This window comes from Adelges cooleyi, unplaced genomic scaffold (genome assembly GCF_023614345.1).
Source record: "Adelges cooleyi isolate 19-005CV unplaced genomic scaffold, UGA_ACOO_1.1 ACOO_flye_CR_arks_rails_tigmint_CR_PRNA_2, whole genome shotgun sequence".
NCBI classification, from domain to species: Eukaryota; Metazoa; Arthropoda; class Insecta; order Hemiptera; family Adelgidae; genus Adelges; species Adelges cooleyi.
The window spans coordinates 7,586,746-7,706,822 of NW_026095860.1; the positions used below are offsets into that span (position 1 = coordinate 7,586,746).

Below are 120,077 nucleotides of genomic sequence, written 5' to 3' on the forward strand. Positions count from 1 at the left end.
AAAAATATTTTTTCAGTAAATTTTGTAAGTTATACAATTTAATGTTAAGGGGTTCTACGCATGCGTAATTTTGTTCAAAAACAACTCATTCTAATTTTAACTTTACCTACTCTAAAACTCTTGATCCAACAATAATTTTGAATTTGGAAAACAGATATAGATTCTTCAATACTCACTTGCTTGATAAATCGATCAAAGTAAATTTTTAATATTCGTTATTTATGTTGTATTAAAAATTACATTTTTTCACATAGAAATTATAAATTAACTAAAAATTATTTTTAAATGGTGTCATGATCGATACTTCGTAAATATAATGAAGAAAAACCAAATGTTTTATCAAAACAAATGGGATTATTTTTGAGGACGTACCTATGTTCAAAGTAGAAACTTATTTTTTGGTATAAAAGTAGAGATTGTAACTATGTGTTGTAGAAATTGGAAAAACAAATTAAAAATCAAAATAGATCCTCTTTCTTATAGTAATATGTACGTTTAAAAATGTTAGCTTAATGTTAAGTTTTAGTGAAAAATTGCCTAACAATGCGCCATAATAAAGGATAGTGTAAAGGCCCCTTTAAGTTTAAAATTTAATGTCCATTGGTATTTATTTACTGTAAAACTCACTCAACTCAATTTGAATAATTTTTTTTGATAACAAATTTGTATATTAAAAATTCCCAAAATACCTTAATTAAATGATTTCATTAAATAATTACTGCATTTGTAATAGGAAAAAAAACTACAGTTCTGGCGCTTCTGATTTTTGTATCGCTTGGGGCTTGGCTTTTACTTTTTAAAACTGTATAACTTTAAAATTGATCACCTTAAAGCGTAGTTTGTTAGCTATTGAATTTTGGTAAATAGATCGGCATTTTAATTATTTTAATTAAATTGTAATTTCTTTTCGTGTATTTCTTTACGCTTATTAAATAAACGTATAATAATATCAACTTCTACCATGTGTTCATTTTTTACATGTTCATGGTATATATACTGATGTTGTAGTATCTACTGGCCAGGGGGCGCGATGGTAGCAAGCATCAAACTAGCCATAAGGCTTACAGCGTTGATTCGAACTCCCGACGAGAATCGGTCGTTCAACGTTACTTAATTCTCATAAAAATTATAAAAAAAACAATTGCCGATTGAATTCTCCTTCGAGTATGTCAATATAAATCCACATTAGTTTGCGGATAATATATGAGACATACGGGGAGCAGAGTTTGTCGACGAAAGACGTTTGCTGCCGACTTTAAGCCCCCCAAAAATTTTTTTATGTTATACTAACTTGAATTATTCTTTTTACACATTTTTTGCAAATTTTGTACAAAAATTGTATTGTATTAAACATTTGGGCATTAATGATTTTTAATTAATGTGCGTTACATCTATGACCAGAGTAATTGTGAGTCGATGGTAAAATGATCGAGTTTTTAAACGTTATATTTTGTATTGACAAAATTGATAAAATTAGGGATTAAAAATTGTAATTATTTGCTAACGTTTAAATTACCTATTTGTTATAACTAAAAATGTTGTTGACCAAAATTATTAATAGTAGATATTATGATATTGTGATAGCTAAACTAATTTTGAACTTGTAAAAAGTCATTAAAAACATTTTACCGTTAAGGAACTTCGTTCCAAGGATATTATATTATTAATTATTATTTTAATAAACATTTTTTGCAGCTATAAAGTTAAGACAATTTACACTTCGTAAGTTGTACGTCTAGCACATGAACTTATTATATACCTATGTATTAATTGTATTAAGAAAACATTAAACATGAGTGATTATCTTAGTTTAGCCTGATGTATGATTGATATACGTAGATAAATAGTTTATGGTATAGATAGCGCTGCATGTTACAAATTCATAAATTAAAATCGATTTAGGTAACTTATTCTAATTTATTTTATGTGTTTTTATACTAGTTTCCTTTACTTTCAGACCGATTTTTAAAAATATTTTCTTCGTCGGAAACAGAGAAAAGAAAGGACTATTTGTTTTTGTTATCAGGTGTTCCTTGGCTTTAGTGGTTCGCCCCGAAGGGATCCCTACGACCGCGAACCGAAGTTTTTGGTATAACCTCCAAATTAGTAAAAATCAAGGTACGACTTTCTTCGCTGCAGCAGTCGATATTACCTTTTAGTTTTTATTATAACGTTTTTATGAACTCACAATCTTGTTTGTCGTTCCGGGTGGAATCTTGCAATTTAAAAAGACTTATTTCTCACCCGCCAGCAAAAATTATGCGTGGTGCGTTTGGGCGTGAACGGTGCTCAGATATGAGCGGTACCAGGTTCAAACCCGTTCCCATCATTACACTTTTTTGCATTTTCTTACAACTTTTATGGTAATTTATACAGTTATAAATCTAAAATTATAAGCTTTTAAATTGATTACAGATTCTTATGATAATCCTTCTGACCATGCAGCATTTTTTATAACATGTTATAAACCTTTTATAACATTGTACATTTAAATACATAGATACGTACATACGAAAACGTAAAAGAACAAAATAACTAAAGTAGATTAAAAAATGAATCTAAAAATAACGTTTTTATGTGTCTTAAAAAGTATAATTAACCTTCCGGGGGTCTTGATAACCAAATAGGACAGGTAAACTAGAAAAACGAGGGGCGCATCTTTACTACTTCACACGTCTGTTTATATAATAACGTTATCTTCTCATTAACCCAACTCATAACCTTAACTCATAATTCATGCACAATCATCTTTTCTCTTCTAAATAAAATAATACTTAATGACATGTCATGTAAAATTGAGCACCACATTACTTTAAATGTTAAGCAAGTAGGTAGTTAACAAAAATATTGAAGCAACCTACTTAAAACAAACTTTGAAGAGAATAGCAATTAAGTCTTTTCAATTTGTAATGAAATTTAAGGCAAGTGGCACGGAAATCCATTAAATTTCATTTTAGATAGTCATACTATCACTTTCTGATCCGTTCGGTTAGACAGCATTATGAGAGATAACTTAATGCATTACATAGGCGGAAATTTCATTAATTTTTTGGGGGGGCTAGCATTTTTCTACCTAAAATGACCCGCAAGGGATTTACACTCCTAAATTATTAATATATAATACTATATAACATTACAAATGTATAAATAAAAATCATAATAATTATAATATAATATTTGTATATTATTTAAGTAAATACATATTATTTTAAGGCAATGTACCTATTCTTAGATCCAAATATATCAATTATTTTTTTTCATCAATATTTAAATCGTTTTCAATGTACAATATGGATGAATTATTAAACCTGTCTTGCAACATACTAGTACGTAACTATGTCTTAATTTTGCGCATAGCTGAAAAGCTGCGTTCGCATGTAGGTGAACTAATTGGCAAAGGCGACTTGAAATAATTTGAATAAGCTGGGAAATACATTTTGGGTTAGAGCCTTTTGAATTTTATCAATATTTATTGCGTTTTTTGAAAAATGTATAACTTTATTTAGCACTTGAATTAAAATTAAATGATAACATTATCAAAAACATTGTTATAATGTTTTGCCGTTTTGGAACTGAAATAATTTTCTTAATTTATTCTTATTAATAATTTTAGTTTTTACTCCATTAATTAAGGAATTTATTACTTTGATGAGTGATCAAATAATTGGGGGGGCTATTGATAATTTTGGGGGTGCTAAGACCCCCCAATCTCCGCCTATGATGCATTAGCATGAAAGCTTAGGTTTTAATATCTAAGTAGAAAGATGCGCCCCTCGTTTTTCTAGTTCACCTGTCCTATTTGCTTACCAAGACCTCCGGAAGGTTATTTTATGCTTTTTAAGACGCATAAAAACGTTATTTTTTACAATATACACTGTGTTGCGGACTGTAAATAATGAATATGGTAGACATATTCAGTTAAATATTATAAAAAAAAAATTCCTTTCATAAATATTATTAATTTTTGAACATCGTACATATTATGTCTTTACTTTTACTTACCTACTGCTTGTGTATACAAATTAAATAAATCTATAATACAGCATAAATTATTTGTACGTTATAATATTTAATTTATGTTTGATACAAACAATTACTTTACTAAAAACATTTCGACAATAATGTCTTTTCAAAATTTTTTTATAAGTTTATAATGGTAAATTAAAATTTGTATACAATAAAAATATATTATACATACTACACAGTTTTGTAAAATACTCGTAAATCACAGCAGGTATTGAATAAATATACATAGTTATCAGTGTAAAATAAAAATAAATATAGACAAATAATTTAATAGCGATAGTAAAGGATATTGTGATATCATTAAATTCGAGGAGGATTTGGGAACATCATTGTATTGATTCAAAAGAAGTAGATGGGTTTCGTATTCTGGTATAATTGGTACTTGATGTTCACTTAATTGACTAACAGTCTCTAACTTCTCTGTATCGACCTGTAAATAAAAATATATAAAATATATTAACCATGTTAATTGTTTAATTTATAACATTGTGTTGTAATTTATTTATTATAAAATAAATAAACTTTACCGGGAATAATGGATCAGCTACATTGTCATGCGGTCCATACATCAAGAATACTGGTGGTAATGTATCAGCGAATTCGCTTTTTCGTCCAAAAGTCGCATCCATTGTTAATAAAACTGATATAATTTCGTATTCGACCAAAGGTGACAAATTCGGGTTCACAATGATCTACAACAAATATTATCATTACAAAAATTATTTATTTTTCTAATAAATTTGTACATGGTTCAGCGAACATCGTATATCGCGCCTTACTTGGCCAAAGTGTGACCATGATAATGGACAGTCCACCGGAGAACGACTATAATTTGAACCACACACAGTTGTAAAGTTCAAAGCACTGAAATTATCTTGCAAATTCATCGGTGTCTTTAATATGCCTGAATAAAAAAATAATGTTAACACAATTTATTAGGTTATGTAAACAGTAACATAAAGAATCACCTAAATAGTTATCGATATGATGAGTATTTACGAATGCTACATCTCCTCCGCCTTCAATTATGCATCTGAGTGCTAACGTTTCCCATAGTAATCCTTTTTTGTTACTTTCCTCGGGAAAAATATCTATAATTACCATAATTTGTTAGGCGCCATTTTCTTATGTATATATTTATTAATAAAAACAATGTAAAATCGTTTGTGAATTACCATCGTATTGGCACGAAGGAACTGCATTTTGATCTGAACTTATTATCGCGCAGCTATTACTAAAGAAATGTTTAATAGTACTATTATTTGGGGATAAATCTAATTTTTCTAGTTTTGATGTTATCAGAAACGAATTCCAAACTATAAAATAAATCAAATAATACTTGGTTCAGTACAATAATAAAGCAATGCACTATTTAGGTAAAAAATAAAAATGTACCAAATCCGTCAAACAAAGGAAAGCATCCAATTTTCCCTCTGAGCTGTTCAAGACTTTTTACAGCTTTTTTCTTAAGCATTACTGCACTGACCTTACGATACATGCGATGATATAACGATGTAGCGTAAAGTACTGTTTTTTTTGTATGGTACATTCTGAAATTAGAACAGAGTTCGTTAGTTTTTACGCAGAAATTATAAGGCATTGGGGTTTTATCATTGGAGCAAATAAGAAAGATCGCATGAGGGGCTTAAACACTTCGGGTATATAATCTATAAAAAATTTAGGCTGCATTTTGCGTTACATGGTTACATGTTGGATTTGAAATATTTACAATTTAGAGAGATTTATCTATAAGACTTAATAAAGAACTCTACATCAAAAAGCATATAGATTTTCTAAAAGTATGATGCAAAATATTAAGATTAAGTTTGAAGCTACTAAAAAATCATATTTTTTAAACGGTATTTAATAGGAAGGAAAAATTGTCAATATTTTCAATAATTTAAAAAGAAAAATCGGTTTGTAATTGAAGCGGAAATCGAAGCAAAGTGATCCAAGTGCCAAAAAAAATTATGGGAAAATGAGAAAAACTATTGAACTATAGCCCAGGTTGTCGATGCCAGCGCAATCCGCTTTTAAATTACATTTAACAGTCGTAAGAAAGCAGATAAGAGTGCACTGAATTAGTAATTGTTTCTAGATCACGGAGCGTAGGAAAAAGTCTACTGAATTTTTTGGCACTTGGTTAAGTTTTTTCGTTCCCTTTAGTTCATGTCTACTTACAGATTTAAAATCGGACTATCATATGTAGTCGAAATTTTGTAATGTTTTTTGGTTTAAAGCGTCAAAATAATAAAGCGCTTTAATAACTTTATAATAGAAATTATATTAATTAATTTCACATTTGCAACCTAGATTATTCATGTAAATTAAACTATACCCACCCGCATTTAATTGTATTGTTTTTTATATTGTATGTAAGGTTAAAATAAATTATAACGTTTATAGTTTGTAACCTGACCACTGTTCTTACACTTTGTCATGAGACAATTATAAATGTAGCTATTAATACTATAATATCTATTAACTCAATGAAAAAAACGGGTTCATACTAGTACTTACGGTCTTATCTTTTTATTCTTTATAATTAAATTGCTGTTTTACCGTTTATAGGAAGCCATCCTGTCTGCGTCCAGTATCATGACGTCTGACTCTCCATTTTCTAATTCTTGTCCGCATTCTGAGGCCTGTCTACAGTTCATATTTGGTTCTATTCCGTAAGTCACGGCTATATCAGAAAGGGTTTGACATTTTTTGAAAGCATCGCTATTCTCGGTGCACATCGAAAACGTACGGCTTGTGCATTTATTATTTTCACTTTCGGAATTAAAATAACCTGGAAATTCCGAAAGATATTCCTTAGGGCTCTTGATTACATTCGACGTAATTGGTTCAAAATAATGTATCAGTAGATTGTTCAGAGACCATTGCCAGGACGAGGTATTTTTCAATTCTTTGGCGTTATTGGAGTAGTTAATCATTTTCTGAATACTCGTAGCCGCCGACCTGTAAAACGTTCGTTAAACTATTATGCTTATAATGACTTCTGTCAGGATTCAGACTTATTAGGACACGAGAGACCTACTTTCTTGCAACTATGGCGGGCCACGGTCGCGATATCCAAGTGCACGGATTAGTGGCGTTCAAAGGTTGCAGCGATCCATCTGGACATAAAAAGCTAATCTGGCTACACGTGTTAATGCCATCTCCCTTCAAAAATAATTAACGGTCATTATTTTATATTTTGTAGCCGTTTAGTTATTACTTCGCCAGTCCAAATTAGGTATGGCTAGTTTCAAATACGTACGTTAAAATGTAATCTGACATCGGATAATCTAGCCCAACTGATATCTCCAAAACAATCACTTAAACACAATAAAGCTCCTTGTCTGCCCCAAAACCGATCGTTGGAACTGCACGCCAATGGATTCTTGCATAGAGCACATAACTTTGGATATTTGGTTTCTATTAGATACACCGCATAGTTCAGTATAGATACGCATACAAGTATCGTATAACCCGCCCAGTATATCTTGAGCCCGGCGACTATTACGTTTATAAGGCCTTCCGGGCTAGGAATCAAGGTGTACTAGACGGGTTACACACTAATTATTATTATAATAATTAAAAACTAGAATTTATATTTACTTAGTGTATAGTCTACATCGGGATTCGGATCCCATTGACCAGCTTTGCACGATTCACCGAAGAACTCCGAAAGGGATTGTACTTGATTTTCTATAATACTCATCTCGCTATTACATTTTTGGGGTACGATGGTCTTCTCAAAGTACTTAAGTAACAATTACATAAAAATCTATATATAATATCAATCAATAATATGAATAGTGTGTATGATATGGCGTTTAGTAAGTATTGTGTTTTTGTTTATTGCATTTACTAAAAACGACTATATCCCGGTTGAATAATATGTTATATGTTCGAAATTAGTAATATAATAGTTATTTCATAATGTATACACTGTACTATACTATTTTATATTACGATATGATTATTATTAAATTTAAATGAAATTATACAATTACAGAAAACTATACAGAGTGATCCAACTGATGTAAGACACTCGGGGATCCTAAAAAGTCTATTGTTTAAATATTTTCCGCCACCTAAATGGATTTAAAATTTTCTGTCTGAAACCACACGGGGTAACCACCGTATTTTATTCGCCGATTTGAATGATATTTTAAGGTTTTAAATTAAGCCAGATAAAATTACATTGAAATTTCATCTAATTAACGTTTTTTTTAAACGTTTTATCCAACTTATTTTGTTTTATCTTACTTATTTTGTTTTATCTTACTTATTTTGTGTAAATATAAATACCTGCAAAATTGAATTGGACCGTCCATTTCCAGCTACACCTTCAGCAAATCCAGGATGGCATAAACGTTTACCACGTAAATCATTTAAGCTCCTAATGTTAGATTCTTCATTAACTAACACGACCATGCTGTAGTCGAAATCCTCTATACAAAACAAGTATATTATAAATACTCTATACAAAACAAGTATATTTTAACGTTTATTCTTAATGATTAATGCTTTATTGGTATCGAATCATTCAATGTCTATTTCATAGTACATTTTAGTTGTTACAAATAATTGTTTTTAGTGTGCGTTATTCTAATTGTACTCTTTGAGTAGGTAACTTATAATGAAACCAATTATTTGTTTCGTAAAAAAATTAAATATTTATATGCAGGTTTGTTAGAAAATAAATTTAAATTAGTTATGTTTAAAACTACGAGTAACTATAAAAACTAAAATTATCATTTAATTTTTAAAAACATATTATCAAACAATTTTACTTGATTTAATCGTTTTTAATTTGTTTTTCGAGTTACGATATTTTTGCTTAGGAGGGCAGAATAGTCATTGACTATTGTCTTTATAAAATATAGCTGCCCTAGTATCGCCGGACGTTTTTAAATGATTTAATTTGACATTTTAAGTTTAATTAGAAATCGTCTAGGAATAAGGAGCTGCAACCGCCAACCACCTTCTACAGCGCGGCGATGGACGATGAATAATGACTGATGTCCCTTCCCAAAAGCAAATTCGTCAAGAAACCATTTTTATATAATTTAAGTAAAAACCTTGTATACTGACGACACTATTATATTTATATTGTCTTAACACATTATATTAGGCATATTTTATTTTTGTAATTGTTTCAAGCAGGGACGCAATTATGTTTAAAAAAATGAGAGGGCTTAATTACCGAATATATGTTACTCCCCATTAACTTTATTTCAAAAAAGGTAAATATTTTTGGGAGAATTAAGCACACCCTAAATTGCGCCTTTGGATACAAGAAATTTAATATTTTTATACAATTTGTATATTATATACGCGTGTCTCTAATAAAACATGTAATGAATTATACAATAATAATAACATAATATTTCACATTACATAATATGTGGAAAACATATGTGCGGTAGATATAATTATTTTTTATGTAAATCATTCAAACAAACAACATGTGTCGTTTAATTTTTCTCCACAATGATCATTATTATCTGATGTTATTATAGTTTAAGTATAATTGCCTTTTACAATTATTCCTATTTAATTATAGTATTTTTTTTACTTGACTGCTTATTATATAGATAATTTTATATTTATTCAATATGTATTTAAAGTTCTTGTTTGCAGTTAAAATGGCTAGAACTAGCATGAATTAACATCAATATAACTTGAAAACAGTTTTTTAGTCAGTTGTGTGAAGTATTTAGTTGGAATTTTTAGTAGATTTATTTTTTATTTTTTTTGTTATAGCTTTATTTAGCCAGATAGTAGTAGATTTTTGTTTGTGTATTAAAATGTTAAATACATTCAAACGATTTAGTCCATATTTTTTTTGTTACGTTAATTATAAACTACAAACCATTTTCAGATAAACGTATTTCGTTTGTGACGCTTAGGAAATCGTTCCATTGGGACGCATACGATATTTCTTCAGGTTGAAAAACTCCAAAATCCGCGTCCCCAGCGAGCATTTTCCTTATGCAATGCGTTCTTGTGAGAAACAACGATTAATTAAAATTCAATAATTTTAACTCTCCATAAAAATAAAAGCATCTTATAATATTTTATACAACCAACGGTATATACTAAGAGTAATTGAAGGGTACAAGGAAAAAACCATGAAAAACATGTTCAAGTAATGCTAAAAAATGTTAAAAATATGTTTAATTTTTGTTTATAATCATGCTTAAAAATAAAGCACAGATTCGTTTTGTATCGAAGCGAATTTTATAACAAAATTGTCATTTTTAAAAAGTGCCTTTCCTGTATTTTCCCCTGTACCCTTAATTTATGTTTTCTGTAGTTTAACAATAGGCATTATTTTTAGAATCGATTATATTGATGTTTTCTTGTAAATTACAAACCTATCGTTTGCGAACTCGCATTCGACCTCACTGTTTATTTGTCGGGATAAAGCGGGACAATGTGTTTTAGTTTTATCATTTCCGTTGTAATTCGATACTACGCAAATTTTATCTGAAAATAAAACGATGTGGAAAGTTTTAGTATCATACACATGTTTTATAGTGTAAAAATCACTTAAAATGTAATCAGTGCTACTTTGCCGAGTACAAAAAAAAAAAGGAATATGCAAAAATAAAATATTTTAAATTATTGTAAACTTACATTTCTCGTCGGCTTGTGTTAAAAATGGCAATACGGTTACATGATATAATATGAAGATAAAAAACAACGAATACATCTCTGGTCACTAAAAACTCGTTTTTCGTTTACTATAATGTATTGCGTACGCTAATATTAAATTTATAATCACATGTTTGTTAAAAGGAAAAACCTTCAATTCGGTATTTAAAAAAAGAAAGTATTCTTTGTTAATACCAAAAGGTTTCTACGGTGTACGCAGAAACAATACTCTCGCTACCGTGGCCGAGTAATTACTAAACGAAAACAAAGTGCTAACACAGATAAAAGCCGGGTGGTCAGTGCGAGCTCATTATCAAAAAGATTATACACAATACACGTCTGGCGTTTCCAATGCTAAATGTAACATGAGCTATGGGATGGGTAATGGATATTGGGCACCGAGATACTGTTATTCAGTTAAACAAGTAATTTCTGGTTTACCTTGAATGAACACATGACACATCAGCTGAACGTGTTTCGTACTAGTTTGTCGAACCAGGTTGCTTATCCTAGGTACGTTAAAAAAAAAACAAGACCAGGTAGGATTTTCCGTATATTTCCAGTTTACGGCTTTTAAATTATTGTTACATATTATAAATCTAAATGGAATAGGCCATACGAAAATTACTATTTCTGCCGCTGCGCTACATCAAAATTACTGATCGCAAATGTTTAATATCAAAGTCAAAACTTTTTATTGTTTTTTAATAGCGTCGAAATTCAAATCATACACACAAACCAGATGTTTTGTTGATTTATGCTCGAGAAAAATATCCAATTATTAAATATGTACAAACCTACTATTTCAATTATAACAAACAGTATTTCAACCATTTTTTCTATATTATATAATTTCAAATTATTACATTTATATTGATATATTTTTATCAGTTGGACTAGCACATTTTATATTTTTTAACCTGTATAATATTGAATTTGTATACTTATTTAGTATACAGTGTAACTTAACAGTATATTATTATTAGTAGTTATTTAACATATACATAGGTAGTTACAACTAAAATACCTACCTACATAGGTAGGTACAACTAAAAAGGCAGAAATTAAATATTTGTAAGACGAATCATTATCTTTTATTTTATGAGATAACATTATGGAATTAGAACGACTAAAGCTGTAATATTTGTTGATTAGGTAAAACGTACATTTTATATTTTTTTTTATCAAAGTGTGTTCGGATTTCGGAACCATAATAATACTATAAGTAGGACTGTCATTTAATTTTTTTTAGATAGCACGTAAAAAAATACATAGTTGGATCATAAATGTATAGTTGGAACTTAAATTAACTAAATAATTAGTTTTTATTTAGTTATTCTAACTATAAATGTATTGTCTCCCTATTTACCATAATTTTAGTTGATCCAACGTTCATTTTTTTTCCGCGAGGGAGGCAAACTTTTGAAACGGGCTATACGATATTATCATTAATTTTACGGTTGTACTACCATGCTTCATCACTAAGCTAGGATGTGGGTCTAACTCATATATTTTAAAAGTTGAAATTAACATATACTACAAGTACATATTGTGTACATTTCTCATGTGAAGGCCAGTAGTAAACTGTACAGGTGATGTAGTGCCGATAGTAGTCCGTTTACACATTCGAAAACAACTATAGCATCGGAACTAAAAATATTGGCGCACTTTCTATACTGTCAGTATTTTTTTTTAAATTAGGTATTTTTCGTACTTTGATATTTTTCTTTAATGCTTTTAATTTTTAGAGTTCGTTAACGTTAAAAGAACTTTTATAATAATTTATTTTTTAATTGTTATACTTTAGTATAAAAGTAAAACACAATTAGATATACACGTATAAGTAAATATGACTCACAGACTTTTATTATGAAACCCAAATTAAGTGAATGCATTGTTGTGCCGGTGTAGCTCTTCGCGTGTGGTGGAAAATCCGCACCATATTATCACAATCGAAATAATTGGTGTATTAGAAAAACAGTTAAGGAAAGAGGTTTTGTAATACTACTAATCTGTAATACTACCAAAATATATTACATGTTTTTGTGAAAATTATATATACTCATAAAAGGTTTGATTCTACTATGCTTTTTTCTTGTATAGTACAGTTTTAACGGTAAAATTTCAAAAATTAGAAACTTGCGTCTATCAATGAGTTTAACTGATACGAATGGGAATCGGAGAAGTTAGAAAGTTATTTTAACTTATACACGCTTCGAAGTAATAACTAAATAAAACGATTTGCAGTCCTCGCACCTCGGGCAATATTATACTATAAAGCGGGAATCTCTCTCGAAAAAAAACAACTTTTGGGCAAACTAAAGAACACGAGAAACACATTATTGCAAACCCTTTTAACTATTAAGTACCGCATCGAGCCATAGTCAGTTAAACTAGTTGTGTCACTTCTAAAATATAATATTTTTTCTAGATTATTTTATAAATCAGTGACAGTATAAAGTAATATAGTGTATTAATTAAATAAATTACACTGATTCTTAACTATTTATACATTTAAAGTTTAGGCAGTACGAACGAAATATAATGATTGTTTTACTTTCGTTGGCTTTTATATATAGCAAAATATATAGAATTCGCTTTGTCAAGTACAAATTGTAAAAATGTTGTTCGTTATAGTTATTTATTATTTAAAAATTCAGACGGTACAATACAAATAAGCAAAAACAGTTTTAAATACTTTAGCTTAACTTATAGGCTATAACCAATTTTTTTAATATGATTGTTTTTCATTCTTTATATTCATGGATTTACTAATTTACTAAATAAGTCAGTGAATCGTTAGATAGGTATCTCAGGAAAAGTGCGGTTGACCGATGTGTTAAAGTGAATGGTTTAAGATGCAAGTGTATATTCAGGTGTGTCGTCCTAATTTATTAGTGTGTCAACATTATCCTTCGGAACACGAAAATATATAAGTTATTGTTAAATTTGAAATAACTTAAAAAAAACTGCATATATATTATTAAGTGGGAATTCCATTAAACATGTTCGGAAATCCCGGTAGGTGTGGTTCAAATCTGGTTTACTACGATTATAATTTATTATGCTATATACATTTTGGAATAAATGCAAATTTTAATTATGATACACATATACAAGAACACATATTGTTACAAAATGTATAGGCATTGTTTTACTTTTCGATCATTTAAGTATAATTTATAATGGTAAAATAGACTTAACACGTTACTAATACATACATCAGGTAATTAAGATCATAAGCAAAATTGCAATTCTTAAATTATCGGTTTTAATATGTAATACAAATTAGAAGAACAGTAACTACACTGCACTGTACAATGAAGTTAGTTTACGTTTACACACTTTCTATATACAATGTAGGTAATGTATTTTACAACAATATACAATATATTATATTATATTATTAGGTATATATTGTATTAACCAAGAAATAAAAATAAAAGAACAAAGAAGTTTGTACGTTTCAGTGTTAAAATATGATGAAACACATAATATATTATTGAGTTGGAGCAAAATTGCATTTAACACTTTAAATAAATATAATATAAATATTAGACTTAAGTCCATTTTATAGACTACTCTGGTAAATGTTGGACAATAATAAAATATGTAATCCTCCACTATCCAGTGGTGATGGTTTCTTACACAATTTTTTTTTTATAGTACGAATTCTGAGTTGACGTGTCCGTTTATAGAACAGCAAGGTTTGATATGGTGGCAGTCCGCGTTTGGATTGTATTGTTGTGGCGTAATTGGGCCAGCGTGAAACACAGCCGACGTGGGTTGCGGAACGAGCCGTATCCACTTGTTGTGCTCCTTTCTGTCAACCCTTTCTGAAACCGATTAATTAAAATTCCAGATTGATCATTTAAATTGTATAAACTATTAATATTCAATGGCACAATACATCAATACAGGCGTTTTGGTAGTATTGGCTTCGCGTAATTTTCGGGGAAGGTTTCAACCCCCTACACCTACTCCGCCGAACACCCTTAAAATCCATTTAGTAAACTGTAATGCATATGTCGCCAAATTCAATGTTATTATTTTATGAATATTGTAATATGTATTAAGTTGTATTGTTTAATTATTGAAAGCGTTATTTTGAGCGAACAGCGACGCGTTTCTTTGTTATTTTAAATCAGTTTAGAACTAACGTTAAACGACACATTAATCGAAACCGCTGTACGCAATAACATGATTTACAGTACAGTTGATATTACAATTAATTTGATTAGTCTTACGTTTGTACACGTTTACAGTTTGTGAGGTCATAATGAAGCCCACACATAAAATATACATCTGGATAGGTATCGTACTCCCAAATAAGTAGAGTTTATGCGATGTACCTCTATTAAGTGTTCGAACAAATCCCAATCAAAAATCTATTATACCAAGTTAGAAGCCTTGTACCCATTGTGTCACGTAAGTTAACGATAATGCCGATTAAAGTAGAATTCTTAAATAGGTGTACATAAATTATAGATTTGTAGTATAATTTCTTTGGGAAGTTGCAGACTATCAACTTACTTTGCACCGATTCCTCCTCCTGGGTTTAGCAATACCCGTATTGAATACAAATCCTTTGATAGTTCTACGAAAATTTCTGGTCATAAAGCAGTATAGCAAAGGATTGATTGCTGAATTAGCATGACCGAGTAGTAGGGTAAATGGGTACCATTTCATTAAACACTCCTAAAAACCAAAACCAATACTATTGAGTAAATAAATACGATTCAGTATTATTTTATATATTCGTTCTTATTATTTTGATTTTTAAACAATCATATTTCACAGGTACATATTTACAATATGTAATATATTATATAGATATATGTTCCATTATAACATTATTTATATAATATCGACTATACAGTTTAAGACTGCAACTACTCAAACAAATTGAAAAATTAGTTATTTACGTCATAACTTTCTTTTTTTAAAACAATTACAATAGACGCAATAAAAATATTATTTTTTTTTGAGCTGTTGCAGTCTTGAACTGGATGGTGAATGTTTATGTTCCATTCGTAAACTTAAAAATAATTGTTGAATTGTAAAAGAGTTAAATCTTAAATTCGTTGATTTATTTACATTTCTGTATTGTGCAGAAATAGCAAAAATCTCAGTAACTAAAAACAAAATAATCTATCAGTATTAAGTATACTTTAGAATTATTGTTAGAATTGATTAATTTACTATTAATACATATATTATGTTAACTTAGAAAACAGGCTCCAATAAATACCTGGTCCAAACCGATCTGACTTAGACTGAGATCTAAATCTAAAAAAAGTGTCAACAGATTATATGGAAGCCAACACAGCGCAAATATGACTGCTAGAAAAAATAGGATTCTTGCTACTCTGCGTCTTTCGCGAACCATTCTGACCTGAAAAATAATAAAACAGCAATACAAAATTAGGATTGTAAATTAAAGTGTAAATAGCGTAAAAAAAATCAATTAACCTGCTGAACACTTATCATTCCCTGTTGGTCATCGAATGGTGGGCGAACTGCCCAGAGTCTACGGCCCATCAACGTGTAGGCTCCAGTTACTAGTAACCCTGGTGTTGCGTAAACCAATACAAAACATAGAACACCTAAAAAGAAAAAAAAAAATTAACAAATGATGTATCGATCAAAAATCTTCAACTAGAGTTTTAAGTATATCTATGAATCGGTACGTTTGTATACAGTCAAAGATAAATGTATATTATACATTGTGTAACTAATTTACCATAAGCGTGTTTTGATAAGGTACTAGACTTGGTGTGTGCGGTGCCCCAATCTTCAATGCACCACGCGAGTCCATACCTGTGGATAGCATCAATCAAAATTGGGTCGTCTCCCAACTCTACAGATTCCGTTTGGCGGACCCACAAAACTGGGCCGAATATTATCATAGATACGAGCCATAACGCTAGTATTACCTGAAAAAAAACTTTTTTTTTTAGTCAAAACCCCAAAGAATAGCGATTTTAATTAGGTCGAATATAGCCTATTAGCACTTATTATACATTATATTGATTACATTTTTAATTTAGTATTAACAGAAACGAACACAATACCCAAATAGAGGGTGTTTAAAATACAAAATACTGTATGATAAATTGTATTAAAATAATAAATCAAATAATTCTTTAATTCGCTAAGTCCGAAATAGGTCATCATAAATTACATAGTGTGATGTGAAATATCTACAACAAAAATTAGATTTATTTAAAGTTTACTACATATATAAAATATATTTTAAGCACTTCCCTGGTTTGTTCTTTAAGCGATTTAAATAATAAGGCACCTTCTTTTGGAACATTTTATTTTTGCTACCTTGTATGAACTACAATAGTATTGGCTTCTATGGAAACGAATCAGAACAACGCAATGTTGAAAAATTATTGAAACTTAAGTGGGGTATTTTATTTACACTATTTACATAATTGCGGTTACTTCCACTTGAACAGATTTACTGGTCTGCCAACGTTTCGGAATACTTGCACGTTGGCAGACCAGTCAATCTGTTCAAGTGGGAGTAATCGCAAAATATGTGAATAGAGTAAACGCAATGTTGGTCCAAAGTATAAACGGTTTGTTGAAAATTGGTATAAAATGGCATTCAATTAAGTATTTAAATACTTGAATAAAATTATAATGTAAGCAAATTTATTAGGTACTCACATATATTGTTGATTTTCGATTAAGTACTTTTCTGAATGACATGGAATGCTCGATTGCTAAGTACCGATCAATACTCATGGCAGCTATAGTAAACACACTTGCACCAACAGATACACCTGTAAAACATGAATATATGTTTAATATTGTTTAACTATGTAACATTGTTATGCTATTCAATGCAAAAATACCCAAGGAAATGAATTTATTAATTTATTAATCATTCTTTGGAGTTGAGATACTCTAAATCAAATATATTATTTATAAATATATGTTTTGTAAACAATATGTTATGGTTTTATTTACATAAAATAAATAATTTATAAATATAAATTACTTGTATAGTGTATACATTAAAAAATAATAATGTAAATTTGTTTACTTTGGGTATATGTTAAAAGTGACTTAACATATTTTATTGTAGTTGCTCTTCTTAACGAAGAAAACGAAACATAAACAATATAAATGTTCTAGAAAATGTCTGTTTTCATAAATGCATACTATATTTGTCGAATGAACATTTTCTGCTCTGAAGTTCAAAGAAATATATCAAATCTAATTTTAATGTATACAATTATTTTTCTCATAAAACCAAATTAACGGAAGCTGTTTACTTTAAAATATTCATAAAATAGACATGTATATAATTTGATGTATTTTTAAAATTGTCGTATTAAAATGTAAATATTAATTAGGTAGTGTTGTAATTAATAAAAAACAATTTGTTCTTCAGTCATAGTTTGTGCTCGTTGTTTGTTATAAATTTGTTTTATACCTGTTTGCATTAAGAATTAGTTTATAGAAATAATTTTTTTTCTTAAGTGAATGTTATTTCGAAACTAGGAACTATAATATATCTTATAATATATAATTTATCTTCGACTTACAATTGTATATTTTGTTCAAATAATAAATAGGTATTAAATGTAAAGTTATTAGGATCGAGTGGAATGCAATAAAACCATAAGAAATGTAAGTGTAAGTTTTTTCTTTTAACACAAGGAATGCATATTAACTCATATATTTTCTAAACAATAGTCTAAAGATCAATTATATAGGTATTACTCTTCCAACTCAAAGAAGTAAATATTAGTCGCGTTTTAAATTAAAGCAAGTTTAAAAAGTAAAAACTTAAAATAGCAAGAAAAATATTTTTTTAGCGAGTTAGACATACTGTGTTAGAGAAATGCCTTCGAAAATATTTGAACAATATAGCATGTAATTTCTGTTGTTATAAAGTTGTTGAAAGGTTCATAAATTATTAAAGTCAGAAATCCAGAATTTAGATTTAGAATGTAGCCAGTAGCAGGACTGATTATTAAGAACGAGTATGGAGAAATGATGGTGAGAGGCATATAACAATGTAATTTATTATTATTCTAAATAAATATTATTCATGAATAATGATCGTTCATAAGTAACAAAGTGTGCCTTTGTTTTATACAATATGATGGAAATGATGGTATAAAGGTTTGTAATTATTTATTATTAATTAGGTACATGAAGTAAGCTTGATACATTTTTTAACTATCTGATCAAATATTAATGGCATTAAATCTTTTAAAAAAAATACTTAATATGACGTACCTAATATAGGTACCAACATATTTTTTTACGTTTATACGGAGTCATTAATTCGCATAAGTATGTACTTGAGTTTATATGCATAAGGTTGAATATATTTCTCATATTTCTATGAGTATAGCATCCACATTGTTAACTTGTGTACATATTTTTTAATAATTGTATACATAGGGCTTTTGCGCGAGCAACACAATGTATATCAATAGTAATAGATTTGTTCTATATTTGAAAATGAGGCTTAATATCATAGCTTTGAAGATTTTTTATTTATTTAATTTTGTTAAGATCTTAACGTGAGGGTTTTCCGCTTTAGAGTTTTTTTGTTAAACGTATCCGGACACGTGTACCCTAGAACTTATTTTATGTATACACGTCTTGACCGCTGTTCTTCAACTTTTGATAAAATAATAAAGTTTCAATCGTTTCAAGAATAATCGTCAATCGCTATGCTTTACGAGTCGTGTAGGAGATGTTTAATCGTTAAGTATGACAATTATTTTTACTCGGCGAGTCACTTGTCGTTTCCCGATGGTTGTCGCCTGTCGTTAAATATGACCATGTCAAAGAGATAACGAATATTCGTATAAACAATAATGTTGTGTCTCCTAGACGACTCGGAGTTCATATAAATATCGGCGAATAATTCGGCAGCATCCGCGATGATGATGATCGTCAAGTACACGAGTGTGTGGGACCGGCTTTAGAATGTACGTGATGACGTCTGGTTCTTGAATAATTTATAGGCAAGTTTTAAAATTTTGTTTAATGTCACACTACCTTTTTATTACTAGTATTCTTAAGAATTCAAAAATGTTTGATTAACGAACATCTAACGATAAAAACTACATTACGAAATAGCATTTATATTAATGTTAGTATTAAGTTGGTTCAATATTCGGTGTGCTTAATTATTATATTGTACTATCTATACCTAATAGTTTGACTGCCGTCGACTATCTTTTGGTAACTAAAAAAGTACAAAAACTGTATTTATACTTAATGCATGTAAAATAGTGTACATATTTAAATACATTTTTGTTGTTGTATAAGTATTTGTTAAATATTTTTTGTTCCAATTCTGGAAATATTGTTTTTGCACAGGTCCGTTTTTTGTTAGTGTACGCAAATAAAATCATTCAAATGCTTGGAGAATTTCATTTGGTTTCGATTTTCCTGGTATTCTTGGTATTTTGTTTGTTATATTATTGACTGCAAATGATCCGCCTCGTATGCATACAAATGTTTTTGTTCCACTTTTATGTATCCACGCGTTAATCGTATGTGCTCCAAGGCCTTAACAGTATCACGAGGTAAATGTTTTCCCCTTTTTTAATTATATCCGAATTGTGTCGTTATTGGAGTATTATGTTCGCTTATTTAGTTTTATACTCGTACATTCCAGTGTTCTTTACTGGCGCATATTTATAATCTAAACGAAACAAGCCTATAATTAATAAATACGTTCGGTAGAATATAATATAAATATTTACAATAAGCAAACAATGGTAACAACAATGTTTCAAACGAAATGAAAAATAATAAATGTTTTTACGAATTAATAAATTTGCTCAACAGAGACATCAGTCTTGTATACATTAGACAATTGAGTGGCGAATTTTAAAGGTAGTAATTTATACATAATAATATTGTGTTCGATTTTAATCGATAGTAATATTTTATACTTTAAATAACTTGTCCGTTGTTTAACTCGTTAATAAATAATAATAGTTTTAGTAAGAAGTGTGTTATTTGTTATTTAATATGTGTTTTAAATGTTTATTTTTCACTTGAGCATACGATTTTAATGCCTATTATCGTTTATGGCCATCTAGGCTAACACAATCGAAAGTTGTTAATGAAAAGTCGATTTACTTTTAGAGGTAGGTATTTAATTGGATTGACGTTTTTACATGTTCGATTTTTTTTGTACATACACGTGCATAGACGTTGTTGTTAAATAAGTTCTTGTTAATTATACCACAAACGCCGTGAAGAATATTATTTATGGCCTATTTAGTTAATTGCACACGTGTGTCTTGTTGTGTAATTTAAACAAAGATTATCCGTTAAAACACCTATGATTACTTCTAATTAAATGGTAATTTTAATTTAATTTAAAATTATTGTTCTTTTACTATGATGTTCATGTACAGGTAATCATAAATTATTTTTTAAATAAACACACACAAATTACGATATAAAAATAGTAAGCATACATTTTTTACAATAATTATGAGTTATAAAGTTCATATTTCTTACACGTTGAGGTTTGGAAATTATTTGCTTCGCCCGTGTTAATAAATACAATTGTAACAAAGTACCCACAAATTTACACACCTTAACCTTCCTCGTTAAACATTCTATCCAATAGTGAAATTATATATATTTTGTTGTATGTACTTTATAAGCCATGACTTAATGTTAGGCAATCCAATAATAAACAATGACTAATAATGTATTTATATGTATCTTCATTCTTCAAACCATTGTTTCTATCAATAACAATTAACATGCTTAAATGTCTAGTAAAGCATTTTAAAGGTGAAAGTATCAGCTTTCAGAATCTTTTTTTAAATTTAAGAATGTTTATAAGTTTTGAAGTTATGAAAAATACATTTTTTACATGTTAATCAAATGGGAATATATGGCTCTATAGGAACCACTTAGAGTTGTCCTAGAATGCTGACACTTTAAACATTTCTTCATTTATTTATTTATTTAAACATTTGAAAATAAAATAGTATTTGATACTGACAAGAGTATGTCAATACGCCTTACTAGTATACCTTATAACATTTTTATGTGAAACAAGTAATGGGGATAGTAAAACTGAAATTAAACTTTGACCTAACATAATAATCGGGAAATAGTTCCCTGCAGTACAGCGCGCGTTCTTTCTCGATAAAATCAATAGTAGTTATCTAACTTATTTTACAACGGCAATCAACCGGTTTTTTTCTCTCGTCCGCGGCACCACTGCACCAATTGACTGAACCTAGTATTATTATACTTTCGCATACAGAAAGATTGGGATTAAAAAAAAAACAGTGAACATTAAACCAACTGCTACTGCATGCTAATCATAACATTGTGTATCAGTCTCGGCTTGTCATTGAGCATGCGCGTACGTGTGTGTTCGCCGCTTGTATGCTAATCGGTAGACAGTAAACATTAAACCATATTGTTTTTAGATAACATAGTACGTGATTCGTTCGTTTTGTGTCGATTAAATAATTGTCAATACATAATAATATTATAATATATAATTAGTGTTTCGAAATAGTGACTGTTGTCGTCAGTATTATAAAGACGAATGCAACTGACTCAGAGTTTCTGAGCCCGTGACCGCCTCAGTCTGCTGCCATTTTCGAGGACTCGAGTCAATCGAGTAGTTTTTTTTTATACAACTTTAGGAATTAGCACAGCTGTCTGTCGATAACAGCTATTATGGGAGTGTTCCGTTGGTTGTGTCAGCAGAGAGGTTTGACGAACCGGACGTACTGTCAGGCCGTCGGAACCGGAAGCAAGTCACGTCCCCTGGAAGGCATCCGGGTGTTGGACATGACCAGGATAGCGGCGGGACCTTATTGTACGATGATCCTGGCCGACATGGGTGCGGACGTGATTAAGGTGGAAAGGCCCGGGATCGGCGACGAGAGCCGCAGGTTCGGACCGCCTTTCGCCCAGGTGCCGGATCACGGACCCCTGAGTTGGTACTTTATGGCGTTGAACAGGAACAAGAGGAGCGTGACATTGGACTTCCGGACACCTTCCGGTAAAAAGTTACTCCGCCGAATGGTCGAGTCGTCGCACGTCCTCGTCGAAAACTACGTCCCCGGCACATTGGACAGGTGAGCGATGCGTTTAACTCTTACGGTGGTGCAATACTTCTTTTCTTTCCTATCGCTGTCTGCTTGTATTGAGCTTTTTGATTTTATTGTTATTGGCCCAGTGTTTTTGCTTAGTGCTATACTGTTTAATATTTTTTAATGCTCAAGGATTAGAAAACTGTAATCAGTGGACCTACCTACAGTCGAAACACTCCTGAAAGAAACGGGCTATTTTAGTGAACAATAGCGTCCCGTTTTTATGAGCCGAAAAATGTGTATCCTACTTTTATCAGTAGATATGTGTTACCGTATTAAATTTACTCTATTCGGTCACCTTAAAATTGTTCAAAAACGTTTTTCCTTTTTAATACATCCTAAATCAGAAAAAATATAAACGGTAATTGTCAGAACACGGCCAGTAAAGTTAGATTTGGCTTCTTTTATACATCAGTACACGTGTAGTAAAATGTAAAAACGATTCTCGTAAAATTAAATTTCTGACGATAAACAATTTTCAAAACTTGGATACGCGAGATAATATATTCCTCTAGTTGAAGTAGTTTAAATTTAAATTCTGGTAGTAACTTTTATAATTATTATTTAAAAACAAATAATTTTCGTTATTAACTTTGACATTTATGTTATCTGTATTTTAAAAATTTGAATTGCGTAATTCATGGAGTTAGACAGTTAACTAATAACTTAAAACAAAAACGAGTTTTGTAAACTAACGCTTTTGGATACAACATCATGGCCGGGCTGTTGACCTCGAAAATGGTTGCAAAATCTCGTATAGAGAAATCCAAAAGGGGAAAATTTTAAAGTTTTGTTGTTAATATTTTTTTTATAGATTCAAAGTTTTGACAGTAGACTAAGTGTTTGTATAGCTGTGAGAACTTCTTCGTCGGGTAAAAGTTTATTGCTTAACGCCATATATATATAGTGCTATTATATTAACTGTTCGGGAACTCTGAGGAAATTCACATTTGTATTTTTCCACAATTTATCATGGTCGATCGACAAATAATTGCATTTGCAACCGCCGATCCGTACTTGTTTATATAGCTTATATATTTTTATTGTTTGCCTTTATAATATATTGACTTTTATTTCAAGACTCGACAATCATCGAAAACAAAATAGGATGGTTTTAGGTACCTATAGAAAATAATTATGAAAAGAAAAATAGCGAAACACTTTGAAAATATCAATAAGAGACTTAAGTTTACGGGACATGCATGTCGCAAGGTAGAGTTATTTCTGAAGAGGGTACGGTAATAGGCTCCACATGGAGTAAGGCCGAGTTTAAGGTGCGATGAATAAAGGTAGCCGTAAAAAAGAGAAGGCCGGATAGAGTGGAGAGCGTTGTTAATGAACAGAGAGGGATGGGGGCAAATGTGTTTGGTGGGTGGTCCTAAAGACCGATACCACGAAAGAAGAGGAAGGAAGAAGATAACTGTTGTAGTAGTTGTACATTATATTTATCGGTTATTAATGGCTTTTTAATTTTGTCTAACTGAAGTTATGTTATGTTACATGGACTATACATGACTTCTGGTCGATTTTTGAACCTGGACAGGTTATTTGGGACAGAATAAAATGGTAAAAAGCGTGACGGTGTTTTAAGATAAAAAAAAAATGTATCCTGTGCTGCTTTGTCCTATTCTATCCTATCCTAATTCAACCTATCGTCGCCAAAACAATTTTTTCAGGCTAGAACTGAAGCTATTTTTATTTTTTATTTTTTACTGTCGGGTTAGACACGGATTGGGCTACGAGGACATGCGTAAAGTCAACGAGAAATTAGTGTACTGTTCGATATCCGGTTACGGATCAAAGGGACCTTGGCATAAGAAACCAGGATACGACGTCATCGCTGCCTCTATCGGTGGTTTCCTTAACGCCACCGGTCACGCCGAACCGGCTAAAGCAGCAGTGCCTGTCACAGACTTGATGACAGGAATGTATGCCCACGGGGCTATTTTGGCAGCCCTGCACCGCGGGACAGGCGATAAAATCGACTGTGACCTGTTGTCCACGCAACTGTCCATGATGATTAATTTGGCTTCCAACTATTTGAACGCAGGTAAAGTTTCTAATGTTATCCGAAATAGCTGGTTTCATTTGGTTAAGTGGTTATACTTAAAGTTAAAAAACATGTTAGGACAGAAAAAACAGAAAAAATTAGAAATTTCAGCATTTCCAAGCGTTTTGGTTTGAGATTTTAAAAATGTTGAACACCCATATTTTGCCAGCGGTTGTTTACTTCCAACCATATATCTAATTCGAATATTGATTATTGTATAACAGAGAAATTACGAACTTAATTTTGTTTATTTAAGTCTAAAAAAAACTAGGCTCAACTGACAGAATTCGTCCATATTATCGTACAATAGTCTCATTTTTAACAAGGATTGATGGTCACATTGGACCCAGATTAGTTAAGTACTTTCGTTTATAGTTTTAATTTTTTTTAAAAAGATTTTTTAGTGTCGGATCAAAAAGTGGGATCACTAAAAAAAATAGCGCTACTTCATTTACTCCTCTTTCTATACTCCTTTATTTATATTTCTAATACAATTATGGAAGAACTTAGAACTGACTGATAATTTAAAACTAAACTCTAAAGTGATAGTGCAGTATAATGTTATACTTATTATTATTTTTATACTGTACTTAAAATTATTATTCTTTATAATACAGTTATTATTATTATAGTTTGTTAATTTGAATAGTCTTTATTTGAAGTTTGTGTATGCATTAAAAATACGTATCTTGAAAATGCATAACGAGTCAAATATTCGTAAAACAACTATAATGCTTCTTTTCTGTGTTTATCTAGTGGGAGAGATAAAAACATTGTTCATTTTTATCTGTTTGCTAACAGATTTTTTTATGCCCATCTAATATTATAATGTATGAAGCGCATCGGCTGTCTTCAAGTTCGTAAAATTGTTTAATCGGTGTAGTATTTTTTTTTTGTATTTAATTATTACTGTGAAATGAACACTAATTACCAGTAATTATTGTAAGTGCTTAGCCGTCTAATATAGAATATAAATTATAAATATTTTATTATGGAGAAAACGCGCTTAACTATGTATATCTACTAAAAAATATACCAATGCTATAATCCGTAACCGTGGACGAATTTTTCTAATGATTGCAATTGAATTCGCAAAGAACTATAAAATTAGATAACGTCATTAAGAAAGTTTTACGTCGGAGCAGAAACGGGACCGGATTAATTGCTGCTTTTAATCAATAATTATTTCTCAGAAACTGTGCTCGAGAAATAAACGTATTGCGGTTGACACTTCCATCCATAGCCCGAGTAGAGTAACTGAAGGTTTTATTTTTACTACCAACTTAATTTATTAGTTTTACTTAAATAATATAGTTTTTGTAACAGGGAGGGTGTATTATAATTAATCAATTTGGTCCCTTTCTTTCCTTTTTTGAATTTTCAAGTGTCTTATAGTGTGCATGCCCACTATTCGTCAATCATAGTCTGTCATGTGCATTGTTACTTGAAATGCGTCGGTAATGGGAGTTTACATTGGTCACAGTTCGACATACGGGCAATAACACGTATCGTTACATCCATTGTAAATTAACTAAGTTATTTACCTTTAGTACTCCTTATTATTCACTACTGTTATCACATAATATATTATTGGCTCGACCTACTTTATTAATCAATAAAGTAACCACTACTTTGTTATCTGCCAATTTCCCCTTATTTCGGATCAACTTTGATGGGTTTGTAATGGCAACAATTTATAAAATGTATGAGAGCGGAAAGGATTGCATCAATTTGCGTTTCTTGTCTCACGTGCGGGGTGTAAAAGAATTAACGACAATGTGTAAAGTCTTTATAAAACCATACACGTGGAAAATGTTTTTAATTTTGTATGTTTAAGGTATTCAAACTAAACGATGGGGCACCGAACATGAGAGTGTTGTGCCTTACAAAGCGTTCAAGACTAATGACGGTTTCTTCACGTTTGGTGCGGCTAGCAATGCTCAGTTCCTGTCGTTTTGCCAAAAGATATGCTTGCCGGAATTGGCTGTAGACGAACGGTTCGCCAGCAACGCAGCTCGAGTGGAGCACAGGCAACAACTGTACGAAATCATTGAACCGATTTTAGCTTCCAAAACCAATTCCGAATGGGTTGAAGTTTTTGACGGAGTGCCTTTCCCATTTGGACCGGTTAACGACATGACACAAGTACGAGTACATAACAAGTATATACTTTTAACTATTTCAAAAGTCGACATTTATTCCGAATTAATCTTCAGTGTTGTCTTTGCTTCTTTTGACTTCCATAATAATATTAACTGTTGACATTAATTAATATCCAAGGAAAAAATATTTAGGCTTGACAAGTGGTCGATTAATATTATTATTATTATTATTAACTTAATTAAGGTCAAGTTAAATTATTAAGATATAAGCTTACGTTTAATTTAAATTCCAATTACCTTAACAGGGTAGAAAAAGATGGAAAGTTATTAAATGGCGCGCCTTACAGTGGTATAGAATTCATAAATGAACATTTTATAAATTTTAGGCTATGAAATAGGTCAATTAATACGATTTCGAAGTCGCTGAATTCAAATATGATCAATCATATATTTAAAAGGGTTTGAGAGTTGGGTGTTTAAAACATTTAATGGACACTATTACCTACATTATTTGCTGTAATTAGCGGCTACTTTGTTTTGACTTGCGATAATGACTTCGAGTAGTAGATATTTATATATATTTAGTACTAAAAATGGCTTTAGTTAATTGCTAATAATATAATTTTAATAAGTCTTGGCCTATATTATTATATGTATATGTATTAAATCTTTATACTTTTTATCATTACATTTTTTTTAAAAATATATAATAAAAAGTGTATAATAAATGTAAGTGACCTCACGAGTAAAAAAAGTGTAATTTTTGTTTTAAAGCTGTACTTATAGTTTAACTAGTAAAAAATTAACCAGTAAAAAAATCAGTTTTCTTCGACCAATATTTATAATAATAGACCACTGCCCATCGGTTTTAATATCAAATTAACTATTATAACTGCATTAATAAAATAAGTAAAATTATAATTTATTCATCTTTAATTTAAGTTGGTGTAAATTAGACCAAGTGCATTCTTTATCAATTTTATAGGAGCAGTGTTTGATAATAATATTACTATAAAACCATATCCATTATAAAATTATAAGTCTCACTCATACATAATTCATTTCTCCTGAAATATACACTTATGATATTCTGACACTACGCCATCGATTTAGCAGAAAGCTAATTTCAATAACTTTCCTTTATCTTTCATAGGCTTTTAACAACGAACACGTCAAGGACATCGGACTCGTGCAAGAGCTAGACTGTTCTTATGGCGTTAAAGTGAAAATGGTGGGACCAGCGGTAACTTTTAAGGACACCAGCAACGCAGTCACGAAAGAACCTCCGTTGTTGGGCCAGCACACGGATGAAGTGTTGATTTCACTGGGATACGATACAAACGAAATCGATCAATGGCGTTCCGAAGGAGTAGTGTGATAAATGATAATAATATCATTATTGTATTGCCGTGGACGCCGCGTCGATTATTTTTTAAATGCATACCATTTTTATTGAGCAATAGACAAACAAATAGTACATCCAAATTACCTTGCAAGTACGATGTCAATTTGCACATAGGTTCGCCGTACAGCCACAAACCGGTGATTGACTGGCAAACGGCCATGGGCATACATATGAACGTTACCAGAAGGTCAGCGATTGAGAGGTTCACCAAAAAATAGTTTGTTACGCTGTAAAAGAAAAAAAATAATTAAACAAATCGTTTATATATTTTAATAAGTATTGGTTTTTTTTTAATACATTTTAATCGGTTTGTTTGTATTGTTGGAATCAACAGGGTGGATTAAGCCGTTACGGTCAATAGGCATTTTTAGGCGTTGTGAGACAAATTTTTAGAATTCCAAAAACTTCATCATCTTTTCCAAACAATTATTTTATTTTTCCTTTCATTTTAAAATAAAAACTTTTTTTACTTAGTCACACTAATTTACGGTTAATAGTTGACAGTTACCATCGTTGGTTTTAATTTTCCCCCTCAGTTTAGGTGCTGGGGCCTGGTATCAATAGGTAGTTTTTTTATTGCAAACATTCCCGTTACTTATAAAAAGTGTGGGGAGAGTAAAACCCGGATTCGGTCTAATAATTTATTGTCGTATTTGGTCTATTAGATAAGTTTATAGATTCTATTTTAGACAGTCACGTGATTTTATAATATTATTATGGTTTTTTCTTTTTTTTCTTGGTTTTGTCAAGATTTTATTAATTAGTTATCTCCCACCGGACGTACCACTTTATATTCAATGTTTTATATTGTAAATGGACACTTAAACTTTCCTACAGACGCTTTATGTCGATGTTAATTCTGGATATTTTGGAAATCGGTAATTTTGGTAAGGTTAGGTTTGTTATACTTTATTAAAATAATAAAAATGTATAATTAAATATTTAAATGAACCAATAAAACCACAAAAATCCTGTATACATATTTTTGCAGCAATGTTACCATACAATAGACTGAGGATTTTTGTAGTTAAGGGTTTATTTAAATATTCTATTATTGTATAATATATAACCACAAGCTTAAGTTTTTTCTAGAAAAACATATATTTAGTGTATCATTTTATTGAGTATATTATAATGGTATTATTGTACATAACATCAAAATTGAAATTTTGTTTGTGTGAATAATAGGGCATTAGAGGAGTACTGTTAAAAAAAAAAAGGATGAAATATTTTATTTTCAGTTAAGTCTCACAAACAATTATCTTTAACAATAAAAAAGTCATAACAGTGTTATAATAAGCATAATAATTATACAAAAAAAACATTCGACAATACCGATATTTGTTGACTTCATCATTTATCGCTTTTTAAGAGAAAATCATTCTACTATTTAAATGTTGTTTTTTGAATGTTTTGTAAAAATTGGAAAAAAAGCTATTATTGTTCATATATTTGGCTTATAAATGTCTTGGTTGTGATTGTATTTATTATAAGTGGAGTTTTGCTATAGACACGGACTAGAAGGGTGCCGGCCTACTATTCTAACAGTATATGTATTGTGCCGATCGATTTTGTTCACCTGACATTAGCCGATAAACTGCTCCAAAAATATTATCAGTACAATATTTCTGAGCAGCCGTCTAAAATATGTTTTGGATCTTTTACGGCATGTGTGTTTTTAAAGTAAAAAAATTGTATTTATTTTAACGTGTTCTTATAAATAAAAGACATAATAATATAGACATTTTATATTGTGATGTATAATATTCGTATTATACTTATTTAATTAAGTTTTTATTAAGTAATCAATATACGAGATTTCGTATATATATATATATATATATATATATATATATATATTAAACATCAGGTAAACAATTATTTAACTCAGCGAAATTTACTTGAAAACTTTTTAGAAATGAAAAAAATGCCCAACTACCTGACAACGAGGATACTGGATAGTAAAACATTGCTTAGGTCAGGTTCGTTACGGGCTTTTGTCCTTTGTTACGTTTTCCTGTTAATCCTCCGATCGTTATCATGAGAGCCGATTTTATGTTCACCAGAAAATACATCACATATGTTATGAAATTCCTTCTAAAGCATATTTGTAATACATTTTAGATTCCAAACCATTAGTAAAATACCCTACAACAATCAATGGTGACACCGATAAACGTTTACTCTCTGACGATACCCATGCGACTATGATCTAAATGTATCGTAGTTTTTTAAAAAATTATTTTCGCTTAAATTATTAATTATATTTGGTAAATTTATGGATGTAATACATTTGGATACTTCCACATTTTTTTTTTTTAATACTCAATTTACGCTTTGAATTATTAGGCAGCTATAGCGATAATCTTAACTATAAATTGAATTGGTAATTCAATTCTTTGTCCTGCTTTTATAAAAAAAAACTACTGAAAAACATTAAGCCACACTTTATAAATTCAGACTTTTGGTAGGATGAGTTAATTATGATTCAGTAGGTGTTTCATTAATCAAGTTTGGATTTGCGATATTTATCTAAATATTATTATTATTATTCAACAATATCCTATTGTTACATACATCTTATTTTTTAATGGCCAGGCGTGATGTGATTTTGGGACTGAAAGGGATTTTTGGAATTAAAAACATTTATTGACAATGTGCTTTGACGTTGTATTGAAATCTACATTTAATTATTAAAATAAAAATTACACACTTTTGAGTTTTAATGTTATAAAGCAGTATCTTCAAAGAAATATATACTTGAAAGTGTGTTATTGTTTGAGTAATTATATGCCTAAACATAGAGGCAACTAAAAAAAAAGGTAGCTTGATAAGTAAATATTTTGTATTGCTTCAAAAAAAAAAAAAATAAAAATAAGAGAAGTTAAGATATTATATTTTAATTGAAATAAGTAATGTAAACGTATGGTTCATTAGTTTCTTTTGTATATAATTCTTAACGTATAATAAAATAAATGTCATTATTATATATTATTGTAGCTAGTTGACATTTATCTCAATTGCCTTTGTATGGAAAAACCTATCAATCATTTCACCGACAGTAATGTTAACACTGACCATGCTTAGTCATTGTATATGAGGTTCATTAATGTAGGACATTATTATTGTTATAAAATACACCAGTGTACCATTATTGCATATGCGTAGCTCCGTCGATTTTGTAATTTTTGCTAATAAAGTAAAGTAGGGTAGTTTTAATTGAATATGTCAAATGTCTTTTTTTTTTATTCACAGAACTAATCAATAATGTTCACGTTTGAGTAAAGATTATAACGTACGCATGTTTTAAAATATTATATACATTTATTTTTAGCTTATATATTTATTTCAAACGCCATTTATTTTCATTGAAATGTTTATAAAGTTTATTTATATCAGTATATAGGAGACGGACAACTGGCTACAAAAAAATATTATGTATAAGGTAAAAGCAATCTTTATACTTGAAGTGTGTCCCCCAATATTGTAGCCAAACACCGGATGAAGTGTCTGCCTGCGTTGTGAAGAAGATAAGGACGGGGTGGACGGTCAAAGATTGTCATCTTCAATAGTAAAAAATTATAATGTACAAGCTTAAAAATAATTCGTGACAATCGTTTAACTCTTTATGAAACTATAAACAAAATGGCAGACTAAATGATGATGGTAAAACTGTAATAAATAGTACGGACTGCTCGAGCGCGATGCCGCTTGTGTTATAAATTATAATATTCTCGCGGTTTTTTTTTTTTCGTTATTTAAGTCAGGTTTTGTTATTAAAACGTCAAGCCTGTAGAACATGTCATAATTATAGTAATAAGATGTACAGATAAACTGTCTAAAGGGTATTCGATCGTATCTAGGGATTTTCTTAATAACCTTTTAGGGGATTGTGTTTCAATAAAGAACATTAAAACGGTTTAAGCTCATAAAGAAGCTGAATTCTAATACAAAAAAGGTTTTTTATTTATGTAATATTTCATTAGAAAAAAAAACCATTATAATAATATGTGCCTATACAGATGTTTATACTTCTTTAAAAGCAAAACATTTCTTTTGATCTACTTAAATGGTCCTAATACGTTGTTAGTACTCAAAGTTTAATGTAATTGCCCATAGTAACAAATAAAAACATTATGTTGTTCTTTACGGGTAATTAAGTTAATCGTAATTCTTTTTATTTAACTTCTATCAAAACAATTGTTGTCGAATTTTTATTACATTCTACCTAATAAAAAGGCAGATTAAAAATGTTACTTTTTTGTGTGTTTTATTTGGTTTTTTTTAAATTAATTTTATGGGTACTGAATGTGTATTTATTTTCCACGAGGCTCACATAACTCAAAATGTAAGTTTCTACATTTTGTGATATTTATTTCCATTTTGTATACAATTATGTTTTGATAACAGTGGACATGACATCCAATTCGACAAAGTTAAAATATTATACAAAGAAGCCGACTATGGGAAAAATATGTTCAAAGAAAACTGAAAAATTTCCAGACATTTTTTAATAAGAAAGGAAAATTTGTAATATGTTAGAACCAAATATTCGACAGGTAAAAAGGAAGCATACAAATTAAATCATTCGATCGATCAATCGATGTCACACAACAGTAACAGGTGTTTTTTAAATGAATGGAAATTGCAAATATAGAAAGGGAAGAGCAAAATACAGAGAATTTTGAAAAAGCACAACAGCCATTAACAGAGTAAACAAAGCAAACCACATAATAACTTACGGAAACAAGCCATGCATTCAGTATAGTCGCAACAGTGGAACGTTGACTATTGCTTTGCAGATGGACCCTACAACGGGCCCGAAACGTCAGCATGGATACATCCGAAAATAATTGAATTAATACTTCAATTAGTGTTAATACTTAATACCCACATTGATATATCATGTTTCGTGAATTTTGTTTTAAACTTATAAAGCCAAATTTATAAATAGTTGTATTGGTTTTAATAGCACTTACACAATAAAATACATTTGTACAAAAAATATAAACTCAAAATGTTATCGATGGCCTATTAAATAAAATGTTTATTATGCAGTAGGGTTTGTCTCTGAAATGTCAACAAAACTATATTACTTTTTAAGTCAGTACACCGAATATATAATGCAATTAGTCTCGTTTTTAAAGCAAAAATTACTGGCTTATTGAAACCGGTAAAATATAGAAAAATATTAATATTTTACAAATTTGAATTTATCTATTAGGTGGTTGCGTAATTCTATAAGACACTGTTAACCCCTTGTAATGAAATCAACTATACAATAGTCCGGTTAACAGGAAAAACATAAAAAAATCGTATACATATAATTATAATAAATATGTATAATTGATATAGATTTCATTGTTATCGTTTTGAACGGCGATCTCGTTTACACGCACTTGCACTTATACTAAAAACACCTCTATAAAATAATAATATTATTATTATATTATTGTTGTGTTTGATAGTGCCCCGGGCAGCCATGATTACATGTACGAGCATATGGGTTACTGTAATGTACTTTGTATTTTAATTTATTATGGATAACGTTTCGGTAGGATTAAAACAGCGCAGTAGACCACTTAAAAGTTAATGAAGGAACGTGACCTCACAACTTCGATTCGATCGTATCAATGATCTTGATTATATTGTAGTGCATTAGGTTCAAACGCACTTGATTATTAGTATTTGTTTCATTTTCTGGCCGAGTATTACTTTGTGTCAGCGAAAATTATCAGCACTATTAGTTGAATTTGCACGAGGAAAAAAAAAAGGTAAATACATACGATTTTAGATTTTAGATAACAGAATAAAAAAACCCAATATTTGTTTTGCCTAACATCAATAACTTATGTTATAGACTTAAATAAAATATGAATTGGAGTAATATAGTTAAAATATTAACGAGTTTTGTAATTCTCAATCCTCTTATGGGATAATATTGTAAGAATTCAAAATGTATAATATCTGTATTAGTGAATTCACCTAGTGTTTTACGAATGCTTTTGCTAGATTTTTCTTTTAACATAGTAATTTAGGTTATTGATTGTCGAGTTTTTTATTTAATAATCTTGATCGAATCCCAACGACAATATATTACGCTTTTAAAACCTTTACATCGATACGAAGATGACTGAGTATGAACTATGATTTTACTGTTTGTTCTATTTAGACGCCCGAGATGTTTTATTGGTTTTAGTGTTATTATTTATTGTAGGTCGTCATAATAATAACGAAAACCATATTATGGACGTTTTAAAAATTTTCCACCGGGTCAATTTTTGATATTGCGTCCAAAGAAGTCATTGGCATCCGAGCACTTGTACATTTCGGGACAATATACCCTGCTTATCGGCTTTGGCAGTAAATTGTACGCCGGAGGAGATAATAAGTGTATCATATTTACACAAGGAGAAATCGTCCAGTCGAAGCTTGAGTTTTCCAACTTTGGATAATGGGTACCATTTGCCATGTCTTAGTCCTTAGATTGGATATAGGTCAGTCGATTTATAGAAAATTGGTCATTTGTACACGGCCTTGATAATTTCAAAAGGAAAACGTGAAAAGGCTTAAACGGTCATCGTTCATAAAGTGTTATTTGAAAAGTTGGAGAAACTTGCAATTATTTTATTGCAGAAGTTCAGAGACGGCTAAAACTAAACGCCCCCCCCCCCGACAGATGAACAGGATTAAGAGTTTTTCCTCGTTATATTTGAATCGGTATTAAAACGAATGGTCAACTTTGTAACTATAATTTAGTTGTTTGGTCTAATTAAAAAACATCTTCATGGCAAATAAAAATATTCGTACCTGCGTTTAACTAGACCCATTGGAATAAAGCTATTGCACTTAAATTGATTAAAGTGAATGACATGGTAATTTGTATGCTTGTGTGTTTGCGTGTTTAGTGTTGAGGGGCATTTAAATACACTGTAATAGAACTAAATGAAATATTGGTTTAAGGAGCACCTGCGTATTTTTAGTCGAAAACAACTACTTCTACTTCAAACTTACTGTCCGTAAGAATACTTCGATTTAAGTTTTGAAAAAAATATTTTGAATTCTTCATAGCATTTTCAACGCTTTGATCGTGGCATAATTTAAAAATGAATTTTTGTTAAATAATTAAATCAGTTTAAAAATGTAAAAATTTGCAGTTTTTTATATTGAAATAATTAATTAACTAAAAGTAATTTTTAAATTTTGCCACAATCGATGCATTGAAAAAGTTTAGAAGAATTGAAATGTTTTTCTTCTTCAAAACTTAAATCGGAGTATTCTTAGGAACAGTACGTTTAAAGTATAAAAATGTTACCATAGAAATAATGTTTTTGCGTTATAAAAATTGAAAACAAAATTAAATATCAAAATAGATCCTTCTTTCCTATAGTAATATATACTCGTATGTTGAAACATTTTAGCTTAATGTTAAGTTTTAGTGAAAAATTCCTTTTATACAATGCGCCGTAATATTTTGTTAGTGTAGAGGGCACTTTACACGTTACGTTTTGTTTGGAAAATTCGATTTGTCAATGTGTCTTAGTAATAGTTGTTTAGATCGAACCTGGGCGTTTTTTTAAAAATAAAAAATCATTTTTATTTTAAGTCAATTTATGTTTATTAAACCAAATAAAATTTTATTTGACTTTTTCAAAAAACATGATATTTACTTGTAACAATTTTGGGTTTAGTTTGTTTTTGTAACATGGTTGATTTACTTCAGTCATTTTTTAAAAATGATAGTTAAATCTTCTTGTAAAAATTTATGTTGGAACTTGGAACATATCGCAGTACATTTCATTGAGAAAATGCACGCATTCATATAATCTTGAAGTAGGTTTGAAATTAAAATATTTTACCCTTGAGAATTAGGCTAAATGTAAACAATTTGGATAATTTATTTTGAATCCTTGTTTTGATCCTTGTAATATAGTGTAAACCTTATCATTCCTTCAAAGAACAGACAAAATGATGGCAGTAATTGAAGTTGAATTCCTCACAAAGAAACAACGATTATTAAAGTAATCTACCAAAATATTATAATTTTGTCTTCCAAACACGCTTTGTTCCATCCAGTGGGAGTATTTAAGCGATAATTTTTGTAAATTAGATGAAACAGGAAGCCTAATGATAATTAATTAAAGTGCTCTAAAAGAGTAAGTGCATTGTTATTTAATTTGTTATTATTACTTTAACAATTATGTATAACTCACTACTATATCAATTGGAGTAATGAGAACTAGACTAAAAAAAATTATTCATCATTCAGTATTTGTTAATGATATCCAGCAATATAAAATGTTTATAAGAATATATAAAACTGGCTTTTTTATCAATTATCATTATATTTTTTTAAATAATATATAATTATTCAATATTTAATATTTTAAAACCATATTTTATGTACCTTATACTATGTGCTTTCGTTAAAATGTGTTAGCAATAATTAGTGTAAATAATTAATTGATATTATGTACTTTATTTTAAAAATAAATTAAAGTTTTACAGAAATCCGCATTAATTAATAATAGTAATTTTATACACTATAATATAACTCAATTTCGGGGTTTGTCATCTGTATAATATCAACTAATTTAATTCCACAAATAACTGAACTAATAATAATAATAACTAATAACTTTTATTAATGAAATGAAAATGTATTATTAGCTAAACTACAATTTACTGGTTTATAATCAGATTGGATCGATCATTAAAACAATTGTAGTTGTTCAGTACTTTGTATGATTATTAAGTCTATTAGAGTCAAACATAATAATTAGTGACTTTTTCTGTGTATTTCTTCGGAAACAAAAAATTGCGTAATATTATTGGGCGATTGGTCAACTATTCTTTTAACACTTGTATAGTTAATAGTTCAAAAATATAATCCTATCCTTTATGTGTAAATAGCTTATGAACTTAACTGGTTTTTAATACTTTATATATATATATAAAAGTATATATAAAAGTTATGAAGGTATATATAAAAGTTAAGATAATATATATATAATCTTAACTTTTACGTTAAGCATAATTTGCTAAAAACGTCAACTGGTCGATATCATTTTTAAATAATTACTTATAATGTTACTGAAGTATAGAAGTTTGGACGGGAGGAAGGGTTATAATGTAGCATTAATTTTTCTGCACGTGTTACTCAACCGCACTCCACCTCCGTCTTAAATTTTAAACTTTAATAACTTGTTCAAAATTGATTATAGACCAATCAACATTTTCAGTAAATTATTCTTAATTTAAATAATTAATATAAAATTTACGTTACTATTTAAAAATCGTAAGCTCATAGAGTCCTTACACTTAAATAATGGGTTTTATTGTTTAAAAATATTAGAGTATGTTAAATATTACTATTAAAATATTAGAGTATGAAAAAGAGATAAGAATAATTTAAAAACGCTTTATATATTTTAAGATAATGTCTAGTAAACAGTCAACCTGTGCATTATATTTTTCCGTGCAAGTAAATATCGAAATATTTGTCCCAAGTGAAACGAACGCACGGCAAACTTGGTTTCTTTTGGCCTTTCGGGACTTGTTTTTTCAGAGAGCTTTTGAATTTATTTGCAGTTAGGTCAGATCTTTATTTCTTATTAAGCTCGTGCATAAAGTGTCAATGGCAATATTGCTTGTCAATCGGTTGACAGATTCACTACTAGGTTAGCCGTATCCCACGCAATCACCAAATAAGTTCAAGCTGTCATTTTTGACACCATACATACACTTACTCGAATATGGTATAATAATAATACGTTTATTGATATGGGTAGGTAGGTACACACAATATTATTTATGTGCAATAACAAATATCAAAACTCATAACTTAAATACATGAGATTGAGACTGTAATGATTCACCCACTTTAGATAAACATGACGCTGCTCCGGGCTTTGGTGAACCTTTGTTAACCTAGCTCTAATCATTCATTAAAGATAGAATCTAATGGATTTATATTCACGGTGTTGGATCTGACCTATGTACCTTTCCATCTGGTATCACTCAGTGGGTTCACTTTTTTATTCAAAATAGATCACCCCGTATGATTATGAACCTGTCCTTATTCTCAAACTTCTTTCCAACGATATTGCTTATCCATTCCTACTTTCCAAACTTAATTTTAATATTCTACCTAGGATTACTCATTCAACTAAAGTTTGTTCAACTCCTTTCCACACTACTAATTATGAACGTTGGTACTGAACCACTTTATGTCTATTGCTATTGTTAACCCGTTTCCTTTGTGTTCTTAATAATTTTCTTTGTACTAATTTTAACCTCCTTATATTTTCCTTGGTTTTTATTTTATCATCATGTTATATTTGTAACAACTTTAACATGTATATAAATATGTTGTAAAATATATTCATGTTTCTATATATGCATGTAATAAATTACAAGTATCACTGCTGTATACACATTTACATTTTCATAATCCTAGATCTAAACAAAACACAACAGAGAAATATATATTATAAATCTTAGGTCATATTAACTTCCATGCAGTGTTAAGAACGTATTGTTTTTACAATGTCTTTTTATTATTATTTTTGTTTTTTTTTTGTTTCGGGACTCACGATATCTCGTAAATCGGTGAACCGATATTTTTTGTGTAGCTAGTCCTAACGTCAGAAATCATACCTGTAAGGTACTTGATCGGGTAAAAAAATTAAAAACTTAGCTCTTTCCCCTTCAACATTGAGAAAACCAATTATTTAAATACTTTTCAACTTTAAATTAAATTATAGAGCTTAAATAAGTTTTACATATTTTTAAAACGGGCATTTTATTATTTTCAGAGTCTTAGATTGTATAACCGAAACTATAGAGTACATAATGAGTTATTAAAAGTAACATAATATTATATATAATAATACTAATAGATTAATAATATAATTTAACAATAGGAGCAGTTTAACGTTGTCATTCATCCAGAAAGCAAGCGATTCTGGCAGTTTCATTGCATCTATTTAATTGTAAATAGTTCCTTCGAATGTAAAAGTTTCAATTGTACTTGTCTTTATTCCATTGTTGTCAGTTAACTCCAGTACATATATTGTGGAATGTCGCAATATATATTATTACAACATGTTGTTCAGTTATGTAAAATAAATTGACTCATAGTAAGTAGATAGATACACACAGTAATAAAAAGAGATACTTGCAATTATACTATTGCAATTAATAATATGTATTATACTATTTGTGTATTCTTTGAGTGGTAATATTAAATATTATGGTACCTATATTGTATGTGTGTATGTAATTTTTTTTTACAGTAAATAATTTTATATTCAAATACAATATTAACTGAATTTCTAAATTTGTATCTCATGTAGGAAACTATATAGCTTAGGTAACTATTTTAAGTCGCCCGAGGTTAGGCACGAAAGTAAACATTATGCTATTATAACTGTACAATTGTCTGACCTGTGAACTGATTCAACGTTAAACTATTACAAAACTTCATAAAGAAATAATCATATTTTTTTTCTTGGCTAAGTGGCACCACACGAGAAGGATGGTGGGTGGAGTGTGACTTCCCGTCACGGATACATTACCTTGATCTAAAATTGAAGACAAACCAAATGAATTAAGTCCACGAATTAACATAATCGGTGACATCAGTTTTTTGCAACCCGGCAGTACGTTTATTTTCCCATAGCAACGTAAAAAATGTATAAATGAATAACAAACCCTATTACCTTTGTACAATAAAATTCGCTATTTGCGTAGGTCTACCTGTTCTAAGTATATTTGTTTTAAACCTTGTCCTATAAGGGTTTTTCGTAAAAATACATGCTAAAATATGTATTACGGTAATTTCTCTCTTTATTTATATATTTATATTATTAAAGTCTATTTAAAATGTACATATTATGATCTGCTGGAAAATACAAACAGATTTTAAATATTTCCGACTCAATATTCATTCGAAATACTTTCGACTCAAAATTCGAAATGTCTGTGTTGGACTTTTTACTTTTACAAGTACCCTACATGACATTATGGCTACTCATTAAAGTTGTAGTTCTAAAGCCACCATCAGTGACCTGTATTATTCTTAATTAAAGCGGTACTATTTTAATTATTATATTATTGTAACATATTTTGAAATTAATTCGTTCATGTAAACATAACAAATAGGTATTAATCTAAAAATAAAATAGTCGAGTGTATGAGAGAGAGCAAGATTACCAGCTTCTACCTTTTAAGTGAATCAAATAGTAATTGTTCATTTCGTTTTATTTACTTAAGCGTGCTTTAAATATTAATCCGAAATAATAATTAATGGAAAAACTACGTTAAATGTACTAAATACTTTGTATTTACATAATATACATAAACTTGTACTCAATTTCGGTAATTAAAATAACAATTACGCGATGGTTACACGTACCTTTCCAGGTTAGGCTAGTATTTTATATTATACAATTTATGTATCGCGATGATTTAAACAGATTTACATACAAAATGCATGCAAATCTATCAGATCACCGTGGTAAATCTTGCATATATTAATGTAAAGTAAGGCGAATTATTTAATAAGATCAGCCAATTAAAGCATTAAATCCGTTTTTTAAAATTCCCTTTTGTTTAAATTATTCACAACAGTTTTTACACTTATAAGATATTGGTTTTGCTAACGTTTTGGAAGCATTTTCTGTCTTCAAGGCTGTGTTGTTGTGTAATTGTATGAAACTGAACCATTTTATTGTTTTGTTATACGAATATCGTTTTACTAAGTTGCGAAAACATATCATATTATATCTCGTTATTATTTAATTTTTTTTTTTACTGTCAAATCTTTTATATATCAAGTCGTTCTTATTGATTAGAAATAGGTAACGGCCACCGTGTACGTTATATTAACTTGGGACTTATCGCCTTCGATGATCAATACTTGATGGCAGTCTATCGACAGTGACGTGACGTGTCTACAATGACCGTAAAATATCAACGAAAATTGTCTTTTCCTAGTACCCGTAATTTTTGGTACGTACTTAACTTTTATGCTGTAACCCTCCTAAACGAGCTTAGGTTCTTTATTCGCTTACAATTTATTATTATTATATGCTGTATACATGCATCCTCCGATTATTATAAGTTATAACAAACATAAATTCTTGAAATACTTTTTTTCGGTTGACTCTTATCTGAAAAAAAAACTGGAATTTTTTTAAGAAAAGTAAATGTAACTTAATTTTACAAGTTGAATATAATTTCAATTTTATTTTTTCACTTTGCCATTTTTATATATAATTTAATTAATAATAATATTGATTTAAAAATGGTTTTTACTTTTTTGTATACAATCTGTAAAATCGATTATAATAACTAGTTAAAAAGTTGTTTTATCGAGGGCATACGTTTAAAAGATTTATTTTTTCTTCTTATACTATAGACCATAGTGTCTCGAGAAAGGAGAAGAGCGGATACTGCACCGATTAAGTATTATTAAGTCTCTTAAGACTACCATATTTTAATAATTTAATTTTTCCATTATATTTAAAATTAATTTTATTTGAAATATTTACTTTAAAATTGAAACATTTTTGTAACTTTTTATTCCACCAATAAAAAATGGTGTCCAAAAATATGCGTTTAAAATTTTACTTTGTTTTGGCTTTCCCGTAAAATTTAAGTAGACTTAGTGTCATTCACAATTTAACATTAACGATATTAAATATTTAAACATATGACAGGTTAGCATAATTTTAATGCTTCGTGTACTTTAATAATTACATATCACACCAATTGTTTCGATGTCAGTTCATGTACATTCAAAATTGTTTGTTTAGTGTCTCAAATCGAGTTTGTGTTTGTATTTACGTTCTTGTATAATATAATATGTATTTTACGACTTATACAATTTTTATTAGTCGTCTATAATAACAAACTGTTTGAATCTTACGTAATTGGCTTTTTGTCAAAGAATAATAAAAAACGAGCCACGACAAGAAACAAATAATCACAAAGCTGCTTTATATTTTTCTTAATGTCAAAACATATAAAATGAACCCAGGTATGTCAAACGTTTTGCAAAAACTAAATAATTTCGTTTAAGTGCATTGCAAATGTCTTTCAATGCCATCAAGTGACAGATGTATGCTTGAGTATAACGGAAAGCCGTTGGTTCCTTCCACATAAATTCACTTGAACCGTTATTATCCGTGGCGTCATCCACATGGATTGTACACGAGTAACAATATTATGAACGCATGAGAAAGTTACCCTAATCATAAAATATTGGTGATAAACTTAGACTATTATCATTGAGTATAGGTATACTCAATATATACTCAATGCTATTATTAAAAGCAATCATTGGTTAACATTTTTTGTTTTATTCACCTGTAAGTTTATTGTTAATTAGATTACGTTATTCTATTTTATGTTGCATACAACTGTCTCTTGGTTTATTTAGTTATTAATTTAAAAGTAGTCTTAATAACGACGCTTTTTGAGTTTATAACCATCACTGAGAATTCATATTTTGTGCAAAAATGTAATAGAATATTTTAGTGAAATTATAAACCATAATATTATTTAAATGAAGGTTTCTAAAATTCGTTTATGAAGTTTGAACTTTTATGTAAAACAATTTAAGTTGGTTATTTATTTAGAAACTATTACTATCCTTTAAATGATTATTATTATCAACATAATTTAATTTGATTATTTTTTATGTGGAAACTACAACATAGAATAGTACCTACAGAAATAATAATTTATTATTTATTTTGTTTTCTCCTTATTATGTTTCTGTACAATATAAAAGTTTACAGAGGTAGACATTGATACATGATACTAAATTTCGATAGATTCATAAATCTTAATGCACTTACAAGTTTGTTTCTTGATATTTTTTTGATCTCATAAATTATATTTACAATGCCAGTACATAAGTATTAATTATTTGGATGGCCAATCAATGTTTTCTGTTGATGTAAAAAAATAATTTTTATTGTGACAATATTTGTTTATATTTTATTAATTGTTTCTAAGATATTATTAGAAAATTTGAATGCAGTTGACAAAATTAACGCCTGATGTTGGCAGGTTAGTGATACACAATAAATTTAGACATAACTAACTTATGTACATGTATAATGATGAATTTCTAAGTTATCGTACAATCTCATTTGCAAATAAATCAGTAATTACATAATGTGATCAAAGGCCAATAATGGAGCCACATTTGCTAAACCCATTAATTTAAGACCAAGTACGGATACACGTTTGAATGAGAAACGAGTAATTGTGTTGTAAATTAAATTGAGCATTTAAACCATACTATCATTATCTTATTAATTAGTTTAGTATTGGTTCTATATAATATGACGCGTGTCAGTCAATGTAAATGTATATATTATTATGAAATAAAATATAAATATTTAAGTGAAATTGCTTTATAACGAATGTACTTAATTATCTATAATATTGATCAATGACAGATGTTTAGTTAATAGGTTGGCTGTTATAATTGATCGGTAGAAAAGTCAAAAAGGAAATGCTTAGTAGTAATTATAAAGTAATATGCTTGATACTTGTTAAATAAAAATAGAAAAAACATCAAAGTAGGTAATGAATAATGAATTAGCTGTGTTTTTAAACAAACTCGATCTACTTATGAGTCTGAAAAAGGATACACAAAATTGTCTTGATTTGTTTTCTATTGTTGTATTTTTATAAGCTTAATATTAAAGTCTTTCATAATAATTTGTTGCCATTGTTTCCATGTATCGTAACAATATAATGATACTATATTGCAGATACTTGTTGACTGTTGATTTACTTTCACATAGCAACCTAGAAATTTACTTCGGTAAAAGTGAAATTTTTTGGTTTTTAATTAATTAAAAAGCAGTCGAGCTCAGATTTGTTAAAAAAATATATATATCTGTGGTTTGTCCGAACGTATAAAGTTTGGTTAGGCTACAAAAGATTTAATTAAGTTTTTTCATAATTGAGAAAAAGTGGATTGGCCCTTTTAGACCTAAGCCACAGATATGTAATAGCCCCACTATAGACCTTCAGTCTAATTTTCAGACTTTAAATAAATCTTTTAATTCTTGAATTGTCCCTGATTAATGTCTATGATTAATTATTTTTGATTAGGTCATTTATTTCTTCTTATTACGTGCACATAAAATGTACAAATGTATTTCGGTCTAAAATAAACAATATTTTCTGTCTCTAAATTTCATTTCGTAATTTTAAATAAAATGTATGTGAAGTGACTAATGAGTGAATGTGTTTGTGCGAGAAACTCCATTTTAACATAATCTGCTTACACCGCCATGAGTATCTACGTTTATTGCCGTTGAGCGACTATGGAATCGCTATTATTACTATTTGCTCGTATACGGCTTATGAAATATTTACGGATGACGGAACACTCAAGTCTATACTCGTAAAATGTTTTTTTTTTACATTAAATATAAACGTGCAGTATAACATAAGTACACGTGTTGTTCTTATGTGAATCGTTTTGTTAACTACGCAGTCGAAGCGATATTAGTCACGTTGCCATGTCGACGGTTAGAAAATATATTAACAGTATTCAAATTCTAATGTAAAACAAAAAATAGAAAAATTTAAAACAAAAAAAGGCATTCGTGTAAAAATAAGCGACAAATTATACGAGATGATGTTGTGATGGATTGGTTAGACATTTTTTCCTTTTTAATATTACATATTTTGTCTCGGTACCTACTTCGTTCAGACATCCAGGTGTTCACAGGAAATTCGGTTAGGTTAGGTTCGCCATTGAGTGAGACCGAAAATGTTAATGATGTATTGTTTCGTCTATATTCGTTTATACTAACAAAATTTATCTCTCTGGTGTAATAAGGTGGCGGAATATAAAATTAATTTTGTTTCTGAGCGAGTTTCACAAAATTGTTGCGGAGGTAACAAGAATGTATTTGATAACTTGTACTTTTTCAAGTTGGCTAAGAACAATACAGGAAGATACTCATCTCGTCTTGCCTACTATATATAATTGGATGTTTCTAATTTCGGTTTGAGATGCACTTAATCGATAGTTGTTATTTTATATACACACAAATTTCAGCAAGATAGCTTTTTAACAAAAGTCGAATAATACGGACAACAAAAGTACATTTTCTAAAGGAAAATATTATCAAGAATAATAGGCTTAGTAAAACCATTTTTCTTTTTAGATTACTATCGTATTGAGCAGGCTTAAAGTAATGTGTTATTGTAATGTATGTGCTTCCTTTAAATAGACTGCCTTGTCTATTGAAGTATTGGGCACCATTCATTTCTAGAAAAAAAATCAATCAACCAGTGGTTCTTTTTTTGATTGTTTGTAACGTCAGGAGGTAACGCATACAAGAAGGTTTTTGCATTTAATCATTTCAACATTGTTTAGTGTTATTAACACAAACTGAGATGGGCTTTTACGTGAAGCTGTAGTGTATTATCATATTCTAAAAGAGTATTCCGCGCTTATTGAAATAAAGTGTTTTTACAGCAAAAGCAATAACGGAAAAGCAATCGTGGAATGAAGTTAAAGCTGATTTGTTAAAGGTTTTTCTTTTCGACTTCAACTTGAATAAAATCAGAGGCAAATTCATAGATTTTTTCATATATAAAAATGTATACACTTATTCGGTGTATTTTTTTAAAAATATTTTTAAGTCATCATAATAAAATGCCGATATGGTATTTAATACTGATATGTTAAAATATTAGGTATTAAAAATGAACAATAAAATATAATAATATATGATAGTCGGAAAAGGTTAAGTATATTATGTAAACCACATGCCGTTTTTTGTAGAGATTACTCTACTGGATAAAAACATGATGCTAATCGATGACAAAAGGCGTCGTGTCGATTTCATGTTGAACATTTGACTTTACAATCACACTTGTTTTTAAACCAATTTTACCGTACGTGAGTAACTTTGGTAACTCGGTCGAGCTGATATGAACAATACAGCCCCGGAGTATGGGGCACGTATCTATACCAAAGACTTTTGTTAAAGCAATATAACACACAGGTGTTGTAACAACATTTGAGTTTTTCAATAATATTCCAAACCTGTACATTTTATATACACTCCGATAACCACAAAAGTTCCCAATTTGATTGAACCCATGTTTTTTTTCCAAATATTTTTTATGTTTAACAAATACATGAGTATGATATGGAACTTGTCCGGTATTTTTCGGTAATAGCTAATTGTTTTCCGCACAAATTAATTTTTTCCTAGTCCTTTGCAGTATGCAAATAGCAATACTATTAAACTCAACATGAATACTGGGTTAAATTGATAGGAATAAACATTTAGAATGGTTATTAAGAAAACCAATCTACGGCGTAAATAATGGGGACATTTTTTATTGTTATAGTATCTGATATCAAGTCGTTATCGGTTAAATTGTGAGACAATATTTCATTAAAAATTCAGAGCAACAAATACTTACAATTAGATAATTAAAATAATAAACCCGAGTTATATAAAATAGCAATTATTACTCTTTGTTTTATTTGTAGTTAGTTATGACTTTACCAATTTTAGCACAAGCCGGTTGGAAGATAGCAAGTACAAACCTACTATAAATTTTAAAGTTTTTAAATCTCTCGAATTTAAATAATGCGATAGCGGATAGTTGTTTTTATTGTGATAGCGCAAACAATCCCTTGTATGAAATCTATAAAACATATTTTAAAACTACTAAGTTGACTTGAAATTTTATTCATATTTTTAATCTAAGTCTTCACTATACACGTATTATAGATCATTACTGGTATTTTCAAATTGACAGAATAACATAATATGTATATACTAAACTCATTGTTTTTTATATAAAACTCACATTTCAGGTCTTTATATTCAAAATATTATATGATTAAATACCGACAGTTACTGAATGAACTTAGCCTAACCCAAGTCCTAACTGAGATGTACTGTTAAAAATTCAAATCAAAACTAATGGAATAAACTTGTCGAAACTCATTATCACGTATAATTTAAACAAACCATTTGTTTGTATAAATGTAATTTTTGTATTGTTTTTCATGTAAATAGAAATGAAAATGTAGCAATAGTATATTTAATTTTGTCCGTCACGCCGTATCGTGTTACATTGTAAACAAATTATTATGGTAAACATTTAAATGTGTTTATTAATTGGAGCACTTATAACTTCTCTTGTCAGTATAATCAACACTCACTCTACCCGTATGAAAGTTTCAACAATAAGCCATGTAAATAATGAAGCAATTTTATACTTAATCCGATTAGCTACATGGGATTTTATACGTTATTCTTACAGATTTATAATAGTAGGGAATATAAGGTTGATTTAGTATGGTAAACTTCATTAGATCGTCATTTAGCTAGGTATAATTTATTTAAATGGATAAAACAAAAGAATGTGTTTATATCAAATTACATTTGATGTATGTATTTATAACTTCACCTAAACCTTGATCCTTTACGACTTAAGACAAAATAATAAGGGTTTTTAATGATTTAGTTTTTAATAGAAAAATATGTTATTCGGGTACGAAAACTGCTTTGATTATTAGTGATATTTAATTGTAAAAATCTAAAAACTAAAAAAGTGATCCAACATAAGGGTAACTCGGAGTTTACGGATTTAGTGTCCGTATTTTGATTAAAAGTCTTGGACAAAAATGTTATATTTTTATTAATATTTTCATAACTTACGGGTTTCGCTGCGATTGAGTCACTTTATTTATGAAAATATAGAGGGAGAAATAGAGTGCGAGATAAGAAAAGAGAGAGGGATAGAGAGACAGTATGATAGAGAAAGAGATATAGTATTAAGTTATAAAATTTGTATAGTATATACAAAAAAAAAAAAAAAAATTTAAAGCACATGGTGAAATATTAAAAAACTGCACGTGCCGACCTGGCTGCTCCAAAGCTCTTAGAATTAACATCAGTTGTACACAGTTTTTTTTTTTTTAAGTCGATACATTCAATTTGCTAAAACAGGAGTACAAAACAAATCGAACCTGTAAATTCGGTAAAACTACATAATATTTAGCCACGAGGAACGTCAGCGTCAGTGATGCGTTACAACATAGATAATATTATAATGATGCGTGTGGAAATCATTTCAATATAGATGAAAGGTGTGTTATCCTGAACCGAAATTCAATGTCAGTTGGTAGAAGTCGACATCTCCTTAGAAAATCGGTCTATGACGTGGACCATGGTCTATGTATATTACAATCTTGTATAGGCTGAATTATTGAATGCCGGTTCGCTTGGTTGGAATTATTCCATTATGCCATTTAATCCAATACAATTCGATTGTAAAATTATTATTGTACAATAAGCTCCTCCCCTCTCACCCACCTCAACACGGCCTTCGGGGCATTGCTATGTTCGTCGTCATATTTTGCGGTTCTTGTTGAAATCGTATTAAGTACACAGAGTTTTATTATTGTTTGGCTTACACGATTTCGTTTAGTGCTGGCGCGTGCCCTGGAGAATTTTCGACTGTTGTTAGAATTAATTATTTCAATCCCAAATGAGCGCACATGCAGCGTGTACAGTTAAACCTTGTTACCATTTTCTCGGTCGGATATCGCTGTGGGGACCTCGCGAGCAGCTTGGTTTTTACCGACGGTTTCTTTTATACGGCTAAATATATGAATAATATATAATATTGTGTACGCAATTTCGCGCAGTACGACTCATTTGTTGGATTGTTCTCCGAAATTGGCGGTGCATCTCCGTTCTATATAAAAAAAAACCCAAAAATAAGAAAACAATCGAGCAATAATTCATTTTTGCAAACCCACGTTATTTATGACTTCGGACGAATGTTGTTGAGAGCGTATGTTCACGCCCCGGCGAACGTCGTTGAAATAAGTATAAAAGAAACGCAACGCCGGAATGAATGAAATACAGATTTTAATTTACCAGGAAACTATTATCGACAGTAAACTGGAACAAATGCCGGTTTGGGGGATTGCGGCATTGACCAACCGTCTCCGGTTCAAGAACAATCTTACACAGAAAGATTAACTAAATGATAAGACATTTTTCGAGTAAACAGAATTAAAAAGTTTGTGCACAGATCCCGTCTTTTAAAGAAAACAATTTAATGGCATACATTTGTAAATCGTATATTGTTTTTCTTGTTCTTGCGAATTGAATGGTTTACCTGGACCGCACGGTAAATAAATAATACAAACTTAAACCCTGAGAGCGCTTATGGGTTTTCAAATTACCGTCGTGAAACAATATACATGAATGATGTGTTGAAACACAATGCATTTTTTTTTTTAGAACTTAAGACTGAAACTAGCACTTAAAAGAGCAAAGAATAATTTATATAGTTTACCTTGTTTTTCCGTTTTAGTTTTTACCCTTTACTATAATTGTTCAAGACTCGTGAATATACGAAAGTGAAATATTTTTGTTGATCATTCATACTTCATAATTGAAAAACTATTACTAATGTCAAGTTTCAATTGATTTTTTTAAGAACATGGCCGATGGTTAGATATTGTGATAGTATCCGTCTATCCTCCATGTTAATTTTGTTCGGTGTCCGCGGCGTGGTTTTAACTAGTTAAAAACTTGAAATTGAAAAACTTTTCTTTAATAGCTATTCTTATTTCACTAGAATTATAAATTTTGGCTATAACACGTTTTGAAATGTCGCTCGTCATTTAAGACATTTCATTATTTCGCGCAGCTCTATGTAAACAAAATTAATAACTGAAGGATTCTCCGTTCATTATACATAATACAATTTAAAGTACACTTTATTTATAAACAAAACATCTTGGTTAAAAAAAACTGAAAATCATTAAATTTTGTTTGTAAACCGTAAAAGCTTAAACCCTTTTCCCATTATAGAAGATTTTTGTTATTTTTAATTTTTTTACCTTTGTCAGGATAAAATAAAAAGTCGTTTTTCGAACAGATCAATAGGTCATAAACTTTTGGGGTATTATAAATTCAAGAAAAGTACAAGATTAAGGTTGTAGCGACAACATCCTTTCCCGTTAACCTCGATGCCATCAAGATTCGATATCCATCGTATTCTCCATGATTGTGGCAAATATTAAATTTAAGGAGTTAAGCCTCCTAGATAATAAGTTATGCATTTGATATAAATTTTTAAGCATGCAACTAAATAACAGACTCGGTATATTATTGATTCAAGGCTTATTTTCCTAAAAATATAATATCAAATTAAAACATAACCTTTTAAAAAAAAATGATGATTATATTAAAACAACTGCGATAATTATATATTATATAATATCTTATTTGGTTTTAATATTATGTGAATAATGTATGAACACTGGTAATCGAAATTATTGGTAAAAAACCAATATTATCACCCACCACAATTTATTTTAAACTTTTTTCTTACCAAAATAAATTATTATGAATGGAATAAATCAGAACGCATAAATGAAAAAATAATATTATTTGCGATTCAAAACTTTTGCCATACACGCGCAAGCGAATATTGATAAAAGTAAACTTATAAAAAAATATAACAGTACAGTTCATTTTTAAATAAACATATTCTACACAATGACTGTATGCTGATTTATAGTGTTAAAGGATCAAAAACAATAACAAATAATAATTATTATTTTGAATATATACATATTGCTGGGAACTTTCTTACATGGGATCTGTTAAGTCACAACGTTAAACAATACATATTATTATTATTAATATATAAATAAATATTTATGAAATTTCATGTTTGTTGGTACGTTCAAATCAGTATGGATTTTTCAATGCTCTGTTTTGTTTGATAAGGCTTGATTTCTTTGTATACTTTAAATATTTTTTTAGCTTCGATGCGATTTTTAATTTGGAAAAATAATGTTTGCGGTTTTGGTTTTTTTGTTAAAATACGAGTAAAACAATTTAAGCGTGTATAGAATACAATGCGGCTTACCTTCAAATTATGATATATATTGTAATACGTGCAACGAGTATTAGAATCGTTGAATTCCTAAGAAATTAGTGCTGCTATTATTTACTTCGGAACTACAATAAGTGGCATAGATTTGATCATATGCCGGCCATGTATTTATTTCAGAAATACCAGAATACAAATACCTAATAAATTGGGTAAAAAAATAGTAAATACTACTCGTATTTCACTGAAGTTCTCCAAAACAATACCAGTCAGTTCTATTGGTGTCGTTGAAAACAAATGTTTGCTCAACTAATAAATTTAATATTCAATTATATTGAATATTTCAATTCATAATATATTTTTATCAAATAATATGTTTAGTTTAATGTAAGGTTTATTTTTATCAATAATTTCACACCATGTAATAAAGGTATTTCAGGATTCATTATAAGTTTTTTCACTGTTTAATTTTATTATAAGCGTTGTCACGCCAACGTCAACACATCGTTCAAGAATAAAATACTCTGCAGTTATATCCTACTTTGATACATTTATCAAAAAACTTGTGATTATTACAACACGGCCAGAATGATAGTCGCAACAATGTTAGCAAGAAGACGTTTAAGTTATATTATTGTTTTAATTTGAAAATAAAAAATACATTTCAAAACTGATTAAGGTCAACAACGTCCACAAGTCCAACAATACTTTGTCTCGTTTTGTACTAAGGGTCGAAAAGACCAATCTGACTTTTCGTAACTCTGGGAAAAGGAGCTTAATAGTTTTTGTTTTCCCTAAGACTCTACGTTTAGTTTTTTAGCGAAACCTTTATAACTTTTTAAATTTGTATCCTGTAAGTGTCATACAGAATAATGGGTATTTTTAATTTACATATTTTACATTTAACTAGGTTTTGTCAATAACACATCTATATGGTAAAATTGAACAGTTTTAAGCTTAGATAGTTGTTTAAACGACGAAGGGAAGCTTAGACGTACAATACTTCTCTAAACACCCTTCCAAAACAATTCTGCTACCAAGTTTAACATATAGCTTATCCAGTGTCCAACCTACCATTCCACTTTTAATTAAAACAACTGCGCTAAAAATTTGGAAAACATTCACTTTTGTGGTTGGACAACATTTTTATTGAAGGATTTTGTTAGATGTAGGCCCTGTGTAGAATAAAAGCTGGTAAGCCTTGAGACTCCTTGTAAATGATATACATTTTTTTGGATGTACTTAGTTTTTATTATTAGACAACTAGACATGTCCATAATAATAAATGACATGTCATGTTATGGTGATTAGGTCAATATTATTTATGATGTTTTTCATTGGTGTTACTTCAACTGCATAATATTAATTATTATAGTATTTTTCAACAAATATGCTCATAGTGGCATTGCCCACGTGTATTAAAAAAAAATGAATTATAAACAAAAGCTACGGGTCATTATTGTGGACATGTAATGACAATTATTAACAATTGTTACTCGGAAATAGTTAAAACGCAAAAGCACAATAATCATTTTAGATGCGTACAATTTATTAGAAATATGAAACTAGGTCAATTACATAATTAAAAAAAAAAACGATCATTTATCTAACCCATAAATTTGTATTTAATTAAAACCTACTTATCCTTTGAAAACTATGATAATAACAACTTATTTGACAGTAAGATAAAAAATATTAGTATATTTATATAGCATACAGCGATTCTTAAATTATTCCATACAGAATAAAAATGTTTTAATTCGTAAATTATCTTATAAATGTTACGGGAATATTTTTAAAACAATAACTAAATTAATATTTAATTTTCTGTTAAAATAGAATTTCAAAATATTGTATCGGTTATTAATTGTAACTCTACTGCCAAGATCAAAGTTGTGCACCATACACGATGTCTTAAGTAAAATATTTTAATGAAATTGACATTTACTACGACATAGTTAGTCCTAGAAATTTGTGTAAATGCACTTATATACTTCAAATAAAATTTCAGTTTTATGTAATGTTTCTCCGTGAGTTTTAGTTTTTCTATGGCAAATATTATTATTTATATATTAAATTATTATAATGTAGTATCTATTTAACGCCAATCGGATTTTGGTAATAAAACGTATAATTAAAACTACAACAATTGATAACTATTAACTGTATTAATTAAAATATTCGAGTTGAAGCATTTCAAATATATAATAATAACTTAAATCAAAAACAATTACGGTTAATTTATAGAAAGATTCGATTAATTTAAATTGTACTGTGTATTTGATTGTGCCCTGTTCATAGTTAAAAGTATGACAGCACTGGGTTTTATATCTGACGGCTGACATTATGCGGAAAAAACTTTTAATGATATTTGTTCCATATTTGTAATTAGAGAACGAAATACTTTCAACCACATTAACTCTGAGTTTGTCATTAAGAAACCAAATAATGTCTTATGTGCTGTTCTGTTAAATGCTACGCATTTTGTCTTAGCCAACACTTTTATGTTATTTTTATTATACTTGCTTCGAAATTGTATACTTTTCTTGATTACAAATCCGATAAAAGATGTTTTCTTCTACTTACGTAATATACGACTATACAAATTGCAATTATGTTGTCTGTAAGTTCAGCAACACACGAACGAGTTTTTTTCTATTATTAGTACAGTTTAATACTTTGGTTTCTGAGAAAATGTTATGGCCCACTGTCCTGTCGTTTCGGATTGACCATCTTTGTATTAAACTTCGAAGTTTTCTAATCACAGCGGTTTGCTACAATTCATATAGGCCCACACTCATATGTGTACATCTGTTGTCCAGACTTAATTTTTTTTTAGGCTTTTCCACTATCATAATATTTTTTATTCTCGCCTTATCACACATCAAAACTATCATTATTTGTTTTTCATTTCTATCATTTGGGTAGTTTTCTATTTTTTTTTTTAACGGCACGGTCAGTAATCTTGAAAAGTGGAAACTTTATTCGCCTGAGTAACTATAATAATATAGAAACCAGAATTCAAAGTTATTCGACGACTCATAGATTAATTGACAATACTCTTTTTTCACCGCATATTTTGTCCTGTGTTATTTTTTTCAAAAGGAAATTTAAATGGAAACAATTCAATGAAACTTTCACCTTGGATAGTTTTAGCATTGTGAAAGTTTACATAAAAAAAATAATAAAACCTGTAACGTTTTAAGTAATACTTAGAATTTAGTTCACTGAAAACTTGGAAATTGAATAATTATGTGATATTTATGTAGATTGACGAATTTTACAGCTGGACGAAAATAACTTTAAGGGTCATTAAATTTATTTGATTATGACATTATGAAACAGAATTATCATAAAGTGTGCTCGTGTACACCGACTAGCTCATAGTGCATAATAATACGAATTGTATGTACTTGTCTCAATATTAATACGAAGTAGTTTTTTATTTAATTTACAATAGATTACATACTTCAATATTTATTAATGGTAAAACAAAAATATTTTGTTTAATAACACAAAAAAGATTCCGCTGGCTGAAGAAAGAAATAACTGTTTCTATTACGACATTGTTATGTTTTAAGTCGGTAGTTATCATCATTGTACAAAACCGTAACAGTATAACATGGGTACTGCATTTATGTATATATCGTTGTACAATTAGTACACACCGATGTACCAGAATTGCCTATAAAATGCGCCGTTATACCGAAACTAAAAAAAAACCGTCGGTTTATTGTAACTATACATGTACAACGCGTAGCAGATATTGTTTAATATTCTAAGTTTTGGCCTGGTTATATTGTTAATTGATTCAGTCATTAAAATATTAAAGTTTCAATACTTATGCTTATTGCGCGAACCTACAAAAAAAAGGTAAAATTTGTACATTATTTCTGTAAGCTTCTACCTACATGTTCAATTCCCCCGTGGCCTGTATATTTAAAGTGGTGCAGTAAGTGAACCGGCAAATAATGTAAAACGTCAAATATATGTATCACTTGGCTTTTACTATCGTTGATATAATTGATATAATAATATTTTTTTGGTTGAATATTTAGGTCATTGACTATAATAACAAAATTTAATTTAATGTGAGTTATACAACATGATCTTGTATAGTTTTATTATACGAATCTAGTAGTCAGTAGAATATATTATAATAAGTCATACTATTAATTCACATACACATTTTGTAAAATATTGGAAGCACACGGATATAGGGGATTTATTTTTTTAAACCAACTAAAATAACATCCTAGTTTTAGTATTTTAAAATATATATCGAGTGAGAAATGAATGTTTAGTAAAATAATTAAAATAAACAAAGTATAAACTATGTTATAGTAAATCTCAAGCAAAATAAATGTATAGAATGTTTTTTTTGTACACCAACACACACTTATACATATACTTATATATGTTGAGCATACGCCTCAGGGTATTTTGAATTTGTGTTTCTTCCTCATTCGTATCATGTAGACGGTAAGTCTTTGTCAGCAGTTACCTCACATAATGATTTTGTGTTTTCTACATCAAAACTTTTTTTTTTAGACGTATTTCCGTTTGTTTGACTAATTATATATTAAGCAACGGCAATATAGTAGTTTTATAGAAAAGCAAACACAACCACGCATGATTAGGGCCCATTTAGGAATTAAGTTGCCTCTAAGAGTTTCCGAATATTACATTTAAGAACATGACCCAAATCGGGGTTTATATATCTTATAACTTGGACGTTTACAAATATGACTAGTCAGTATCGACTTGCCTTAGGGTAATATGGCTATGTTTTCTTTGAAAGATTTCAAAACTAGAGAGATTCATTTTGTTTGTTTTTGGATACATGTGTTTGGCGATTAATATATGATACTCAAACATATTTTAAGAATATTTATCTTTCAAGTAAATACAAATTACAAATTCATCATATATATCATACATGTTATACAATACGCATACGTGGTGTGTTATACAGTACTTTAAAGAAATATAAAATTATCATTTTGGTTTACACATATTAGAGTGTTAAACAACGACATATTTAAAGATAATAATAATAATGCGTTAACATTGTACAACCGAGGGACACATTAAAATCTAATATTACAATAAGATATCAAAATTCTAGCAACTAAGCTTGTTCTTAAAAAAATAAAAGATTTATAATATTATAGTTATTTATAGTTTTTCTTTTAAAGTTTTATTATTTTTTATCATTCAAAAGACTTGTAGAAAATAAACAACACGAATATTTTTGAGAATCAATGAAAACGGACATAAAATGAAAAAATGAACTATGTTTACTTACCAGTTATGAAAATGATACCCATTTAGATTAAAAAATTGTTGATGTTGAAGTAAATCCCTTAACGTCAACAAAGAGTGAATTACTTTTATTACTCGTTATTATGTTTTCTTAACACTTTTCTGATTATAATTAAGAAGATAAAATCATTTATTTGAAGGCCGAAAAAAAGTACAACGAAATATAAAACATTTTGTACTACATATTTTTAAAATAATTAGTTTTCGAAAAGTTTTCCATTTTCTAAATGGCAAAACTGTTTTACACTTTTACAGAAGCCCTCGTAACATATTAAAAATAACAAAGGCGTTGAAGTGGGAAACAGGAAACTATAAATTACTCAATATTGACTAAAAAACGACTTTCAACGTAGTGTAATTTTACGAGGCTGTAGATCCACATTGGTTTCAATTTTTGTATATAATATTATACATTATTTTAAATTTATGGCCAATATAATATGGTTGTCGGGATAATATAAAAGTAATAACATAATTAAAATCATGTTTTGTATATAAGCTAAAATAGTAGGTATAATAATAAATATGTTACAGCAATAAAATGAAAAGGTTATACCATATAACAGTACAATTAACTGTGTAGTCATTGATGATTTTAAAGACTATTTGGTGACAATAATGAAAAAATTCAATGAAACTTCCATATTAAGTTGTAATTAACTATCAAGTATAAGCAAAATGATAAATCGAAAGTTAAATAATTTCGTTTAAGAATTGTATAATAAGTTTTCATTTTTATGTATCAACATTAGCATAATATGTATAAAATATTGTATCGCTATATTTAATCTAAGATATTAGTTGTATAAAAATGTTAATAATTGGACATTTAATCAATAATATTGGCATAAATAATGATAATCATATCCTCGTTAAAGCGAACATTTTGAATGACATTATTATTTCGCGTAGAGGTAAAAAATTTTAATAATAATTCAAACGTTTGGTATTTATTTTTATTTTTACCAAACACAAACAACAATTTTTAGGCGAACAACCAATAAAAGTTTTAATTACTATTTTTTTTAGCTTCGATGCGGTGCTAATTTTATTGTTAAAGTTTGCCTTACATGAAATATTCGTACGAATAGCAAAATAACACTAGAATATAATATTTATTTATATATGTATAGAATAATTTATATTAACTTTATGGGTTTTTCGAGACCGTGTTGTTTTTAGTTTAGTCATAAAAAATAGCTTACTGAATTTGAGAGATTTACCAAACATTATGAAGTAAAATGTCGACGTATAGGTACATGGGTATAGGACTAGTAGTCAATGACCAAGCTGTTGACTGGTGTCAATGACGCATTAAATTATCCTGTCAATGAGTTGGCATTATACTAGTTCCTAACATGCTTGTCAACTACAATGCTATAATACTAGAAAATGATTGTAATTTATTATTAGTATTTTCTAGCGTAGCTTAATGGAAAAACTATGCATTAGAATTATAGGTGCACATAATCACCACGATCAAATATTTTAACATGATTATTATGGTACAATAGAATTATGATATGATATTATTAAACTGTAACCATTTAGTTATAGTTTAACATTTATTTCCATCGCTTTAAAACAGAAATACAATTATAACACATGACTCAATAAAATCGAGTAAGTATAATAGTAATATTAATGTCTACGCAAGTGAATTAGATTGATCCTCAGGTTAAAAACATATCTATGTTAATATATACTACATAGATTGATATATGATAGATACATGTAAAAACTACATAGATTTCTAGCTGAAAACAATTTAATTTTAGTATAGATTAGACTCGAGAAAATATCTGCTAATATAATTGTATAATATATACAATATAAGAATTCAAATTGTGAATTAGATTAATGTTTGTTGTTCTGACAGTCATGGATAGTTTTTTTTTGTTTTACTGTCCAATGATAAAAACCCGTTAGTTTTGATGGTTTTATAAGAATTATAGGTCTTAGTATTTTGTAATTTGTTCGGGAAAAATTAATTTTAGTTGTAATACAACTCTACTGACAAATTATCTCAATTTTTGTTTTCCTCCTAATTTGTTTATTCCGCGAAAATTTATGAAAATGTATTAATCATTCGTATAAGAGTTGGAGAATTTTCAACATTTTTTAATGTAAAAATAACGAAAATAAATAGCTTAAAAACTCGTAATTTATACAAAGATATGATATGGAATAGGCAACGAGATAATCCAATATACAATTTTTTTGTAGAAATAATAAAAATGTTAAGCTTTAATTGAAAGAAATGTGTGTAGTTGTTGGAATTACTGACAAAATACCAATTGTTTGTAATTTCTAAAAACAAAGTTATAAACAATAATACCTGAGGATATTTGCCAATATTTAAGATAGAAGTGCCGTTTAACCAGGAAATCGATAACGACAAAAAAAAATGTTATTTTAATAACACAATTTAAGTAATTTTGTTTTGTAAACAAAATAAAAATAAATAGATATCCGCATGTATGATTTTTCCGGTTTTTAATGAAAATATTAATGCCAGACAACGCAAACTAACATAATATATTTTTTAGGTTGGGAGCTAAAGGCACGCTGTGGCATCCTTGAATACGACGAACTAGTTAAGTTTGAGAGGTAATTGTTCTTGTTTGCTATTTTAGAATAATTATTGTTTTAAAAGTGGTTTTTGTCGTTTGCATTCGTTTCCGTAACTGGCTCATGTTTGTTGACAGAAAAACATATACCTACTTTGCAGACGCCACTTTGCTGACTGGAGTGCAGGAAATCACCGAGAAATAATATGGTTTGACACAATATATAGCAAAATTAATTATTGAGAAATAATCAAATCACTAGACTGAAGAAGCACTTAGGCCTAGGGGTAAGGATTAAGCCCGGGAACGTGTTTTGTCTAAATTAGCTAATAGACGGTGTAGACGTAACGCAATCCGTCAAACTTGGATGACCTCATGCCATAGCTTGAAAACCCCAATAACCTTACTCACCGAAACTTCCATTTTTGAGAATCTTAAATTAGCGTCAGATGTAACGAGCAAACCGTGCACTGTAGATTGATTACTATTATTATATCGCCAGTAATGGTAAAATGTGATACCTAATTATATTTTATAAGTACAATAAAAATACTGTGGTTGAAGGCTAATAAGTGATAATAGTGCCAAAGTTAGGCGATTTTGATTTTATATGTGGTATAAAATACCGCATCGAAGCTAAAAAATTACAGCAACAGTACTTGATGTTAATTAATTTATATTAATAACAAAATATCTCAGCAACGTTATGCGTCATTTCCAAAATCCATATAAAATATTAGGTATTAAAGTTTATAACACTACAGTGGTTTGGTATACAATTGGATTTTACCCAATGCGAATACATGTTAATAACTAATAAAAAATGGTATATTTCAAAATAGTAAAGCGCAAAATATCGAAACTTATATTGGTTTTAACTTTTATGTAAACTGATATTGGTTTTAAGGTACGCGGTTTTATACATAATAATATAAATGTTTTTGATGTTGTATAAACAATATAAGCACATTGTATATTCTTTAAGCCATTGCTGTTCATGTGAAGCAAACGACCGTTTAAAATGGGTTATTGTAACTAATAAAAAACGAGGGGAAAAGGGAGATAAGAGAAACAATCAAATAAAAAAAAAGAGCAGTGTAATTTTTAAACTACTACTAAAACTTTTATAAAATATATTTTTTATTGCTGTATGTTAAATTGCTTCCTTTATGACGTTTCTTTTACATTATTATTCATACAAACAAAATTGCTTACTTATTAGGTACGCATCACGTCTTCTTTTTTTATTCAACGTTATTATTAGGTTATTATATATTTTAAAGTGTTTCGCCTCTCTCTAGAACGTCCAATATTAGTTAACAGATATTTACAAGTTTTTGAAGAATCAAGTAAGTTTTTTTTCGTCTGTTTAACGTAAAAGAATTGTTTTATATATTTTTTTCGCTATAAAACTTAGGTGCTGATGTAAAAAGGCTCTGTGTAGGGTTTTATTTTATAATAAGCTACGATAAACCTTGTGTAATAAAATATTTCGCCGTATAATAAATCACACTAATAGTAAATTTGAAAATTAAATAGAGAAAAGATATTTAAATATAAACTACATAATTGCAATAAATTTGTTTATTAAAATTAGTTTTTTTATTTAAAAAAATAAAATAAAACGTCCTGGTAAAATGCTATATGATATTTGATATACATGTATTTTGACATGTTTCGTTTAATTTTTTTTAAATAATAAAACTAAAATTATACAGTTTTTCAGATTGCAAAAAAAATAATTTTCATTACTAAAAAAAAAAAAATAAAAATAAATCTCAGCCATTCTCTATATTAGACGAAAATATTTGATTTGAGTTTCTGATTTTACGTCTCAAAATTTCATAATTTTAGAACTGGTCGAAATTGGTTTTTTGTGAAAAAAATAACCTTTATTTTACGGGTAAATATGGGTGATAAGTATAAAAAAAATAAAGGTCTTGTATTAGACCAAAATAAGTTTTAAAAAATAATTTCGAAAAATTTTGAGGAGGTCGGGCCGATGACCGCGTGGTTTGACTTAGAATATATCTAAAACACCTACGCAAAGGGTAGTAAGTACAGTGATAGGTTAATTACAATAACAGTAAATACATAAACAATATATAAAAGGGTACAAAATTCAATGTAGAACATAATTCTTTTAAACTAAGTTTTTTAATTTTACAATATTAGGTTAGGTGCTATAGTAGAACTGGCGGGTGTAGTAATGCAGGGTTAGCTCGAGAATTAAAAGAGGGGATTCTTAATTCAATTTTTCAGAGAAACTCAGGACAGTTAAATAACCCATAGGGACCTATGTTTTATCAAAAATAAATCTATATCCCCTGATATCTTATCATATGTAAGAAGATAATATTAGTATTATACAAATTCCATGATACACAAGTAAAACTTTATTTTATTCCTAAATTTTTTCCATATTTTTTTAACAAATTTGCATGTTGGTTCTTGGATCTCTATGTAATATAATCCATTCTTATAGGTCTATGGCTATTACACGTGCACTAATCGTTTCGATTCCGACACAGTGCGAATATTTCTCTCGGTGTTGCAAATTCTGAGACTACAACTAAGGACCCACTCCATGGGAAATTACTTCAACGAACTTGTTCCGCAATTTAACTAAATTGATAGTACTCTAAGCTACCAACATCTACTTACGGTTCCCCTCCCAGTCTGGGCAATTCAGCGATAAAAAAAAAAGGTACCAACACACAGTGAAAACCGTTGCCAATGGTCATAGTGCCGTCGCAACAACCTAGCCTTCGGAATTGAGGCAAGGAAAAAAATAAAACTTTTTAGATTGATTTGATATTTTAAAACCAATAAGGCCTTTCTGCAAAAAACAATTTTCCGGTAGATGGCAGATCCTATTTTGTTTTGGCACTGACACTTTAATAATTACTTTTACTGACAAAATGGCCTAACTCAGCAATAATCCTATTATCTATGGTTTTAAACGCACATGGCTGTACGTATGAAAGTGATTTCCTTGTTTTGAAAAAGTTAAGAAAAAAAAATAAAGTTGAAAATAGTCAAGACTTTGATCGCTCTTTGGACTGTGTCCATCTCCGAAAAATACACTTTTGTAGCTTAAGCTGTTTTTGGAGTAATGCGCCTCGATTTATACATCTAGTACAAGAGCGTAAGAGCCTCCGGATATTATATTTTGTCTCACACAAAAATTTGTTGGTAACATTATATACACTCATACGTTATCATAACAGACAATTGAATTAAGGTGTAAATTGTATTATCAAGAACATCTGGGTTTATTTTAAAACAACATAACGCACCGCCGGCTGATTAGTTTTTGCTTCGAGAAAAGTACTTATGTTTTGCATGGCTTATATGAACAAACCAATACCGACATATTATTATAATATACAGTGAGACAATTTAAGCTTTTAAAAACAGTGTACGGTTTTTATGAAAAGGGGCCCAAATCAATTTTTGTCATTTTTTTTTTATACATTTTGTGTGAAATTTTACGCTCGCTCATAAAGTCACAATGTTATTCACACATGGAGTTTTGTTATCACAGTATTTTGTAATGCGTTTGGTCATAAGTCAAAAACAATTATTTTTTTTTTGTGCAAATCAAGTCCTAAAAAAGTTAAAAAATAACTTGTATGCCTTCTTATAAGAAACGTCCAACTATATCTAAACGAGTTGTAGAAATATCCTACTAATAATCCATAATACTCTAGAAAAAACTTTAGCAACTTATTAACCTATAATAATTTTCGTCATTAAAAATTAAAAAAAAATCACAAGTACAATATTGACAGTTAATCGTTCATGTTTGCTATTTAGGCATTCAAATAAGTATTATATTCATAAGTATAATATGTATATGTATATAAAAAACGTGTTAATTTTTTTTTTAATTGTATGGAAAATTCGTTTGTAGCGTAATGTTGTAATATTATAATCTTTCTTTAAATTCATGTGCCGTGTTTAAATAATTGTAGTTCGACTGACGTTGCATAACAGAAATAAAAACAATTTAATAAGTGAAACATTTCTGATTAATTAGCGGTCATTTTAGGTTCGTCGGAAGTGTAAACCCGCGTTTACACTGTAATTAAGTAGTTTGTAAAGCTTTTCATTAATTACGTATATCTTTATGCTTTGTTTACGCCATTAGATGTATTACCTATTAATATTAATTAATAGAAAAAATAATACATTTATAACATATAATATATAATATATCCTCTGTTATTTAAATTGAAACTAACTAAAATTATAATTTTAATTAGTTGTCGCTGGTTACCTAACTCATACATTATTTGTGTTGTAAAATGAATACCAAATTACATAATAATATTATCTTTTATAAAAGTCATTGCAAATTGCAATGCCTACTCGAGAAAACATAGCAGATAAAACGCTCAATCAATACTCTAACGAACGATAGTGTGATAAAACGATAAACAGAAATTACTACCTAAATCTTTAATACTACCAATGTAGACTATTTGCTAAATAAAATAATATTTATATGTATAGATTTTAAGCCGGTAATTCTTCTTGTAAAAAATGTAAAATAAAATTATAAATATTGTTTTAAATTAATTAACTAGAATGATTTTCAAGCATATTGCACATCAAGGATATAATTATAACTTATAATGGATACCTAAATTAAAACAAATATCTATTACTGAATAAAGATTTCTGAAATGTATGTAACATGAAATTATTAACAATATCAGATGTGCATTGCAATTAAATTTGTCAACAATGGAGTCTAAATGTTGAGTGAGTAAATCAAGCGCAGTGTCCCGTTTAGTAGTTTTAAGGGAGAATAGGATCCAAAAAATATTTCTGGGAATAATAATTTCAGAATGACGTACAAGTGAGAGATAATAGTGTAGTGCACTCAATTTTACACAAAGAACTAAAACCAGGATTTTGTTAGTATCTCGTAAACACAACACAAACAGCTTTGAAGTTTGAACACACGGAAAATGTACTCAAAAGGGTACTTATTCACACTAGACTTGATGGTTTACGATAAAGCGGTACCTCGGTCACAGTTCAATGTATATATATATATATATATATATATATATATTTGAATATACTGAAGCAAAGAAAAGGGACTGTTAGGCGAACGGTTTACCGGTCGGGCACTTACAAGTGCTAGCGTTTGAGCTCAATTATTACTTAAGATCGAAACGCATAATATATAATGGCCACCGTTCGCTGAAAATTAAAGGCTTAAGATTTCGGCGATGGAGAACTGCTCTGAGTCGACGAGCTTTAGATCGATTAACATATTAATACGTTGGAGTAAACTCGACAACGATCAAAATGTTAAAAAAAACAAATGTATTATGTATTATTGTAACCAAGTGTTATAGTTAATAACGGATAACCTTAGTTGGTTGCTAAGGTTACACTATAATATAATGATGGTTTTAATTGTTATTCTTTTACAGTGCGTGTAAACAGAGCTTCCACGTTTTACGATAATATATCCGATTCCATCAAAATCCTTTCGCAAACTCCAAGTAAAATATCGCCAAGAAAAAAATTATTTAAGTTAGAAAAGTTGTGATACCAATTTAGAGTCTATTAAGTTGTTTGATATTATATAGACTCTAATTTGGTTAGTCTAATTAATATATCCACTAGTATAACCAATTATATATTATCAGTTATTTTATATTTTATAATTGGTATGTATTATGTATTAATCACCAAATTGTTTTATTACGCTTATAATGTAATTTGCTATCTATAGAAACTAAGCTAAATCAAATGATATGAATTATCATTGTAAAATGTCATTGTAATTGCTCCATTAGTTCAACCTACAGAGGTTTCGACTGTATAACTACTGATAAATTGTAGGAGATAAAACAGTTTGGCTGGTTCCTGTAAATTATATCCGGTCACTGCACACGCTTTTGTCTTTTTTTACTTAAATCTGTATTACAACAAGGGCGATGGATTTGTTTATTCCTTTTTAGTGTTTCTTATGCAAAAACTTTGAATGTAAACAGTTTGTTGTGATGATAATGTAATATGTAAAAACAGTGGAAATAATAAACTATAATTATTGCATAATATATCATAGAGCAGCTATTAATTTCGCCTTTAAGGGTTCAACAATAATTATTAGTTTCAGTGACCTGTAGTGGGTCAAAGATAGTAGGTTGAGGGTTATATTTTGTAATAACTTTTTCTTAGAATTGTTGTTGTCGTGTTTAAATTTTTTAATTAATTTATAATAATAAAATGTCAAGTTATTATTCGTTGTCGGTCTCCAGTTATTTTATGTTTTATACTAGATCTTTTATTTTAACCTGATCTATAACTCCCCTTTTTGTTTTGACTAATATCTCTAATTACTAATAGTAATAGTACTATGAGAATTCTGTATGGGAAACAAGGCTTTAAAAAACAGTTTATTTTTTCAGGGTTTTCTGGAACGGCTAAAAATCAATTCGAACGTGGCCATTGTTTGATTTCGCGATTGAGATGATTTGTTGTCCCTTAGGTTTTGTATAGAATGTTTGGATTTAATCCGTTTTGTTATCGTTGGTAATTTTTTTCAATATCTAAAACAAATTCCGTTTAAGTCAACATTTTTCAGTAAACAGTGTTTCCAGCTGTTAAAAACAATATATACTGAGTATTGTGACTTGTGGTCTACCGTGTAACAACGTAGCACGGTGCTGGCGCGGATCAATTCGACCGTAACGATAGTCGATAAGACACTGAAACTTCAAAATTGAAAATCTCTCTGTTGGATTGACCGCTGTGAGCAAAATTCTAATAAACGAGCAGTTCTGCACAAAAACGCGGTGGAGCTGCAATAATATAGGCTTTTGTCCGGCTCAATAGCAAAGCGGATAAAATAAACTAATGGTGTGTTATTTCCTAAAGGCCGAAGAGTATAGAATAAGTCAAAATTTTACTTCCTATTAAACTTTGAGATGCTTGACAAAACTACCACGAAAAACTACAAAGACTGCGGCGGTGTTCACCGTACAAAGATATAAGTGTATATCCCACTGAACAGTTTAGTTTATTGTTGTATTGTAGTGACATAGTTTCCAAAATGAGGTTTTAGTACAATATATTAAATTATAAATACTCGCATTGCTCTCGTGTTATTGTTTATGTTGGACAAATTTATTCGACAAATTATTTATGAAAACATGACGACAATACGGTGTTAATAAATGTTCATTAACATGTTAAATATTATAAAAATGGCACCTACACAGTGTTCCAAGTGAACTCCGTGAACGACAACAAAACAAGTCGGTAAAAAAGTAATACTTGTGTCACCCGGATAGCGGGATACGTGAGCCCTGGTCATTTTGCTGTAGTATTGTACTTTGGTAAATTTTCACGAATAATACTTATTTTGTAGGTCCAATGTTGTTATTATCATTCGACTACAAACGACATTTTTAACCGACCGAACGGATTATAATAGTAATATTGTTGACGCGTGAGCATTATCTTAAAAATAGTCACACATAACATCGGATAATGTAATTATTAATATTTTCCAAGTGGAACACAACTGAAATGGCGTTGTCTGGTTAATGAAACATCAACATGGTGTTTAAAAGTAAACATTAATTTTCCCTCTACAGACTACAAACAACCGAAGGAATTCATGATTTATATTAAAGCAGAGTATAATATTATTTTACTTAGTACTTTTGTAATACATTTGGAATATTACTTTTGAGCGAAAAATGATAGATACAATAATATTGGTAATAATACACTTTTAATAAAATTATAATGTTAAAAACTCAATAATTGTATAAGATATTCCGTATTACATTTATTGTAACGTCCTTATTGATTTTCCTTCGGATTCGCTTAAGAAATATGATAATATTGGCAGTTAAAAATTAATACAAAGCAATACATGTTATTGAAAACATGCCAAATATCCATTAAATGGTAAACATAATCTATGCTTATTCACGATAGCTGTATATTTTTCTAAAAATAATTTACTATATGTTTGTTCTTAAAAAAATAATAATCTCTTATGATTTAATAATAAAATATATTTTTTCTTTATTATTAATAATTTCCATTTCAACATTCTCTCGTTTGTCAGTGTCCAGCTATGACGTATTTAAATATATATGTATAATATTTATATATTATTCAATAATCTTCAGTCGCTTCATTTTGTGCTATAGCATTTAGTTGTACGTATAATAATTGTTTGCTGTTATATTTAAATTCGTTCGCCAAATCACCACTTTTCACATGGTATTTATGGTTACAGAGGACAGCCGTCTAGTAGAATATAAAATATGTTATGTATAATGTATAGTAACATACATGGAAAATGGGATTTTTTTCTTTTGTAAGAGTTCTTCAAATAAATTTTGCTATTACACGTTAAAGGTGATAGGTACATACTTAGAAAAAACGTGTTAAAAAGCAAAATTTTAGTTTTTGCTCGTATTCCCTGTATTTTTCAAATACATTTCGCTGTTGCACTTTGGCGGTGATACTTAAGCGAAATTGTGTTCACAAAAGCATAATTTTAGTTTTCGCCGGTGTTCAATGCGCATTGACAACCATCGTACACCCGTATAAAATTTATGTTGGCGTAAACAACACGGGGTAAATTTATGTGCTTTCTTATGAACTTGTGCTCTGTCAAAAAAACCGGCAAATAAATTTATCGAATACACTCAAAACGAGCAGTTCGTTTCGGATCCTTTAGTGAATCTTGTTCTGTCCGACCACCATTCGTCGAGACGTTTACGCTAATACATGCAGTTTAGTTTATATGAGTTTAGTATAATATTATAATATCATGTTTTGTTTTAGTTTAAATTCAGAACTGGTATTGGATTTAAATATTTATATTTTATCTTATTTCAACGCGTTTTGGGTGAATTTACCCTGAAAATGTCTGTTCAGTTTTTAAATAAGAATACTTTTATTACTTTAACCCTGTACGTACAACCCTGTACCTAACCACCTTAGGCTGTAGAAAAAGGGTTTACAAACACTTTGCTCGTTTAATACTTATACAATTTTCTTTTTATATTAACTGTCGCAAGAAAAAAAAATATCGTCGCAACTAAACTAACATAATAACAAACAAAAATTAGGAAAAAAAAATGTAGCCTGAATTCTTATCAAATGACATTAGTAATTTCTCCGCGCCAGCACTTATGCACAACTATTTTAATAATAACTAGTTTTACTTATTTTTTTAGAATATTTTAAAATATTGGATTAAATTAGAATAATTTATTACAATAACTTGATAGTTTTAATGTTTTAACAAGTTCTCAATTTAATTCAGACACCAGATATAAAAGTTACATACATTTTTTGAAGCGAAGGTCGTAGGCCTAAGTTGAACCGCACCAGTTATAAAATGTGGTCATTATATTCCCAAACGTACCTTGGTCCAAACTTCGATATTGCCAAAGATATTATTGCCATGAGGTGAAGGCAATTTCGATTTCATTAATGATCATTTGTCAAATATATTATTGGCATTTGTAGGCTCAATTTGCGTTGACTTTGGTCAAGTAGAGTTATTCTCGCAACAATATGTTTTTGTTTCTTAATTGAATTTGTTTTTTTTTCTGAACCCATGGCGATGTCTTTCTAATCAATGCGGACTCATTTCTTCATAGATCAGAAATCGTTGAAGGGAAGTCATATTATAAATGATCAGCAGTCCCCCTTCTCGCTCATTAATTTTGTACATAATAATAATACCAGTAACCGATCGATGAAGGTACTCCATATAGGGCAAAGAAAAGCACTTTATATAGGTATTTTTTAGATTATAATTTAGCGCTCTATTTATTGAACAAATTTATACTAATAGGGCAGTACTATAAATGTGACCATATTAACGTAATGCCCACCCATTGACGATTACCGACCAACTGAAGAAAACCTCACATTCGCGCGTCAGCCGCCGGCACTAACCGGAGCAAGGCGGCAAGAAGTTCAAGGTGATGTAGTATTAAGGATTCGAAGTAGAGTCAAGAAAACCCATACTTATAATATTGAATTTATACATTCTAGAATAACATTAAACGACATCGCTGGTCATTCTTTTCCGTTGCCTTTTAAATCGGTTTGTCAGCATTAAATTGACGTCGTTATATCCGCGGCGACAGATTTTCATGGAACCTTTATTTTTTCCTTGCCCTAAGAACATAATATAGATTATGTGTATTTGTCTGTGTTCTGTAAACCGGAAAGTAAACACAATTTGTTCATATTATTTAATAATATCTCCAAAGCTCGGAAATGTATAATAATGCATTGATATATTGTATTTGGCGAAAGGCAATTATGATTTTCTCCGTTAGTATTATTATTATTCTTGTATTTTTATTTTTTTACTAACTGAATTTAGGATGATACTAACAATATTAATAAAAAGGATAATAATCCGTAGTTCTCGATATACCGATGCATTGGTGAGTAATACAAAATAGCATATATGCTGTACTCGTAAAACTTTGTACAATTATCTTATAGTATAGTAATGAAAAAATACAGACCAATGAGACCGAGAGAGTTTGAGGAGACGTTGACCTCAGAACTTATAAAGTGCACACTACAATATAATCGTATACTAATAAACCACAACTTAAAAAATCGACCCTACAATTCGCTGTATCCAAAATAGAAATTCACTGTGTACAGTATACATATATTATATATGTTTATGTGTATTATATTATATATTATAATATATGCATAATACATTATACATAATTATATGTATACATAGTTGGTCCGCATTTTGGCGATACCACTATTGTTATTATTATTATTTCTATTATTAATATCATATTCGCCTCAGTCTCAGTTTGTTTAGAAATTTTGTTTTTGTAAGAATGAACTAATAGGTACGGTCGTTATGTATATATTAAATATTATGATGGATCTATCCATTGTTATGTATACATACATTATATATATACATATAAATTACCAGCTGTGGTTGTTTTTAGTGGTTTACAGAGTGCATTGACTTTGTAAACTTAAGTCTTGTAATAATATAAAATGGAAACCGTATAATAACAAATAACTAACCTAACCCAACTTTTTCTGATCAGGTAAGCTTGCTAAATCATAATATACGCAGAATGGAAAGTAAGATGAAAGCAATGTTGGCAGTGGTCAACCTGATTCGGATTCGCAAAAAACATGAATACAAGTAAGGCAATACTGGTTCTGAAAATAGTATGAGAAAATAATTATAGTATAAGAATACAAAAACTTAGTTTTTGTGAATAAAAAAGTGTTCGATAGTGTTAACTGGGTAGTGGGTGGTTATGTTTAGGATGCTGAAAAGAGCTAATGTAAAACAAAAAGAAAGGAGGCTGCATTACAAATTACACTAAAAAAAGGTGTTTTAAGAAAATAACCAAAAAAAAAAGGCAAACGTAACGAAAAATTTTGCACAGAGGTTTCTCTGTATCACCCAAAAGTACCTATTTAATTCATACACTCATAGATATAATAAGAGAGGAAACTCATTTAGATGTAAAAATGAATGAACAAAAAATAGATGGTTTGCTAGGAACGATGGAAGGAAATTTGGGTAGCGAAATACATAAATTTCATTATTAACACGATAAAAACTTCTTGTAAGAGCAATAATACGAAGCTAATGTACACATTTTGGCAGCACAATAGTTCAGATGGGAGATAATTAAGCGTATAAGTCAGAAGAGTGTTTAACCAGAATAAGTGTCTGTTTACTTCAAGAAATGGTAGTTTATATCAGGAAATGTACTGAAAACGATTGCAAAAACATAACCAAAAAGAATAGAAAATTTTGAAATGACGTGCTACAGGAAGTAGCTCGTCGTTTTTTTTTTTTTTTGATGAAATGGATTAATACTGTACAGGGAATGAGTTAGATTGATGGGCCGCATTAGCGTGCGCGGCGTTGGTCACGCGAATTTGACTGATTTACATACACTTTTTTTATGTAACTGTCATATCCACATAAAGGTAATTAACAATTAGAGCAGCGTTTCCCAAACTTTTTGGCTAGCGGTGCCCTTTTTTGGATTTTATTCGGCCGCAGTGCCCTGCTGTGAATACCACGAAGAATACGAATAAAAAGTGAACACTTATTTACATTGATAATAAACATTTTATATAGCTTTATTGAACATCTACATCTACCTTACATTATAATATTACACAATTGTAAATAATAATATGTTTTATTGTTATATGAATACCGCGGTGCGTGGTTTGGAATCTGCTGATTATTAGAGTATTATTATGTCAATTGAAAAAAAGCTTAAAATAATAATTTTAATAACACGGCCCAATCACGCGATATTATATAATATTGTCATTATGTTTGACTCACAATAAATTTATCAATAATTTCCTTTTCAGTCTCTAATCATCACCGTTAGCTGCATAAAAAACATTGCTCTGCTATTATTTAGAGTTCACGCCTCCTTGGAATTTTTTCCTATTCAATTTCGAGAAAATAAACTTACCTTCTCATATAATGGTATTTGATGACCACGACGATGACCACGGAGTTGGCGATGGCCGCCACCAGGAACAATGGCAAGTACATAGCCATCAATAAAATACTTCGGACCTCGGTAAATCTCATCTGCGACGATGAGAACTCGGCGATAAGTTCTTCGATGACGGCGGCCCTGCCCGATTCCACGTTTCGCATCCAAACGCCGGTACCATTTTCGCTTCGGATATTAACGGTAGTGTTGTTGAACATTGTGCGTTTAAGTCAACCGCACTTGTTGTCCCGACCGAACAGTCGACGATTTGTGATCATATCAAGACATACACAACGTTGCACGACTAAAAATTCATAAAAAAAAACCCGCTTAACAATTATTATTATACAATATATATATATATATATATAAATGGTATATGTTGCATTTGGGACTAAAAGAGGCCAAATCAATTGTTATTTATTTGTGAAAATGAGATAGACTGCTTAGACAGTTACTACTTACTGTTTATGTACAATGTGTAAAAAATGGCACTCTTAGGGGAAAAAAATGAAAAAGATGTATAAAGTTTTGTTTGGAAAAAAATCCAAAACTAGCTAAAAGTAAGATCGGCCTTTTAGAACAGAGGTACATAAATACAAACATAATGTATTTTAAATCAGGTGTGTATAATGTATAATATGATGAAGTAGTGTATATAATGTAGTGAATGCCTAATTATATTATTACCTTTTTATGGACACGGGAACAAATATTTTTACATAAATTTGGTCGAAGTGTAGCCGAGTAAAAAATCCGTAAAAAGATTAGTTGCTATGTATAAATTAAAGTGATCAATTTGAAAGTCGGTAAGTGTTGGTTTATTTCTCCGTTTAACTATAACTAATGAAATTATTGAAAAAAAAACAGTTTTAAGGACAAGATTATTTTCTGTAAAAATTACAATTACTTAATCTTGCAAGTTTTTAATAACAGATTAGGGAACGCGGAAATCTTCGAGAGGGTTTTGATGTTGATCGGCTGTCAATTAAGGCTATTAAGGTGTATTAGTGAAAAAGAAAAACCACTCATTTAAAAATATAATGCTTAATGTATACGTGTTAGCGCCTAGCGGTAAAACATTACTTTTATTTACGTTATGATATAACCTGATCTTAATTTTAAGTTTTTTTTTAAATAACATCGTTCGACAGTTTTAAAATAACATTTATTTACATATTATTAAAAGTTTTATTTTTCGTACTTATTATTTTTTAAATGTTATTCTAAACACGAAGTACAATGTACGATAATTTTGATGTTTTGAACTAAAAAAAAATATCCCAAGTTGGTAGCAAAGAAACATTATATTAATAAATGTTTTAAGTAACGTTTTAAGCTTTAATACGTTTTTGTAACTTTAATAAAAAATGTAATATATACAATATTTTTAAAATGAAAATAAATAACATTTTTAAATTAATTGAAAAAAATATTAAGAAAACATATTTTGAAAAATACATATAGGAAAATATTATTCTCACATTGTAGAAACTATACATACAATATTTTATTTGCAATCCATTACAGCTACAATATTGTAACGTCATAGATATTTTTTAAAAAAATGTCTTTGTTACTTGGGTTTTATTTTAAAATGATACTTATCGCCGACTTTCTTTAATGTCCCATATAATCGTCGAAAACATTACACGTCGCATGTGGTTTGTTCTCAGGAAACTGGAAAGCAATTATCGGTAATACATTAGCTATCTACTATAATCTCTTATCCGAACCCCATAAACTTTACTTATAAAAACACACACACAAACACTTCAAAGGTAACACCCTAAAGTTCTCAAACCTAGCTAGGTCTTTAACCTAACATAACTTAATTTATACTCCACTTATTTACAATCAAAGGAAGCATATTTTAGAGAGTCAAAGCGCTGTCATCAAGGATACTGCGATAGTCTGAAAAATAAATCAACTACAAAAAAAAAAAAGTCCTCATCACTGAACTAAGAATTACACATCACAATATTAAGGTTTTTCAAAAAATGTACTATACGTAACTTCTTAATCGTCTTAGCGTCTTCTTAAAAGTAGTTTTAATATTTTATATATCATACAGCATTTATCTCCATTTGTCTGATTGTAATTCTTTATATTTATTATTTATTTCTGCGGTATTGGCTTATCATCTTAAATATGTCAATAGCGGAAAATAATTATGCCAGTCGAATATCTGTTAGAGAAATGCAAAAGCCGAAAAGCTCTACCATTTGATTTTCTACTTGATCTGTCTCTTGCAGATGACGACTAATTGTAAAGACGGATGCCATTCTTATCTGCACAAAGCTATTGCGTTATTCATTAGGCTAATATTTGGAAATACTTAAACAATAGTATTCATGAACAAAAACAATACGTTCGTCGGGAATGGTTGAAATCCAGTCAATTTGTTGAATGTGAAAAACTCAAAGCGTTATTAATTTTATCACATTAACGCTACCGCACAATAAATACAGAAATATGTAAATAAAACAATATAATATAATGTTGTATATATATATATATATATATATATATAAGTAGATGTTATTCAAATTTAAATTCTGAGTTTACTGACGAAGTACAAAGTATTGCAGAAATATATTTTTAAAAACACGACTTTACACGAGGCAATCAATTTTTAAGAAAACAAAGTATTAATTAGTTTTGGCCAGTTTATACTTGGGAGTAAATACTACAAGAGTATCGATTTTATAGACACGTGTCGCTTGTGCAGACAATTGAAAACCTGCACGGACAAAATTAAAAAGTTGTAAATTTGTAATTTTCCCGCAAGACTTATAGCAGGTTTTTGGGATAATGATTTAAAGTAGGTAAACACTACATAGTAGTATGAGAATTCGTTACATCAACAACTTTTAAATTATATTGACAATATCGAACACGACAGCAATACTCATTCCTTTTTACTTGACTGAACAGTACATTTTACTTAGCTTGTTTTTATTTACTTATATTATATAGAAATTGGTTAATATTTATTAGTTATTGGTGTTACTGTGCTGGTGTTTTACGTCTTAATTGATATTATTCAATTATTGTTTTATAAAATATTTAAAAATAATTATGATAAATATTAAGTTTTTTTTAGTACAACTTTTATCCGTTCGTTTGCTATGAGTTATGACTTTGTAAAGATATTACATTTCCCCCTATTTCTTTGGTTGTTCAAAAGTCAGTAGCTGTTACTGTGTTTAAATATCTAGATAACAACAGCTTGTGTATCATTATCTCAACACATTTTATTAAGTCGGGTTACCGCTGTTATCGCCTATCAGACAAATGACAATGCGAACAATAATATGAATTTTATGGGCTACTGTTTTTTAGACAACTAATAAAAAATGGGAAATGTAATATCTCCACAGAGTTATAGAAAACGAACAGATTGATAAAAATCAAAAATACAAACGCTAAAATTGTTTAACTTTTTTTTTTTACATATTTATAGAATTAAAAACATATTAATAATATGTTCCCATTTGGAAAAAAACGAAGTCCATGTCTGGTTTACGTACAAGGGATGAAAATAACAATGTTCAAAGTATTGAAAAATATAGTGAAATATATACCTTTAAGTATACGAACAAATTAAATTTCTGGGAAAATTTTTATATTTTCCTAAATCAGATGTCTTACATCAGATGGCGCCCTCTGTATACACATCTAGTTAGATATTCTTGTTTCCTTTCAACTCTTTTATTCAGAACTTCCAAACGTCATTGACGGTTTCACTGCAATTTTATAAAAACTCTAACCATCTCGTTCAACTATTTATTACGTTATACCAAAAATGATGTTGGCTATAATATGAACATTTTTTCGTATTACTTACATCAAATATATGTTATACGTTACCGTATTTAATGTTTGAAGTGTGCATAGGTCAATACTTGACGCACTTTTAAAACTTCACTGTTGTGTATTCTATTTCAGGTCGTAGAATACAAAAACAACCCACTAACTAAACTTCTGTCAATATGACGTGTTATAATATGAACTCGGGGCACGAGTTCTTGAAGGTAATTCTTGCTAAAAAAACAAACCCTAAACAGGACATTTAAAATTTAAGCTTCCCTTTGACATTTCGATCGTATCCATAATTTAACATTTTACAAACTTATAACAAGGAAACTTCATAGTTTAATACATACCTACTAGTTCTAGAAATACTCGGCAGGAATAATTTGACTTATTTAAACGTTATTTTCCGACCGGTTGGGTCGACAAGCGTTTTTATGGATATAATAATGTTTTGAAATACCTATTTTTTTATGCATTTAGTCCCCGACAAAGAGTAGCCAGATATATTCAGCATGCACTCTTATATTTATTCCGCTCGTTTCACTGGAGTTCTGTAATAATAATAATATTTCAAAGCAAATAATAATTATTATGGACACAACATAATACAACAATAACCGTAATAAGTCCATATAATGTTTATGGCAGACACTACTGTTAACGGACTTCTACTCTGTACAGATTCTATATAGGGTGATCCGTTTGTTGTAAGACACTCATTTACTCGGAAAATATGAATATTTTTAAAATTATTTTTTTCCTATACTTGTAGGTACATAGTTTTACTATATTTTTCAATACTTACAAAATTTTTAACTTGAACTCCTTTACTAAAAGAAGTATGGACTTTGTTTTTTTTAATGAGTAGATATGAATTTAATTCCATAAATATGTAGACAAAAGATTTAAAACAAATTAAGCGTTTGAATCTTTAATTTTTATCAACCAGTTCGTTTGCTATGACTTTGTAAAGATTTGGATTTAAGATTAGTATTCGTTCGGTTTTCACAACAGTAGTATCCTTGTAAAATAATATTGATACCCATTGATAAGTCGACTCAGTTTGTCGTTAGCGCAGAAGATGACAACATTGTTGCCAAAATACGTATAATATGCATAGAGTGTATTAGTTTTATAATTAGGGATTTAAATATTAATTTCCTTACTATATATAATATATACAACCATCAGTGCTTAAAGTTTTTTCCAGATCAAAAACATATGTTCCCATTTGAAAAAACTTGTTTTACGTGTATGGGATGAAGATAAACATTTTAAAGTAATGTAAAATATAGTAAAATATCGCACACCCAGATCAAAACTGTAACAACTCAAAAAGTGGGTATTTTTAGTTATTTGTATATTCGGATTACAATATTTGTATTACAAATTCGATGTACAACATCGTTTGTAGAAACAAACGATGTTGCATGAACCGACAAAACAAATTTAAATTTATCTTGATTACTCTCCAAAATATAGCGCTGTATGTACCTTTTGTAAAAATGAAAAAATCCCATAATCCTAACTACCAAAACCGTTTAAAACTTTAATTTCTGCCCATACATCTAGCGGAGTGCACGTATGTTGGTGTACAAAGTTTTGTAAACAGTTTTGTAATAAAACAACTGTTTTATTAAAATAAACAGTTAATGTTTAATTAACAAGTTAAAGTAATTAAACTTGAAAATAAGTTTTTTGGAATTTCTGAAAAAAGGTGTTTTTGAGTTACTATAGCTTTGATCTAGATATATAGGTATGTAAGTTTTTCCTATAAGTATAGGAAAAAAATAATTTCATAATATTCGTATTTTCCGAGAATATCAGATAGATATTCCTGTATACGTTACTACTATATAGGTAATGCGTATACTCTATATAATAGTATAGTGTGTACCAATGCTCAATAGAATAACTTATACTTAACCGGGAAATCGCAATATTTATATAATCGCTGATTGGTGAAGTTTCGAAAGATTGTAAACTTTGAATGTCAAAGTAGTATCATTGTTATAGTAATGATACATAATATGTTTCGTCTGTGTGCACAAATAGAAATTGTTTGCTCACGTGGACTTAGCTATTTGGCGGTTATCGCGTATACCGATCACAGAATGCATCTAATTACTTTTTTTAGTGTATTCGGCGGCAGATTAAGATAAACTCTACGTCTTTTTTTTTTATATACTGACAGACAAATGTCAAACACATAATATATCGGATACGGTTTTGGCCTAATATTATTACAGTATCTCCACGCCAGTTGAATATAATTCGTGTGCACAATATTATAATATGTCATCTTATTTTAATATAATTTAAATCGTACGCGCGGTGTAATAATAATATGTGTAACGGCAGAAAAATATTCCACCCAATTATAAATATAGCCTTTGGTCGTGAAATACTTTTTTTAATCACTAGAATCGTGTTTAATTCAATTTTTTATGTCGTTTCAGTGAGTTTACTTTTACATATTGCACATGTTATCCTAATTAATAACACAAATGTTCAGCCATTCATTAGTTAGCAATACAGCTAGGCGCAGGCTTATTGTAGAAGGTACTTAAACGAGGAAACGAAGCATTAAATTTGATTCCGTTGAAACAATAACTTGTTGGTCGTTCATTTTGAAAGAAATGCAATGAACTTTTTTCATTGAAACAAGTTTTCATTCCTTAACAGTTAACAGTATACAATTATGGGCAAAAAAGTGGAAAATAAATCTGAACCCTTTAAAAAACGCAGCAGTTCTGTTTTCATTGCGTCATCTCAAAAACGTCCCCATCTTAAAACTTAATAGTGTTAACATGAAAAGCGCACAATTCTACCATCTCAATAATCAACCCACTGATCGACGACTCTAGCGTGGAAGTCTACATGATTATCTTTTATGATCTAATATTTGTAAATAACAATTGTTTATGCATGTTTTAGTAGTTTAAGTTATGTATCCTAACGAACTGTACTTTTTGTAAATAGATATCTTATTTAAAACCGTAAAAAAAAATGTAATTTAGCTCTAAGTTTAGATGACCTTACTTAAGTCAAGAAAACTTTAATAATAATTAGTAACAAAAAAAAGAAAAACAAACTTTGCTCTTAAGACAAATTGTGTTTTGACAAACTTTGCCCTTTTATTTTAATTTTTATCATCTAGTGGGTCCTATACCCTAACCTAACAAATCTCACTGTAACGGCTATATGGTTAGGTAACTCACTCGGCCGAAAACAAAGGACATTTTTAAAGAGATTGATTCGCAAAGATATCAGTGTAGCCGCAAGAATTAGTGTGCATTATAATTTAATGTGCAGATATCTTACAATATCATTGTACAAATTTCATATCAGCCATAAGATTTAAATTATAAGTGATTATATTATCACAGATTAGATCATTTTCTTTTTATTTAATCTTTGATGTTATTATCAGATGGTATGCTTGAATCTGTGGCCACACTGATTTAATATTTTGAGTTATGCAACGTCATGGTTTTTTATTTACATGCCAAGTCAATAATATGTGCTATTAGGGTTCCTAACCTAACAGAATGATGACATAATTTTTTCGAAAAATATTTATCGATATTGTCAGATATAGCAATTTTGTAGAAGATTATCAATATTTGCGGTTTCACTTTCACCTACGTACTAACCCACACGATTTCGGCTCTATAGAGGCGCTACTCAAGCAAATAGGTCTACAGGAAAAAAAGTTATCGTGAAACAAACAAAAAACACATCATTGTAAAACTCAGCTCCGCATCAAAGCTAAAAATTAACAAGTTTGCTCCTGTCTAAATCGAAAAAAAGATTTCACACTTTAAATAAAACAAATATGCATTTAAATAGTTCCTTTATAAATAAATTAATTTATCAAAAAATCTTCCATTCGTTTTTGCTGGCAGCACTTATACGGGACTATTACATCATTAGAGTTTAGGACGAGATTGTGTTAATATCAACTTCATAGTGAAGTTATATACATATATATCACGAATAATAGTAGCCCATAATTACATTCGCATTTCGTAGATTTACGAGTAGTATTTAATTACGAGATGATTTTTGAAAAATTGTTGATTACTCAAATGAGTTCTCTTAATCTGTCTCAGTTTTTCAATTCATTTCATGTGCCGTCAACAGACTTTCTGGTCATTACACACTGGATTTTTTTAGAGTACTAAATGTAAACGGCTTTTTTAAACAAATTTTTCTGTTCTAACTGTTATGATAGGATTATTGTATTCTTTTAAATAATTGGAATTTGGACAATAAAAAAAATGTAAATATTACAAAAAAATTAATTAACAACAGTTTTAAATATCCTTTATAAGAATTTTATTTGTCGAATAATTTACGACTTAAATTGAAGATAAAAATAATATATTACTGCCGAATAGTATAAACAAATCTAACTATTCGTTAAAATTTAAAAACCACAATCATTTTTACTTTTGGTACAATAAAACTTCAAATAATACAAGATAATAATAAAAAAAAAGTATTTGTTTAAATATATAAAAAAAAGTTTTTCAGCCGAGTCTGCAACCACGAAAGAGCATTTTCATGTCTCGTTGAAGTGCCGAATAAATTTAGAGTAGTGGTTGAATTATAGATAATGATATAGTATATTAAGAAGCGGAAACAAGCTAGTATATTAAAACATCAAGTTTCTGGCTAGTATTGTAGTGTTTAATATCTAGCTTAAAACAATTCATAGAGAATTTAGACCCTTAAATTATTTTGGATTTATCATTTAGTTCTAATTGAACGTACAACATATCTCTTATCTCCTATATCTTACCCTATTCCCTATTCACTATATCTTACCCCCATCTCCCACCTCTATCTCAAAAGATCACTAAAATACATGTTTTGCGCCTTCTCGTTGTAGAAATTATGAAAATATCAAATTGCGAGTCTACTACACTTTAAAATTAAATTATAGTTTTACACGTTACTTTTAAAAAACACGTTAAACGGATTTCATATTAAACTTCAAAAACCGTTAAATGCAACAACTCAAAAACCCTTTAGTAAATAGGAAGCCTACAATTAGAAAAAATTGTATTACTTAATGAGAAAAAGTTTACTTTACTTTCAACACTCACCCTCGGCTCATTACTAGTCATTAGTCATCACAAGATGTAAAATAATTTATATATCAAATGAAAAACTGTATGATATATTGTTAAAAATGTTTTAGTGGCCTGGCTTGAATTTTGAGAGTATAAAATGGACGCTGCGTTTCAATGAAGGGAACTTGGTAATACTTAAAGCTCTAACAATATATTAATACTATACATTCTTCCATGTACACACTGTACAAATGATCGAATGTGGGGTATTTAAATCAACACCAGTTTGGGTAAGCGGATAATTTAAATAACAAATTATGCACGTTGGAATATGTTTCTTTGATTAATTTCAAGAAATGTGCTTTCGGCATTTTTAAGCCAAGCTTATTTAATTTTATGAATAAATTATTTAAAACGAATTCCTCAGTAAATTATTATTCAAACAAGCCGAGGTAAAACCAATTTTATACTGACCATTATAGCCCTAAGTGTACACGTCTATATATTTCAGAGAACACAACGAATATGATAGTATAGCATACCGAAAATAATAATTATTATTGCAAATATAAAATTATACGGACAAGTTTTTTTTGCGGTGATATTTTTTTAATTTATTTTATTTAAAACGAATTTAATTAAAATATAAATGTTTATATTTAGTGTACTCAACTTTTACAATTTGTTGTTTTTCATATAAAAACGGTGTTTTAAGGATTTTTTGTTATTTTAACGTGTCAGCCGTTTCATTGCAAACAATCTTTCTTCAACCTATCTTTAAAAAAAAAATAGTTACAGTGTACAAGCGACGTTAGTTTAATATCAATTATATTAAATTATATTATCAATTATAACAAAGGTTTGCTTGTCCGAAGTTTTTTAATTACGACGGTTGTATATTACATTACTTTACTTTTACAGTGTCTCTTTGTCCTTTGATTGCACATATGTACATTTATATTCTAATATGTATTGTGTAACATCTAAATTTGAGTTGGTGAGTACAACAAGTACTATATAATAATAATATTACTATCATATTGTATATGTAACGATAAAAGCTCTATGTAGGAATTGAAATGATATAAAGGCAAGGTATAAATGTGGTATATTGTGTTTTGTAATAGTGATGTATTTTAGAACTGCCCTTTTATTCAAAATAATGACATGTTATTATGTCTGCGTTATTATATTAGATTATAAGTTGGAACGATGCAAATTGATGGCTCGGTGCGTCCAAAATTGTAAATGTACTAATTATGTTATCTATAATAATTGTATGATATTAAGTAAAAATTATACCGAGCTACGTGTCTACTAGTATCAATATAAACCCATTGGGTAAAAAAATATATATATTATAAAATGCCGTTATACTTGAAAGCGAAGCATAATATCCGACTGATGGAATAAGAGGCAAGTTAAACGTTAGCTTGATAATTATTGACATTCTACTACAGTATAACACATAACAGTGTAAAACGGATGAACCGGTCACTTTTCTTGTGTAAAGCGCACGCCGCAATACAATCAAGTGTACACGGTAAATGGCCGCAGCTCGGTTGGCTTACATGGTTATTGAATTCAACTTATGCGGCACATATCGTTGTCGGTATTTTATTTCGTTCATCGAAAAAACGTGAAGCAAATGTAGATTCCCGGGATAGGATTGTAAAAGGAGAATTCACCTTGGAAGTATACCAGACATGCGATATTATCTGTTCCGAATGTAAAAATATTACATGGCACGTGTCATCATCATGTGCATAAAGCATGACTTCGTGAAACAGAACGAAGTAAATGATCAAAAGCGACCGATTCTCTGCTACAGTCGGACGGCCTGTGACGACCAAATTAGTTACGGTGTACGACCACACCAGATAACAACGAATAAATGGTCCACAGGGAAAAATACCGTTTTAAAATCTGCACGGTCCGGATGGTCCATTTGAAGACATTTATATGATATACACCGAATGCAGACGATATAGTACGAGTTAAAAAGAAATAGTCCCCATAAATGGATCAAGAAGCAGACTCAATGAACTTCTCAGAAAATCAAACGATGTCCAACGTCTGCATTATATAATATTATTATTCTTACCCGACGGGCTTAGACGGCATTTTAATTTGGCTGTTGGGATTACAGCAATACTCCTGTTAACCTAACGCTGACAAAACAAGTTTGGGCCCCTAATAGGGATAGAGTGCGTTTTAAGAGAAACTTCCGTGTACGAGATTTAAACCGAAGTGGCAGCGACCGCACGTGTCACTAAAGCTATATGGTTTCCTACTAACTACCTATACACTACCGTCTTATAACACCCGGCCATGCCATCGCCATTGCAATACCTTATACCATTAGATTTTACTCTTTGTTTGTTAGATATGTCGATGATGAAAATATATTTTGACAATAGTTGATGGAACCTTTGAAAACCCTGAAAATACTTAAGGTAATATAGTATAATGAAAAATATAGGTAAATAACCTTTCGTTGAGAATGGAAAATTATTAAAAACTTATTACAATTTATATCATGCATAAGTCTTCGGTCGTTTCTTAAAATATCAATTTCGGTACTAAAAAATTCAAAACAGTCATTTTCTGGTAATATCGGTTCTAGGAAACAAATAAAGAACTTTAAGAATTAGTTCTTTGAAAAATCGAAGTAAGGGTAATGCAAACAATTTATTTTGAAATGGTTTATCTCGATTTCCACAAAGGTAATATATTATTTACGAAGTCGTTTAGACTTATACAATTAGTTTTAAACATAAAAATAATTTTGTTTGTCAAAGAAAAAGTAAATACTGATTTGCGTATAAATGTATTTGCTTACATTTCTAGTTTTAACTTGAACATGTTGATGTTATAAGATATTATAGATATCTTTAAAATTAGAAATAGTGTATCATTATAGTAATTTGACATCCATAATTGGTTTTAATCATCAAAATTAAAATTTGACTAAAATGGTGTAAATTTTACCGTGTTTTCCAAAAAGAAGTATTCGCATACAAAACCAGTTTAAAATCACAAGTCAAGCCACATACGAGTTCATTTGAATTTTGATACATTAATAAATGCAGACCGAAACAAACCCTCTAAAGCTATTTATGTCATAACATGAATACTAATTCATGTTTTGTTCACATTTTTAATTTATCGTTATGTGCAATATTTGGTAGATGCATATCAAAGTTGATTTTCTTTCTATGAATTTCATTATTTACCCGTATCGCTATAAGACTTTAACGTAGATACACATGTAGGCAATATAAATAACAAGGATACATTTTAATTTAAACTAAAATTATTATTATATCGTCAACTCGTAAGACTCCTTGACAAACTACACGAAATTGAGATTACATATATAGTTATATGCCAACATCCTCCTGCGAGTTTCCATCAAGATTATACAAATTCTAGAAATTAACGAGAAACGGAGGAATATTATCATAAATCTTTCTAGTAGATTCTTTTCAGGATTTTCCCCATTATTACCATATTATGATGATATACTGCAATTACCATTTAGATTAAATGTCGAATTCAAAATTCGGAAACGTAAAATATTGATTTGTGACTTTATACTTGATTTTTTTTTTCGCCCATACCTATAAAGGATAGAATTCCTAACACATTCTACATCATATAAAATGTAACGGTTTTTCGTGGTCACCCTATATTATCATTTTAATGAGAAAATATAAGCCACGTAAATAATGTCCCCAAATCAACTGTTACTCAAACAAATTATTCAAGTACAAGAGTCGTTTTGAATATTTTACTAATGGTTATTAAAATACCTATATAAGTTGTACTTCCACTTGCACTAAATATGTGGTTACTTAATAATTTGAAATTAATCAACTATTTTTGTCTTATTTTAGTTTGTTACAAACTCTAAAAAAACTTAAGTCTTTAAGAAAATTGTCTAAACTTGAGTCGGTTAAAATGCATTAGAGATGCTAGTATTCTTTAAAAATACTTAAAAAATAATATATTCCTTAAAAAAGTATTTTTAAATCATTTTTAAAAGTTATATCAAAATATATCAAACGATCATCATATTATTTATTCACTAACTAATGAAAACAATATATAAATTCCGAAAACAAGTATCCATGAGGATTATTTTTTATGTTAAAATCATTATTAAAATTAATTTAAACAATAATTTTCCTTTAGTATACCACACTATTCTACCGATCGTTGAAACAATGATTTGTAGTCAAATCGGGATGGCCACTTTTTGGTTATATTTGTTGGTGATTTACACGTTCTACGGACAATACAATGAAAAAAAAACTTTTAATAAAACCATTAAAAAAAACAGAAATAGTACAACAAACGTGTGTAATAATATTACGAGTTTAATTTGGTGAACGTAAATGTTAAGTACTTAGTCAAGTACTTACACGTTTGTGAAATTGGACGAGCCCGACGTCGTTAAACTTCTTCTGGAATTTTGTAAGTATAAGGTTGGCAAAATTGGGATAAGTACATACATTATTATTATTGTCACTATCATTTTATTAGATTTTCCGTAGTAATGTTAAGAGTATTATTATCATGACGAAAACCAACGCAACAAATGTAAGGTTAGTTTGGCTTGTTTATTCCACACATTTTAAAGTTGTATATTTTGAACAAAATAGAGATGAGTTACCAAACGTTTTATTTATTTTTAAAATTCTTTTAGAACCACGATGAACCCATAATAAACATTGGCATGAAGATCTAGTCAAGGATGCTTGGCTTTAAATGTAACTTTGCAACAGTATCGACAGAAGTAATTTCTCGCCACCGTGTTGTATAATGTCGAGTGTCTACTTTGTATTTTATAAGTACAGTGTATAATATGCTATTAAAACTCACAATGAGTTAAGAGATACAAAGGTTGATCACTTAGTGTAACTCCAAGTCACGTCCTCTAACAACTAAACGCATCTAAACCACATAATGGCGTTATTTCGTCTTCTGACCTCACAAAACCTGTGAGGAACATTAGTTTTACGAAATATATTAATAATAAAATAAGGAAGAAGCATGTTATTACTTATTCAGTTCTGTGCCGTCTTTCGCCGATATGATTTACGGTTGGACGTGCAACTGTACACTTGTACATGATATTATAACTTTAGTTTATCCATTATAAACTCTTAATACTTAAATAACAATTTTTCATTTATAATAAATATCGAATAATTAAATATTTATCTTTGATTTATTAGATAACTTGTGGGACGATGTTTCCTTATTATTATTTGGAAATTATATACTATAAAAATATATTTTTTATATTTTAATATAAGTTAAGTTTCTGTACTCGAAACCAGAAATAAATTGTATCCACGTCACGTATTTGATTGTACAAAACTAGTGAATACGTGTGTGGCATCCTTTTGGGCAGTATCCGCACTAGGTTTGTACAATTTATAAGGTTCGTCTCTGACGGACTGCGTTAAATTTTTTTTCAACACATGTCTAAAAAATCTCTTAGTTAACTTAAAAACTGATTTATTGCGCGTTCGCAATATTAGTAAATTTGTTAACAACCCGCTGTGCGTTTTATGGTGACTTCCAAGCCAAATTTAATTATAGTTGAGTAATATAATTATTATAAATTATAAAAGTGATAATTTATTTTGTTCGATAGTTTTTTTTTTTTGGTAATAAAAAAGGCGTACAAACCATAAAATACTTAATAACTACGTAGGTCCTAGACGTAGATCTAATATATTAATTTAGTTTTCATTTTAAAGGTGTAAACTAGATAATATTTTATTTGGTTTATCATAAAATTATAACATTTTTATGGCTCGGACCGAATAAAACAATTAAAACCGCAAGTCGTCTATAGTTTAATAGACAGATATACATACATACACAATAAATATTCTTTGTGATTTATGCTTTCCTCATAGCTTCGTCTGTTGCGATTGATGATTCTGGGCCATGTATCTAACAGAAACAATGTAATATAAAACATGTCCGATATCACTAAACTTTGTTGCCGATTTTTGAACTTAGGATATGAGTTTTTTTGTCTATAAGGAAAGAAAAAGATAGTGATGGTTTCGTAAATGCACTAACTGTTTAAGCAGCTAAATTTATGTACTTTCAATGTATAATTTTTGAAAATAGTTGTATTTTCTTACAACGACCAAATTATTTAAATGCATAGTTCTTATTTAATTATTGAACGTTGATAGCGCTCTGAAAAATACTAAAAAATGTAAATATTTGGTAATTTTATAATATTGCACAATAAAATAAATACAAATGTTTTCAAAAATAAAAACGTAAAAGTAATTATTTAAAAAAATCTAAAGCAAGTATGATAAAAGGAAAGTCTTTTTTAAAATATTTCTCCACTTGAAATGTTAAATTATACACCAATTATTGTCAACCCACGTATTATTCAATTTCTTTAAATAAACGAATAAACTTGTATTTTTACGTTATTTATTCGTTCCTTTAAATTGCATTTGGTTCGTAAATATCACTCTACGCGGAAAAATATTTAATTAGTTATTTTTATTGATTAACAGATTTAAATAGTGTGGGTTAATCTGTCTCATTTATATTTAATTCATTGTCTTCGGTACGAAAACAACATTGTATTGAAAAACATTAATTGCAGCATATTGTAATAACTAATATTTATATTGATTTCCACTTAAGTTCATAATTATTAAATTGATGCGCTATAAATTTGTATGGCTCTTTTAAATAAAATCATAGTAAAAACAGCTTATATGTAATTAGAAGGGTTAGATTTAGTATACTTGGAATTTGATAAAATTAATCATATGGTCTCTGACCTCATGCCAAACAGTAATAATTAGTTATCGATCAACTTTATCGATCTGCCGAATCCAAGTTAAATTAATAACTCTAGTCGATTAGATGTGCCTATAAGTTAAACTCGACTGACGTTCGACTCGTTTGAAATTAGAATTGTAGGCAACATTAAAACGAAATTATTGAAATGCATGCGAAATATCACTTTTGTGATTGAATACGCGTTTGGGCTCTTAAACTCCTACTGACAGGTAAACGAGAATTGTAATATTTAAGAAACAGTAAAAAAAAAAAAATTCTATCAGGACCGTAAAAATGTATACATATAATACAAAAAAAGAAAATGCCTCGGAAACATTTTTAATATAAAATTATTGTATGCAATATAACACAATATCGTCTTTTCGGAGTCAGTCACACGTGCAGTAATAGTTTTGGCGAAACGAACAAGCCAAATGTGTGTCGGCGATCTGATATTAATATACATTTTGGTGCCGTCAACGGTTTAAGAATAATATTCTTTATATATATTATATGTACTTTAATGAAAAAAAAATCATCAAAAAAACTGTAAGCCGCTTTTTGTATTTTTTTTATGTACTGATTCTCGCTAGACACGTGCATGCGATTCATTAGCGTAGATTTCTCCGAGCCGATTTTAAAATTATTTACTTCAATGGCTTTTTTTTTTTTTATAAAATATTAAAATTGTTTTTTTTTTTATTGTAACCCAAAATTGTCCATAACTGTTAAGAAGTGAACTTTCCATTATTTAGCAATGTGGTAAAGATGGTAAAGATGGAACTGAGATGACTAGAAATATAATGTAGTTTGATCTATTTCTAACCTTAAGTACATCAACCAATAGCATGATTATACTAAATAATATGATTACATTGTGTGGCAAATGTCTACCAGTAAAAGTCAAAATCCTTAAAAATATTTAAAAAAATAAAGTAGGTAATATATTGTTAAAGACACTAGATAATAAACATTATGTATGCCAAAATACGGATACCTATTTTAAACTTTTATTTCCGAACACTTTTAAATCCCACTGTACTTTTTTTTGGTTTTTATACTAGTGATCATCGGTCAATCATAAGCAAACCTAAGCAGTATAATTTTATTGTTATAGAGCACCATAAGAAACTTGTCTAAGCTATAAAAACATTTTTAATATAATATGCATTGTCACTTTTTTATTTTAATTATGACAGTTAATTGACGATTTAAAACGATATATATATTCTTCAAAATATGATTCTAAGGTAATTCTAAGTATTCATGATCAATTTTAAGTTTCTTACTCGGAAATTTTTTGCAAAAGTAATTTCGCATAACCATATAAATATATATTTTAAAACCTAAAAAAAAAAATCTTAATGGAATCTTCGTGGAAACATATTGTGTTATAGAATTTATTTTAAATGTTTTAAAGGGATTACATATTATATTTTAAAAGCTTGCGTACGAGTCCACAACCACGGGATACATTTTTATGTTGTCGCCAAAAGTTTTTTAATAATTGGCCGTAATCGATTTATTAGCAAAACATTTACTTGGTTAGTTATTTTGAATCAGTTTAACCATTCATTCAAGTTTGTTCATTGTGAAAACAACACATAATTAAAAAAAATTAACATCCTCATCCCATCCCCATCTATAAGGATATATATGAGGATTATTAGGTAATAAAATTTCGATGTCGGTGTCGATTTTTCCGTTTGTATGTCAAACATAAAAATATAAGTAATATATGTAAGACATAAAAATATCAAAAAATATTGTGATTGTAGTTTGTTATAGGGTCATTTCATGTGAAATCACCTAATGGCTGTGCGACTATACTTAAAATTTTTTAGAAATTTATCATACATTCTTTATAGATCCTTAATAACAAAAAAATTTAAAACAAAATTTTTAATTTTTTTTTTGGACCTAGGTAGTTCAATTTTTTAAAAAAATTATCCAAAAACACCTTATGTTTCTGACTCTGTAATTTAACCGCCGATAGTGGTATAGATATGTAACCTGCACAGTTAAAATTATAATTAAGTGTACTTTAACCACATTTAAAAAAAATATATTCTTATATATATTTTTTATTTTTTAACCCTAGAAATATTTTTTTTAATTTTTGAAATATTTTTTTTGGGGTCGAAAAGTTAAAAATTAAAAACAAATATTTTGTTTATATAAAATTTAAGTTATGTTCTTATGATCCATATCATCTTTGAACCAATTAAGTTTTTTTTGCTATTAATTTACGGCTTCAAACATGGGTATTTTGCTGAAAACTACCTACTTTAACTACCTACAACACAAATGTGACTAAACGAAAATTTTCCAAAATTATGCATTACTTATAAAATTTACTCATATTGAATGTGTGCACTCCAAGCTGGAAGTCAAGAAGTAATCTGTTGGGTTTCTCACTATTCTATATAATATAAATAATGTCGTTTCATGTTTCTTACTGGAGTTCAATTCGTGTACCAGAATTTAATCGTGCTTTCAAAAGTTATTTGTTGTTTACTTGTATTGCAGTATTATCGATGCTTAATTCTGAACGGTTAAATTCTTGAACTGCTCAACGGTGGTATTTGACATTGTCAGATAATAATATTTCTTCCGAAATATCTTGCCAGACTTGGTGTTGTTTTCCTTGGGGATAATTTGTTTTGATCCTGTCGCTAACCAAGAAAAGCGTTTCAATAATATTACATACATTACAGAAAAGTTTATCAGTTTTTAATTATTACTGATCTCAATATTCAATCAGTTAAAATATAAGGATCTAAATTTATCAGTACTGTTTTTTTTCCAAAGTTACATTTTCTTACAAAGGTTGATTTTGAAACTTCGTTTAGTTTACAAATCAATCATGTAGCCTTAGGCTTTTTTACTATAGCTTCAATGCTTCTCATTAATTAAGTATTAACATCTACACCATAATGGTGATCGATCATTTTTAAATATATCCAAATAATTAGATGGTCTCAAACGATATTATTATATTCAAATTTCTTGATTAAATATTTTAAGTACTATCACTAAATAAAATCACTATGAAAAAAAAAATTCATCTATTAATTAAACGCATTAAGATATTGAAAAGTTCGCGATAAGAAACATCACCCTGTATACGATAAATAGTTTATTTTTGGACGTACAAAAATGTTTTTACATATGTATGGAATATTCAAAGACCCTGCCATTTTCCAGGTAGTTGTAAGGGTTGAATGTAATTTCTGACACAGCGATTTTCCAAAATGGACGATTCATTTCAGTTGAATGCAAACTTTTTAAGTAGCAAGGGTCGAACTTTGACAAAATGATACCACCTACAAGTACTATTGTGTGATGTGAATCTGAATTGTATTGATCGGCTAAAACGCTCCGACGAAAATAGAATAAAAACTATAACTGCATACAAGAAAAAAAAACTTAGGATATAATTTATATAAACCACATTGATATATTTTGGCAAACATATGCGTAATTATTTTTTATGCAAACTATAGCACTATAACTATCCAAGCTAAGTACGAACACTAGGTAAGTGAAAAACTTAACATAAATGCCGTTTAAATGAGAACCCATGCTAAAGGTTTACTGTCGACGTTTTAAGTTTTTAAAAATACCTCGTCATTATTTTTTTTTATAAATGCTATAACTGATAAAATCATTGAACTAAAAGTAGTTTTGCATTGTGATTAAAATTCATTGTTCTATATTAAAGAGCATTTATATTATTCCACTTTTGTATAAACTATTTTTCGTAAGTCCTAAGACTTATTTTATTCAAATTATTTTTAATCAAATTACCTAAACATCAGCTGTCTTTTAAGCTTGTATAGGTTGAACATTTTTTTACCACGTCATTACTCTGTTTTATAGCGTACTCAAAATATATTACTAGCGTGCAAAGTAGTAGCTATCCCGATCTAGAGATAACATCTAATCCTTAATTGCTGTCGATAACTTTGAATACCATAAATAAGTATATAGGTACTACGATTGGCAAAAAATAAGGGAGATATTTATATTTCTTTGTGATTCCCTGAGATCTTATCTTAGGCTGAAAGCACATAACGCTATAGTTAGTATTTATAATGTTATTAAACGTGCTAACATCAGCTACAACGCACAGTTCTTCTTAATAACCCGTTATTCTTTTAGGTTGTAACAACGTTTCAATTATAAGACTTATACATTTAATTAACAAAAAAAGGCGTTCTTTTGTCAATTTCGATTACAACTATAACGTTAAAACATATATTATGTTAAGTCCCAACTAGAAAATTTAAAAATTTGTCTTAGTTGTGTGAAATATAAAGGTCTCCCTAAACTGTGAAACATAGTTAACAACCACTGAATAGTATTAAACTTTAATCTTTTAAAAAACGCAATAGGCTAAAAGGTCTTACTTTGACCCAACTTAAGTTTTAACTTTATTATTATTATTATTATTATTATGTCTTTAGGGTTTACGGTACAAGCCGCACGTGTAAGCGGTTTGTTACATTAAAAGAAGATCGATTTAATTATATAACAATAAGTAGACTTGTGTTTTTGGCTTGGGAACGATGAAAAAATTATATTGTAAAATTTGTAATAGAGATCATTGTAAAGGAAATGGAGTAAAACTGTTTATTTATACCTCAATAAAGATACAGGGTTTGTGGGTAAGTGGAGAAAAAAAGAGAGAATTCGGCTGGCCAACAATATTTGTTCGGCTTTAAGCGTGGATATTTTATGTATTTTATTATTTAAAAAAAATGTTATTAATAATTATATTATGGCGAATGTGGGCATTGTGGTAAGTTGGAGTTTGATTAGTTTTTGTTAAAAAAAAAATAATAATAACGACATTTACTGAGTTTATTAACATGCTCTTAAGATGTTTGCCAAAATATAGTTCAATACTTTCATGATGTATATAAGATAACGAGCCAGACAATTACAGAAATTAAATTTTCTTTAAGCTTTACAAATTAAAAATGTGACCTTATAAATATTATGCGTGTACAAAAAATTAGCAGTAGAGCTTGTATTGAGGAAACATATCAAATCATGTCAATCAACTTTAAAATAGGATAAATGTAATGCAAATGGACAGAAAATTACATTTACTGATTCTCGACAATATAATCACTAAATATATTATAATATATGTGTACATTTTTTTTTGTAGTTCAAGCTTTGATTTTCAAAAATAGTCCTAACAAATCACTAGACGTATATTTTGCTTTATATGTATCATATTATAAGTTAAATGACAATACGGAACTGTGTTCAATCGGTTGGCTATAATATAATTTAGGATTCTCGAAATAAGCTGAGTAAAATAAATTAATAGACAAAATAGAAAGAAAGGAATGTGTTTTTTTTTTTACTTTCCTACTACAAAAATTAGCTATAACAATAAACAAATATTTATAAGCTAAACCAAATAGTTCCATATGCAAGCATCGAAGCAGTGTAGTTAACCTATTTTTTGTTTTTAATCGTCATCGTATTGAATATGCTACGGACAAATACTGCAATAACATGCCTGTAGCAAAATTACAGTAGCATTAGAATTGTTGTCGATTGCGTTTTACAATTAACAGAATAAATTCCTAATAATTAGGACTTCACTAATGATCTTATGGTCGTTTAAAAGAAAAAATGTGGTATATATGCATATATATATATATGCATTGTAATATAAATTTATAAGAAGCAAATAGAAATTGTCCCAGGCAGTAATTAATTAAAACAATAATAAAATAATAACTTGTTTGGTTAATATTCATTAATAAATCGGCAGTTGACAAACTTCAATTTCTTATTAATTAAAATAAATTATACGATTGTAATCGATAGACATATAAAAGAGAATCCGAGGACGTGAAATCCCTTTAATCGTTACAAATAAAATAAAACCAAAGTTATGAAAAAATTATAACTTCATATTATATAACTTTAACTTTAATTTAATCAAGCCGGATCTTAAAATCGGTTAACTGTTTGCTACAGGTATAAGTTATGAACATTTTCACTTTTCAAACAGGAAACAACGCGTTAATATTACCTATATATTAGTGGAAGATAATAATAGTTATAATTTCGATTTGAGTTGTATAATACAAAATAGTCGACTATTGAGTTTGGGAGTTAAGTACAGCAATATGACCGTGGAAGCTGTCGATTGGAAGTATCAAATTAGGTAACATCCTCTCAAGATTAAATTTAGTTTGCAGTATTTTCCATCAATACCTCCTACATTATAAATCATACTTTCGGTAATCGATCATCATAAACGACTCATCACGTGTTTGTCGTTCCACCATTGTCTACCACGTCATATTGTATTTTACTCATACTTAAAAATTTGAAATAATTCCACAGGACATTAAAGGGGCTACACTAAATACAAAAGGTGACATAATTTTTCAATAAATCTTATGATCCAGCTAAAATTTGTAAACTGCTATAAAAAATAAAAGCTGTGTATATTTTGATAATAATTTATTTTTAAAATGCATACAGGCCTTCTTTTTGTACAAAAACATATGTTTATACATTGAACGCGCTGTTTCTAAGAATACTCCAATTTAAGTTTAAAAAGCACATTTTAATTATTTATAACATTTACTAAGCATCGATCGTGGCACAATTTTAAAATTATTTTTAGTTAATTATTTATTTCTACCTAAAAAATTGCAATTTTAAAGTTTTAAAAAACGGTTTTTAATCTAAAAAAAAAATCGCCGACAAAATGTTTTAGTACAATGTTGTAAAAATAGTAAATTAATTGGACCTTGTGAGTTTCAATTAAATAAAATACATTTAACGAACACACATTTTAATTAACGACAAATAAATAAACGTCTATGGTCAATGTGTTTTACATGCTGAGTCATTATTGGGAATACTTAAGTCCTACTATTTACTAGCCAATAATTCTAATAAATTGCTGATTCATAGCAACATATTTTTTTGTTTGGCGGTTCATTGAACTGTTGCGTGTTACAAAACGAACGTTCGATATAAATATATTCCCAAGTAAAAAAACACCAAAAATGGCCCCCAAATAAAAAAAAATACTGATAAGAAAGTACATTGCACACATTTGGATAGCAAATGAGAAAGAAATTCTCGAAAACAAATTCTAAAGCAAACACACATGATAAATCAAACAAACACTTAAATAAGCGACAATAAATCGTAGACGTCTTCCCATACAACGCACTAAACTAATAAAGGTTTTTCTATAAAAAAAATGTTCGGCGACTTGGCATTGGAAATTTATTGTTGTCTAAAAATAAAATATTTTTTTATATGGACTCTTAATATTATTATTATTTAAATTTTCTATAAATGGCTTTCATGGTAGGCAAGGGTACTTATATACTATATAAACAGATACTTTCCAAAACGCACTGTGTGTATTGAGTGAACAGCTATAATCGAGAAAAAAAAACGAAAACGGTTGTAGTAAATTTTAATTTGTGTATAATAATTACTTTAGGAAAATTTACTATACTAATACTAAATAAATACAATTATCGTAGGTACAAATATGCGCGTTATTTAGAAAGTACAAAATAGTTAAAGCCCTACACATGTACAGCCTTAATAGTACATACACCGTTTAACTATTTTAAATTAAAATTGAATTAATTTATTTGCGTGTAATCGTAAGAACACAAAAACAATATTATTTTGGTTAATTGTCTCAGTTGCATACCCAGAAATCACTAAGTCCAAATATTGTTATCACACTTGCGCTATGTGTTTTTGTGGTAATTATATAAATGTATTGAAATATACTATTATAAATTTCTCTCTATATTAACTAACCGTTTAGTATATACTATATTAAACTATTAAACTGATCTAAAATAACACATTTTTAGGTCTGCCATGTGAAAAGTAACATATTATGTCAGCAGTACTATATTAACCTTTATTAACCATAACATTCCAATCGAAACTCTAGAAAAATAATAAAAGTGATAAAACTCGCCAAGTAATATTGTGGATGCTGACTAATTGATAAGTAGACAATATGACCTGGAGTACCATGACATACTTTTCGATTTTTGTAGCACTTTTTATTGCAATTAGTATTTATAATAATACATAAAAAGATAGATCTTTACAGGCACAATCGCATAAATTCTTTAATTAATGATATTTTTATTTTATGGGTTAAATATAATTATGATTGATTTATCCTAAGACGATCAATAAATGCTAGATCTTGATTAGATTTTGGAAAAATCCGTTAAGGGAATGAAATGTTAAAATGTTTAAATTTACAACAGCGCTATCTATCCGATAAATGTTAAACTAAGTAAAATTAACTCTGTTTTTACAAATTTTTGCACTTATTCTTAACTTACTGTTACAACTAGATTCGCTCGGGGTCGATTCAACTAACTAACAGACAAACAGAGAATAGTTTTTAGACGTATCAAATTTGAGCTCTATCTTTCGAACGTTTTATAAAAACGTTGATCATACACATAGTTGAACGTTAGGTCAAATTGTTGCAAAAGGAAACATTGTTTCATTAATTTAGTTTATGTTGAGAAAATTGTATATATTATTATATTTTTGAAACCTATATAAGTACATATAAATAATAAATCAAACGTTATTTGTTAATAAATATAAAATATAAAAGTCATGCCGTTTTGATGTTTATACAGGCGATTAATCAAAACAAAGGCGTTATAATTAATAAATAATAATGGTGATATAATGATCATGATTCGAAAACATTGAAATGTAATTAATACAATATATATTTTTTTCATTGATTACCTTATTATTTAAAAAGTTGTTAAGCTGGCGGATTTTTTTCTAATAACATTTTTTTATTATTTTACAGCTAATTCTCATATTTTTATAACTGAAAAACTTGCATAAAATATAAAGATGCTCTATTAAAAATAAATTACTCAAATTTTAGTTTCGATATACTTTAGTAATTAATTTTTACAATATTTCAAAATGGCTAATTAAAAAAAAAAAAATATTTAACTAATATATTTACTATAAACACCTTTTTAATGATTACTGTATTATTTTATTCATAACGCTTTGTAAATTATTTTTTCTTTAATACAAATTAAATAATGATAAATAATACATTATAGTATTTTTATTTTCAGAAACGTTACAATTTTAATGAGTACTTCGTTTAGATCTATTAGTTAAGATTATGTTAGTAGGTAATTCGGGTTTTTCTTTAAAATGATTATAAATGATTGTTTTATGAGTAAGTTTAGTATAGAGACAGTTTAATAATTGCCATTCCTTATTGAAAAAACAATTTTCTAAACCGTTATTTTATTAAATTTATAAAAATTAAAATTCCAGAGAAAATATAAAATTGTACCAGAGTGAAAAATATGCGTTACAAATATATTTAGTGTATTAATCATTCGTTTGGGTGTTGGAGAATTATAATGTCGTAGAACTTACGCTAACTACTGTTATTTATTGAGAAACTTTCTGTGGGGATAATCAGAATCTACTTGACTTGTATAAGTAAAGTCTATTATACGTATTGGAAAACATTGTAGGACAACAAGTAATATTTACGCTGTTAGTTTTTTAGTTGATATAAATACAATTAGGTTGAGTCACTGTTTTTTGGAACAAAGGACTTTTATCGTAGAAATTATGATTACTTAACCTTTTATTATTTCTCAGTGATTCACAAAACTTTTCTGAATAGTTAAACCAAGTTGTACTAACGACCAGTTAATTTATATAAACAAAATTAAGAACCATTGTAATATATCAAAACACATAATTTAAAAAACAATTAGTTTCCAGCTACTGTAACTACTCCAGCTCAAAAAAAGGGAAAATCACACTTTGACCATAATACAGTTCTAGGTTGCTATGTGTGAATCATCAGTCAATAAATATCTAAAATATATATTAATTTTAATTGAGATAACGGGTACCATTAGTAACAAAGTATTATAGACAGACTATCAACCCTAATCGTTTCAACCATATTACTACGTATAATCTTATATTACTCGTAAAATAATAATATAAGCAATTTTTAATTTTTTCCTTTACAACGTTTTTATCGATATTGAATAGTTCTACCATCTACAGATTCGCACCGAAGCGTTTATTTGAATGTGTTTTCTGTTTTAATAATTGCTGTATACCTGTGATTTTTTCCACCCCCATATGCTCCATCCCAACTATTTTCGTTACTAAAATTATTGCATATAACATTACAATGAAATCCTAAACAAATAAATATATTGGATAGTCATCCAATGTATGTCTAATATTGTGAGTTATTTTTTTATTTATTTATTACTAAATTGACGCCCCAAAGGGCGAGAGTCAGTTTTAATACAATTTGTCAACAAATTTTCTATTACTATATTTTGTTTTAACAAATAAGTCGTAGTTTGTGCAATTGATATTAAAAGAGTATAAAAGAAAAAAACAGTATCTTTCTATTGTCCTACTTCCATTGATAGTACTATAATTACATATTATATATTGACTTGCTAATCGGGTAAGATGAGAAAACTATAAGTAAACCGAACCAGTCTCTATAAAATGTCATTGAACACAGAAAAGGGAAAAAATTGCATGGTTGTGAATTGAATACTATCTACGTCGAAATCATGCATTTGTAACGTAAATTAATGTTTTATTTTTTAATTAAATATGTGTGGCGTTATAATTTTAATTAACATTATAGACTCCATATAAAAAAAACCATCTCGCATGGTAGTTTAAGGATCACTCTAGCAGACTTGAAGTCGCGAGACGATATTATTTTTTACATAATAATCGTGGCACTGGTTTTTGAAATGAAAATAAACAAAGAGAGAATTTTGTTGTAACTGACGAACATAATAAGTAGTTACAAATATATTAACTCGGGAGAAAAAAATCGAAAACGGCCAAAGTTACTTCAATGAGTTGAATTTAATGTAATACATGAAAAAATAATAATGTAATCTATTATTTACGTCTTATAAACATAAAAAATTAGAATAATAATGCGTTGGCATTCGAAACGGGATGGCAATTATCTGTACGGATGTGATGTTTGTAAAGGAGCAAATTATAGAAAGTACAGGCTCACATTACACACAAATGTAGTAATTTGAAATATATTTAATAATTATTATTGTTGATAGGTTAAACGGAATTTATACATTGAAATCATCAAACTGGACAGTAATAGCATAAAAGTACATATTTTCGAAATTTATTTTTAAATCTTATTTATTGGACATTTTGTTCTTTATACAATATCATACAATGTTATTAATTTTTATAAACATTTGAAACTATTTAAGGAAACGTCAATAATAGTTTTTCGTGGACTTTATGGTTCAGGTAAGGTTAGGAGGATAATACTTTATTTGATGGTTAACTATCTCCTGTATAAATATATGAGACGTAACGCTGCTTGTGCTTTGTTTGGACGATGTCCATACATCGGGCAGCGGAGCCATTAATATTATGTTTTGTAGATGTTGCTCGGTTGTTGCAATAATACCTGGTGGTTTCGCTTGGATTACACTGACACGGGGTTTGAAACAGGTCCTGTAGCCAAATCCCGGTGTAACGACTGTTTGCTATTAGGGATACCTCGGGTATTTTTTAGACGAATAAAAAACAAATATTGAAAGAACTTTATACATTATAACATATTTTTTATAAATAATCTAAATTAGTATTGCTGTAAACATTTTGTATTAGGTAACTAATTATTTTAAAACACATTGTGCGTAAAATAATCGAGGGATTCGGCTGTAATAAGAGAAACTATACCTGTTTGTAGACATATTTTGATGGATCATAACGTTTTGTAATTTGTTAAATTAATAAGTGACCTAATTACACAGAAGTCCACAACAGACACCTGATATGAAACTACACTAAAGCAAAGACAATTAATATAATGGCGGTTACAAAGACTGTGTACACCGATTAGACCGATTAGAAAGCTCATTGCTATTTGCTTATATGGCCTAAGGATTGTGTGCTTGGTAGTGAAAAAAAAGTAGTGAAGTAAGTTAAACGAGAGAACAACCGGCTTGTGGCCATGATAGAGCGCCTATTTGATGAATACATTTAAAAAGTACAGATTTAATCGTAGTTTAGTTGTAAAGCTTTACAACTAGGTGGAAATATTTTAATATTACAAGTACAACAACGCTTTGAGCTAATTTCAATTAATACCATAGTTAACGGTAGCAATATTACATATACCTATTTTAGTCAAAATACATTATTATGTTAATTTGCTTAAAGTTTATAATTTGTTCAACCTATTTTATTACATCTTAGTAATAGTGATACTAAGATATAGAAGGATTTTGCTTGTTAAAATATATTCTTGGACAACAATATTTTCAACAAATACTTAAAGATTAAACTTTCAGTATCAATATAATATATTTAATTGTAATGTTATGTTAAAATCACGAATCAATAATCAATCTATTGAAATAAAAAATATTATTTTTTAACTAATTATTTGTATTATATTACAACGACACTAATTTTATTTATTTACCTTTTAAACAGCTCTAAATAATCGGAAAGTAAATAATCGGTTATTCAGTTTTTTAAAACAAATGTTTAATAGTTTTGTTATTCGTTATTCCAATTTTCAAATTTTACTTTAATGAACGTTAATTTTTGGTTATAACCTCGGCGATTGATTTTTGTAGTCATTAGTCAACATCATTAACAATGATTTTCATAGAGTCCAAAATAAGCACTATACGAATACATAGTAGATTTTGTTTAATTGAATTAATTTTGCTAAATATAAGAAAATATATTATAAGTTTTAACAGGTGCCAGGCTATCTTCTACTTGAGACTCCATTATAAAAGGCAATGACATTCAAACCGTCTCATCACTTAACTGCATTCAAAAACACTACCGGGCAATCCAACAGACGTCTCAAACGCATTTGGTCAAGAGATTTGCTTAACGATAACTAACTTAATTTCTTATTGTACGGGTGGCTTTACCGTGAGTCTCCTCCTCGCCGCCCTATCATTGCCAATTCTAATTGTATTATTTAAATTTACTCATTGTACATATAGTATAGATTGTAAATAGTTTCAATAAATGTTAATTAAGAAGAAAAAAATAAACATGTACTAGGAGATCTCACAATAAAAAATCCGTTTAATTTCACAATATTTCTTATATTTCTCATCGTTTTCAAACGTATTACAAACAAAATAAGAATGTCGATCAGAGATCTTTTTGTTTTATTTATCAGAGATGTGTTTATTTTAAGAAAAAATAAATTACATACATTTTTACTATACCAGTCTGAGTGTATTTGACTATACAATATGCAAAAACCATTATTTTTTAAATGTATTCAAGTATAATATGTATACATGTATAAAGTTTGATATGATAATCCGAATATGCCATTAAATAATAAACAACCAATTAAGAGAATAAACGAGACTAAGCGAACTTAATAAGCGAAATTAAATTTCAAAAATCCCAATATAACTTTCACCTATTCTGACCTTGACCTTATTAGATTATCAAATGTGTAGGATGATCATCAAATTTAATTGTAATCAAATCTGTAATAGGAATACACATATTTAAAGCGATTGTCTGGAAGCTAAGTCATTATTATTAATTAACATTGTGGTTAGCTTTACGAGTGTTAACAATTCTGTCATAATAATAATCAATATACGCTTATTAGATCATAAACTACATATTGTTATTGTACTCGGTTTCTGTACTAGATACTATGACGATAGTATATACTATATAGTATGGTCACCACGGTGACTGACTGTTTAATAATATTATTATTAAACAGCCAAATACTCTGAAAATTCTATTTATTTCTAGGTTTTTATTTTTGTACTTTGTTATACGATCGCCGTAGTAAAGAACAAAATTTCCTCTTTTTAAGATAATTGAATTGTAAGTTGTTATACATTTTTTATTTCACCCGAAAGGGTAAAAATTTTAATTTGTTTAGGTTTCCCGTTTATTAGGCATAGTTTTGAAATGTCAAGGTCTGAAAACCAGACTTAAGATAGATCTCGTATGCATTTATAACATAATATACAATTTTTAAAACCTCTTTTTTATTGAGGAAAACAAAAAAAAAACTAATATCACAAATATTGCCTTTATATTAATAAAATAATACTTTTTTTAAATTATTATTTAACTAATGCGAGAATAATCTTAAAAATAAACACCGGTCGAAAACCAGTTTTGAATATTATTATTTTTTAAGTGACAAACATATTATAATTGTAAATACATTTTCAGCTTTGCATCACAGCTAAAATTGGTGGTAGTATATAATTAGTTTAAGCTGAGAATAAAATATTTATTTTCAATTATTATCGAAACTGCTAGGAAAAAAACTAAAACGCGTTTAGTAGGTAATCTTGTAATTTATTACAGTATGTACGCGAAACGGCTTTTATGACAAGTATAATATACAACATATAAAGCAACTAATATAACAAAAGGATAATAATACAAATACAATAGAGTAAGGTAATAACTAAAGTTAACATATACTAAAATATAAAAACGTGGAACAATAAAAGTTTAATAAAAAAGTGAATTATGGCGGGAAAAAAAATGTCACTATAGGAATCATTTACAACTTTACTACTTAGTAACCGTATAGGGTTAACAAGCGCTTATTGGTTAACAAATTGGATCTGTCTGCGGGAATATGGTAAATCTCGTGATTCCTAGACATTGGGAAATAGCAGACTTCTAAGTTATAAAAAGGGGTCGACAGATTATCATATAAAGTACCGAGCATCTGTACTATAAAACATAAAATTCGTAAACATTTCATTATATTTTAAATAGAATTTTAAATGTACAATGGTTATGAACGTAATCGCTATTATCTGTATTAAACACTTACGATTTTTTATTATATTATTATTTATATTAATGTTAAAATCTGCCTTTTATATGGTTTTCCGCTGTCAGAGTTCAACATTAGATTTAAATAAATATTTAAAATTAACTGTTTCGACCTATATAATATGGATAACATTGAAAACTAAAAATGTAAATTTGCAATTTAAAATAAATAAAAAAACTTGTTTATCGAATCGTGGTTTGATAAATTTATCCCATAATATAAACAGTTGGCAAAATTAAAGCCTTTTTTGAGGATGCCTTTTTGATGATTTAATGATTTTTAATGTTACAATTAAACATATTTTTAAAATTTTAAGTGTGAACATGTTAAATAAACTAATAGCAAAAAACAATACCACATAAAAAAAAATGTATGGCAAAAAAGTAATTTTGTCAATATTATTCCACAATAAAACATCTTTTTTCCACGTTAAATGCGCAATAGCATGGTGAAATCGTAACTGTTGTCTTTTATTATAATTTACTGCACTCCATTTTGATATGGGCTACTTTGTCGATTAGGTCCCAAGTGTTTATAATCAACCATGCACGTTAGAACTTATTTGCTTTGTCCGATTTAACAGTAATATTAAAATAATAATATAATAATAATTAGAAGTGGTAAACTTTCGTTTACCGACAAGCACTCGCCTTTATCGACAACAATAATATTTGTTTTAAACGTTTTATCAAGCAAAAAATGCTAAGGCATTACCGATGTAGTATTACTATAAACGCCTAACTTATAATATTATACATTATATAGTATTAAATTAATTGGCTGTTGCCCGAAAGGTTGAAGATAACATATGTTTTTAAAAAATATAATCCAACTTCATTTTTGTAAAGGATCCAATTAATTTGTAATTATTTTGAATAAATTATATTATTTAGAATAAAATTAGTTACCAGACAATAATTTATACACATAAATTATGTAAAATTACGGTTATAATATAAAATATTCTTTGTATGACATAAAATTAACTAATAACCAATTTTTATTAATAATGAATAACAATTTTGTTACAAATTATGAGCGTTAATCGTATTTGGTGAGATGTCAGGTGCACTTTTTTTTTCTACGTGGCTGTAGTGTATACGAGCAGTTATTTAAAAGTTTTCATAGTTAAAGTCAATGTGTTTTAAAGGAGTTATCTGTAATTGAACTTTTATTTTATCATTAATAAATTATTACATTTTAAGTCTACAATGTGCCTAGTGGGCGACCCATCGAGTAAAACTAGTATTATTTTATTATGATACTATAATAATATATTACTGTGATTGTAGTTTGACATGGAGTTTTCAGTCTATGGATTAAAGTTCAATTGTTGGTCAACTAATGAGTTAGTTAGTAGACAACTAAACATGTAAATGAAACATATTTTTATAATTCGTAAAAATGGCATTTTTAGGTAAAAAGTATAAAGAATTGTGTCAAAAGAGTAAATACAGAGCCTTTGAGAAAACAAAAACTTCAAAGCTCATTGTTACAAGTTTCAAAAAGTGAGATTATTCCTTTTAGATCCAAGGTACAGATAAATTCAAGCAACTGGAAAGTAATCGAGATTGACTCGATAAAGTTTTTAAACAATAACGTTTACCAAAATGAATGTGATATTTATTTGAGAACTGACCTTACTCGTACGATTTGAATCATAAAACTTATAAGTTATAACCCAAGACTTACGATATAATGTACACGTATCGTCGGTAAGTATATATTTTACCAGTCGTAACCCGTCTTATATGTGGATAATATGTATTTTAATGGTATACTTGAACCAATTTATGATTACTAAGTTGGAGTGTTTACTTACCGTTGACCATCGCAGTGAATTGCGGCCTTGCCATTAAACGATTACATCACCGGTACTAATATATTTTAATTTATGTATAGGTTTAATTTATATTGTAGCGGTTTGTTTCGGTACTCTTTGGACGATGGTGGGATGGCGGCAACGAGGCGACACGAAAACGATACTATTGCAGTAATGATAACAAACAAATGATATAATTGTTATTATTACAAGGTAACCGACTACACCTAGACGTATATGATCAGCAATATTATGCGAACGATGCGCTCACGGGAACCGTCTGGTCGGAATAGCAAATGTTGACTGCCCGCGGACGGCAACGATGGCGGAAGCACACATTTTCGTTAACTCCACGCGGCGCTGCAACCCCGTGAAGGTCACGTTTTGACTACTTACATGTTGACCGGTGACAAACATTGTCCATAAGCGGTGTCCACAATTTTGCAACCACCTTGTTTATTTGGCTTACTTAACTCTTGATGTGTTGATGTGAGCTCTGGATGTACGTGTTGAGAGCAGTGCCGAAAACGCCCAGAACGGAAATGAGTCGATGGCGTAGGTAGTACCAGGATTTCACTTGAACAAAACATCATCCCAACTGTAAAGGCCGGAACGTTTTTAAAATCTAGAAAACAAATTTGCATTTGAAAAAAAAATTGATTTAGCACAGTCGTCAAAAAAAAAAAAAAATATTGCATTAATTAAAAAAAAAAGTTTTATATTATTAAATTAAATTTTAAAAGAGATATTTAAGAAAACTAATGAACATCGACTAAAAAGTACATTGAGAATGTAATTTTCATATTTTTCCCCTGTACAACTTATTTATACCCAGTATTGAAAAGATTACTAAGCAAAAATTTACATTTTTCATTATAACTACATACAACAAATTTTGATGAAAACAATTATTTAATAATAAATTATATTTTAAAAGCTTAACTAATTTTGAACTTGAAAAAAAGTCAACTAAACAAATTCACATAAATTTAAGTTATGCTTTTTGGAACGCTATTAAATAATGTTCCTACTACGAAACGTTTATATCTCTTTTACCATATTAACTGTAAGTTAAATAACAATGTATTAAACCAAAAGTATATTAAAGCAGAATTTTACCTCATTTTATCTCTTACGAATCGATACTCCAATAAATAAATCGTTAAATGATAGCCGCCCACGTGGCTGTCACATAAAGCTACTCACTTAACGACCGTCGTCGCGTTTACTAATTTTCAGATTATTAACTGCAAAACACTTTAAAATAATTACCAAACTTACGTTAAATAAACTATTACTACATCCTATGGAACTATAGAGCTTAGCCAAAATATCAAATATTAACCGTACACAAAGATTTTAATTAAAAGTCCTGTGTGCCATAACAAAAGCATCCTTTTATATCTCTAATTATACCTTACATTTAGATTTAAAATTCTCCATTGTAAATGTTTTAATATGAGTTCAAATTATTATGGTAACAAAAATGTATTAAATAGGCCTATTGTTAATTAACAAATGGGTTGCGTGTACGGCCACTTATCTTGCCACTTGTCAGGTAATATTATATAATATTAAATATACATTATAGCACAAGCAACAGTAACACATTTACATGTTTTCAGTTGCTGTGTTACGTGCATTATCATAAAATTAAAGTGTTTTTATTTGAAATACATATAATCATGTAAGTTTTTATAATATAACAAAATTATTAAGAATAACAGCAGTGGAAATAAATTAAAAACAATTAACTAATAATTATAAGACGTTATTTGTTATATAAAAGAGTGGATATTATCGTCCTAGATCGAAGAAGGGGTAGAGGTCTTATTCTGGATCCCACTATTCGATGGGAAACGAACGACGATAGGCAAGATATATCAGTTGACGAGGAAAAAAAAACAATCTACACTCCATGCATACCATACCTAATACAACGCTATGGCATAACTCATTGGGAAGTCACCGGATTGTGGTTTGGGGCCAGAGGAACAGCTTCGTCGTTGCTAGTCTCATTCTTCAAAGCGAACGGTCTAGCAGTCGACGAACTGCGTAAGATGTGTCTTTTAGTCCTGAAGGACACATTGTATATTATCAATTTCCACCTATATTCTACGTAATTGTTGTATTTTTTATTCAATCGTCCATTTATTGGATTATTAGTCTTATTACTCATTTATTAATTTTTGTCTTAAAGAATCTATGTTTACCTGTGTTACTATTATTACCATCAATGTTAAAAGAAAAATTGTGTTATGTACTATTGTATTGATCTAGTATGCTGTGTCTTATATGGCAACCTATGTTTTAGGCAGCCCGCTTGATTTTTTTTAAATAAAGTTGCTTCTCTCTCTTTATAAGAAATTCAAGTTTAATTATAAAGTAAAATATAGATGTATAATATTATACATTATTATCGTATATAAAACATGAAAAAATAAGTTCTAAGAAAAATGTTAATATCGGAGGACACGTAAATCGTAATTTTATGATGGCCAACGGAACATAAAAAGGACAGAATGAAATTTCTACATAAAATGTAATGAACGATCAAAAAGTATGATGAAGGTCGCAAGTATGTCGTTTACACGTTGAAAGTACACAAAGAAGAGGATTTACATGTTTTTTAAAGGACGATTTTTTTTTATTGAAATTTGTCCATAATAATAAATAAAATATATATGATAAAAAATAATATTGTAATCTTTGATTAAACGTCATATTTTTACCACAGCGCCGGTTGAGATGTCACCCAACTCTTGATACGCCGTGAGTTTTACACGTGTGGTTTTTTCAAGAGTAGATAAAAAGTGCACTAATAATGTTTGTACAATTATTTTACTATAATATAGCCGTTTGCAATATGCAAAGACAGTAGGTAATGTGTAAAGGTAATTAAAATGATATGTATGTATACTCTGATAAGTAACTAAATAATATTTATACTAAAATTGAAGTTAACCCTTTTTGACCCATTGTATAAACACCATACTTGGAATTCAAGTTTTACTTTCTAGTTTAACCTCTTTATACTTTTATCACTTATACAATAATATTTGGTTCGTACACTTAATATATTACAAGCTATAATTTTAAAAGTAATTATCTATTTACCAAACAAATATGAGAAATAGTTTGTCATTAAATATTGTTAAAACGAATAGTTTTGATGTAAACTAACGGTAAGTTAAATTCATTTTAGTAAACTTTCGTAAATTGCTTTGAAGCTGAAAATCTTTACATGGTTTTAAATTAATTGAGTATCATTAGACAAGGAAAGTTTCACACATATTAGGACGTGACAAGGTGTACTTGATTAAATTCGGGTTAACACTTAAGTGTTGGATGAAATCCGTTAAATGGCATCGATTTTAATATCGTTTGGTCACATTAGTAGTTAAACGATAGATACATAATTCCCCGACCGTTGTTGCCCGTTATTAGATTTCACTTAAATAAAACGTTATAAAAACAAATAATTTGGCTCGCATAATGTTAATACACAATAATTTAAACGTTTGAGATTATCATTTATTAAAAAAAAAACACAAAAATAGTAGATACAAAACGAACGTTTTGCGTAATTCTTGTAGATACGATAATGTGTATAATATGTATATTATACTTTATTTCATTTAAAAATATGCCAGCAAAGAAAATAAAGGCGTTGCTTCTGCCTACACATCGCAGAAAAATATTGCTTCGAGTAATAATAATACTGTGAATTCCACCCCTACAAAAAAATGATTTGGTTCATACAAAAAGGGCCCTTAACCCCATTTCTGGCAAAAACAAATTAACCGCGGATTTTCAGTTTTTGGGGGTAGATTCAACATTTAATACAAGAAAGGATCTTATTCAGAATTTCCTGGGCTAGAAAACGGTTTGTTGATTTTGCTGTTCATAAAGAACTAGGAAGTTTTTTTTAATTTTCTCAAAATTAAATTAAAGTGATAATGACTCTTTTTGCATGAGCCAAATCAAATTATTTTGAGCATTATTCCAATGGAACGTTTTAGAAAAGCCTTTAATCACGAACCGAGAGTTCGACAATATTGTAAAAATATATTGATTACATGAAAATTTATTTTTTTTCATTATAAAAACTACAGTTAACAAAAAAAATGAATTTTTTTTTCAGAAAGTTTTAACCGATTGAATAACTTTAAAAAAAAATTGAAAATCTGACCATCTATAATAATTGTGGTTTTAATGTGATACTTCTACGACTGAACAAAACTTATTATTTATCGTTTTTTTTTAAAGTAGGTAACTTTAAATTAAACTGAGTTGATTTTTGTGTTGTAAACTAAATAAAACTAAACTATTTAAAAAAATTAAAATCTGCCTTACCTTGAGTAAATTATAGGTGATTTACTCACCTGTTTATAAAACTTATGTGTGGGTAAAACAGCGGTAATTAGGTTGCTATTTTTTTAAGTACTATAATAGCAAAACTTGACAACAAAAATTATTATATGCTAATAAATGTTTGTAATTGTTCACTACTATATAATACAAAATATTAATAATAATGTTTTGTTAATAACATAATGTTTGTACTCCGGAGAACGAAACGAGTTATTTAAATACCCCGCTGTCTTTATATGCAAGACGGCCTCGGAGACTTCTGTCATTTAGTTGCAATTCGTATATAAAATGCATTTGCCTGACTTTATTAGGTATATACGCCGTTATTATGTTAAAACGGTGGTTCACCGAACAAAGGCTTTCGCCAATGTTGAAAAGGCCATAATCCAAATATTATATTACCCATTTTGAAAACAGAGACTATTCGTTTGTGAGGAAAAAAATTGCAACGCTTACGCTATCCGCGAAAAAATCAACAATTCATCTGTAAGGAATGCCGTTGTCCTTGATCTGCATAAAAGTAAGTCCATTCGCTAAATGTAAATGTGTTTACACTTTACTATAAATGTAATAGTATTATGTGAGGCGGAAAAAGATAAGAGACCTTTGTCGCGAGAATCCAAATCGCAGAAGAGGCCAAATCGAGTTGAAAACATATTTAAGAAACAAAAGCGATGTTATTTGCTAAGGGCTTTTCATTTTAATTTTTGGTCAAGTTTCATTCCTTAATTATGTAAAAAAAAAGTTGGAAACATTTTAAGACTTTGAAGAGTTTTTTCTCAAAAACCCAATTTCCGAAAATAAATTCAAACAAATATAACTAGACCAATTTTCAAAATAGAACGATTTTTGTCTCAAAATGTTCAGAATTTAGAGTAGAATTTGGAATAACCAATAAATCAAAATTTGATTTTGCAAGAAAGGTCCCTTTTCGCTGCACATGCGTTGTGTATTAATTATTGCCATGTCCCGTTGATTGTATTGATTGCAGATAAGTGTGCTAAACTTTTAAAAATATTATTTTTGTCAGAAATTATCCGCTTATTGTAATACTCACTTATATGTATGTACATAATATAATTGTATATCTCTAAGCTTTCCAGCGTTTAGGGATGAAAAATAAAATATAATACAAAATATATATATATGCTATGCATTATTTTTTTTGTCGGTAAAATACTATAATATATTATATTACACCGCAAGTGAAAATTTATAGTGAATCCGATTACAGCGGTCCGCTGCGTTTAGGATTTGAATTCATATTTGTCACGAGTAGCTTTTTTTTTATTTATAATCATTATTTTTTTTTCTTTCCCCAAAAGTTCTGAAAACGATCTCGGTTGTCCCGGATGTGATTTATAGTATACCTCCCTTCCGAACAGATTGTGAAGTCAGCATTTGATTTTCAAAAAAAGGTAGGTATGGTAGGTAGGTTAGGTAGGTATTGGTAGGTAACCTACTTTGAGTCTACAATGCTAATGAGAAATATTAGCCCATAAAGATAGACTAAAGAAGGTAAATAGTGCGTTAACGCGCTTTCATAACGTTGGCAACCTGAGGAAAATCCCCAAATATGCATTTTGTAATTATTGTTATATTAAAACGTGAATAATTTAAGCCCAGATATTATATTTCTGTTTACCGGAATTTACCTGAAACTATTTATTAGCCGGTAACTAATTTTAAATGTTTTTATACATTGTACAATTTTATGTGTACTAAAAACCAAGTCCAACAATAATAGATGTACACAACAAATATGTACATCATGTAAATATGTACAAATATATCTATAGACTTGCTACTAACCCACACTGCGATCCTTTCTAACTATCTACTTATCTTAAATTGAAGTATTTTAATCTTTGTAATCGACCATAAGCTAATACATTATAAATATATATATATACCACATAAGGCCCGAAACCTGACACGTACAGGGACTCTAAGGTTTATGCTACAAGTACACCAATTGTGTTTTATTAAATAAGTACCAATACTTTCGCTGACAACAGTAGAGACTATAGAGTATAAAATTACTGTGATATCATTACTGTCAAAGTATAAGAGCACTTTTAAACTACATATTGGCTTCCAAAAGTAGATGTAAATAAGGCACACGAATTAGGAATAACACGACTAATATAAAAGTATTACTATTACTAGTATTACCCAATTGCAACATTAACCCTTTATATTATTGTAATTTTAAAAACATCTATTTGCTAAATTAACCAAATTAATTTACAAACAAAATTTGAAATTTATTTTTCATTAAACTCAATCGTATTCATTATAGGGTCATTCCACGTGAAATCAGTGAGTGTGTGACTGTACTTCAAAAATGTTTAACATTTTTATCATACATTCTTTATAGGTCCTTAATAACAAAAAAAATTAAAAAATTTTTTTTTGGACAATTTTTAAAAAAATGTTATCTAAAAACACATCATGTTCCCGACTCTGTAATTTAATCGCCGATAGTGAAATAGACATGAAACCTACACAGTTAAAATCCTAAATAAGTGTACTTTAACCACATTTTAACAAAATATTTTTTTTTCATTTTTTAACCCTAAACATTTTTAAAAAATTTATTTTTATTTTTCAAAAACTTTTTTTGGGGTCAAAAAGTTAAAAATTAAAAACAAATATTTTGTTTATATAAAATTTAAGTTAAGTTCTTATGATCTTTAAACCAATTAATTTTTTTTTTTTGCTATTAATTTACGGCTTCAAACATGGGTATTTAACTAAAAATTATCTACTTTAATGGCCCACATCACAAATGTGACTGAAGGAAATTTTCAAAATTCATACAATACTTACTTATAAGTGAGTAGGACATCTGGTAAAAGTTTGGTGATGGAGAAATTTTTTTGACACCAGAAATAAGGTTTCAATTTTTTTTTTTTTTGAATTTTGTAAATTTTCAAAAACTTTTTTGAGGTTAAAAATAAAAAATTAAAAAAAAAATTGTTTTTCTTTCTATAAAATTAAAGCTATATTCTTATGACCTATATCATCTTTGAACCAATTAAATTTTTTTTTGCTATTAATTTACGGTTTCAAACATAAGTGGTAAGCTGAAAACGGCCTAATTTTTTTAATTTATTTGTTATTAAGGACCTATAAGGAATGTATGATAAAAATTTCAAATATTTTTGAGGTATAGTCACACACCCATTAGGTGATTTCACGTGGAATGACCCAATAGCTATTCGTATAATTTCAGTAGTTGTATTATACATTTAAAAATTATACAGGATTCGTGAGTTAATCATTCGGTTCGTTCTCCTACTTTTTAAATTGTATTTTTGTCCTATTAAACTACAAATACAAATAATAGGCAGTATAAATGGGTATCAAACTCTCTTGAGATTACTGTTCGATGTAAATGGTTTTCTCCTACCATTCCCTTTGTCTTACAATCGATCCCTGCCTTCCATTTAATTTTCTTTTCTTTTTGTATTATACCTGAACACAATGAACTCGTTTTCTAAATATGCTTTCAAATGCTTTGAATGGTAGTTCAATGGCTTTTCGTTTTGCACTTTAGCTGAAACGTTAAACAATTTGTCGAATGCATCTTTTGAATAACTGTTCTACATAGTGTAATTCTTATGTAGTCAAATTTTGTTAAAAATGTAAACAATTTATTTGCAACAATCTCTTGTCTGCCGTGTTCATCATAGCAAAAAGGAAGGCGGGCAGCCCTAATTATGTGGCTAAGCAAATTTGCGAACATCCTCTAATTTGTTGGGTATTTTTTTTTTTTTTTGCGAAAGTTACGGTCGGTTTGCTTCCATAGACTTGCTGACGGCAACTATAGCATGATAAATTACATTGAAGGGTTTCCCGTGTGGATTCACATCGCTCCTGCGTGAGTCGAACCTTTAGGTATATATCATTATCGCGGCCGGCTGAACCACTTACAGTAAAAATAATGCAATGTTATTATATCTGTTATGAATTATGATGTTTTTATTTAATTACGGTGGTTTTATTTGTATAAATTACATCATTGTTTCACCGTATTATATACTTAGTGCAATTGCTTATACTAAAAAAACACAACACAGTGTTGTTTTATGACAAATGAAAAAAGTGCAGCAATGCTGTGTTGTGCTGTACTCATAGTGATAGTTTTTTGAGTAAAACAGCTTCTACTGAATTGTTAATGTGAACGCTACAAATCATAACAAATTAAAAAATAAACATTCCACATCAACATTCCCAAATCTGCTAGTGGGAATTGCACGACCCTAATTTAACAGAAAAATCTAGGTATATCCCTAGTTATTAAAAATCAGCAAACGGTATAGTGACGTGTACAAATTAAAACTTAGCAACAACGGTTTTTGCTATTTAAATTCCATCTGAAGTCATTGTTGAGACTTGCAATGCACCTAAACACTTTTAAACGTCAAACCAATAATACATTTTTGAGGGTGGGGAAAGGTTGGCGTGAGTGTGCATCATTATTTTAGTCTAGACAACGGTTTACAAATATTCATTAAATACGCTTTAGAGTTAAAAATATCCCAAAAAAGCTGTTCAGAAAAAAACCGTATTTTTCCGGAATATTTAGAAAACGTGTTGTAAGTAAAACTTTCCGAAAATCAGATACAATTTGGGGGAAAACGGAAAAATTTACTATTTTTAGCTTCGGTTTTAACATGATAATAAGGAGGTGGCGCGTTGCCGAATCTTGTGATCTCGTATTAAAAAAAAAATCAGCCATTTTTCAGCCGAGTCTGCAACCACGATAGAACATTTTCATGTCTTGTTGAAGTACTAAATAAATTTAGATTAGTTGTGGAATTATAATTTAAAAAAAAAATTACATGGAGCTTCCAGTTACAGCATAAGGCCAAGGAGATTAAAAAATTATGTACAATCAAGTTTCTGGCTAAAATTGTAGTGTTTATTATCTGGCCAAAAGTAACTTAACTTAGAGAATTAAACTATTTTTAATTTATTATTTGGTTCTAATTTGAACGTTGAACGTACAACATATCTCTTATCTCATATCAGATAACAGCGTAACAGATTAACATTCGAAATGGATCCGAAATGGTCTTTCTGATAATTGTCTTTCGTCGTCGCTTCGTAGTTTTTGTTACCTTGCGGCGCGTGACAGCGTAACGCTTTTTTTGGTAACACTTTTTTTCGGTTATGTACCGGCTAATTCTCACCCCAACCCCATTCCCATTCCCACCCCCAACCTCATCTTCAACACCATTTCTTTTTTGGTAACGCTTTTTTCAGTTATTTGCCAGGGTTATGTGCCAGAGCTACGACATAAAAATGTCAAAAAAATTTATTAATTTAAAAAAAAACAATTTTAATTTAATTTGCAGAAAAATTGGGTGTTTGCAAACATATAAATTCTGTTTTTTCACGGAAAATTATCAGCACGTTGGCCCTTAAATACATCACCGGCATTAGGTCAGTATTATTAATATAAATAATGGACGGATTAGTAAACGATTTCCGTAACTTTAATAGTAGTTACTACACATTCAATTACAACGCTTTTTTAATTTTTGTCGGCAAGACTGTAGTTAGTATTAAAGGAGGAAATTGTATAATTTCCATGGTAGTTTCTAGAGAGAATTTCGAATATTATTTATTAAAGTAATTAACGAGCAAGAGCGCTCTACACTGCGCTGCTGTTTTCTTAAAAATTGTTACACTGGCTACTGTAATTTCCTACCAAACGCTGACCGTAGGCGTTTATAACGGTCCTATTTTATGATTTAATTACAAAACCTAATGAGCTTTCCCCGAGATTAATCACAACAGCTTTATAGCGGTAAACCAAAAACTTTACCTATAGACGAGTCACTAGTGTATTGCAGTTATCCCGACATTAAAAACTAAAACGCTACTAAAACACATACATTGATCAATATTCTTCTTCCAGGTTAAGTTCAGAAAGCTTTATGGGCGAAGATGATGTAAGTGTAATACGTTTTCTGTACGCTAAACTTTAAGCACTTGACTAAGTCAGAATAACGTTTTCTACTCGTGTACTAATAATACTAACAAGATTGTGAGTTCATAAAAACGTTATAAAAAAGATTACTGTGCGATTATTGTCGCAATGCAATTTAGACAAAAGGATGTTGGAAAATTGGAACTTTTTTTTATATCTTATACTGCATAAAACCGATACGTGTGTTGGCGAAATGGGCCTTAACCCGTGTTTATATATATATATTAGGGTGTACCAAAAAAAAAATTGTTTTGTTTTTTTTGTTCTTCTCTTAACATTATATTCCTTGGGGTAAAATAATATTTCTCTATTTTTTCAGATTTGTAAATTAATTTTAGAGGTTGCGAGCATCAGTTTTCCAAAAACATTGTTTTTAATTTTTTTAAGGGTATATATATAAATTTTTTCGCAAATTTTACATTCCAGGGCATAAATTAGTTGGATAGTAGTTTTTTTGTAAAAAAAAAAAATATTGGTTTATTCCTCTTTTCTAATGATGATTTTGTATACAAGCAACATTTGTTTAAAATTTATATTTATACCATAAAAAAATAAAAAAAAAACAATGTTTTTGGAAAACTGATGCTCGCAACCTCTAAAAATAATTTTAAAAATCTGAAAAAATAGGGAAATATTATTTTACCCCAAGGAACATAATGTCAAGAGAAGAACAAAAAAAAAATTTTTTTTGGTACACCCTAATGTGTATAATATAAATAATACAATTTTTATTAATAAAAACAAAAATAACTGTTTACTATTACAAAAACAATTTTTTTCTTTATATTATTTTAAATGCAAAGATATAATTAAATCAATAAACACAAAACTATGCATAATTATACATAAAACATTGCATTTCTACAACTTAAATCTTCTTACAAACCGTGCCAATTACCTATTATTATTATTATTATTATTATTATTGTTTGGTTTCGGTTTCAAATAGTGTTAACATGAATAATCTAAACCAGTGATTAATAGCATTCGATTGAGTAGTATTCCGATTCTAATTCAAAACTAAAACGCTTTAAAATATATTAATTGAAAGTGTCACTCCAACTATATTGATCGTTTATTTATTGTAGTAAATCCAATCATTCATCCATTATTATGCAAAAAATATATGGGAACAACACTGATTAATAAAAAAAAAATCATCATAAAATCACTGCCAAACGTTTTAAATACATGATTTATGACATGTACATATACTAGTGGGTAGGTATAACGAAATAAAAATACAATTAATAAAAAGTATATGAATAATAATAAATAATAAAATAAAGAATATTTTCGTATTAATTTTTATGGTATGAGAATTAGATTTTCTACTACTTACTTTGGGATAATATAATATGTATAACACATGTTACATTAAATATGTCAGGGGCAGTAACTCGGAATGCTCTTAAAATGCCACTTTGAGATCTTCGTTACTAAGTGTTTTCTTTTATGTGCAATAATTGGAATTAATATGATTTTTTGTCGCGTCATATGGAGTTCATTATTTTTAATTTCCATTTATCCGACGGTAGCCTAATTGGCCTAATAAAGTAAACTCGGTCAATAACTATAGGTTCATATGACTAAAAATATCGCGGGACACAATATAATAATATAACAACTATACAATTATAAACAAATGCCTTAGTTAAACCTTCACTGGCGTTTTTCGCGAAATTAAAACTAAAAAAAAAAAATGTTTTCATTTCTTTTGAGTAGTATATAGTAGATACATTCAAGTATGTTTATTCGAATAAATAAAAGCATGCAGTGGTGGGTTAAATTCTCGTAATTCATCGAAAAGACCTTCAAAACGATGTACAAATATTATTTTACTCATAAATAAAATAACTTCGAAAACATGAACAACATGATGAAAACATTCAATTAAAATAAATTTACTTTGTTGATAATTTTGTGAAAAATTATGGATTTAGTAATTACCTTATTTAATTTTATGTTTTTTTTATTTCATATTTTATTATACAATACTATTAAATAATATAATTGTACAATAAATATACACAAATATTACATAAGTTGAAGAGACTATAATATATATAATACTATAAAAGTTTACAAAATTGTTTTTAAAAGTTTTTAAACTATTAGTAGACCTATCGGTCTACTAGTTACATACTACATAAAGGTATACTGTATGCGAGCTAAATTTATCAATAATTATTTAATGTAAATACTAAATTATTTTATTTTAGTATTAGTTCTCATAGTCCTTCTCATAATTACAACGATGCTACCGTAACAAATCATATCTGTTTTACATTAAAATAAAACATGCCGAACCGATTATTGTGACTATTTGTCAAACGAATTTTGCTGGAAGTGTTTTTCAAGTTGTACATGTATAAAAAAGGTACTTCCAGGCCAACGGAAATATAGTTTGGATAGTCATTGATCTATATCGGCAATCGCATTAGGATATTATAAAATTTATTTGACAGACACAATACATGATTATTTTTACCATAGTTGATACGTGAGTGCGGTGTTGAGCGACCTTGTTTGTTGCTCATGTTCTATTTTGTAACGAGCTAAGTGGCAATTAAACGAATACTTAATGTCGTTTAGCGAAATTACTTCAGTTTGTGTGGCAGATTCACGCAATTTTCACCACATGTTACTTATGTGTCATAATATAAGATTTCTAACAGATGCGACAGCGCTTTTTACACTCTCTCTACGCTTTGTTAGCGCTCGAAAATCCTCGTCTTCTTCATGGTATATAATATCCCGTCCGGGCTGGTTAGGAACCTACGCTTTTTCGTTTTGATTAGCTTAATATGCCAACAATAAATATATTTTTAATATTTATAGCAATCGTACAAATATAATGTGCATTTTTTTTTCGTGACTTCCAAAAAAAAAACCGATTACAATAATATATTTTATACTACAAAAATAAGCTGTACATGTATAACATCAATAAATATTATATTTTTTATTATTGGATGCCATATTGTAAAAAAAAAAAACTACTTAATAGTCGAGTACTTGACTCAATAACACAATAATAATATAATTTATGTAGACCTTCTAAGTTGCAGCGATAAAGTTTATTCCCTAACCTAACCACCTGTTACGAATTTATATATTATGTATACATCGAAAAACGTTGCCGGTTTTCTAAATGCAAAAAATGGCTGTAAAACAAAAAACGCTTACTTATAATTTCTTAAAAGTTTGTTATCTACAATCGTCCTATAATAACTTTTCGTTTATTCTATTCGACCGTTTACTCAAAAAATATACAAAGAATTGAATTTGTTTTATTTTGTTGCCCTAGCCAAATAACTTGTGTTCTAATGCTGTTTAATCATTCCAAAAACGTTATTCGATGTTATAGTCAGCAGTCGCGTTTTGTTTGTCACAATTTGGATGATTATAATATAATTTGCCTCGTGTAACCTAATAATAAAGACTAATTGTAAGTTCATTTTTTTTCGTTTGACAGAAATATGACACTCAACGTGTTCAGATGACATTTTTATATACTTTTTCAAATTATTATAATTTATTTGGATCCATATTTCGACTACACTGCCGTGTATAAACTAACGAGTTCCGCTTAACGTAAACGATATTTGAGGCGCCTAGAACACAAGGGGTATAAGTGACATTTTATTGATTTCGAGAAAATCAAACTCAAAGTTTACATCCATATGGCGTTTTCGTTTAGGGGTTAGGTGATTTACTACCAGATCACAGAAAATGATGAATAATTCACTTTTATATCTTTACCACCAAATAAAATGGACAATTTGTACTTTGTAGTTTAGCTGTGGACTTAACTCAGATTTTGTAAAAATGTCACTTATATCCCTGTGTTCTAGGCGCTTTAATTATCACTACCTAAAGCTTATGTTATCATATTTCAACATACATTTTACGGCGGCACGTTCAAAGTAGGTCAAGTCATCAACTGGTTTCAAAAGATCGACAACATAATTAAAAAAAAAAATATATATATATATATGTTTGTACAGGACTAGAGATAATGAAGATATGCAGGCTAAACTTTATATGATAATCATTGTTTTTAAAAAAATGTTACATCTTACAAGGTATTGTCGCAGACAATACCTTGATCAAAATGATTAGATCTCCATACACGATCTACCGAGTTTAACTCCCGTTAATGGAAAGATTTATACTAGGAGGCAAATAGACCCTAACCAATAGCTTCGCCGGGTAGAGTGATGCTGAAAAAAGTTGCTTATTATTATTTACCGGGGTTATAATTAAAATAGGTCGTAATTCATTACTCACAACAATTAATGTGTGAAAACAGCGTAAAAAACCGTTAGTACATTAATTTCTATCGCGTGGTATGAAAGAAGAAAATGAATGGGACGCGCAAGAGAAATACGACATAAATAATAAACGGGCCTAAATTTAATATCCAAGCCCAGTTCAGATATTTCAGAAGCCGATAATTTATGATGAATAAATTGACTTACCACCATCAGAATAGTTATGAAATATGTAGCCTAGATTCCGAAGATAAGTAGTTAAAACCTTAAAAGCAATAGAGTTACCAAATATTTTGGCAACGTTATTCAAAATATCCAATTTCTGTTTTATAATTTTAAAAGCATAAAAAAATTGGACAAGTACAATTCGTATCATCTATATATTTAGATACTGAACTACTTATCCTAAAAGGGGTGAAAAATCGTTTAATGTATTAGTGACACACGTTTTAAATAGACTCTACGGTGGTAAAATAAAACAATTAACTATCCATAAACGAATGTAATGAGGAGGTTGAACTCGTTTTTTTCAAATTAAAATTCTGATATAAATTCTTGAACCGAACCTCTTATTAAATTGAAAAATATGGCATGTGGGTGTCATATCAATACAATGGTCTTGTAGGCTGCTTGTCGCAGCTATCACGTACTACAATATTGTTCTCTATCGCAATCTCTTTTGGCTTTTAACTCCTATTCATTTCAGAACCGATGCACAATATGTTGAACCAACTTTTTTTTAATGATCTTCGCAGTTATTTTATTTATTTATTTTCTTCTCGCACGTTATATCCATACTGTACCTTCACTTAACTGTAAGGAAGGAGAAAATACCTCCGGACGTGAGTTTAACGTTTACACGACGTCCGCTAATCTAGAAATAAGTGTACTATGCACGCCGGATATTTATTATATTCTATAACTATGTAAATATCTTATACACATATAGACATAGTAACATTTTCCAGGTATACTATTAATATGATGCATGTATGTTATGCCGGAGGATGAAAAGGTATTTGTGCGCACACTGTACAGGTGTGCGAAAAGTTCGAATTTAGTATTTTACTATATATATAAGTATGGAATTATAGTTACAATGACGAGTTTAGCGAAGACAAGAATTTAAATAGCAATTGTAAGCATCGTCGGTTATTTATCTTTTTATTCACATCGAAGAAAGTAAACAAA

General features: G+C 28.9%; 3 protein-coding genes and 1 long non-coding RNA gene across 6 annotated transcripts; 2 read left to right on the top strand and 2 right to left on the bottom strand.

Moving 5' to 3' along the window:
• Positions 1-4,136: 4,136 nt before the first annotated feature.
• Positions 4,137-11,024, bottom strand: LOC126833744 (transferrin-like). The gene is made up of 14 exons (XM_050565253.1): positions 10,663-11,024; positions 10,401-10,512; positions 9,896-10,026; positions 8,329-8,471; positions 7,633-7,777; positions 7,292-7,449; positions 7,070-7,194; positions 6,589-6,990; positions 5,422-5,576; positions 5,202-5,342; positions 4,995-5,117; positions 4,806-4,930; positions 4,554-4,718; positions 4,137-4,456 (listed from the first exon to the last, which is right to left on the bottom strand). Exons 1-14 carry the CDS (start codon positions 10,736-10,738, stop codon positions 4,259-4,261), a joined length of 2,199 nt encoding a protein of 732 aa, XP_050421210.1. The 5' UTR covers positions 10,739-11,024; the 3' UTR covers positions 4,137-4,258.
• A 2,809-nt stretch (positions 11,025-13,833) lies between these two features.
• On the bottom strand, positions 13,834-104,516 carry LOC126833221 (gastrin/cholecystokinin type B receptor-like). Of its 3 annotated transcripts, none has more exons than XM_050564419.1 (9): positions 104,232-104,516; positions 71,711-72,041; positions 28,450-28,592; positions 17,362-17,477; positions 16,424-16,616; positions 16,153-16,286; positions 15,932-16,075; positions 15,214-15,378; positions 13,834-14,516 (listed from the first exon to the last, which is right to left on the bottom strand). In XM_050564419.1, exons 2-9 carry the CDS (start codon positions 71,953-71,955, stop codon positions 14,373-14,375), a joined length of 1,284 nt encoding a protein of 427 aa, XP_050420376.1. In that variant the 5' UTR covers positions 71,956-72,041; positions 104,232-104,516; the 3' UTR covers positions 13,834-14,372. The 3 variants fall into 3 exon arrangements, with proteins under 3 accessions (XP_050420376.1, XP_050420373.1, XP_050420374.1); XM_050564416.1 differs by having other exon boundaries at positions 13,834-14,521; positions 15,212-15,378; XM_050564417.1 differs by lacking the exon at positions 104,232-104,516 and adding an exon at positions 73,242-73,350 and having other exon boundaries at positions 13,834-14,521; positions 15,212-15,378.
• Positions 22,029-29,416, top strand: LOC126833222 (succinate--hydroxymethylglutarate CoA-transferase). The gene is made up of 4 exons (XM_050564420.1): positions 22,029-22,793; positions 24,533-24,858; positions 26,696-27,003; positions 28,114-29,416. Exons 1-4 carry the CDS (start codon positions 22,390-22,392, stop codon positions 28,336-28,338), a joined length of 1,263 nt encoding a protein of 420 aa, XP_050420377.1. The 5' UTR covers positions 22,029-22,389; the 3' UTR covers positions 28,339-29,416.
• Positions 34,063-59,848, top strand: LOC126833223 (uncharacterized). Its single transcript, XR_007684916.1, has 3 exons — positions 34,063-34,139; positions 59,172-59,232; positions 59,331-59,848. It is a non-coding gene; the product is annotated as an uncharacterized LOC126833223 (long non-coding RNA).
• Positions 104,517-120,077: the final 15,561 nt, after the last annotated feature.

Bases quoted from the DNA above. Each gene is read 5' to 3' on its own strand.
- LOC126833744 (XM_050565253.1), bottom strand. From the start codon at position 10,738: ATGTATTCGTTGTTTTTTATCTTCATATTATATCATGTAACCGTATTG. The intron at 4,931-4,994 runs GTGATTCTTTAT...TTTTTTATTCAG, and splicing joins TCATATCGATAACTATTTAG to GCATATTAAAGACACCGATG. The intron at 4,457-4,553 runs GTAAAGTTTATT...TTTTATTTACAG, and splicing joins TAGCTGATCCATTATTCCCG to GTCGATACAGAGAAGTTAGA.
- LOC126833221 (XM_050564416.1), bottom strand. From the start codon at position 71,955: ATGTTCAACAACACTACCGTTAATATCCGAAGCGAAAATGGTACCGGC. The intron at 16,076-16,152 runs GTTAATTGATTT...ATTATTTTTCAG, and splicing joins GAATGATAAGTGTTCAGCAG to GTCAGAATGGTTCGCGAAAG. The intron at 14,522-15,211 runs AAGTTGATAGTC...TAATTAATCGGT, and splicing joins AGGAGGAATCGGTGCAAAGT to TTCAGAAAGGGTTGACAGAA.
- LOC126833222 (XM_050564420.1), top strand. From the start codon at position 22,390: ATGGGAGTGTTCCGTTGGTTGTGTCAGCAGAGAGGTTTGACGAACCGG. The intron at 22,794-24,532 runs GTGAGCGATGCG...CTGTCGGGTTAG, and splicing joins GTCCCCGGCACATTGGACAG to ACACGGATTGGGCTACGAGG. The intron at 27,004-28,113 runs GTACGAGTACAT...TATCTTTCATAG, and splicing joins CGGTTAACGACATGACACAA to GCTTTTAACAACGAACACGT.